A 112,500-nucleotide genomic window follows, 5' to 3' on the forward strand; every position below is an offset into this window, starting at 1 on the left:
CTGCCGAAGCCATTAATGAGATAGATTTTACATTTGATGAAAATACTTTGATCACCGTTTGTCATTTCCCCTCCCCTATACTGTTCCGTAACTCTGGCCTTAGATCGTGATTTGTGCAGTAACATTGAGCACATATGGCCGGCCGGTGACTAACTCCACATCCTTGTTATATTCCATATATGGACCCCCATCTAACGCTGTTACCATTCAACCATCGGTCTATATATAATATAAAAGGTACTGCCGACATGTGGTCCGCTCTCTGGGTGAAGGTCGCCACGGCCGAACATTTTTTCTGTTCCTGATTGAACGAGGAACCATATTTTGTACTTTTTCATACACCTGACCGTGGGTGATGATTGCTTTATTGTAGTAACACACGTGTGCACGTCGACTGTCACGAAGATGAGGCCTTATGTTGTTACGAAACGTCATGTTTGAAGGTTAAAGATATACAGATGATCGTAATTGAGCCATTATCTTCACAGCTTGGAATGGACCGAAACAAATTGAAACAGAAAATGAGAAATACTTTAATTCGCGAGTATTCTTAGTTCATTTAGTAACATTTCTGACAAGCATGCCTCCAGTTCGTGAGATTCCTGCCTGCATATTTTACATTGTAAGATTCTTGCAAGCATAGCACCATTTAGAGCGATCTTTACAATCATATCTACAGTTCATGAGACTCACGTAATTTAACATCAGTTCGTGAGATTCCTTCCTGCATATTTTACATTGTAAGATTCCTGCAAGTATAGCACCATTATGAGCGATCTTTTCAAACATATCTACAGATTTAAGATTCATAGAACTAAACTTTAGTTAATATGTTATTAGATTAAAACCAATATTTTTAGCTTTTCCACTTTATTTTTATTTGACCAGCGACCGGGTTTCGTCATTACCGACATCATCAGACTGGTGGGAGGCTATACAAATTGTTATGTTATATATAAAATAAGGCAGGAGTTGATAACCATGATTTAATATAATTTTATTGAGAAATTAATTTAATTTGAGTGAATTTAAGTATTGTATGATATTAAAAATATTTTTTTATAAAGGTTTTTTTGTATTGAGAGCACGATTTTGTATAAAGTTATAATAGATTTTATATAAAGTTATAAAGTTATAATAAAGTTATAATAATAAATCTATTAAACTTTAATTCGTGAGATTTCTTCCTGCATATTTTACATTGTTAGATTCTAGCAAGTATGGCGCCATTTATAGCGATCTTTACAATCATATATACAGTTCATGAGATTCATACAACTAACTTTAGTTCGTGAGATTCCTTCCTGCATATTTTACATTGTTAGATTCTAGCAAGTATGGCGCCATTTATAGCGATCTTTACAATCATATATACAGTTCATGAGATTCATACAACTAACTTTAGTTCGTGAGATTCCTTCCTGCATATTTTACATTGTTAGATTCTAGCAAGTATGGCGCCATTTATAGCGATCTTTACAATCATATCTACAGTTCATGAGATTCATACAACTTAACTTTAGTTCGTGAGATTCCTTCCTGCATATTTTACATTGTTAGATTCTAGCAAGTATGGCGCCATTTATAGCGATCTTTACAATCATATCTACAGTTCATGAGATTCATACAACTTAACTTTAGTTCGTGAGATTCCTTCCTGCATATTTTACATTGTTAGATTCTAGCAAGTATGGCGCCATTTATAGCGATCTTTACAATCATATCTACAGTTCATGAGATTCATACAACTTAACTTTAGTTCGTGAGATTCCTTCCTGCATATTTTACATTGTTAGATTCTAGCAAGTATGGCGCCATTTATAGCGATCTTTACAATCATATCTACAGTTCATGAGATTCATACAACTTAACTTTAGTTCGTGAGATTCCTTCCTGCATATTTTACATTGTTAGATTCTAGCAAGTATGGCGCCATTTATAGCGATCTTTACAATCATATATACAGTTCATGAGATTCATACAACTAACTTTAGTTCGCGAGATTCCTTCCTGCATATTTTACATTGTTAGATTCTAGCAAGTATGGCGCCATTTATAGCGATCTTTACAATCATATCTACAGTTTATGAGATTCATAAACTTCAGTTCGTGAGATATTTTACATTGTAAGATTCCTGCATATTTTAAAATGTAACATTCTTGGAAGCAAAGCGCCATTTAGAGCGATCTTTACAATCATATATCCAGTTCATGAGATTCATACCTTCAATTCGTAAGATTTCTCAAAAAATGTTTTATTTTCACTCAAGTCATTAGTTTAAAAAATAGCCGAGGTCATTAAAATATCAGATACAATAATTTTTACCGCGTTTAAAAGTGATAAAATTGTATTTGAAACAAATGATTGTGACCTTAATACTTCTTCTTTATTTGACCAAGTCATTAACTTGGCATTAACTTGGATACTGTTAAATGTATTGATTATCCGCGACCTTCGACATTTTACGAGTCCGTGACCTCTTGGGCCAGCTATCGCTCTTCGCGTGGCGCCAAATATGTATGGGGCAGGTCATGTAATAAGTGGTTTTATCCACCTTGAGATTAAAATAAAGTCGGATTTGTTAATTTAATGTCTTCAAAATACATTGTAAAAACGATGTACGATAGATGTTCGAATGGTGAAACAAGGAAGGAAGGCAAAGCTGAGATAAGCATTATCGATACAACTAAGAAAGGTGTGTTAAGATGGTTTGGACATGTGGAACGAGTGTTTGTTATTGGGTAATTTATCAAAAATAAAACAAGGTTTTAAGGATTGAATTCTACATTTATTTATGTATATGTTAATACGTGACGCGTTTCGTCTTCTTAGGACATTAGTAGAGTGTTTGATAATGTCCTAAGAAGACGAAACGCGTCACGTATTAACATAAACATAAATAAATGTAGAATTCAATCCAACAAACCATGTTTTATTTTGGATATATTACCCAACAATTCAATATGGAATTCTACTTCCTGCAGTTACAATAGATAAGTTAATTACTTAGTCAAAATACAGTTTTTTACACTTGTTTCCCAGTTTTCCTCTGATTGCTTAAAAATATTTTAAAAAATTGTACCTCATCTTCATGTACATCTCTTCCCTCATCCTAAACAAAGATGAACGTATTGTGAACTCGCACATACTGTATTATGAGTTTGGTCAATTTATCTAGAAGTTTCAAAAAATTTAGTATTGTGGTTGTCAATCATAATAGAGAATCGGTGAATGTTACCGTAATCCGTTACCATTTTTTTTTAAATTATAACGTCCAAGTGACTCTGAAATCTAGCTACGGCTTATGCAATACCGTTTGTCATGTCCCTACTCAGGCTTCAACTTTATAAGTTTCATAGCCTATGCCTACTTGTGAGTGGATTTACTCTTTATGTTTAAAGTTACTATAATTTCATGTAATTCATGAGTGAAAATTCTAGGCAAAAACGTTCGCTAATCCGTTACCGTTGATCGTAAGACCTGTAAATGCCCAGACTTCATATTCAACTTAGATGAAGAAGAATATGGAAGAATATTTTTGATATATGACGTTGTTGAAAGGAGTGAGCGATGCGTGTTCTTCTCCCAGCTCCTAGACTTTGTTCTCTATTTCTTAAGCTGACCTCTCCCAATCAGGCTGTTGAACTTACAATGTTTCGACCTCTGTTTGTGTTAATTTTGAAATCGGCCTTGCCAAAATACCAACTTGCGTACGTACAGTTAGCCGAAATGGTATTCATTCACAAAAAAATACCATTAGAACGATACCATTGATGAATAAATATTAGGAGATTTTATTTTCCTAATGACTCATTGTTACTATGATATTATGAACCATAAATAATTTATTCAAATACTTCACTATTGATTAGAATATTATTAAATTTTGGCCTTCAATCTAAATGAATTTTTATATCAAAGGATACATAAAAAAGATCTAAAATTTATATTCGAAGAACTAACTTTGTGATTTTCCATTTTATAATTAAAATGTAACTTTGTTTTAAAATCACTATAAATATTTTATCATAACTTAATTATAATGTCTACCGGTTTCGAAGCCAACCGCTTCTTTTTCAAGACTGATAAATACTAGTATTAATTAGTCTTGAAAAACTTTATAAAATAAAACAACTTTGTATTTACCACTTTTTATTGGTACAATTTATCCAACCGGTTTCGACAAGAACCTTGTCATCATCAGGGTTTATGTACTAAATTCTAAAACATTGAAATATTCATAGTTAGGTTATAGTTCCGCCTCTGTAGTGTAATGGTCAGCACGCTCAGCTACCGTTCTGGAGGTCCCGGGTTCGATTCCCAGGGGGGTCAAATAAATATAAGTGATTTTTTCACTGTAATATTTATTCAATATTACCCTGGACTGGTACCTGAAGCGGAGGGCTGATCACCTTTCCTTCGTGTGTAAACGATCAAGATAACACTGTGTTCATATGAAGCAGTGCCCTATGCACCATTGGGGTGCGGATAAGGGTTTTATTATTTATTAGGTTATAGTTAATTACCCTTCCCTTACGATACCAAAAACCTCCACGCACTCCGTACACCATATGAAAATATGATTTAAAAAACGGGAAAAAAACTCAGATATTGCCAGCAAAATGATTAGGTAAACATTCATTATGAATGTAAGAAATATTTTTTTTCAGAAAAGACAATTTTTCTCCTTTCTGCTGCTTTTATGGTCCATATTTCAGCAGCATAGGCTACACCAAACGGCTACTATATGTATCCTAAAATATAATTTACAAACATATATTATTTGTGAATTAATGAATTTATTTTCTTGGTCAACAGGTTTTGAGGAGCCATGTGATGGTCCGCGTTGGAGGAGGATGGGACACTCTATCTCATTATCTGGACAAGCACGATCCCTGCCGCTGCAAAGCCCAACATCGTCCAACTCTTGGAGCCAGGGTCATCCAGAGATACCCTCCGGCTACTAATGGACAAGGAATGGATTTGGCTGGAGCTGAGGTTCATTACGACAGGTAAAAATACAAGTCGAAATTAATATGTAAGCTGTTTAATTAATAAGTAGACTGACGTCATAAAACAAAATGGGATGTTGTCGTGAACGTTGTTGTTTGATCAGCTACAGCCTATTCAGGTTTCAGTTCTTGTGAGTTTTCGGCCAAACACTCGATCACTGTTCTTCTTCAATCACTTACTAACATGATCTCGCTCTTTCTGACTTCTTCTTATTCCCCAAATTCAAAAGACCTTTGAAAGGAAGAAAATTTGGGACAGTTCCCGATATGAAGGTAAATGCGACGAAAAAGCTGAAGGACATCATAAAAGAAGCGTTCCAGGATTGTTTTCAAAAGTAGAAACACCGTTGGGATAAATGTGTATACCGGGAAGGTGAATATTTTGAAGGGGACCCAGGCTTATAACTTCTAAATAAAGTACATTTTGTTTTATGATATCAATCTACGTATTCATTGAATAGACCAAGTTTAATAATTTTACTATGATCTTCAAAGGTCTTAAAGAAGAAGAGTTGATCCAACAATTATGATTACACATTGTTTGAAATATGAAATATGCGAAGTTCTCTTCTTACAAAAGTTATGTTCCTTTGTTAATTTTATTTTATTTTTGTCCAGGTCTCCTCCACGCACACGCCGTTCATCCGTATCAAGTGTTGGTTCTTCCGGAGGTGGCAGCCCTCAGCACGTGGCTCACCTCGGAGCTCCGCAGCACACTGCAGCTCGCCAACGCAGCCGCTCTCCTGCAGCTCCATACGATCGCTCGTGCACTTCTCTGCCTTACATGGGACATACAAATAACGCTTTTGAGAATCAAGCATTCAACCACCTCTCTGCCGAACAATACAGATACAACAACAGACGATCTGTATCCCCGAGTCCTGCGAGAAGAAACGTTCAGAATCAGTCGCCGAGTACACAGCGCAAAACATCAAACTACGCACAAATATCACAGGCAACATACAACAACCCAGCTCTTGTCCCATCTTCATCCCTGCTGCCAAACCCACACGGCAACAACAGATCCAGGAGCCCAACTCCAAAACCGACATCTTTGATCACCAATAATATTGGTATTGAAACACGCAAGCTGATTACCACACCAGAGAAAGAAATAACAGCTACAAATATTTTTGATCACACAGTGTTTTCCAACACAAATGATTTGGTCACCTTGGAGAACGGTGCAAATGGATCAGAAAATGCTTCTGATAATGGAAGCGAAGTATCTGATGAAGGATACAGGAGTCTCGGTATAATACAAAATGGGTCGGCACATACGACTCCTCCAGGTCCCAATGGCAACATCAAGGACGTTGCTGGATTGAAACTCAACAGGTTGTCTCTCAATAGCCAGGCATCAACGGAAGACGCTGATATGAATGGTAAGCAACCCTATTTTTTCTCAATTTTACATTTAAACCATTTATTTTATAGAATCGGAGATTAAAACATATTTTTCTTTACAGAGCGTCCAGAAATGTCTTCTACTGATACAGGATTCAAACGTCAGACTTCGTCGAGTGATTGCAGCTCTCAAATGTCTACAACGGAAGATCGTAGCAGAGGAAGCGAGGAAGCAACGGCTTTGACTTTCTCCGATAAAAACAACACCAATCGTTATCACAAATCTCCGCCCGTGGAAGTTAGTTCAGTGACGGGTCTCAGGAAAACCAATTATTCCGAGACCTTGTATGGAGACAAGAAAAGTGTTCTCTCTGCAGTTGATAAAAAACACTCCAGAAATTTGAGTAGTCCTCCTATATGTTTGGACGGAAATGATTCTCCGAGTCAAAGTCTTAAAAAATCGGGAACTACATCTCAAATCCCCCAGTCTCCTGTTCTGAACCGAAGAAGGCTTTCGATGGAAAATCTTTCTTCTGGAAGCAGATCTAGATCTATAAGTAGGGATCGTTCAGCAATAAAAGACAGATCGCTTTCTCGAGATCCCTCGAGTCCGATGAAGAAACTCAACTCAGCAGGCAAACCCAAAGATTCGGCCAGTAAACCCCCAGTTCCAATGAATTCTCCAACTGGTAACTCGGGAAGTTTTGGAAAAATGTCTGGCGCTAGAAACGCGTCGTCTGTCAACAACACATGGAACGGTAGGTCTCCAACTCCCAAAGGTAAGGCAAGGCCTGCGATGACATCTGATACGTTTGTGTCTCCTTTGGCGAATAAAAATGGAACATCAGGAAACAAAGTGGCCTCTCCACCCTTCCAACGCAACTCTAACTTGCGTTCCAGTACATCCGCCTTGAGAAACATGACCGGTTACGATCACAACGGGAGAAGAATCAAAGCGACTCCTTCCCCTCAAACTTCTCCGGTCAAGACTGCAAATAAACAAATGAGTCCGTTGCTGGAAAAGATACTTAAAAGTGCGGAAAATGTCGACGATGACATGATGATGTTGGAGAAAATGAAGGATATCATCAAACAATACTCCGGATTCGTCCAACCTGAGAAATCTAAACAAATGAGCGATGATCCTGATTATTCGGATTTTACTTCAGCTTGGGTGCATTCCAACGGGACTTTGGAAAGGAGTCAAAGCAGCCGACAGTTGAGGGACAGTCTCAACAACTGTTCCGTTCCAGTTACCAAGCAGGTCGACACCGTCGACTCATCAGACAACAGTTCCGGGCTGAAGTCCGCCGCTTTAGTTAGTAAAATTCCCATGTTTTCTCCTCGAAGGGATGGCAAATCCCTGGGGATCACTTCCAGAATACCAGCGCCAGTATCGAGTGTTTCCTATAAGAAGTCCTCGGATTATTACGAGTGATAAATTTGTTTTTGTTGAATCATTCAATGTCCAGTAGGAAGTTAGTTACCTTTAGTGTTTTGAATGAAAATGATGTTGAGACTGGCGAATCGCAAAAAGCTTGAAATTGAGAACGGGACTCTCGGTGATAATTTCTTACGAACTTTACGTATAAACTATTGCCATGAAATGTAAGCAATGATATAAATTTTCTATTATTTACATACGAAATATGTAGGCACAAACCATTCCTTGAGATATTTTCAGGTAGTGCAATACTTTATAATTTATAAAAACAAAAGAATTTATGCTGCTGCACATTGTGCCCTTAGCATATATTAGTTTTAGGATATTGAACATATTACTTAAAGAAGGAATGATATTTTTATATCAATCGCATTTTTTCTATAAGACGAAAAATATTTTAAACAACATTCTCGGTATATGGACTCTTGAATGAGGTTGTGTTAAGGCTGTTGATAAGTAAGGCTGAGGGAGTTGAGATGGTTTTTTCATCTCTTTAAGACTGTTTAGAAAATGGCAAACAATAAACAGTCGAAACGGAGTCGTGATTCCATTTGACAGTTGTATTCATTCCCGCCATTTTTCTTGCCGCTAAGACTGGACGCGGGAAACCGCCGTCTGTTTTTCTCGACCCTAGAGAATTTATCTATGGAATTCGCTTTTCGAACTGAGCTCGTAGCTGGTCTAGTTGAGTGAAAGTATTAGAACCTTTTGACATTATGAAAAATGTACTCTTCGTGATGAGAATACGTCCCGTTCTCAAGTGCGCGCTCTTTTGTCTTTGGATATTGTGGTGCCCTCTGACATCGGTTCGGTAAACTAACTAGAGAAAGTATTTAACTAGATAAAATTGCCAAGGTGGATCGTACAGATAAATGGGATCGCTGGCAATATTGTTTTTTTTTTTTACTGGAAAATGATGACATTTATTATAATTTAAGCGATTGGTTACCACCTTTCTACCAAGTGTTTTGTCGACAGATAAATTGAGGTTATATATTTTTTTTACTTGAGACAGGTGCTTGGACAATAATTCCAGCAATAAACACACTTTTGTTTCAAATTGAAAAATGTTATAGGAATACTTCATCTGATGATTTTTTTAAATATGTAATTCTTTCGATATAAAACCATTTCTTATATAATTTGTATCAATATATAGTTTAGAATTAGCTTAAATAAAACCCAACAATACGGTGCTAGATGATTGTATCTCTGTTTAGTATTCTTTACAATATTTAGTCCACGTTAATTGTTTTATATATATTTCTACCCTTTTAAATGTTGAAGGTTTTTGATTATTACTATTGGTATGATTATTACGTGTATTCAATAAGTATGAGAAAATAATATTTTTAAGAGAAAACATTCACAATGTAATGTAGGCTTCGTTGTATTTTAAATCAGCATTTATTTTAATGAAGAATGAAGTAAGGTTAACATACTTTTAACGTAAGTTTGGTAGGATCTAACCTAACCTAAAATACGATGTTCTATTTTTCTAGTAATAAAATAACACGTGGAAACCGATCAATCATTTCAATGATTGATCGGTTCACGCTTTTACAAAATTAAAATTAAAATTACTTTCTTGTTTTTATTCTAGATTGTAGAAGTTAAAAAAATATATAAAGATGAATCTTTTTCATACTGAATATATACAAAGAAAATTTGACAGTTTTCTTGATTCCCGCCATTTCTTTTCGATCAATACTAACTGACATTTCTTCTATGGAATTCTTTTGTGCGCAACGTCAAGTAGGAACTTTATTTATGATCTATATTGACAGTACCAATCTCCTTGATTTGATAATATCAATGCCTAAAATAATTTGTTGCAAAAAAATTAAATCAAAATTATCTGATTATTTTATTACTTTAAAAATTGAAAATCACGTTTTTAAATGCTTAAATATTATTTTTGATCACATACCTGCCTTAATTTGTAGCTTAGATAAAGAGATAGGCACTATTTAATAGTGCAGCATTATAATTAAAGTATGTAGTTATAATATATAAATATGGTGCTTAGTTTAAATGTATGTAGATTTTAGGAATTGGATATTTCTAACTATAATTTGACATAATTTATCACAATCATATAGGAATAATGTTTATATACGTGCTTCTGTTGGCGATATAATTCATTATGATTTTTTTCTTTAAAAAATGTATTCAATCAATGAGTTATAGTTATTTTGTGTACCTAATCACTGTTATTTTAATCACTTTTGTAGTATTATTTGTAGGCTAATTTAAAAAATTATTTTTATTCTATTGTATTTTTTAAGTTTTAATAAAATTACGTCACAACACTATTGAATTAAAAACATTGAGTGCTTTTTTCTTTGAATAAAGATTTGTAAGAAATATGGTCATCTTTTGAAAAAGTGAAGTGAACTTGATCATTTACGTTTGAAAATATAAACAACAAAAGATCATCGTAAAATATGTAATTTAAAACATAAATTAAATAGTTTTATTTTAAATAAACATTTATTCAATTATTCTAACATCACTTCTTTGGCGTGAATCATTGGTAATGTTTTATAATAAACATTTTATAATTACGTGGTGTTAGTTTTCAAAATACATATCTTATTATATTGCAATATATTTCATTACATACTTGTAAAAATATATAAAATGTGCGTAGATGACATTTACCTTTGTAATAAAATATGACCGTTTCTTTCATGAATAAAATGGGGATAATTTTTTAAAATAATTTGATAAACTTATTTCTTAAGTTTTTATTTTATTTTTAATTTTGACATTTTTTAATAATTGATTACAGGTGCAATACTCAAAGTAAAAAATGTTTCAAATAAATACATGAATTCAATAACAATAAAAATCATTTTTAAAAGATGAATTCAAATAATTATAAATATTTTTTTAAATATAGCATGTTTTACATTTTGTATATTGAACCTGAATACAAATTGTTTGATTTATATATTTTTATTTTAAAAAATCCCCTCTTAAAAATATTATTAAATATATTTTTATGTATTTTATATAATAAACGGTCGAACTTCCATATAAACGATGTTGGTAAACCACAGCAAAAAAGCTCGAATACAGAATATATATATATATATATACATATATACATATATACATATATACATATATATATATATACATATATACATATATATATATATATATATATATATATATATATATATATATATATATATATATATATATATATATATATATATATACATATATACATATATACATATATACATATATATATATATATATATATATATATATATATATATATATATATATATATATATATATATATATTCCAAAGAAATGAAAAGAAAAGAACCTACGCTATTAGGTGAAATTCTAAATCCGTATTAGGAGAGATGAATCTCAACAACAAAAAATACAGAAAATATAAATAATATTGGTATTAATTTTATAATACAGCGAAATACGCTCTTCATCAATGATATTCTTAAGTTCAATAGTCGATCAGAATATTCGCTATATTGGGAACGTCACTATGAAGGAGTTCGTTATATGGAAGTTCAACTGCGTTGGAAAGTTCGAAGAAAAAACATATTTTTAAGATATTTATGAACATATATATATATATGTGTTTTTTAATATTCAGTTTAACAATACCAAATAGAAATGCTAATCCTAGTTAGGTATTTTATCCTTTAAGTTTAATATTATTTCTTGAATTTATTTTCTAATTTTACAGTATTTTGTCTCTGGGTATAATTTTTACATTTAATTAATTTTGTATATTATTAATTTTACAAATAAATCAACAAAATACTGCCTAAAACTAACAATACTATTATTGTACTAAATAAAAAAGATTTAAGAAAATTTAAGATGAATGTTTTTATTTCCCCTATTTTAATCCTCAAACATCGATTGACCTGACAAATTACAATTTTGAGACAGAGATAAATAATAAAAAAAAACTTTCATTTTTAACCAATTTAATCTATCCAAATATCTCCTTGCTTCCTTCTAAGCAAGGAAGTCTCCCTTTAATATTTTTCTTTCATTTTTAACCAATTTAATCTATCCAAATATCTCCTTGCTTCCTTCTAAGCAAGGAAGTCTCCCTTTGATATTTTTCTTTCATTTTTAACAATTTTAATCTATCCAAATATCTCCTTGCTTTCTTCTAAGCAAGGAAGTCTCCCTTTGATATTTTTCTTTCATTTTTAACCAATTTAATCTATCCAAATATCTCCTTGCTTCCTTCTAAGCAAGGAAGTCTCCCTTTGATATTTTTCTTTCATTTTTAACCCATTTAATCTATCCAAATATCTCCTTGCTTTCTTCTAAGCAAGGAAGTCTCCCTTTGATATTTTTCTTTCATTTTTAACCAATTTAATCTATCCAAATATCTCCTTGCTTCCTTCTAAGCAAGGAAGTCTCCCTTTGATATTTTTCTTTCATTTTTAACCCATTTAATCTATCCAAATATCTCTTTGCTTCCTTCTAAGCAAGGAAGTCTCCCTGTGATATTTTTCTTTCATTTTTAACAATTTTAATCTATCCAAATGTCTCATTGCTTCCTTCTTAGCAAGGAAGTAAGTAAGTACCCTTTGATAAGATCCACATAAACATATTTTGACTTTTCTTAAAAATATTAAATAATTAAATAATTATTTAAATAATTTTGGTTTTTTCTTTTCTTGAATGTTTTCCGCAGATACTTTGTGGCACATTTTATAACATCTTACAACATTTTGAGAGTGTCCAAATACTTGTTCACAAAATCTGGATTATCTCCAATTACAGGAGTTATTTTCATATTATTTTTTGACAATTCATCAAAGTTGAAGAAGAATATGGAAGTCTGGGCATTTACGGGGCTGACGACCGTCACAGGCTGGTTTAAGTGATCACTTTACACACGTGTAACATTCACCAATTCTACCCATTATTGACAACTACACTACTCAAATTCTTGGAAGTTCTGTATATATGAACCAATTTAGAAACCTTGTTCTTGAATCACTAGAACTTCACTTGAGGCATCTATTGGTGAGATGTAAAGAAGCTTTTCATTAAGCACTTACATCTCACCAATAGATGTCTTTAGTGAAGTTCTAGTGATTCAAGAACAAGGTTTCTAAATTGGTTCATATATACAGAACTTCCAAGAATTTGAGTATTGTGGTTGTCAAAAAATAATATTATAACATCTTTATAAAATTAATTAACTTTGTTTTCACCACTTTTTTTCACTAATCCAATTTAACCTACAGGTTTCCACAATACCTTTTCTTCAACAGGGTTGATTTTAAATGAAAAACATTAAAAAACATTAAAATACTCTCACCAAAAACTTCCACACACTCCATATAAATCCTAAATGTTATCTATATAAAATTAATTAACATTGTTTTCACCACTTTTTTTATTAATAAAATTTAACCTACCGGTTTCGACAATACCTTGTCATCATCAGAATCATCAGAATAAAAATAACATTTAGGATTTTTATGGAGTGTGTGGAAGTTTTTGGTGAGAGTATTTTAATGTTTTTTATTTAAAATAAACCCTGATGATGACAATGTATTGTCGAAACCGGTAGATTAAATTGTATTAGTAAAAAAAGTGGTGAAAACAAAGTTAATTAATTTTATAAAGATGAAAACAATTTTCGATATCAGACTTTTTCCAGTAGACCTTGGAAAAAATATGCTAAAAATATATGGAAAGGACACGTAAAAATAATAATAAATAAGTCATTAGCGGAGGTTAAGTACTTTTTGAGGACATTCTTTGTAATCAATGGTAAAAAAACACTGTCCTTTTTCAAATAAAATCTTCAATAAAACTCATCAGCCAAAGGGTCATCACAAAAAAGTATAAATCGAGAAATTCAATATATTATAATTGTAAAATTAAAATAATTGGCTTAGGTGAGTCGAACAAAATCGCGTAAATGAATAAAAATAATTAAAGGTAAATTGTAAGAGGTTTTCTCAATCAAACAATAGATGGCATTTGTGAACTGATATGCTCTGTGTAATGAGATTGATCAATATATCTCTAGAGACTCCTAGGAGTTCCGAAAATTTGAGAAGTGCGGTTGTCAATCGTGGGTAGCATGGTGAATGTTGAACGTGTGTAAAGTGATCACTTAACTGGCATATAACAGGTCATAAGCCCTGGCTTCCATGTTCTTCTTCATCTACGTTGAGATGTCAAAATGTATAAATAATTCCTAAGTGAAGAAGACCCAAGTCTGTGAAGTATTTGGACACACTCAAAATGTTGTGAATGAACGTGTCAGGCTGTGGTCCCGTGGTTAGTGTCGTGGGTTTTTGAGTCAGAGTCTCAGAGTGGGTTCGAACCCACTCCACCACAATTCGATACCTATTTTTAATAATGAGCCTCTTAGGCTCACCGAAATAGTGTGGAAGTGTTTTTGTAAGTAATAAAAACACAAATATTTCTAACACTCTCCTTATCATTCATCGTTCACGTTGTGTAAATACCACTTTAATAAGCACTTATTCGTGACTATCAGTTTCGGAAGAATAATTCCATAAGCAGGTCATTTAAATGAAATTATTACGGTTTGACATTTAAACAAAAATAAAATTTTGAAAGGGAAAAAGAAGACAAATGAATCACAAAGGGAATATTTTTAAAAGTGGACTTGAAGTTAAATTTACACAAAGTGAACGGTGAATGATAAGGAGTGTTATATTACCATACCACAAAGTCAATAATGCTTTTAATATGCAAAATACAAATATTTCTCTTACATATTTACTTTTGTATTTTTTTAAACAAAAATGAAAGCAATATTAGTACATAACCACTCACCGAGATTTTTACGTCTACCGGTTTCGAGACGTACCCGTCTCTTCGTCAGGACAATCACTACCACAGCATGTGGTGTATACTAATATTACTAACATTTTGTTACCGCAAAATAAAGGCTTTAAATATTAATAATATTGAGAAAAATATATATTTATTTTTAAATTGCATCCACCGCTTCCTTTTCTCTCTCCATTGGAGTTACTGTACCTTGTAATGGTGTTGGTGAGGCGTACAGTCCTGCATCGGGCGGTGACCTTGAAGGTCGCCCAACCAATATGATCGAGTTCCCTATATGGACATCCTCTCGACTAGTTCTTATACGTGCAACACACGACCATACAATTTACATATTTTGACTACTATTAAAATGTGCAATAGTCGAGCGGAGGTATGTTTTTTTATTCCAGCTGAATATGTATTATATTAATAAAGGTGTCGGCTATATTTTACCCTTATTCTCCAGTCTAAATTATGCGGTTTAATATTTTTTGTCAATTCGAGGCATTGCCTTATTAATTATTTACCAAAAGCTATTTTTTTCCGAACTAACCACGGTCTCTTTTACTCGTTATTTACTTTATTTCTTGCATTAAAATAGACTCGATATTCACAAAATTTTGAGTGTGTTCAAATCACTCACTCCTTTCAACAACGTCATATATCAAAGTCATAAATTTTCAGTTGTGCACGCTTTCGTAATGCATAGAAAATGTACTATATCCCAGCAAAAGCGGAATATTTTTAACTTAATATTTACCCGCTACAGGGCAGAAAGTGTTGTTTTTGCATTTTGAAGAAAATGTATTGTTTTTTTTTTTTAATACATTAAATCTTTTTTAAATGGAGAAAAAACCTTCAGGTTTCAACTAAAAAGATCTGTCGCACAGTAAAAAGTTCAATAAGTGGCTTGATATTTATTTTTATTACATTTTATTTTACTCTTAAACTTTAAAAACGATCTTCCGAAAAATCAAGTTTTTTTGATATATGACGTTGTTGAAAGGAGTGAGCGAAATATGGGTTTTATTTACTAGTTTCGAAAACAAAATATATTTTACAACATTTTGAGTGTGTCCAAATACTTGTTCACAAATCTGGATTTTCTCCAATTATAGGAGTTATTTTTCATATTATTTTTGACATCGCATCAAAGATGAAGAAGAATATGGAAGTCTGAGCATTTACGGGGCTTACGACCATCACAGGCTTGTAAAATATCCCACTTATTGAATTTTATTTCATTACACACGACTAGTTTCGAAAACTACATATGTTTTCATGGACAAATTATTCAGGTTTATGTAGTTGTGGGTGGGGTAACGATGTAATAATGAAAACGTGTGTAGTTTTCAAAACTAGTCGTGTGTAATAAAATAAAACTCAATAAATGGGATAATAAAAGTGTTTGATTTTTTAAATAATCAACATGTTATTTCACAAAGTTAATGCCGAATCAACAAATAATATCTGGGTTTTCTTTTTTTGGACAACTGAGCATAGATGAAGAAGAATATGGAACTTTGGGTATTTACAGAGCTTATGACTGGTCAAAGGTTGGTTAAGTGATCAAACTGATTAAAATTGGTTAAGTGTTTTTAAACATATCAATGAAATACTGGATTTTTACCCTAAGGTATCAATATACGAGTGTAATATATACATATTAAGGTATATCAAGCATATTTTTATACGAAGGGAATAAATAACGTCTTAGCATCTTAATAGATTAGAAAAAATGAAAATAAAAGCAAATACTTAATAAAAAGTGATAATAAAAAACTAACTAACCATCACGTCGCTTCCCCGCAGGGGTAAGCAGAGAGAATAGAGTGCCACACCACTCTGTCCTTGCAAACATTCTTCGCCTCTTCCACGTTCATGCATCTCCTCATACATACCCGCCGATTGTTACGACTCCTAACCTGACCACTTTCAAGTATTTGGCATACCTGTACTTAATAAACATTTTAAAATGTGCCCTCGGCACGGTAAACCCCAGTGAGGACGCGTTATTGTAAATTTAAAATTGTAATAATGTGTATGATGATTTTTTTTAAATCACATAATGATATTTCTAATCGGACGATACCCTCAAGGTGTTTTTTGCAATGCCAGCATTGTCCTATTTGGGTACGAGATATTTTTTAAGGTTATAATGGTATACGGCAGGAATGGCAAACCTTTTTGAATCTGAGTGTAATTTTTTTTTTCAATATCCAACTTAGTTTACTCTAAAGATCTAATACAACAATTCAGTCGAAAGAAATTGCTACATAAAACACTCAAAGAAAGCTATTGAACTATATCTATCAATATTTTTGTGTATTACTTAATGTAAACGCGCTGTTCTTTATTGTTTTTATATTCAATTGTAAAAGACCCTTGTTGCGTATAAACAAATAAAAAAATATAGTAATATGTCATGGAAATAAAAATGCATCAAATGTTTATGCAACTTCAGTTTTTTAGTATAAACAAAACATTTATATATCGAAAAAAGTACTTTTTAATTGCAAAATAAAAGAGATAATCTAAAAAAAATTGCTTAGTCAAACAAAAAATGTATAACCCTTAAAACTTCATCATTTTTGACATTTTTGTAGTTGGATGCTAGATACTATTTTTTTTATATCGGGTTCATAGCTGGTAGCTTTTAATAGAATACAAGCAGTATTTTTGTCTGTGATTCTATTTTTTTTATATTTTATAAAATAACTTTTTTTTCTTCTTCATTTGCGTGCCATGTAAAATCGTCTTACATGCCATCTATGGCAGTGTTCCGCAAAGTTTTTATATTCAAGGTATACCTACCAAATTAAGAAATTTCAGAGATGCATATTTAACATATTATGTTTATATTGAAAGCTGTCCCACCGTATGCCCAGATCTGATACAGAAGCATCTAGGCTTCCTGACAGATCTGCTCTTGCTAAGCAATTTTTCAAAACTAAGTTGCGAAATTTATTGAAAATGTGAAACAATATTTTTTAAAAAACAATGCCAAATGTGAGCCTACTTAACTGAGCACAGGCAATCAAAATTTGGAGCAATTGTGTAATTTTCACAAAACCAGAGTTTTTTCCGGGGCACACCAACTAATCACCACTCTACACCAGTGTGCCGTGGCACACACGCGGCGGAACAATGATCTATGGCACGCGTGTCATAGGTTCACCATCCCAGGTATATGGTATATTTATACTCGTATAAAAGTTAATCAGCCCCTTGGATCATGTTTGTTTATAGGTCTGATGACCCTAAGACGAAAGGTCCCGACCTCTGCGATTTCCTTTCTCGGGTCACAAACGGCCATAGGATATTTCGCCTCAAGACTGTGCTAAATTAGGTATAAAACAATCGGATTAGATCTACGCTTCCTGTATCCGTTAGGGTAATATTCTTTTATGGGCAGCTACATCGGAAAAAGGTTAACTGCATTGTAAATACATAAATATTATCTCATACACATGTTTCGCTGCAAATGTCAGATTTGCCCGCATAAATTTAATGACTCAGACTTGACTTAATTTTCGAGAAAATTATTTAACGGTATTTCTACGACATATTATTCGTATAAATATGTAAATAATATTATAAAAATGGGTACTTACCTAGTTTTCCTGCGTCAAAGACAACGTTTTACAAAATGCATACTTGTTTAATAACTTATTTGTTTGTTATTTATCTTTTTTAAGTCATGCAATCACGAATGACATGTTCGATGACGCGATCTATCGTAATTATGATGAAATGTTTTTTTTAAAGAAAATAAACAAACTAAATGCTTATAACGTGCCAGGGCAGCCACCACAAGCAAGTTTTCCGTCGGCGTTTTTGGCAGGTGTTTTCCATTTACAAAATTCCGAAATGACTATGTGGTACGGGATTCATGCATTCGGAATTCCAAAAGAGGAAAACGTTGGCGGAAAATTAGCGTGACAGCGCAGGCTTATTCGTTTATTTTTTTTGGTTACTTTTGACATGCGGTATTGTACTTCTGCGCCACTTTTTTTAAAAATCGATTAACTAGTTAAAATTCTATCAGCAAGTCCTATGTCTATACGTCGATAACTAGATGTCAGCTATTATGATGAATTGCTTCGTTTTTAATTTGCGTATGTTAATTACAATAATTTCTTACAAGATTTATTATGGGAACGACTCATTTTTTATGACTATCCGACACGTAATCTGTCATCTGGATTATTTCCCGCGCAAAGGATTGACATGACAATATCGCGGATTAGAAAAACGAACGTTTCAGTGTTGCCACACCTAATATGGAAATGAAGCCGACGAATGCGAGTAGATGCCTATCAAGTACCTAACGAGAACAAGGAATTACCTACTTTGATTTATTCTGTGCGAAGTTACTCCTTATAGGTAATTGTAGGTTTTCTGTTGTGACCTTAAGTGGTATTGCTACATTATATTTACGAGTGAATCAAGTGGTTATCTCGCGGCAATAACAAGTGTATGATTTTTCACCATTTGATAAATAACTCTCAATTAATTTCTCAATAACATAGTAAACTAAGTGCTTGCATCGAAGACAAGTCAATAACAAAAACTAGTTGGATAAGCATTAAATCACGGATGATGTCTATATTATTTTTTTATGCAAATATGGACTTTAACTATCCTCTCCAGATTACATTTTAAGAGGCCAGCTTTAAGAGCTTAAACTGTCGTTTGAGCTGTTAAAGTTGGAATATATTTTTGGTCATTTTGTTATTATTCGTAGCATTTCATAACAAAATATATCAGAAGTATTGTCAAAAAAATATACAAGCCAGTATGAGTTTGAGTATGCAAACCTGAGAGCCCTAGTTATAACTTTTGTACTCTTTTCTCTACCAACTGTTCCATCTCCATTTCCAATGTCTTCATCCTTCATCAAAGGACTAATCACCTTGCGTGTTAACATAGCTTTGGATTATGATGTACAGGGCTTCGCATCACGGATTGACGTGGTGTTAACTTGATCGTTCATAATAGGTTAAGAGGTGATTATTTACGCAAATTTGCTGCAACAAATTATCCTATCATATAAAAGCAATAGTTTGGCCACTTGGGTTTACATACCCATATCCGCCTCCGTAGTAGAGTGGTTAGCGAATTAGGCTAATGGTAGCATGGGCTGAAGATCCCGAGTGCAATTCCCAGTGGTGTCAAATTTAATATGCGATTTTTCCACTCTTATATTTATTTAATATAAGTACTACGTCTTGTCTTCATGTGATTATCGATCAATTTAACACTGCATGGATTCGATGAAGTGCTCTGTGCATAATTGGGTGCGGTTGAGGGTAAAAATAATAATAAAATAAATCCGTTTTAGCTTGTATCACATGAACAGTGCTAATGTGTACAAGTCTCAACGGAAATATTGACATCCATATTTAAATTTTCAACTACCTCCTTAAAGTCTGGTTAAGTACTTCGATGTTTCGCTTAAGTATATTTAAACAATAAATGATCCCGCCAAACGATTACAGTATAAATGTGGCAACACTGATCAATTTGTCTTCACATAAGATATTCCAGTTTAAAGATCAGATTGTGTTCCCGTAATTAAACCTTTATCAAGTGGCCATAAAGGCAAACAAAATACCCGCTAATTAATGCGGCCATAGACAAAGGAAAGACATATTATATAAATACAAAACTAGTCCCTACACAGATAATGTTTTCTAGCCAATTAAAATTATGTTGCCAGTAAAAATAGTTCGTTAATTAGGGTCAATTCTCTAAAGGTTTATTTTTTAATTTTTATTTTTATTGCAACATTATGAACATATTTTGTAACGTACTTAAGTAAAAAATATATAATATTAGTTTATCTCCCCTTGTATTGTAATGTTAGAGCGATTGGCTACTTTGCTGGAGTTTCCTGGTTCGATTTCCAGGGAAAAAATAATAATCAATATTTATCAACATTAAAATAAATGTTTTGAATATTGAAAGCATTAACATTGTGGATCATATTGATATATTATTTCGAGAAATAAAAATACTTTGTGTTCTGATCCACTCACATTTTTATTAACCAACTAGTTTCGGCAACAACCTGTTGCCCTCTTCAGGGTTTAATTTATTACTAAAAATTAAAATTAAGCCCTGAAGAGGGCAACAGGTTGTTGCCAAAACTAGTTGGTTAATAAAAATGTGAGTGGATCAGAACACAAAGTATTTTTATTTCTCGAAATAATATTAAAATAAATCTTTATCTAAAATATTTTACTGAAATGTGCTGGACTCGTGTTCATATAGTCAATAATCAAGTAAACATTTCGCTGATTTGATACAGTGCCCTATGCACGAGAAGGGGAAGAAAAATAACCTAATTTTAAGTTTTTTCAACTGCATTTTTAAAAGATTACATGTAAAGAATTAGTGTTTTAATAAAATGACGTAGAAGTATTAATTCGATTAGTTATCAAATCTATGTTATATAATAGTTATTCACATTCGTGCATTTCCTCATACAAACCTGCCAATTATTCTAACTCTACAGACATCTCAAGACAGAAGAAGTTTTACTTTTAATGTGAAAGTCTATAAATTTACATTGTAAATGATGTGTCCACCTCTGTAGTAATGGTCAGCACGCTCGGCTACCGTTCTGGAGGTCCCGGGTTCGATTCCCAGGGGGGGTAAAATAAATATAAGTGATTTTTTCAATGTAATATTTATTCAATATTACCCTGGACTGGTAACTGAAGCGGAGGGCTGATCACCTTTCCTTCGTGTATTAACGATCAAGATAACACTGCGTTTATATGACATAGTGCCCTATGCACCATTGGGGTGCGGAGAAGGGTTTTTTTTTTTAGTTATCAATTTATTCTGATCAACTAATAAATAATCTAGGATTAAGAAATTTATCTGGTTTAAGCTTTAGTTCGATAGTTCGGGTTAAGTGATGGAAGGTGGCTAGCTTTTAAATTATAAATGCAAGGCTAGTATAAGTATTATACAAAAGAAGGAATCTAGTTAAATATAAAATATGCATAAACCGAAAATTTGCCAATAACTCCTTGCTTACTTTCAATTTGCTCAACACTTACGTTAGCAAAATTGCCATCATCAGGCGCAAATGCGTACTTTTGTCTTCATCCATCTTATCCATACATACTATGCATATATAAAATCCTTAAGCATAAGGATTCCAACCTAACTTAAACTCACTAGAAACACATTTTCTCGAGTTAAATATCATCTTCTTACCCTCGTCCATACCCAATGGTGCATAGGGCACTGCATTAAATTGAAGCAATGTAAGTGATTGCTTATTTTATGAAGGCAAGATGATCTTCCTTAAGAATTGAACAAACCTGGGTTTCTTCCACTAAGGAGTTTATTTATATTTTTGACATCTCAACATAGATGAAGAAGAATATGGAAGTCAGCGTAATTACAGATTTTATGACCTGTCATAAAATCTGTAAATACTGAAGCATAAATCTGGTTAACGCGTCTATGACAGGTCATAAGCCCTGTATTTACATGGGAAGTCTGGGTACATACCCGGACTTCCATGTCCTTCTTTATATATGTTGAGATGTCAAAAAATGTATCACTATTAGTAAAACAAATTTTCAAGCTCTAGAGATTTTGCTTAAACATACATTTTTTATACCAATTATCGTAACTGATCAATTAATGAAAAGCAATCAATGTAATTTTGATTTAATTTTAATAAAAGAAAAAAAAAATAAAAAAAATATGTTTGTCTTAAACATGTAGTTATAATGCAATGAGCATCATATCATGAAAATACATGGTGAAATTGTAAAAGAAAAACACTTGTTTTTTACCACTTGAGTTTATTTTATTATAACGACTAGTTTCGGAAGTTATGCTTCCATCTTCAAGTCTAAATATAAAAAACATATATGTGTCGGGTTGAGGTCCCGTGGTTAGTGTCGCCGAGTCCTGAGTCAGAGTTTCTCGGTTCGAACCCACTCTACCACAATTTGATACCTATTTCTAATAATGAGCCGCTTAGACTCACAGAAATAGTATGAAATTGAAGAATTTTTTGTAAATAATAAAACCACAAATATTTCTTTGGTTAACTGTTTTTTTTTTTTTAAATATCAGTTTATATTTAGACCTAAAGATGGAAGCATAGCTTCCGAAACTAGTCGTTATAATAAAATAAACTCAAGTGGTAAAAAACAAGTATTTTATCTTTTACAATTTCATCATGTCTTACCACAAAGTGAATGCTAAAACAATAAATAAAATACATGGAGTAATAATTTTTTTGTAGTGGAAAAATGCAGAGGACGTATAGTTTATTGTGGATTCGGTCTGTTTCGTGGGTTCTGCACAGTCCTCTCGGAGAAGCGGATTGTGATGTCTTGCACCATCATGTTGGGAGTCAGGAAATCCTCCATGGTCTCCACGTTGGGCCGCGGAAGGCGGTCGAAAGGGAATCCCATGGATCTGCGGTCAGGGTACAGCTTGTCCTTGATCCCGCAATAGCTGGCTGCATCAGCGCATACACCGTCCAATGATTGTTCAACCTGAGAAGGTGAAGTGTGATGAGAATTTTGAAAGATTTGATAAGTTTACATGTTTTATCTGTACGTCTGGCATTGTGACATCCCTTGGCTCTCACTAGTGCGTGTCTAGACACGCACTAGGGACTGATGATCGGACGTTGTACTTGTGATTTATAAATGATTATTTTTACTAAGCGGAGGGCTGATCACCTTTCCTTAATGTGTTAACGATCATGATAACACTGCGTTTATATGATGCAGTGCCCTTTGCACCATTGTTGCATTGTTGAAGATGTTTGATTAAAGGTTACATCACAACATAACCATCCACAAATAAAATCATAAGGGTGTTTTTATTTGTTGTTGTAAGGAACAACCCGCAAAGTCTCTACTTTTAGAGGCTTGTCTGCAGGTAGGATAGTAAGGATAGGAAGGTAAATGTGAGAAATATGTCACAAACTCCCAGACAAAATGAAAATATATTTTATTTTAAATTTATTTTGTGTTTGGCAGGAATCTAACCCGCATTGGCAGTTTCGCAGTCGAGCGTCTACCTAACTACACCACGGCGCCTGTTGGATGGTACATTGCATTGCTGGCTTTTTTTGTGGTGTGGTTAGGATTTTTTGTCAGGTTGTTTTTTCATTATTTGATTTATTCTTTTAGATGGGTGTTGCATTTATTATTTACCTTGCTTACTGTGTAAAAGGTTTATGGATCATTAAGAGGATTTTAGTTTGTTTTATTTTATGTGTTGGGAACAGGAGGGATAATCTAGTTTGGCCAAATCAATGATTTCTCAGCATTTGCTCATTGCTGGGAGAAAACCATGTAAAACTCCTAAGGAAAAGCCGGACTGTCATCAACAGGCCTTCCGTTCCGCTAGAAGAGGGTTAGACATTTTGCGTCAAAATCGGTGTTTAAAAAATTATGTGCAATGCATCGATACAATAGATGTCAAATAATAGTAGTATTTAACAAGTGAAATTATAATAAAAAAAAACTTATTGTTGATGCAAAATGTGGAAGGAAGATAACTAGCATATATAATGGGAAGTGTAAAATTACATCCCATGTTTGTTATGCTTATATTTACATTTTTAATTAATGTTTTACTTAGTAAATACCACTATTTCTTAAAATCTACTGTGACACGTGTTTCGATGCATTCCTCATTATTTTCAAGACCGTATGTATGAAAATGATGCGGAATGCATCGAAACACATGTCACAGTGGATTTTAAGAAAAAGTGGTATTTAATAAGTAAAAAATTAATTAAAAATGGATAGATTTTACCACAAAGTGACTGCCGAATCAATTAATGAACGTATACTTATATTTATAGTATATTTACCCTATCATTGTTGTAGTTAGAGATCATGACGAAGAGGACGCAAGGCATTCCTGTGGCGGTCCCGCGCGGAAGCAGGACATGCTGCGGCCAGCCACAGCCGCAGAAGTTGAAGGAGTCTTCACTCGTTCCTTCTCTCCCGATCTCCAGACTCCGGAACGTTCTCTCCCACGGAATAGTCACGGAGGATTCGTCCGACCGACGAGTGATGGTGCTGTTACCCGGCTGAACTGTTCAAATAAAAAAGATAATAATCTTATGGTTTCTTCTTCATGTTTTTACATAAATATTTATAACTTACATACATATGGATTTAAGTTTTGTACTGACATTTCTTGGTGGAAAAAGAATAAAATAACAATTCGCTCGCTCCTTCATAAATCAAAAAACTTGATTCCTCAGGAGAATGTTTTTAATGTTTGAAAATATAATAAAATGTATTAAAAATAAATATTAAGCCATTTATTGAACTTTTTACTATGCAACAGATCTTTTTAGGTAAAACCTGAAGATTTTTTCTCCATTTGAAAAATGAACTCCATTTGGTTTTGCATTATGTAATGTATGTGATTATTGACAGCCATTTTTGTAAATGCCTTAAATTTTCAACTTACTTGTTGTGAAGAATTTATCCATCTCAATGAACATCAGTCGGTGGTCCCGGAAGCTCCACGGAAGGCCGCGCTCATCATTCTTGGGCGCGATGAATATACGAACTGTTCCCATCTTAGCTGGACCAGAATTGTTCACTTGTATTCTGGAATGGAACCAATTCAAACACATGAGAATAGAAAGTAAAATGAAAATATACAAAACATGTGTTCGACTAATAGCCACTTTGATTGAGGCAAGAGCGGATACTTCCAGAACAAAATCTCAACTTCGAACCTCCGAGATGAAGACTCTCAGATCCATAACCGGAAACACATTGCAAGACCGAGTAAGAAATACCGATATCCGGAGCATGTGTAAGACGGAGGATATCGTGAGGTGGGGACGACAACGGAGGGGATACTGGAATGATCATGTAAACAGAATGTCAGATTGACAGACTTCCTTTGTATCGCCCTTCAAGTAATCCCTGAAGGACGCAGACCCCCAGCCAGACCTCCGAAAAGGTGGAAAGACAGCTGGAAAGACAGTCAACATCCCAAGAGCTACAAGCAGAGGCACAAATAGATCCTTAGGATCTAGAAAAAGAAGAAGTTGAAAGTGGCTTATCATCGAATGTTATATGCCAGGATAGTCAAATAATTGACCAGTGTGTGGTAGAATAAATATCAATATGATGTTGAACAGTAAACACTTCACAGTATATTCCCTAAAACCGTTATCAACCATATGTATGAACTAAAAGAAACATCCATAGTTTGTTTCTATGTCTAATTTATCTAGTTTATTTATATTTTTCATGTCTAACGGATATACGAGTGAGTAAAGAAGTACCTGTATGTGAAGGGAGTGTGCGTCAAGTGAGAGGTTCTAACAAAGACTTCGCCTCCTCTTACGAAGTCCAGACCTCGGGAGAGATCAAGGTCACTCTGCATCCAATATGTCTCCAGCTGGTTGGGTTGTCCGCCTTCGGGAGTCATTTCTATCGATGTCAGGTTTATGTTCGGATTGGAAAGCTAAAAAAACATTACATTACATTTGATAAATAAAATATTTGTAAAAAAAAGTAATATATATCTTACTAAATACCTTTGTTATAAATAACACATTTCAGACAGGAAAGGTAATACTACCCGTTCGGTCGATTGATGCTTAAGGACGGGAAGGGTATTTTTACCTTCCGCGCCGGCATCATTTCAAAGTCAGAAAAGAAGGAATTATATATTTAATGTTTTTATATCAATATTGTGTACCAATTTCATTGTTTAGGTCTTCACTATATGTATATAATTATGAATATGAACAAGTTTAAATATAAACTGTTTACATTTAAACCCGTTATAGGGTTGAAATGGAAGCATCTGTAGATTCATAAAGAAGTCATAACAAAATATGATATACTCAAGTGGTAAAATAACAAGTGTTTTGTTTATAATTTAAGAAAAGTTAGTAATCAAACCAGTCAGAAAATATATTTACCACAGTTGTTGAGTAACGTGGAAGAGTTCCTTTGTATGCTTGGAACATTCTGTCTACGAACGCATGCAGCCTGAAGAAAACGGGATCCCTTAAATCTGTAGCGGGATCTGCCATCACTCCGGGACGTTCCTAAGAAAAGATTAAGGAAATAAGGTCAGTCCTAATAAAATCTGTGGTCTCACAAATTTCATGGCATGTTTTAATACGGAGCTTGAAACAGACGACGTGCAGTTCGTAGCATGTTCACAGATTGACTGCAGGAATTGTGGGGAAATTATTTTAAATATGCTTTAAAAGATCATATATCGGGTAAACTGGCGAAAAACATTAACTCTAAATTCCCTGTTTGAATAATCCCTGTTCTTTCATGCTTTTAGCCTGAATAAAATACCTGCTATTAAACTTAAAGTTGAATTAACTTTTAAAACCACATATATACATGTATATGACATTTCAAACTACTTAGTGTATTTTGCCAGTTTATAGAACGTTGAAAAATTTTATAATATGCACCATTAAGTCAAAATTGCACATTTTTGAGTTAACGTTTTTTGCCTGTATACCCATGTCATGTAACATATATATCCAGAGCTAGGTTAAGGTATATGCAGGCAAACGCTACATACCTTCTTCTACATTTCCAGAAATACTGCATTCAGGTTTATTTATTTCATCATATACATAATTACAAACAACAAATTATAATAATGTGCCCACACTGAGTTTTCCCGAGCCGAGGGCATATTTTACAAAGTATTTAATAATTGTAATGTAAGAAAATTGTTTATGCATACAATATGGCTGAATGATGAGATCTATTGTATTTCAGATCAGCCCAATTCCATTTTCCACTTATGAAAAGCATTTTTATATTTAGTTTCTAATTATGACTTTATAGATAATGAAAGTAGTTTGTACAACTTTACTGCATAATCATCAAAGTTCTTTTGACCAAAAGAGGTATGTATTAGATTTTGTTTGATATGTTTCTGTGTATGTTACCATAATTGTGTTTGCGGGCTTTGCTGTGAGGTGTTTTTTTGTATTATGTGAGAGTTATTATCAAATGTATATGTAAGGATAATTTTAGTATATAGTTATTTGACTTTCATAGGTTGCAATATGAAAAGTATTTAATCAAAGAATTAAGAATACCGGGCAGACTACAAAAAGAGATGGATTGACTGCTGGGAATCGACATCGCAGGAGGCTAATCCCTCTTAAAAACAGACCACAAGTCCTACACCAAGAAGAAGATGAAGAAGAAGAAGATATTTAAGCAGTTTGTGGACTCCATAGACAGTGGATATGGATAAGCATATAGTAAGCAGTACTTAGCAATAAACGAATAGTGAAATATGATTTGATATAGTTTGATCTTACCAAGTATTTGTTCTCAGGATCGTGCACATATCCAATGAACAGATGTCCGAGGTTATGGAAGTTCCCATAGTAGGAAGGATTCATGCTGAGAGTTGAGGCCTCTATTAAGTTACCAAGAACGTCAATGCCCGTTTCTTCAGTCAGAGGTATCAATTCCCCATTGGTCTGAAATTACAGTGAACCCATTATACATTTTTTTTTAAATATTTAATCAGTAAACCTAACCCTAAGCACTGTAGTGCCGCCATAAAGGTTTGGTATACTAAACAAGTTCTGCCACTATGGCACCAAGAAAATAAATCTTTAATTCTCAATACTTTTCATAAATTGGTTTTTAACTTTTCAATATAATGAAACCTGAATCAAACAAGTACAATAAAAAAGTAATAAGTTTCAGAATTTGACTGAGTTGGAGGAATCCAGTGCAAAGGAAAAATCAAGTGCAAAGAAAGAAAGAAAAGAAAGAAAGAAAAAAAATCCTGTGCAATGGGTTCATCTATATTAATAAAAATATAATTACTAAAGGTGTCTCAACTTGAGATAAAACATCTATTGTTTTATATGAAAAAAAATAGAATTTGTTTTTTTTTTAAATTACCTAACTTCCAAGTGACTGAAATCTAGCTACGGCTTATGCAATACCGCTTATCATGACCCTACTCAGACTTCAACTTTTTAAGCTTCATAGCCTATGCCTACTTGTGAGTGGATTTACTCTTTATGTTTAATGTTACTATAATTTCATTTAATTCATGAGTGAAAATTCTAGGCAAAAACACTAGCTCCTGGCATTTGGCCGGCTTATTTGATCGCTTTATACACCTCTGTATCGTTGACCATTCTGCCTATTATTGAACTATATATAAATATTGGATTCATTTTTGGAACTTCTTGTTTTCCTATCTACTATTCCTCCTCTATTTTCTTTACTATGTAGCAGAAATGACCTTCGTTGTCACTTGCATCATCTGTATCCCATCAAATATATTCTGCTCCTTACATTAGTTAAGAGCTCAGGACTAAATAACCAAGTCTTCATATGGTTAATTATGAAGTAAATACTGCATTGATCCAATTTAAAAGAAAGATAAATGTAAAAAAAATTAAATACCCCCATCATGCTGCCGAGATTAATCGCATCGTAAAGCCTCTTGATGGATGTTTCAAATTCATCAAGTGTGGCCACAATCTCATCAACATCCCTCCGTAGATCCTGAATCACCATGTTATCTTGACGGGGAGTCCATCCTCTAAAATATAAGAAAGGACATAGATAATATCTTGTAGAGATCAGGAACTATAGAGTGCATTGCACAAAAGCAATGTTTTGCGTTGTTTGTGCCAATTCTGATGACTGGTTGTGATTAGTAGCCTAGAGGAGAAGAGAGGGAGGGGAAGATCCCCACACAATGACCAATCAAATTAAGATAACTGGAGAAGAGTCATTGATTCAACATGGTCACAACCCTCAGTAATGAGGGAGTAAGACAGAGAAGAGAGTGTCAAGTCACAACAATTTGTATGAAAATTGATGTATAGACTATTGCTGTGACTATCTGTCACATCATCGCATGTTTTCGTTACCTACTTTAGTTTATAATTAATCATAGTGAAGCGACCGTTCTGTAATGTCGCAAAAATGGAAAATTCTTGTTATATTTATGGTTGCTATGTTACAATTCTGAAAATACCAGTTAGACAGCCACATGCATTAGTGAAGTAATCGCTATGTTTGTAACAGTTATAAAATATATGATAAGATGTTATTAAATAATAATATGTTAAGTATGCGTATTTTAATATACCTAAAATATATTATGATCACTCATATAATCATTCTGATAAAAAGGTAGGCCGTTGTTTGTTTTCTGTATCACACATAAATTCAGATTGCAGACTTGTTAGGGTGGTTCACTGGTGACCTGACTTTACTGACTGTAAATTACATGAAGGCAAGGTGATTAGAATTGTTTAATAAATACCTTGAAGCGATAAGAGAATCAAGTTTGGGGAAGTATCCTTCCTTGATTGGTTCCCTGAAGTTTAACGGTTTGACACGGGCCAAGTTATTTGCCAAACGTTCAAAGTTATATCTGAAAAATACACAATATATCATCATCCAAAATAAACATGACATAAAGTACGTATAAATAATTAGAACTGTTAAATGTGTAGAGAGAAGTGGTAGAAGTATATAAGATTTGGAAAAAAAAAACACATTTTTGTGTGGTTGTCAATCATGGGTAGAATTGGTGAATGTTACACGTAAAGCCATCAATTAAACAAGCTTATGACGGTCCTAAGCCTTGTAAATGCCCAGACTTCAATATTCTTCTTCATCGATGTTGAGATGTCAAAAAATAATACGATGACATTGTCCCCGTCATTGGTAGTAAGTGGATCGAAAAAGTCCAAACGATAGTCTGGAAAAAATTAGAAGAGGCCTACACCCAGCAGTGGAGAGACAGCTCAGAAAGAAAAATCTTCTTCCTGGCTACATCCCAGCTTATTGTCTTTATAGACTGCTGGGGTCAGATCTCCTCGTCCTCAGGTTGTAGGTCCTTCTGTCCTAGACAACGTCACCTAGGCCATGCCTTTAAATCATGTTATCTCTCTGCAGCACTCATGAATTTTTATCTGGATAACTTTGGAGGAAGATCCAAGAAAGAAGTATGATGAAAAATAAATGAATTAATCAAAGAAGTTGAATAAAGTACCTGGCTTGGATTTGTTCGTGCATGTAGTAGAAGAGTTCTCCCCTTCTATCCTTGTTCACTACGGCTGGATTGGTTGACATGAAGGGGTATACAAGATGCCAGTGCCAATGGTGAAGGTTGAGACCGATGTCCTCTCTCCAGTAGGCAACGCGGTGCTCTTCATCCAAATCTGAAGCTGTATAGTCTCGAGGAACAACAATCGGTCTCTGCAGAAAAAGAATAACAAACCCTGATTGATTTATTGTCATATAGATAAGAGCAACAGTGCTGCAATCAACAACTCATAATTATTTATACTATCAGACGCTGGATTATTATTTAATTATCCTGGCATAAAACAGTGGGTGATAAACCACTTTCAACTTTTAGTATTAATTTAATGTAGTATACCAACTGAAGTGTAGGACATATCACTGTGTGATACTTACCCTCAGTTCAGGTGGAACCAGATCGGCTTCTTCTCTTGCCCTCTGGAATGCGGAAGAATCGATGAAACGATCCGGGAAGGATTGCACCAGTGTTGGGACAGAGATTCCCTTAGTGTCCATCCTTTGAAACAAATAAATGAATGGTCAAATCATGTCATTAGTTTATTTATATCAAAACTTTTAGTGATATCTCAACATGGATGAGGAAGTTTTTGTTGGGATGGGAATATGTAACAACCTCACACCTGTCATTGGAAGGTTTAATGAATCAATTTGTTTGAAGGAGAACACAAAGCTTTTTAAAGAACATTTTATAATAAAATTCACATTCAGATCAGGGTTAAATATCACTGATGTACAGTAATGATTTTTTTATTTGTTTTACGTGAATTCAAACTATTACCTGTGGATCAGTGCGACGGAGAGACAGAAGTTAAACATGCCTGCATTTATGCGGTCCTTGCAGAAAAGAGCGGTTGACAGAAGATTTTCTTGATCCGAACAATCTATGAATCAATAAAAACACATTTAATATATGAAAGACATAATATTATATTTTGTCAATTGTTTTTAAGATATTGTTCCGTTGTTTTTAATACTTTTAGTCAAGATGATGAACAAGAGTAATAAGAAGGAAAATGCAAAGGTAGATGATGGTAAACTGAACTCCCCATTAACACGGGAGATACAAATAATAAAAAAATGGAAAGGTATACTACGAGTTTACTTTCCTACCATAATATATAATTTAAAAATAAATTTAGGATTTAATAAAAATTTGTTATTGATTTTTGTATCTTAATTCTATTTTTAAAAATCAAATGTAGTAAAAATTATCCACTCTCACTTTGAGACAATACACAAACCCCCTTCCGCATAGTACTGAGTAGTTAGTATATTCGAGGATGTAGGAAATTCCAAATTACTGTTAGGCATAATTAAATGAATTTTTTTAAACATTTATTTGTTAACTATATACGCACATATATATACATATACTGTATCCATTCGTTAAAAAATTATAAACATAATTAACTTTTTTTTTTGCAGAGACCCACCAAGCCACATTGTGTGTCTCGTCGGTGAAGTAAGTCCTGCACTTCAGGTACCAGTCCAGGAGATTTTAAATAAATATTAGAGTGAAATATCATGTACATCTATCCCCTTTTAACCTCCCCGGATTTGAACCTAGGACCTCATGTTAACTATTTGCGCCAACGAGGTGGATATATCGCTCACTCCTTTCAAGAACGTCATAAATCAAAAATCGTCAATTTTCAGTTGTTCATGTTTTCAGAATGCCCAGAAAAGGTACTTTATCCCAGCAAAAGAGGCATATTTTTAACTTAATATTTACCCGCTACAGGACAGAAAGCGTTGTTTTTGCATTTTGAAGAAAAGGTATTGTTTAATTATTTTTTTAAATATACTAAATATTTTTCAAATGAAGAAAAAACCTTCAGGTTTTACCTAAAAAGATCTGTTTGTTGCACAGTAAAAAGTTCAATAAGTGGCTTGATATTTATTTTTAATACATTGTACTTTTGAACTTTAAAAATGTTATCCTGAAAAATCAAGTTTTTTTATTTATAACATTCTTGAAAGGAGTGAGTGATATGCTAACCACAAAACGAAATTAATTTTTTACTGGCCAACGTGAAAACATGGATTTTGAAGTTACCTAGTTGCATTACCCCACAATATAATCATTATAATGTATTATTAATTTGACCACATTGCGATTAGTGCAATATGGTTGTGGTCTCTGAAAAAAAATTACTTCCACATACACTTCCTGTGATATACCACCACAAGAAATTTATTTTAAGAATAATATCGATAATATTTACTCAAACAGTAGGATAAAAATACATCATCAGATAATTATCAGACAATTAAAATACAATACAAAAATAAATTTTGGAAACTAGTATTAAAATTATTAAATATGTTAAATTAATTTAAAAAGTACCGTAGAACACGGTTACTTGAACTTTGATGTGTTACTTGAGTTCAGTACAAAAAAAGTCATTTAAATCTGTATTTGGTCTACAATAATGAACGTATTGTGTCAATAAATGTCACCTGTCAGGGAAACAATGAATCATGTCGATACTTTCATTATTATAGACCAAATACAGATCAAAATATTTTTTTGTACTGGACATCAAAGTTCAAGTAGCCCCGTTTTACGGGATCAATTTTGAAGTAGAAAAACAAACTATTGTAAATATTTCAAATGTTATAATTTACATTGGGTAAAAGTTGTACATTTTATTATTATTATCAGACGCTGGCTTATTCATCCTATGGATGATATATCAGTATCTCTCTCAGCTTAAGACAAAGCATCCATCGTTGTTTATACGAAACAAGATGCAAGTCTAGCATCCTAAAGCTTGGGAACTGCCATTTGGCTTACTTAAGTGATCACTTTTTACACTTGTGTAACATTTACCATCCTGCCCATTATTCAACATCTATATTGCATTCATTTTTGAAAGATGTATGTATACATTGTTTTTGTGTGTTATATGTGGACAGAAAAGATTTCAAATATTATCAAGAAGACTGAATGACAAATATCATCACAAGACCCCATAATTAAACTAAAATTAACACTTTTTTTTTAATCCTCTTTATGTTAAAAATCACAAATCCTAGTTTGAAAAATTGTTTAGTAAAATACCTTCATAAAAAATAACAAAAATGTCTTTATTATTGAAATATTTTTTTATCATTAGAAAATATTATCATTGCATTTCATTGAGAGTTTATTTGTTTCAACTTTTTATTCTTCTTTTAAAACTTACTATCCATCTGTCATTTATCCATATCTAATTGTGTATATGGCACTGTATCGTATTGAAACAGTGCTTTCTTAATTGTCAATTACATGAAGCCAAGGTGATCAGTCTTACGCTTCAGGTTCTAGTCCAGGGTAATATTAAACATATATTGCAGTGAAATATTACTGATATTTATTTTGTCCCACCTGGGAATTGAACTCAGGACTTCCAGCATGGTAACCAATCATGTTGATCATTGTACTACGTAGGTAGACAGGGACAGGGATATTATATATAATTTTTAATTTAATTCATATACTACTTTTGGTCAAAGAACTTTGATTATTACTCAATAAAGCTGTATAACCTGCTTCCATTATCTATTAAGTCATAAAATAATGAAACTTTGTACAAAACAGCTAATAATAATTGGATAATGGAGGTGGGTAGATGTGAAATGGATTATTAACTTGGTAAAAATATATTTTAAAATGTGTCCTCAGCTTGGGAAAACCTAGACAGGGCACATTATTGTAAAACTTGAATTATTAGTACATCAATGATGAAAAACAAATGATTATTTATTGAATGTTTTTCGCAGATATTTTGTGGCACATTTTATAAACTTTATAAAATTAAACAACTTTGTTTAAACCACTTTTTTATTATTATTATTAGTACACTTTAACCAATAAAACTCAACTTTTTTTTGTTATAAAAATAACCTTTTTGGAGTTTTTAAATCATATTTTCATATGGTGTACGGAGTGTGTGGAAGTTTTTGATAAGGAAATGTAATTAACTATGAGTACTTTAATGTTTTTTTTAAGTATTTTAATATTTTAGAATTTAATAAACCGTGATGATGACAAGGTTCTTGTCGAAACCGGTTTGGTTAAAGTGTACTAATAATAAATAAAAAAAGTGGTTAAAACAAAGTTGTTTAATTTTATAAAGTTAATAAATTATTGAATAAAATAACATAAATCTTACTCATTAGAATGTTTATGAGTTCATTGGCACATCTGCTGTGACGAGGATTAAAGACGGTGAACCCCTCATCTCTCCCAACTTGCATAGGTACTGACAAATCAACTTGGGGCACTTCCGTAACTGAAACATGTTCTTCCGTCTCCCCAAAGCGATTGGACAATGTAGTTCCAATCGATTGGTACCGATCGGTCTGGAAAAAAACAAAATTGATTAATAAAAAAAATTCATGTGCCTTAGGGCGATTGTCCACTATCCGGAATTTGACCGTCCGGCAGTCCGGTTTTGAAAAATGAAAGCGACTACGACAGTTTAACGTGATCGAATTTACGCGCAACGTATTCACGCACCGATCAAGAGCACCGATCCGAAAAAATATTGACGAAAGCACAAGCCAATCCAAGCCAACGTGACGTGCCGGACGGTAAAATCCTGTGTAATTCCGTGTAGTGGACAAACGCCCTTAGTGTACAAACAGAGAATTTTTACCTGTAAATCATGAAAAGGAGTCTAAGACAGTGGTTCCTAAAAATGGCTTTGCAGAAAATTCTATGGATAAGCCAAATTTCTCATTAGTAATTAAAACCAAATACAGAAATAAATTGGAATAAGAATCAGATCTTTGAATTATAATAACAAAGGGAATCAAGACATATTTTTCCAAAATTAGTCAACAATTACAATCACATTGTTACCGTTATTTGTTTCATTTAAAATTAATAAATAAAATTAAAATAACGTCAAAAAAATTCACAATTTATATAAATTTATTGTAGATCAGATTTTTCATTTCTTTATGTACTTATATGAAAAAAACTGTAATTTTTATAGTAAAACTAACTGTGATTAACTTTCCATTATTATAAAAATAAATAATGCTAACTGTACCCAGGCACGCATTACTGTGGCTTTGTCTAGTTAAATAGAAAAAAAAGAAATGAGCAAATAAACACGCATTATATTTGTATTAAATGTGTGTCTTAATTTCAAAGCAATCAAAAAGTATCTTAAGGAGAATTCGGATTTTGAACAAACAAAAATTAACATCTCTACTTATTTAGATAGATAAAAAATATGTGAGGTGTGTGCATTCCTAATCAGTATATATATGTACTACAGTACTATTTTGTCGTTTGAAACGCATTAGTTTTTGTAAATAAAATGTTGATAAACGAACACTACGTAAAAAATGACAGACATTTGTACAGGGAAGTGTGTCATTTTGGTGTACCATTGTCATTTATATATGTTTTAAATAGACCCTGCTTAGCGCTGATTCTTTTAGTCTGCCATTTTGCTGGCACAGATTACTTTATAGCATTTATTTAAAAAATCTGCCTTACTCACCAAGTAAGCCTGAGGAACATCGAATACCACATTTTCTTGCCCTTTGATAGTGAACACCGGTTCAGAGGGCCTATCGAAGAGCAGTTGGATGCTCCGGCGAGTATTGGCAGACATTTTTTTCCAATAAACTACCTTTTTTCTTAAGAGGTTCAATAACCAATTGGTGGATCAAGAATGTAATCGATTGCTTAAATAAAGTATATTGACCAAATAACAACATTTCCTCAGAGGAGTTGAGTGCAAAACCACAAGCCAGTAATATTATTGTTTCCAGTAAGGTGGTCAAGAAATATCCTAACAAATATGATTTAAAAAATTATTAATCTCTTGTATATCTCAGATAGGTATATTGTATTATTTGGTTTTGTAATTTGAAAATTATTTCTAAGATTATTTCATTGATTGTCTTTCTCACTTTTTAATTATATTTCAGACTATATTATAGTCTTTATATAATCATAAAATAAAAAAAAACTGATAAAAAATTAGCAAATATAAAAAAAAAACTAATTAGTCTGAGGTCTAGAAGGCCATAAAAATACATGTATTTGAAATATTAGTTGTGTTTCTTATTTTTTTACTGTTTAAAAAAATATATTTAGTGTAATTTTGAATTCAAATTTATTATTTCATTACAATATTTAGTAGAGGGTGAAGCGTATGCAAAAATTAATCATTGAATACTGTGACTTATAATAAATTATATAGTATTTAAAATAACAATAAGAAAATTTATTATAATATTATGTTGTAAACAAGTTACTAAGGCCTACAAAATATAACATGAGATAGGTGACATTTGCAAATAACTATTGTTTGGTGCTCTTCACCTTCAACTACATATTCTCTCTCCGACTTACAAATTGTTACTTGGGCTGAATGAACAGTATGTAGCCTCATTCTACATGAATCCAACAATTATTTTTTATGATTTGTATTGAATGTAATCAACATTATGCATAATTTCTCAGTATAAGTAATATGTATTAATTGTTGGATCGCAGAACTGATCAGCTTCCCTTAATATAATAATTAACGATCAAGTCAGCACCGTATTGATTCAATTACAGAAGAATAATAAGACATCATTATAAAATGGACCAAATGATAGTAATTCAGTTTTACTTTATAATTGATTCATGTTGTTAATATTTATTATTTTAATGTGAACGTTATGTGGTAGGAATCCGTTTGTGGTCAATATTATAATTCTGGTAGAGAGGATGTTGTTATCCATTGATAATTGATTTTTAATATGGGCGAGAGCGGAGTGCAAACAATCTATATTTTAATTTCATGAGTTTCATGTACATGTATTCGATAGTATATTTATCAGGTAAAAGCTCGATAACGAATAGATACGAATTTTGTCACATATTTTAAGATCAGCTCTTTACCCATATAAATATTTGAAAATCGTATATTAAGTGTCTAGGTAGCGACTTTTTAGAAAAAAAAATAAAATACATATTTTTAGACCATCAAAAAAACTAAAAAAAAATAAAAAAATTGTTCAAAAACTCAAAAATAATTTTTAAAAAATAATTCAAAATACAGTACACCGATCCCGGATAGATGTAAAAAAACCTTTTAATCGATTTCCCGGGTAATTAATACCACAAAGGATATAAGAAAATCCGTACCTTTCCGAACCTCCCTTTTGATAAATCACACCGAAAAGGCCGTAATTTTTTTATTATAAATATTATGACGACAAAGAAATAAAAGAAAGGTTAACAAGTTATTGTATTTTACAAATATTTTAAGCCATAAACATGAGAAATAAGTGAAATACTGTTATTCTTTCACTGCGGATAACAAATGTGTTTGGCCCTCAACACGTGTTTCGACATTATAACTATTATTGTGAAATATTTTTGTTTTTATAAAATATTTTTTCAATGACTCAAGTGTCTCAAGCTAATCGGACCCCGGAAAATCGAAAAGGTTTTATATTTACATATTTATTATTAGTATTTATATTTACATATTTATTAACAATATGAGTAGGTACCAATTTGAATAATAAAAAAGGAGTTTGAATTTTCATTTTTAACCTCAAATTAACAATGATATGAATAGTTTAATAATTAACTATTGAAAATTGCAAACTGTACATTACTAATGGTATAAACATAATAAACGGTAATGAAAATCAACCATTTAAAATTTTACACGTCAACTTCTAGATAATGTAAACTTATCTGGCCGTGTATAAATTTACGCATCGCCTTCTGTTGTTTTATTTTAATTTGTAAACGTCAAATAGTGATCAAACAAATAACACGGAAGGGCAGTGACATTCGATTGCCGGTTGCAGTTTATATATCGATAATATCGTTAAAAGTTTTTTTTTGCATAAGCTTACATTATTTATTAAAAATGTTCGTTAAGTACCTGCTACTAATCGGTTTCCTCTATGTATTGCAAGTTTTCGAATGCGCTGCATGTACAGGTTGCATCGAGCTAGATGAATATACGTTTGATAAAGTTATCAGCAAATTTGAGGCATCTCTAGTCAAGTTCGATGTGGCTTTTCCTTACGGAGACGAACACGAAGCGTACGGAAGAATTGCCAAAGATGCCAAGGCTCATGACGATCTACTAATAGCGCAAGTAGGGGTTAAAGACTACGGCGAAAGGGACAATGAAAAACTGGCTAAACGATATAATGTAAAAAAGGAGGATTATCCCGTTACTAAACTGTTCCTACGCGGTAAGAGCGAACCGGTAACACTAACGCAGAAGCCTTTGACAACTGATATTATCCGGAAGTTTCTGAAAGAACATTCCGGAATTCATCTGAGTTTCCCGGGCTGTATTCCGAGTTTAGATAAATTGGCCCTGAATTTTGTAAAAGCCAACGCTGATGATAAGGCTTTACTGCTGAAGAAAACTGAAAATACTGTGGCCAGTTTGAAGAATCAGGTTTGAACTAATTTCTTGTATTATTTGTGCAATATGGTTTGTGTCAGAACTGTTTTGGTTGACTCTTGGCAGTTATGTGTACTCATTTAAGTTATAACTAGTAAACTGTTTAATTTCTTCCACTCCTAATGCAATGGAAAATGCCAGAGATTTCACGAGGCGGGTTTTATTTTTCTCAGTATGGACTGATTTTTCCATATCTTTTCTAGACTAAAATAATAAACCCTTACCGCACCCCAATGGTGCATAGGGCACTGCTTCATATAAACGCAGTGTTATCTCGATCATTTACACATGAAGGAAAGGTGATCAGCCCTCCGCTTCAGGTTCCAGTCCAGGGTAATATTGAATAAATATTACAGTGAAAAAATCACTTATATTTATTTGACCCCCCCTGGGAATCGAACCCGGGAACTCCAGAACGGTAGCCAAGCGTGCTGACCATTACACTACGGAGGTGGAGGTGGTTTCTAGACTAGTCATCTCAAAGATGAGATTAATAGTCAAGTTATTTATTGATTTGGCGTTTAATTTGTAGAACTCCATTTTAGTTTATGTATTAATTAAATCAAACACAGAATTTTTGATTCTACTAAGTCAAGTTAACACTGCGTCAATTTGATGCAGTTCCTCGTGTACCATTCACAACTAAGGACGGGTGTTTTTTACGCCTGCGGAGCAATGGAGACGGGATTCGAATTGTTTACATATATTTTAGACATTAACAAAGAGATTGTTACATAATATACATATAAAAACATTGAATAATTCCTTCTTTTCTGACTTTGAAATGAGGCCGGCGCAGAAGGTAAAAATACCCTTCCCGTCCTTAAACTTCAATCGAGCGAACGGGTAGAAATACCTTTCCCGTCCTTAGTGTTATTTATTACGCTCTGATTATATTTTGCCTCCGCCTCTGTAGTGTAATGGTCGGCACACTCAGCTACCGTTCCGGAGGTCCCGGGTTTCGTTTCCCAGGGGGGGGGTCAAATAAATAAAAGTAATTTTTTCACTCTAATATTTATTTCATCTGTCCGCCTCCGTGGTGTAATGGTCAGCGTGTTTAGCTACCGTTCTGGAGGTCCCGGGTTCGATTCCCAGGGGGGGTGAAAACAAATATTAGTGATTTTACACTGTAATATTTATTTATTATTACCCTGGACTGGTTTCTGAAGCGCAAGAGTGATCACCTTGATCAAGTAATGATCAAGATAAGACTGCGTCAATTTGATGCAGTGCCCTATGCACCATTGGGTGCGGATAAGGGTTATGAGTGATGATGATTTATTTCATATTACCCTGGACTGGTACCTGAAGCGGAGGGCTGATCACCTTTCCTTCATATGTTAACGATCAAGATAACACTGTGTTTATATGATGAAGCGTACTATGCACCGTTGGGGAGCGGATAAGAGTTTGAAGACGATATTTTGCCTTCTTGGTTTATAAGTTTATTTATTTCCAGGATGAAAAAACGGGTAAAATCTATCTCCTAGTCATGAAGAGAATATTGGAAAAGGGGGAAGACTTCCTGGAACACGAGAATGACAGATTGAAGAAGTTGCTAGACGGGAAATTGTCAGAAGACAAAAGAAAGGAAATCCATACCAAAATTAACATACTCAAGAGCTTTGCAGAATTTGAAGAGAAAGATCCAAAGGACGAACTTTAAATCGGATCACAATTCCATTTGTTCCTCCGATAATATGCTGTGGCAAATCATTCCAAACTATGTATTTTAGAGTGAAGTTCTTATTTTAATATTTTTAGTAGTGCAATTATTAGCATAACTGCAAATTTTACCTATGCTAATGTGCAAATGCAAATAGCCGCAAGTTAAAAACAATAGTTTTGAGATAAACGAGTTTATAGTTAACTTAAAATTATGCTTTTTACCAAAACATGTATCAAATTAATACAATTTTGCGGTTATTTGGATTACAAATATCTTGGTAAAGGAAAGAGATAGAGCAAAATCGGTGATCCTATATGATAGAGGCCAGTTATAAGAATGTTTTGAGCCATGTTACGGCTAGTTGCGTTTACACATTAGTGCAGTGTGTTTTATAATTAGTTACATCGTAATAATTTGGTGACCCTATATTTTATTATTTATTTATTTATGTTTTTAACTACTTCACGATTTTCTTGTTCTCAATGTATTTGACATTTAAAAGCAACAAATCAAAATGTATTTTAAACTCTTTATAACGTTGAAGTGGCAATGTCCAACTAGAATGAATTCCTTAGCCAAAAAAAAAACCTACAAATTCATAATGGGCCAATAATAATTGCTGTTTGATCTTTTATCAATTCTGTTTTTTTTTTTAAATATTGTTAAACATATATTTTTTTAATTAACACATTTCGGACGGGTGTTATTTACGCCTGCGGACAGCTGGCGATGGGATTTGATAATTATGTCAATGACTTGGCACGATCAGATCAATCAGAACCTAAAATCTGGTGGTGTCAAAAGTCTGCGTAATCGGAGGGCATGTATGACTAGATGTATGAATGTGAAGGAGGCGAGGAGTGTATGTCAGGTCAGAAGAGTGTGGCGTTTCATCCTTTCTGCCTACCCCTGTAGTAGTAAAGACTTTAACAAAGAGATTGGTACATAATATTCATATAAAAACATAAATATGTAATTCCTTCTTTTCTGACTTTGAAATGAGGCCGATGCGGAAGGTGAAAATACTGTGTCTGTCTTATCATCAATCTAATACCTTTCCCGTCCTTAGTGAGTACATAATTGTGTTAGTTATTATATATACTAGTATTTTGAATTAGTGATTTTAAGTCAATTTTTTTTAAACATCTTTTATTAGTTAAGATTAAAAATTATTTGTGTAAAAAATATGCAGAAATGCAAACTATATATGTAATGCTCCAAAATGTCCACTTTAACCGCAAATAAACAGAGTTTGCGATTGGTACTAGTAGTTTGTGTTTGTATCACATCAAGTATCAGTTCGAACTCCATCTAAATTGAAGTGGATAACATATGCTCGCGGTAGTTGCAAGCTACATGACAGGTTCCTGATGACATTTCACAAAGTAATTGATTTTTTAGATGTTATGTATATACTTTATTAAGTACCGTAATAGAGCCATTCATGCAACAAACAGGCGGTATAAAAATTGTGTGAAAAAATAACATTTACATGTTTATAAATAATAAAAAGTTGATAAAAATACAGTTTTATTTATTATCTGAGTATTGTATAATGTACATAGGAATGTTAATTGAATACATATAATAAATTGTAGATTAAAAACACGGTTTGCAGCCAATGAGACTTTGTTTTGCTATAGTAAAATACGGATCCAAAAATAAATCTAATCATTCATAAATTTCTGAAGAAATAAATACAGCAGGGAGGTGTAAAATAAGTATGTTTGTCGCCTAGGTATGTGTAAACATTATTGTAAAACAAACTTTTCAGTTATTAAGAAATTTAAAAACAAATCTTAAAGCTAAAGTATTTATAAGGATACTTAAAAAAAACTTGGGAAATGAACAAAAAAAATTATGCATAGCACATATTATTTGTTGCCATTGATGATATTATTTACACAGCAACCAAAAATATTTAAAAAAAATCATACATTGGCAGTGAAAATTTCATATTTTATTATGGCAACAAAATGTGTAGTCAGTTTACCCATTTGACTGCTAGGTGTATATAGCAGTGCCCAGCATGCTGCAATGTTTTTAGCAAATACATGTTAATACTGTCGTGATTATCCCGAGAAATGTCTCTGCATGTCCCAATATTGACACCGTCAAAAATGCTTATCAAGCTAGTAAAATGAGTAGCAAAGTTGTGGTGCGGAAATTATGTATGGCTGGCAATGAAAGCACAGAAATTTGAAATGTGCCAGTTAAAATATCTATGTAAGTCATATCAGAAATAAACTAAATAGGGTTACATGTAAAAATAAATCACTTCTCACTATGACTGCAATATGGCGAAGTTTAAAAATATATATTTCTGCCGAGTTAATAAATATATTTTTTTGCGACATTTTAGTAATTATGCAACGTCATTGGACATATTAAAACATTATAAACCATATTTTATGCACATATATTTTATACAAAGAATATATCGTTAAAATTCAACAAGGCACATTGAAGTTTAATTGGACCCATCACATACACATGCGTACAGAGGTAAAATATAGTATGTTTTACATATTCAGCGAAAGGTAATTTTTTGTCTCCTCAAATCTGCTGACATATCCGCCGATATCCTGCTAACGGTGAGTGACTTATTGCAAACTAAAATGAATCGGAGTTCTTTTTTTAAAATACTAATAATAAAAATAATGACTATTAAATATGATGAAGTAAAACAATATATAAATTGTTGGAGACATTCATGGAGTACTTCGGTTGAAAGTTTGACCTATCAACAAAACATCTATATTTTTTTCAAAGTTTTGTACTGACATTTCTTGTTGGAACTGCATTCTATAGAATAAAATGAAACTTTAAACTCGGTTGCTGGTCAAATAAAATTCATCTGGAAAAAACTACATAGTTGTTATTTTATTCTATCTATAATTTTGTTTTCAACGAGATCTTTAATTTTTACTTGGTAAATACAACTATTCAAATGGTGGTATTTACCAAGTAAAACTTAATTGCAAAATGCATAGATATTACCACAAAGTGACTGCCCATTAATTAAGGAAAAGAAGAGCTTAATCCCCTATATCTTACGGTCATCTAGTTATCATAAATTTTTTAGCAAATTATTGCCACTCTGAAAAACATGATAAAAATCAATAAATCAATCAATTTTACCAACATAATGCAACCTAAAAATTTAAACAAACTTCATAGCCCTCCATATGAATCATCACTTTAAAAGGTTTTTTTGTTATCAATAATACTAATAATTACCATTTATTTGACTCTTTTTAATTCCCACTGATATGATGTGAGATGAAAAATATATATTTTTACTCTCAAAATATCAACACACGCGAAACCTATTGTAAAAATTGGGAAAAACTGATGGCACAATGACAAAAATGCGTGACATGACAGGAATTTTTTGACTGCTTTTCATTACGCTAAAAATTAATTGTTAATCGAATTGTAGAAAATACCCATTTGCAACTCTGAATTTTATCATATTAAGTTTTCTGTAACTTTTCATAATATAAGACGAAACATGGATTAATGCGGCGTTATCTTCATCATAGATCACATGGTAACAATTATTTATACAAAGAACATTAAAATTTGAAGTTGACCTATGCGGCATCAAACCTGGGACATATTTGTAGTGTAATATGCTAACCATACACAAATACAAAAGAGGTAATAATACATAGAACAAAAATTTATAATACCATAAAAAAATAGCACTATATCGATGTAAAATACAAAATCTAAAATTAATTGGTTTGAATTAAATTTAAAAATGTATAATGATGCCCTTGTAAAAAAAGCGACTTTTCAATATTAAAAAAAAATGTAAAAATGTATTTTTTTTAAATGGCAACATTTGCATTTTTTTGTTTTATCAATAAAACAATACAATTTTGCCAGCATATCACTTTTAGAGGTACCTTTCCCTAGCTGAGAAATCATGCTTTTTTAAAAAAAAGAATTAATATTGAATGATTTACAATTTGTGTGAAAATATGAGATTTTTTTCGTTATATACTATGATCATTTTCTAATGTAACATTTGATTCTCCGGGGTAACACAATAAAAAATGATATGCTTAAAACACTTACAAATATATATTCATAAAAAAAATAGTCACATTATTTTACATCACAATACATACTGGATAAATGGTAAGAGTCACATACTCTAATTCGCTGTTTCTTCGGTTTTCACAGAAAGTTCGGCGAGCTTTAGAACGACGCCTTCCTCGTTTTTATGATCATCGGCCTGCTTTTCCAGGGTTTTTTCCTTTGTGTCGGGATCTAAGATTTCTTTGGGAGTGTCACTCTTCTTTTCATTTTCGATGTTCTCCTTTTGGGACGATTGCGAGTCTTCACTTTCCACCGAGTCGGATAAATCCTTGGAGGAATTCAGCTCAGAGTCGTTGGATTGGTTTAAATCGCTACCGTTGTATAAACTGCACCTTGTTCGGACAATTTCTTGCGCTTCGGCAAACTTAGTTTTCCATATTGTGGCGTCTAGGGAAAATATATTTATTATGATTGATTCATCTTATACAACTAAATAAGAATTCATCTAGCAGTATGATTTGAAAATACTAGTTACCGGTGTTGCCGCTTCTCTTTTTAAGTCACAAAACAAAAAATTAAAATAGGGCCACAAAAAGGGGTGAATCACATCATTCAAAGACACTTAGTGCCAAGAGTGTAAGCGTAAGAACAATTTACATCATACTTACGATATTTTATTATTTATTATTATCGGACACTGGATTATTCACTCAATGGATGATATATCAATGTATATTTCAACCATCGACACACACTTTAAGAACAGTGTCCGTCGATGGTTGCTTCTCGTTGGAAGGGACAAGGTGTAAAGTGATTTAATCAAAGTCCAGGTGTAATTATTTTATTGTAAAACCTTTATGCTGTAAATTGTTATTGTATCTATTGTATGTGATGTATATAATCTAACAATTAAAAAAATTAAAAATTATATTAACATGCAAGTTTTTCGGCCAACACAGGCCATGCCTAAAGAGCCGTAATACACATAGTAAAAAAAATGTATGAATCTATGAAATAAATAAATATATTATAGGTGTCTTAAGACACAGCATCTATGTATTGTTTTTAAACGAAGGACAACAGAAGTCTGAGCATCCCATGGCTTACAACCTTGCATTTGGCTGGCTTAAGCGTTCACTTTAAATAAGGCAAACATTACACAAGCGTATCAAGTGATCCTTTAAGCCAGCCAAATGCCAGGTCACAGCTCTGAGATGCTCAGACTTGCATCTTCTTTGGTATGAAAATGATAGATGCTGCTTCTCTAGCCAAGACGTCTTTGATACATAATCGTACTTACTTTCAACATTGCCAAATTTGATGGCGAGGAATTCCTGCTTAGCAGTTTCATCTGCGAAATCTCCGTACGTTGTCCAGTTGAAGGCACGATCAGATTCAATGTGAGGGTTGAGTTGCGTGTCAGCGGTGATGTAGTGATTGGCACAGATTTTAAGAGTTTTGTCTCTTCGCATAACGACACGTACAGTGTTCTTCTCCATGTGACGGAGCAGTTTGACATCACCGGTACCACGTTCCTAAAAACACAATTCAAATAAAATATATTTAACTCTTACCACTCGGAAGGCAAGACATTCTGGCCCGTATGATTCTAGTAGGCAGCTCCGTGGGCCACAATGTCTGGCCCGGCGCAGGTATAACTTTAATCATTGATTTCTCTATCACCCAAGTATATTCTACCAAAAAATATTTCAGATAAATTAACTGTATTTATCTGAAATATTTTTTGAAATCTTAATTAACATGGTCATACGAATTGCCAGACAGAGTGTCCCAAAATTAGGGAGCCAAAATATTTATTTTAATGGTAGAAAAACATCACATTTTTTTGATCAGAGTAGCTGATCAGTTATAAGAAAAAATGGTCAGAGTCAAAAGGGTTAATATCTATTAACACACTTCACGGGAAAGGTATTTTCTACCCGTTCAGTCAATTGATGCTTAAGGATGGAAAGGGTATTTTTACCTTCTGCGCAAGCCTCATTTCAAAGGCCAAAAATAAGGAATTATCCAATGTTTTTCTATGAATAATCAAATATAAATCAATCTCTTTGTTTAACTTTGTCTTAACTATATTAACATAATTATTAAATCCCATGGCCAGCGGTCCGCAGGTATAAAAAAATACCCATCCAGCATGTGTTAACCCATTGTTATCGGGTGGTTTTTTCATCAAACCCTGATCGTAATTATACTAAATTATGACAGTCTGCCGCCCAACCCTTAGTATACTAATAACAAGTAACCACAAACCCAATTCCCATCTGTGCAATGTTTTTTAGCGTCTCTTGCGTTCTACTAAAAGTAAGCAAATAGAACCCTTATAAGCGTCTATAATGTAAAAAAATCATAAAAAAATCTTTCATTCTTTCAAAATTTTATTTTTACACAAATAACAAATCGTAATAGTTTTATTTTAATGACCTGATGATGGAATGATTTTCCGAAACCGGTAGTCACGAATAAGTGTTTATAAAAGTGGTATTGCACAAAGTTAACAATGGATGATAAGGATGTTTTATTACCATACCTAATAGTTATCAATGCTTTGAATATACAAAATATGATAAAAATAAAATCTGACATTGAATTATACATTTTAAACGGAATGCCAGATGGGTAAATATTGTGATTACCTTCCATTCACGGTCGGCTTTATCGAAGCGATACAGCCTTGCTCGCAATTTACACAATTCTTCTTCATCCTCTTCGTTCGTAGAAACCGTTACAAGTGGCAACTTGACAATTGGCTCGAACTGAGGATCGTGCTCCGCATCAGTTCCATTGGTCTCGATATTACTCGAAATAGGAATGACTATTTTAAACTGCAAAGAAATTCGCGAATTATTACAACTGCCATAAAAAACATGCTAGGTTATAACAATATAAAACATTCATGAAACGACGCATTTTGACACTTATACAAACAAACGGGGCTCTGATTACTTACGGTTTCCGACATGTTTCGTATAGATCTTCAAAGCGATATTAAGTACAAAATACAATGAACTGACACTCTCTTCGGATCGTTATTTCTGTTTTTACAAAAATATTAACGGGCAGCAAAGGAACAAACAAAACCACTCGTGCGAAATTTAAATTTTGATATTTCCCAAATACGCAGCGACGTCAATCGACATAACGAACTTTTTTGAATCACGGGGTAATTTGTAACATTTTTTTACGGGTACCTACCTACCTACCATAAATATAATAGTTTTGGACAATTTATATTGCGCCTATATATTTGTATACAGATTACCTTATAACTAAAACAATAAAAGTTGACAATATTTTATTTTGCGTTTGGACAATACGTTTAAAACGCATAATAAAAACAAATTATGCCTATGAAACATTTCAAAAATTCTTTGTCCCCCATTCGATCTTAAAATCTTTTTAATTTGCCTAAATAAATATAATGTGAAAATTTTAAAGTCATTAGATATGATCCATGACTAGATTGGGTAAATGGTCGTATAATTGGAGTTGTGGGTTTAATTCTTGCTTGGATTTAGTTCTAATGGTCTGATGGTTGTAATGCAATTTCATACCATATTTCTTTATCTTTTCTCTTCCATCCGCAGACAAGTTTCCAAAATAAAGAATTTACGGCACAAAATAGATATCAATTCAACTACCGTAAATAATTTTTCGTAAAATCACAATTTCGTCCGTGAAATCTGCCAACATTTTTAGTGCGTTGATATTTGCGTCAATCTTCAAGAACGGACACATTTGAAATGTAAATCATGTTGTGATAGTATACAATAAGCGGAATAATGAAAAAAAAAGTTCCTGTCCACTAAAAGCCAAATCATTGAAAAAATATCTCAAATAATTATGCAAAATTATTATTTCACCTTCAATTAAAATCTTGAAAAATGTATTTAATAAGAAAAAAATCTTATTTTGAGAAATAAAAAGACTTTGTGTTTTGATCCACTCACATTTTTATTAACCAACTAGTTTCCGCAACAACCTGTTGCCCTCTTCAGGGTTTAATTTATATTGAAACTTAATTGGATCAAAACAGTCTTTTTATTTCTCAAAATAATATATCAATATAATCCACAAAGTTAATGCTTTCAATATTCAAAACAGAAAAAATCTTCTAAGACATAAAATAGATTAAATTTATGAAATGAAATTGAAAATTTGTATGCTGTACTTTAGTTTATTTTAAACAACATATTTTCCATAAAACGGAAATAAAGAAATTCTTTGCTGGTACATTGGTACATTCATGTAATTGACATCAGACAAGACTGCATCAGTCCACCGACCATTAGGAGCCATGGAATCCCCATGACGCGCATGGAACCGGCAACAAACTGTCCTGCAATTGGCTAGAAATGTGTATTTAAAAAAGGGTAATACACAATCAGATTCAATGCGCCAGTGGTTAGGGCAGCTACTGGGTCTGAAAAGAACAACATTTATTGGACTACCTGGAAAATTATGAGGACTATTTCATTGTCTTGTAATATCTTTTTATAGAAGGCTAGTGCCCCATCTTAGTGGAGTGGACTTGTGGAATGCATTTGTATAAATGACACTTAAGAGAAGATACATATTCCTTTGCCAAATAAAAAATAAAAACATTAAATATTTTCAATAAATTTATTTATATAAAAACACTAAAGAAACACGAAATTACGATTTGCAAAAGTAAACAAGCAATCAAACAATTTATTTACATCAACACATGTGAAAACAAAATAAATAACAAACAATTAAGCAAGATCTACATTTATATACAGTAATAAAGCGGTGTATATTTATATATCAATTGTGATATTTATTACTTCCATCATTATTGTCATTTTAGTAGAAACCATGATGAAAAAATTGTAGCTTCTAGTGGAATCTGGCATAAAAAAGCCATGAAAGAACATGTCAGATAAATAAATGATTAAAGCTTATCAAGCTATAGTTTTAAAAGCAGCAAAAGGGGGTATGCAGTACCGTAAGTTTGAGTATCTAAAAGGCATACAAAGCGTTCACATTGGATAAGATGATGCCACTGCTACAAGCAAATAAACATAGAATTTCAACAGCAAATCTTTACCCGACCACTGTGTTCAAAATCGGTTACGACATTTATATTACGACATGACATCTCTTATTAATAACATATTTCAAACACTTATTTTCATAAGTACCATCCATTTTTTCTTTTATTACAACAGTAATATAAGTAACAAATTATCCATTTAGGCTTTAAAAAGATGACATTTAATTTAAAATGTAATTACTCCTTAACAATTTTTAATGTGTCTCTCTCACTCTCCAATACAAGAGCACAAGTTAGTATTATGTACATTGAAGGACATGAGTGAGATGCAGACATTTATCTAATTACAACAGCTGTTAAGATCAACATAGCCTAATTTATCATGTAACTATATCAGAGGATTTTTTTGAGATTATTTCCAAGAATTAGCTACATTTTAAGCCAAAGATGATGACAATGTCAAGACTTGGGTGAGAGATATCGGGGTTTGAATTTTGGGTACTGCATTGTCACAAACTGTGTGCCAAGCGAGCAGTGGCCAGCAAGCAAGTTAATAGCACGCGTACTGGCTAAGCATAACAATTATAACAGTTTAGAAAAAGAACCGCGTTTAATTATTACATATTGTACATCATATGGGGATGAGTTGCACAGATTATCAGTTTCTTACTTTATATTTCAAGTTCACCCTTCACTTTGGAGAGATCAGAAGACCTGTATCATCTGTGGTTGATTTATGATAATATCTTGAAATTGGAAGTAGGGATTGCTTTTGTATTGAGCTCATCATATTATGAAAAAAAACAACTTTCATAGATAAATACTGCGATGATAGCCTCTTAAAACATTGATTTTTAACCATTTAACTGCTACGAGCCTCTTCAAAAGTTTCATTCACATTTCTGGCAACTCAAAATTAATGTATTATATTTACACCTTCACTCATTTCATTAGCCAGCACTTTTGACAGTGTAAATATTGGAATATACAGGGATCACTTCGGATAGAAATTATTAGTCACATTAAGCTCTAGTAGGTAAAATTAACCTATATGTTAATGTGCTAGACAGAAAATGGGATCATTCTATAGCTGTCAACCACATATATTTTTGTGATCTCAATTTGGCTTCGCTTTTTCATTGGATTTGAATATTTCATTTGAAAATAGAACTCATTGCTAAGAAATGACATTTAGAGACATCTCTTGGGATGATTATGACATACTAATGCAACAATATTTGACATTTTTTAATAGCAACATGCATAGCATTAAAAAAATCATCAGATTTTTTTGTTTTAATTGATTTGATAATATAAAAAACGTAATAAGATATTGAAGAAAATATTATGCATATTGAGAAATATTCATGCTTATAAATAATTAAATCTAATATTTGGAAAATACAAAATGAAATAAACATAAATTACAAATCCTTATGCTAAAAAAATATGCATTTATTACGCACTTATTCTGTAAGCTACTTAAATAAATGATGTACATTTAAGTTTTAATATTAACATTACTAGAGTAAATATCAAACAGAAAAATGAAGAGGAAAATCAAAATTTTCAATAGCAAAGTAAAGAAACATTAAGAAATGGAAAATAAATTTGAGAAACATCTATCAACAAAATAGTTTTTAGAGGTATTTACAGATAATCTTAAAATAACTTGTTGATACAGTATGATTTTTTTATTTAAATTTTCTTAACATTTTTATTGACAAATCTTATTTAAGAAATGCAGTAGAAATTTATACAAAATATACTTGTTACAATTTTAAAAATTCTCTATGGAATAGATACACATAATACATTTGAATATTGGCAATTTATTAATAAACTATTTTTTTAGATAACATTTTAAATTTTTCATGCCATCCACTGCCATCTAAAGCGTAAAGTGCTGTAAAAAATCAATGAACATTTTCTATTGGTGCAACCAACTTTTCCTCACAGAGGATATTGTTATAAGCAATTTCTAATTGGCAGTTAATTCTAATTTTCATCTAAAGTTTTCTTTATCTCTGGAGTTTTCCAATATTTTGTCTATGGTGGCAGAGCAGCTGTCAAATCGTCTATTTCGTCAAAAATTATATATTTTTTTCAAATCCTAAATATGTAAATCCTAACCATGTAATAAATTAAAGAAACAAACCCCAGATGTGATATAATTATCTATAATAATATTTGGTGCCCTAAAATACAGAAAATGTAATTATCTTATTTTTCCAGCTATTTTTTTTAAATGAACCCAAAAATGGAAAAGACTCGATTGCAATACTTGATTATTTATCAATTTTAATAAAATAAATTATTTTAAAAATACATGTCCATATTTAGGCAAGAATATATTATATTTTATTTATTGTTTCGGCACTTTGTGGTAAGACATGATAAAATTGTAAAAGAAAAACACTTGTTTTCTTAACACTTGAGTTTATTTTATGATGACTAGTTTCGGAAGCCATGCTTCCATCTTCAGGTCTAAATGTAAACTGAGTTTACATAAAATAAACTCAAGTGGTAACAAAACAAGTGTTTTTCTTTTACAATTTGAATATATAACATATCTTATCATAATGCCTGTATACTTTACATGACAAATTTATCGATCAGCACATATTTTTTGAAAATATCGAGTGAATTTTTTAGAATCTTCAGTTTGAATCCTGTTCGTCAGCATAAGAATAAATGTATCGTATATACCAAATTTACACATTACCCTAGAACCGTAAAGACTGATGACCTCACCATCGTAATCAAGTCAATATCGCATTAAATACGGTGCCTTATGCACCGTATGGTTGCAAGCAAGAGGAAGAAGTCTTTCTTTCTCTGTTACAAGTATACATTTTGAACCCGATATGGTATATTTTCATAAAAACATACATTTTTCATAAATACATACGTACGATCAACCCAGGTATTTTACACTTTTATATATATATACAACTTTTAATATTAAAAAACTTACCGTATATTAACAAATTTAGAGTAGAGATGTTTACAGGAAAAAAATGATGATAATTTTTTTTTATATATTTTAGACCAACAAGTTTATTATTCATATGTATTATAACACATTATTTATATTATAACACTATACCAGATTGATTACTTAACATATTGTTGGCTTAGTAAGTCAACCTGCCAATTTTTGCAGGATATAAAAACATAACATGCGAAAATTGTTATCGTTTACTGAATTTACCCTTGAGGGAATTGATACAAATTAGCAGTATCTGTTCCACAAGCCCATACGAGTATGGGTAGCCAACCTTGATTGATTATTAGTACCGACTATTTATTCCATATTAATTTGCACTCCCATATGGCGGTAACACCCTTCACCCTGAGGTTCATTAGATACATCATCAATACCCTATCAAATATATTTCATTCCTAGATTAAAATTAGAATAAAAAGCTATGAAATTCGATAATTTCAACTTTGTATAACTTCAAATTACATATCATCCGTGATAGTCGCACAGTGGACACATTTGTGCCGTGATAGAGTTAGTAGATGTTAGTAACAGTCAAGTTATTTAAATTATTCTTCTTCACGTGCCTTGTCAGGTCCCCTCTAACGTTGGCGATCATTCCGGCAAAGGCTTTGCGGTCCTGCGCCGTTCGAAACAACTCCTCTTATCCCGGTACAGTCGCGAAAGTTGCGAAGCCACGATGTCTGTTTTCTGCCAATCCTTCTATTTTTCCTGATAAATATTTGAACGCTTAAATCTTATTATAAGACCGGAGCCTCATGTTTGCTTCACGCAACCATGAGCCCAGGCTGTACGACAATCATTTGGAGCTAAAGGGCTCTCCATCGACCTGCTTCCTGTACTGCATGGCGTCCTGGTAGGCCTTCTTCACGGCCTTCCTCTCCGTGGGCTTCCTGGACTCCACCAGCTTGGCCTGGTCCACCGCCTTCTTGATCCCGAGCGGCTCCAGCTTGTTGGGCGGCAGCCACTGCCAGGTGCGCTTGGCGTCGAAGAAGAGGACCAAGTACAGAATCGGCTCGTGGGAGTGGTTCTTCTTCAGGGCTAAGACGTCTTGCGGGGGCACGGGGAGCGGGACGCCGTTGTGGATGAAGCCTTTGGGAATTTTGGGATCGATTATCAGGGCGGGGTACCACGGGTAACCTCTGAAAAAGGCACAAAATTAGAAGGGAATCTTAGTAACCTCTGAAAAAGGCACAAATTAGAAGGGAATCTTGGTAACCTCTGAAAAAGGCACAAATTAGAAGGGAATTTTGGTAACCTCTGAAAAAGGCACAAAATTAGAAGGGAATCTTGGTAACCTCTGAAAAAGGCTCAAATTAGAAGGGAATTTTGGTAACCTCTGAAAAAGGCACAAAATTAAAAGGGAATTTGATAGCCTCTGAAAAAGGCAAAAAATTAGAAGGGAATTTTTTTGTTTTTTAACGCATCGTTTGCGGGAAACGGTTAAAGCTTCTTTTACATACTGCCAAAAAACATTGTAGAGATCGGAATTGGGTTAGTATACCGAGGGTCGGACACCAGTCTGTTTGAATATAATTAGGGTTGAGGATGATGAAAAAATTGCCCAACAACAATGTGTGAAGGTCATACACGCGATACTAAAATTCAGTTAGCTTTTGGCAATGCATAGAGCCAGATGCAGCCTAATTTTTTTGTAGAATACATATTGGATTGTTTCTGTTTTTTTAGAATATGTATTTTTTTAGAAGAAAAAAAAAATTTTTCAATGCAAAAACGGTGTTTTTAAAAAAAAAACAATTAATTATTAAGTTGCAATTTAACTAACTGTGGGAAGCGTAAATTTACTGTTTCACTCGACTAGTGGTGTTGGGCTGGAAGGGTAATTTTACCTTTTCACTCGACTCATCGTAAATTGCGTGCAAGTTATTTTTACGCATGACTTTTGCAGCATCTTTTGATCTCATATCGATGTATACAGTATGGTTAAATGTTATCACTTCTTTTTAGAGATGTTTATCTCTATTATGAGCGCTAATCCGCCCGCAGATAGTGTGTTAATACTAGGTTTTAAAAGGTTGAATTTGAAGATTTTTTTATTGTATGCCGGTTGGGCAAGCCCACTTCAGTGGTGTTTGTGCGAGTGTTTCCTCTACCTGCACTTGGCCCAGACGAGCTGCAGCGGCAGCAGGTTGGTGGAGTCGAGCCTCTCCAGCTCGCCGCGCGAGCGCATGGGCGCCCGCCCGCGCCGCCGGCCCCGGCTGGCCGCGCGCCCGCTGCCCTCCTCGGAGGAGGAGCAGCGCGCGCCCGCCATGCGCGGCGCGCGCTCCGCGTCACTCATCGTCTGGTTGGTCGTGCTCTCCATCGTCTCGTTGAAACAGCTGGACCTGGAAATGAGGAATCGCGATCAAGGACCAGCTCTGGATGGCCACACACACCTAAATCACAGGTTTTAACTCATTGGTTAAGAAAAATATATTTTCGCACAGTTACATTATAAAACAGAGATATGTATGTTAATATTGGCGTCCGCCGTAATCAGACAATATATGTCTATTTTTTCCCTTTTTTATGAAACAAGAATCTCAATGAGTGGTTATATACTAATATTACAAACATTTTTGTAAAAAAAAATAAAATTAAAAATGACTAACCACAAAGTAAATGCTTTAAGTATTAATAATATTGAGAATATTTTCACATAATTTCAATCTTTATAATACATAGATTTCCTGTTTTTTTTTTCATGTAAAAAGAACCCACTCCCCAGAGAAAGTTGGATATCAATAATTGTACTCCAGGAGTTAAAAAATGTAAAATAATGGTTTTACTGTATACTAAAGATGTATGGGTATTTTGAACATGCCAGCTCGGCTGTCCAAACTCAAAACACAGTAAGGGACATTTTTTTGTAGTAGGTTTTTTTTTTGCATGTTTGGACTAAGTAGATTCTACTGAGTCCAAAAATTGAAAAAAAAAACGATTACAAAAAAATGTCCCTTACTGTGTTTTAAGTTTGAGCATGCCAGCTGACTGGAAGGCATCTCTCACCTGTCGCTGCCCGAGAACAGGCTGCAGCTGTCGTCGCAGCTGCTACCATCGTCGCTGAGGTGCGTGCAGGAGGAGCAGGACGAGGAGTAGGAGCCCGTGGAGCGGGCGCTATCGCTGTCCACGCCGGAGCCGACCTCGTTGCGCGGGCCGCGGTACTCCAGGAAGGAGGCCGGCACGATGGTCTGCGAGCCGACAGAGGTCTGCCGACTGCCGGTGGACGGCTTGTCCTGCCCCGATCTGCTGGAATTGCGATAGATGTTACGAGATAACACAAGGCTGGCAGTTGTAAACATCGGTAAAAAATTATCTTGAAATAAAAAAAATATTTTTGTTTATTTCTTCTTCTTCTTCAAACCCTTATCCGCACCCCAATGGTGCATAGGGCACTGCATCATATAAATGCAGTGTTATCTCGATCGTTAACACATGAAGGAAAGGTGATCAGCCCTCCGCTTCAGATACCAGTCCAGGGTAATATTGAATAAATATTAGAGTGAAAAGAATCACTAATATTTATTTATGTCCGCATCCGTAGTGTAATGGTCAGCACGCTCGGCTACCGTACTGGAGGTCCCGGGTTCGATTCCCAGGGAGGGACAAAAAAGTTTTAATTAACATGTACATAAGTCATGTAATAATTTTTTTAGCATTTCAATGTCTTCAATTTTTTTTTTACATCTGTTGGAAAGTTATGGAAGTATTCTTAGTATGATTTTGTAGAATTCTCAGTGGTACTTACTTGGCTTTCTCCGGATTTGATTTGTCTTTGTGTTTCCGAGGTCTCCCTCGGCCTTTCTTCTTTATAAGCAAATCCGTGGAAGAAGATTTTTGAGACTCGTCTGAAATATTGATTGAATATTATAAAATGTATTTTTTTAACTTTATTTTTATGATGGACCAAGGAATCTATTCTACATGCAATCATTTTCATTTATTAAAAATGAAAACAAAACAATTTGTGTACATTCTTTGCTCTCATCCTATGTTTTGAAAGAAAACATACAGCTTGGTTATGCAAAACAGATTTTCACAGCTGGAATTATTTGAAGAGAAAAGTGCATCTCATAGTCTGTAAAATATGGTATATAAAATACTTCAAAGTGGATCAGAATAATTGGCGAGAATGTATGAGAAGATGCATGAATGTGGAAGAGGCTAAGACAGAACAGTGTGGCGTTCTATTCTCTCTACAGAGAAGCGGCATGGTTATCTTGTTACTTTTCTCTATAAAATTAATATTATTTATTGTATCAGACACTGGTTTATTCACCCTATGGATTAGATGCCAATATGTGTCTTAATTTGATACAAAACATTTTTTTTTCAGACTTCCGTCTTCTTTCGTTCTCAGCGAAAGCTAAACTGGCAGTACACAACGGAGTCCTGGTTCCGACCCTAATGTATGGAAGTGAAACATGGAGTTGGCAAAAGAAGGATGAAAGTAGACTGAATGCAGTCGAAATGCGATCTCTCAGATGAATATGCGACAAAACGATGTATGATAGATGTTCGAATAGTGAAATAAGGAAGGAATGCAAAGCTGAGACAAGCATTATCGATAAAATTAAGAAAGGTGTGTTGAGATGGTTTGGACATGTAGAACGAATGAGTGAGGAAAGAACGGTAAAACAAATTTATGAGGCGAATGTTAGTGGGAAAAGAAGCAGAGGAAGACCGAGAAAAACATGGCACGATCAAGTATGCCAAATACTTGAAAGTGGTCAGGTTAGGAGTCGAAACAATCGGCGGGTATGTATGAGGAGATGCATGAAGAATGTTTGCAAGGACAGAGTGGTGTGGCGTTCTATTCTCTCTGCCTACCCCTGCGGAGAAGTGGCGTGATGGTTAGTTAGTTAGTTAATCTTTTTTCGTAAAAAAAAGAATGATAGATGTTTCATATCAAGTTTAGACACCTTTAAGACTTTTCTCTAGATTGGTTTAATCGTAGTTTGATGTCATACCATTGGCGGTGGCACTTTCTCCATTTGCAAGGTGCCCCGGTCGACTGCTCCCCGAAGGCAGAGAGTCGTCAGCCAGAGCAGTCAGCTCCGACCTTCTGGGAAGCCTGACATTGCTGAAGGCCGCGGCAGACTGGCCCTTGCGCGTGAAGAGCACGGCAGTGCGGCGATTCACCCCTAAACAAACATCAGTCAATCTCAACTCAGACAAGGAGTCTTTCTTGAATTACCTATCGTCCAAGTGACACCATTTACGCAAGATGTGTGTGAGTGTGTTCATGTGAGCGTATGCGTGTATGAGTGTGTATGTTTGCGAATAAATGTTTTTATATATCATGTATCTATTTGTGAAGACCTGAAATTGGCTATGTGTTAATTGTTTTCTTTTAAATTATGGTAGAGAAAGTCCCTAAGAAGTTTCTGAGGTATCTCTACATGAGAGAGTACGGCTATTATCCTTGGCTCTACCCGACCGAGTTTCTCCAGGGTATGCTTGACTACAACTGTTTAGAGACTGGAAGGAATGTGTATTTGACTGCGCATTTTTATCGATTGTTACGCGGTATGATCGATAATCCTGAAATTATCCGGAGCATTGGTCTGTATGTTCCTGATACGACAGCTTCAGCAAAGATTGTTTAATATTCCTATATACAGGACCAACCTGCCGATGGTTATGCCTGTAAGAAGAGCTACCACTATACTGAACAAATATCACGCTGGATATTGATCTATTCCAGATATCTGAAGGGGTATTCCGAAGCGGGATTCTTCTACATCTTCAATAAGAGTATTGTTACTTATTTTCGATTTTTTGTTAAAGTATACGCTTTAAATTCTAGTTTGTAATGTGTATGTTAATTATAAATAAATAAATTGAATTGAATTAAAAATTTAATATTGTTTTGTATAAAAAGATAAATATTTGTGTTTTTATTAATTACAAAAATATTTCAATTTCATTCTATTTCTGTGAGCCTAAGCGGCTCATTATTAGAAATATGTATCAAATTGTGGTAGAGTGGGTTCGAACCGAGAAACTCTGACTTAAGAGTCCGCGACACTATCCACGGGACTAGAACCCGTATTTATTGCTGTTGGTTTTTCTAAAGAAAATAATAAAAAAAAAAATCACAATTACTTGAAGAATGATAGTAAGAATGATAATGATTGAAGAGATTGCTTGACAATATTCTACCTGTTGGACTGGGGTCGCCAGGGGTGGAGTTGGGGCTTCTTTTTGTGGGGGTTCTCTCGCTAGCCAGGGGTGTGTGGGGGGTCCCGGGGGGAGAGGAAGCCACGCCCCCCATGCCCTCTCCTTCTTCAGCTTCCGATTCGGCACTGTCCTCACTCTGGCCTGTAAAAATAAATCTAGTTTTAAGAAGCGATTCAAGCGGCCAACCCCATGGTAGACGACTCCCGGGCAGACCACCAAAGAGATGGGTCAATAGCTGGGAATCGACATTGCAGGAGGCTAATCCCTCTTAAAAACAGGCCACACGGCCTACAACAAGATGAAGAAGAAGAAATGCGTTTAAAATGACGAATAAAAAATGTCATCACTAAAACGTAAATGTTATAACTAGTTTCAAACGACGCAATTAGGTTAAGCTACGAAGACATAAATTTGGTATCTTATATCCCTACCTCGGCGTCTTCGTTTCCTCCTGCTGGGTCGGGCCTGAAGCACGGAGCGCAGTCTCTTGGCCAGTCTGGGAGATGCCAGGTACTGCGGAGTCTTCTTCCACTTGGCTTGGAGCAGCGTCAGCCTCTGTATCGTCTCCTCGCTGGGACGTTTGTCAGCCTGAAAATGGAAAACAGTTTGGTTAATGCATTGTTTGCGGGAAACGCCTAAAAGCGTCTTTTACATACTGTTGGTAGAGAGCAGGAAACGCTTACAAGCATTCTATTTGCTTACTTTCGGTAGAGCTCGAGAGACGCCAAAAAATATAGTACAGATGGAAATGGAAAACAGTTTAGTTAACACATTGTTTGCGGGAAACCCCTAAAAGCGTCTTTTACATACTGTTGGTAGAGAGCGGAAGACGCTTAGGATTCTATTTGCTTACTTTTGGTAGAGCGTGAGAGATGCCAAAAAACATTGTACAGATGGGAATTGGGTTTGCAGTTACTTGTGATTAATATACTGAAGATCAGGCGGCGAATGTCTGAGTATAATTTCTTTTCTTTTCCGGTGGTTTCCCTCACAGTTTAGGATTATAACCTTCTTGCTGGCTTTCTCTGGAACCTCAGGCAACATTCCGCTGTTGGTCCCTGCATTGTGCAACCTTTAGAGCTTCTGCGACGGAGAGGCCTGTGATTTCTTTTACATGGTAGGTCCATCAGGTTGGAGATCTACCTCTAGCTCTCAGACCCTCTAGGCCTCCGGTTATGACAGCCTCTCCAGGTTGTCTGGTGGTCTACGAGCAATGCGGCCGAAGAACTGGAGAAATCGTCTTCGGCAAAGAGTCGAAATACAATAAGGGTCAAAGTTGACCCCTTGTATGATTTGCCCGAATACAATTCGGGTAGGTATTTTGCTGACACAGTGATTTGCCCAAATCCAGTTTGGGCACATCGTTTAACAAACTTTTTATAATGATTTGCCCGAATCCAGCTTGGGTAATTCCCCCACCAGTCTAGATATATCCCAGCCTATGATGGTCGTCAGCCCCGTAAATTCCCAGACTTCCATATTCTTCTTCATCTTCGATGAGATGTCAAAAAATAATATGAAAAATACTCCTATAGTTGGAGATAATCCAGATTTGTGAACAAGTATTTGGACAAACTCAAAATGTTGTAGATATATCCATTCATCCTTTGATTTTTTTCTTTCTTTCCGAATATCATTTATTTATGTTTTATACTGATAAATATTTCAAAATACAATAAAAAAACATAATAGTGGAAAAAAGGGTGTTTTTTTTTTACTCACTTTTTTCCAAGATGTTGACCACAGAAGTGGTTAACCTTTAGAGTGCGAACCGTCGATAGATGGACTCTCCATTAATGCGTATAAAGTGCGGAGCTCCGGAATAACGACTATTGCGTAATCTGATTTAGGTATCGACCTGTACGGACGTGTCTTAGCGCGCGCATGTATAACGTTTTTTATTAAAAACTAGTAACTTATTAGTTAATAATATTAACTTATCAGTTAATAACATTTATAAATAACCATTTAAAATTTTTCTTTCTGCGAATTTTTCTGCGAATTTACATTGATTTTTGTATTTTTTTAAGTAAAAGTTTTTTATTTCTACCTACAAAATGTCAAATTCGTCAAGTAGTGATGATGAAAAGCAATTAGCAATTTATGCAAAATACGTGAAAATAAGCTCGGCATTATAAGGGTCAATGTAAAAACTGCCCGAGAACAATGTGTTGATATCAAATTTAAATGGAAACATGGGTCGAGTGGGTGTGATTAGAGATTTGATACTGACCAATAGGGAAGTGATCTCATCCTCGATCTTGGTGGACACGTCCTCCTTGCTGGGGCTGGCGGTGGAGTGCCGCTTCTCCCTCAGCTTCTTGACGGGGGTGCGTTCGAGGGTGGGGGCGGCTTCCCTGGGGCTCTGGTGAACGGGCATGATCAGCCCCGCCTCCTTGAGGTCCTTGCGGGCCTGCTTTATTAGGGCGCTGCCTTGCTCCATCATTTTTATTCCAGCCCTGGGAGGAATGAGTATTGGAAAATTATATAAATCTAAAAAAAAACTACCTAACTAACCATCACGCTGCTTCTCCGCAGGGGTTGGCAGAAGAAAATAGAGAAGCGAATAGAAAGCTACACCACTCTGTCTTTGCAAACATTCTTCGCCTCTTCCACGTTCATGCATCTCCTCATACATACCCGCCGATCTCAAAATAAATATTAATCTATGTAATATATTGGGAGAAGATTCATGTAATTTATGTTGAAGTATTATTCTTTTGGATGATTTTTACTGATACTTTGTGACAAATATAATAAATAATTTATATTATACTTCTTATTCTAACCCTTATCCACGCCCAATGGTGCATAGGGCTCTGCATTGTATTGACACAATGTTATATTGATTGTTATTTACATGGAGGCAAGGTGATCACTGCTGCGCTTCAGGGACCAGTCCGGGGTAATATTAAATAAATATGTATTAAATCACCAATATTTATGTTCACCCCACTCTGGGAACCGAACTCGGGACCTCCAGCACGGTAAAATATGGTAACCATTATACCATGGAGGCGGACAAATATTACAGGGACGAAATAATGTATATTGATAGAAAAGACTTAAACCGTAACAACGTTTACAAATCCATCAATTGTATGATTGTTGAACAATTTGTAAAAGTTGTTACGTTGTTTTGGACCAAAATTTTATTTGGCAATGAAGGAGTTTTTGGACTTTTAATAACAATTTAAAAAAAAGTCATAATGAATCACCCTATATAAAATAAATAAAAGTAATAAAATAAAACACAGAAGCAGCGTGATTGTTAGTTAGTCCGTAAGTTTAACTGATCTCCCAAATCAAATAAAGCTTAGCGTGCGACGAAGAGGTACTACGCAAAAATCTAGTATTTGTACATAATGCAAACTATGCCATGTTCTCTCCGATTCCGCGGCTTCACATGTTAGCCAATGCTTTTGATAGTATAGATTTATTTAATATGTTGTTATCCACCTTGAAGTCTGTACTTTCTCAGCATTTCTTCTCCTTATAATGGATAAATTTAAACATTGTGTTTCATTCTCTCTCGCTGCTCACTGATAGTGTGTGAAGGAGACGAGTATTTACTATTTGTTATTATTTTATGTTTAAGACTTTTTGTTTCTCTATTAGTGTATTTTTATATTAGATACTGTATATATTTATTATGTGTTCTGAATTGATTTCTGGAGTCCATCATGAGAGAAGCGTTCATTTTCTTTCCCGTTATCGCGGTTTCTACTGTCTATTCCTGGGTCAGTGTCCTACTCTATGGTCGCTTTGTCCGTTTCCGCTGATTTGGTATCCGGTCATCCATGGATTTGGGTTGTCCATAAAGCGTCATTTTCCCATCGTGTAACGACGTTCGTTGATTTTGTCCGATCAATTCGAAAAAATCGTATTCATTCCTGGGCAGTATATCGTAGATAGTGTTATAAACTTTGAAAACATATTTAGTTCTTTTAATTTACGTCATTAAAACGTCAAGTTCTTGTGTATAACGGATAATTATCGTGTTTATTTTGATTGCGAGACGCCGCCGCCATTTTGAGTGCGCGGTAATTGTTTACAAACACCGTGAGAAGTGTGTGAATCTTATTATTATTAAGTGTCTCGTCTTCTATAAAAACAAAACTAAAAAAGTGCTCGTATTATAAACTTTCGCTTCAATCCAAACGGCATTGTCGCGCATTTACCGAAAAAACTTTTCATTTCGAATATTTTATAAACAAAACGACGCCATCTTGAAACACGTGTTTGTTGTTTACAAACATCGTGCGAGTCAAGATTTTCAAGGGCGACGGATAGTTAATTAAATTTTTATAGAACTTTATGCTTTGTGCCTAATTTCATATAAATTTTCACATCTGTCCGAAAACACCGATCTTTATAGAAAATGAGTGATACAGAAAATGTTTCGCCATTATCGCCGGTAGCTGGGCCTTCTCAGCGCAGTGAATCTCGGAAAAGATCCCGCGATCCATCCGTTTTATCGTCAGATTCAGAGTCTCCTGAACCGCGTCAGCAAAAGCGCCTTAAAGTGTTAATGGACCCACGGATAGACTATCTAGTTCAGCAGATAGGACTTTTGACTGACGCCGTGTTCCAAAGTCAAACCGGGGCTAAGGTCGCGGCGCCAGGCGACACTTCTCCCGTAGACTCGGGATCGCAAGAAGACGACGACGGTTTTCTACAGCAGCCCCCTGGACTAGAGGAACACGAGGATCCTCAGGATATCCAAGAAGAGCTGCAGCTGGATTTCCAGGAACCCAGCACAGTAGTCAAGGAACCTATCCATCCAACAGCAAATCCCATCAGGATTCGAGCCTTAGAAAAGCTGCAACACTTTGGTAGTGAAAACTGGGCAGGCGTGCGATATGCTGATGTCCAGAAGAAATTTCTGGCAGAGCCATCGTTTGTTGAATTGAAAGTCAACGACGAGCTCAGACGCTGCGATGTCAGCTCCCCTGCCCAAGCTTCGCTGGAAAGGTCTTTCGCCGCTCTATCTCATGCCCTCCTCATACAAAAAGAGGAGTTTCAATCAGGGCTCCAAGAACTGGTCAATTGGGCCGCTGATAAGAACACAATTCTTAATAAAAGAAACGTATTCGATAAAGTAAAAGTTTTGTTTGCTCCTGACTCCGCATACCAGAAGGTTTCCGAAGATATTCTTCAGATGGTATGTGGCAGGCGCACAGAGGCGGTACAATTCCGCAGAAAATCCATCCTCGGGGAAGTCAGAGACGAGCATGTCAGAGAGGGACTTTGCAAAATCCCTCCTTGCTCAGAATATCTCTTTGAAAAGGGGAATCTGACGGCCTTCCTCTCTAGGGTAGGTACCTCTGACAAGCTTACGATAAAACCTGCAACAACCCATCCTTTATCAAGACCCCAGGTTCCTACCAGAAAAAAGCCAGATAACCAGTTTTTTCGTGAACAGCGAAGGCCTCTCGCTAACAAAAATAACGGTCCTCCCAGAGGAGAAGCTGGCCCCAGCAAATTTTCCACCAAGAAAAAGGGGGGAGGCAAGTCTACTTCTGGTAGTTCAAAAGGAAAGTTTAGAGGAAGGCACACTCGAAATTGACGCCAGAAGGAATCCATTTCGCGGGGGATGCTTAAAGTTATTCCAGGCAGCATGGGCGACACTGGGAGCACCAACATTTATGCTAAAAATGATAAGGGGGACACGAATACCATTTGTGTCAAAACCTCCTTTGATAATGCCACACAAGAATACTTTAAATCACTTCAGCACACCCCCTTCTGCCGAGATGGACTCCCAAATAAAGGAACTCACCGAGAGCGGTGTTCTGGAAGCCGCGGATCTCACTCCCAGCTTCTTATCAAAAATGTTCCTAACACCAAAATCGGACGGCTCCTCACGGGTAATCTTCAACTTGAAGTCCCTAAACCTGTTTTTAAACCCTGCTCCATTCAAACTCATAAGCCACTGCAAGGTTCCAGAATTTTTGCAACCAAACGATTGGTTGACAAAGATAGACCTCTCACAAGCATACTACCATCTCCCGATCGCATCAAAGCATCGGAGATTCTTGCGCTTGGTCTACCGAGGAAACTTGCTTCAGATGACAAGTCTGCCCTTTGGCCTTTCATCTGCTCCCAGAATGTTCGCGACCCTTACAAATTGGGTAGCCGAGTTACTGCGTCAGAAAGGTATGCGGACAATCGTGTATCTCGACGACTTCCTCCTTGCGAGCCAATCCAAGGAAGATCTAGGCCGACAAACGCGGCTAGCAGTAAACACTCTACAATATCTGGGATGGAATGTAAATTTCCAAAAGTCAGTGCTCTCCCCAACACAAAAGTGCGAATACCTGGGGGTCGTATGGGACATGCGCAACAATCGCAAGTCCCTGTCAGAACGGAAGTGTGCGGCATTCCACCAATCACTTCGAGCGATACTGTCTTCTCGCCGATGGTCACGAAAGCAAGCGGAAAGTCTCCTGGGAAGGTTAAACTTTGCCAACTTCGTGGTGAGAAGAGGACGGCTGCACTGCCGACAATTGCAGATAGCGAGCAAACCGCTGAAGCAACTTCCACCCAGAAGGTTAGTTCCAATGACCGAGGAGTGCTTGCAGGAGGTGGAATGGTGGTTAGAGAACTTGAACTCGTCAAGCACCATTCACAAGGAAATGTTCAGTCATTTCCTGACAACAGATGCCTCAGACCTGGCTTGGGGAGCAACTTTAGACGATTTAACCTTATCAGGTCAGTGGACCGTCCAACAGAAAAAGTGGCATTCAAACCGAAAAGAGTTGTTCGCAGTGCTTGCAACCCTTCAACACTCAGCTCACAACCTCTCCGGTTCAGAAGTCTTAGTGCAATCGGACAACAAATCAGTGGTTGCGTATATCTCCAAGGAAGGGGGCACCAGATCCTTAACACTTTTAAATCTGACCCAAGACCTCCTGATCCTTGCAGACAAGTGGGATATCTCGTTGACAGCTCAGTTTCTTCCCGGAAAATACAACGGAGACGCGGATCACCTATCTCGGAGAAAAACACCTCCGGAGTGGCACCTTTTACCGGCAGCAACCCAACCGATTTTCAATCTCTTCGGGCAACCCGATATAGACCTATTTGCTTCCGTAACGGCACACGTGACTTCGACATACGTGTCAAGAGATTGCACGGACTCGTGCGCAATCTTTCAAAACGCTTTCAGTCAATGTTGGGACTTCAATCTGGCCTGGATATTTCCTCCGCCAAATTTAATACCAAGAATCCTAGCACACCTGAACAAGGCGACCGGAACTTACCTTCTCGCAGTCCCGAGGTGGCCGAGGGCGTTCTGGCGACCAGACCTAATACGCCGATCATTAGCACCACCACTCAAAATAGCAAACCTGGAATCGGTACTAATCGACACATCCACCGGCAAACCTCCGCCCAAAATCCAAGAACTGGAAATAGAAGTTTGGAAAATTGGGGGTGGGACGGCGTTTTGAGTAGATGGAATCCTGAGGAAAAGAATTTGCTTTTATCAGGGTGGCGAGCTTCGACGCTAAATACCTACAAGCCAGCTTGGGATAGATGGTGCCGCTGGGCATCAAATAACAATTTCCATCCTAACAAACCGTCTGCAAACCAGGTGGCCAGATACCTGGCGCAGTTGTTTATCGAAGAGAAATTGTCATACAATACTATACTAGTACATAAGTCAGCGATAGCAACATTCTGTAACCCAACAGCTGAGGAAAGTCTCAGCTCTAATTTTTTGGTAAAACATACCCTTAAAGCAATAGCCATGGCAAAGCCTACTCTTCCAAAATCTCCAATCTGGAATCCACAGATTGTTAAAGATTGGCTCTGTAAAAATAGCCCTAAACTAAACTCCTTATACGAGATATCGTGTAGAGTGGCAACACTATTGCTGCTCTCGTCAGGACGAAGAGTACACGACCTGACGTTACTAAACATCTCGGATGGAAACCTGCAGGATGAAGGCACTTCTATTATATTACATCCGTCTTTTGGATCAAAGACTGACACCCGGTTACACCAGCAATCCAGCTGGAAACTTTTAGAATCACCGGAGCTTAATATAAACCCAGTCTTTTGGACAAGAAAACTAGTAGAATTGTCCAAGGATCGAAGGTCGGAAGTGGATAACCTTAATAACCTATTTATAAGTACGAGGGGCCCCGTAAAAGCGGCTACAAGAACCATAATAGGAGGATGGGTAAAGAGCACGCTGAAAATGGCAGGAGTGGAAGCTACCCCCGGCAGTACACGCTCAGCGGTCGCATCCCTCAATTGGTTAGAAAACTACCCAATTGATAATATCTTAGAGAGAGGAAATTGGAAAAGTGAAAATACCTTCAGGAAATATTACCAAAGAGAGTTGCTTAATCACACCGTCTCAAAAGACTCCTCTCTAGCAAGCCTGTTTCAACCAGTTAACATCAAATAAAGGCGTCACCCGGTCACCAGGAGATAACAGACAGATCTCTCATGATGGACTCCAGAAATCAATTCAGAACACATAATATCGGAGTTTTACCTACCATTAAAACTCTTATTATGTTTCTATTGATTTCTGGAGTCCAGGTAAGACCTACCTGGTGCATCATGAGCTTTATGAACAACCCAAATCCATGGATGACCGGATACCAAATCAGCGGAAACGGACAAAGCGACCATAGAGTAGGACACTGACCCAGGAATAGACAGTAGAAACCGCGATAACGGGAAAGAAAATGAACGCTTCTCTCATGATGGACTCCAGAAATCAATAGAAACATAATAAGAGTTTTAATGGTAGGTAAAACTCCGATATTATGTAAAAGGCTTAAGCCGTTCAATAAATAAATAAGTTAGACTAGACTTACTTGTAAAACACGGTGTCTTTGCTGTTGTAAGCGAGGCAGTTCGATATCATCAGGTTGAAGTCGGCCTCCAAGGTTTCCAGGTCGGGGTATAGGCCCTTGTCAAGTTTCTGGGACATGGTGCTCAGGTCCATTGGTTGGGTGACTACCGAACTGTAGTCGGGAACCTACGGAGAAATAAGTTGTAAACATTAAGAAGATATCGCTCACTCCTTTCAAGAATGTCATAAATCAAAAAAACTTGATTTTTCAGGAGAACGTTCTTAAAGTTGAAAAATAAAAAAAAATTATTAAAAAAAATAAATATCAAGCCACTTATTGAACTTTTAACTGTGCAACAGATCTTTTTAGGTAAAACCTGAAGGTTTTTTCTCCATTTGGAAAATATTTAGTTGTAAAAAAAAAATTAAACAATATCTTTTCTTCAAAATGCATAAACAACACTTTCTGCCCTGTAGCGGGTAAATATCAAGTTAAAAATATGCCTCTTTTGCTGGGATATAGTATATTTTCTGGACATTCCGAAAACATGCACAACTGAAAATTGACAATTTTTGATTAATGACGTTCTTGATAGGAGTGAGCGATATGTTTTATTGAAGCGGGGTACTAAAAGATGCCAGTTCATATTTGTATGGAAATCGTATTACGCAGCTCGCACCAAGTACCAGCTTGCCGCCAGCTGAGTCATAGATGGCATATCCTTTCCAATGCGCCGCCAAGCGCTGACTGATGGCGGTCATCCGATAAACGAAAGCGGATTAATCTAATTGTCTTGCTCTCTCTCCTTGCGGTAATACCACATTTATTAGAGTGAAAGAAATAACATATCGCTAATAGCATATGAATGTGTAAATATTTTAACATTTTGAGTGTGTCCAAATACTTGTTCACAAATCTGGATTTCTACCCTTAGGAGTTATTTTTGAGATGTTAAAAAAGGTAAATATTAGTTAATATACAAAAATTAACATACATTTAATTAAAAAATACATATATACAAATACAAAAATACATAAAATATTTCGTCTATAGTTCTTTACTGACTTGAGCCAAAATAAAACATAGTTTTTTGGAAACGTAAGGATATAATTTAATAATAAATAATTTTATTTATTGTTTCGGCGTTTACTAGTGGTTACATGTGGTTTACATGATGAAATTTTTAAAGAAAACACTTTTTTTTTACTACTTGAATTTATTTTATGACGACTAGTTTTGGAAGCTAAGCTTCCATCTTCAGGCCTAAATGTAAACTACATTTTGTAATTATTTTTTGACATCTCATCAAAGATGAAGAAAAATATGGAAGTCTGGGCATTTACGGGGCTGACGACCGTCATAGCCTGGTTTAAGTGATCACTTTACACACGCGTAATATTCACCAATTCTACCCATTATTATACAACCACACTACTCAAATTCTTGGAAGTTCTATATATATATGAACTAATTTTGAAACATTATTCTTGAATCACTAGAACTTCACTAGAGACATCTATTGATGAGATGAAAAGAAGCTTTCTATTGAGCAGAAACTAAAATGTAAACTTACATTTGTTTACAAGTTTACGTTTAGACCTGAAGATGGAAGCTTAGCTTCCGAAACTAGTCGTCATAAAATAAACTCAGGTGGTAAAAAAACAAGTGTTTTCTTTAATAAACATAAATAAATTATTACCTCAGTAGGATCCACCGGTTCAGAAAAGATATCCGAAGTGTCCTTGGATTGGACCATATTCAAGAGTTTCCTCAGCGATGCTTCCGTCGGTTTGAGCTGATGCATGAGACATCTCTCCGATACTCTTGTAAGCTCCGCTTTCGTCCTTTCACGTTTTCTCACGAGTTCGCAGAGCAGTCTGTTAATTTCAGAAACGAAAAATTAATAATTGTCACAAATTCAAATCCGCTACTAATATAAACGATGAGATATAGATAAAGCATAAATTTAATTCCGAAATGTGAGTGGTGTGGTTGTCAATCATGAGTTTAATGGCGAATGTTACATGTCTAATTAAAGTGACCACTTTTCACAAAGCGAGTGTTTTTGCCTAGAATTTTCACTCATGAATTACATGAAATTATAGTAGCTTTAAACATAAATAAATCCACTCACGAGTAGGCATAGGCTATGAAACTTAAAAAGTTGAAGCCTGAGTAGGGTCATGATAAGCGGTGTTGCATAAGCCGTAGCTAGATTTCAGAGTCACTTGGACGTTAGGTGAAAAAAATAAAAATAAAACAGCCAATAATAGGTCTAAAGCACCGTGTTAAGATATCAATGACTAATTCCTCAATGGAGACAAACCCGAAATTTGTGGACGGAGAAGATTTTGACGCACTCCAAATATCGTGAATATTGGACTGATTAACACATTGTTTTTGGGAAACGCGTCTTTAAAAAGGGAATTTTGGTAACCTCTGAAAAATGCACAAAATTAGAAGGGAATTTTATTTCTTGACGCATTGTTTGCGGGAAACGGTTAAAGCGCCTTTTACATACTGTTAGTAGAGAGCGAGAGACACTTATGAACATTCTATTGGCTTACTTTTGGCAGAGCATAATTAAAGTTGGGGTTGATGAAAAAACCGCCTGACAACAATTTGTTAAGAGGACTAATTATATTGATATTGTAATAGTTGGTTACCTAGCCCTTTCCAGATCTTGGCGAATACGCTGCCAGTACTTAAGTTGGTTGTATAATTCTCTTGTATCGACGCTTCCATCTTGTACGCCACTTCTACCGCCACCTGCGAAAAATAATATAACCACATACAAATTAGCTTCTCACTTTTGGACGCCATTAAGCTACGTGTATAAAAAAAAACAGAGTTCACACAGATATATCGCTGGTAATTTTACAAAACTGAAAGATGGTGTAAATTTTACGTTAAACAGTAATTATTTTCTAGCTTTTCGTGATTCAGTTTTCACAAAACAAGTAAATTTAATTACATAACGATTTAGTAGCATAAGAGGTGGCAGACCCCCGGGAAGACCACCTAAACGATGGAGAGATAGATGATCTTCTACCTCCCAGGAGTGGACCGGAGAATGACAGGACATAGTCCTAAATAAAGAGGAAGAAGAATCGCGGTACAGTTTATCCCCGATTAAAATTCAAAGGGGTGGGTTTTTGGTCACAGGTTTTTTTTCTCCACAAAATCTAGATGATTATCAACTGGTGATACAGCCTTCTATACCGATGGAGAGAAACACAACTACACCATGGAACATTATCAAGATTAAAACTTTAAGGGATCCGAATTGGATTCAAAAACTGTAAACGATTGACAATGGAATATTATATTGATTTTAAGTTTTCGCTTGGTTGCAATATCAAATTTGAAAGTATCAGCACTATTACGGTTTTAAAAATAATAGTTTGTTCACCGGAGGAGTGATGGTTGAGGCTCTGCAGCCGCCTGAGCAGGGGCACGCCGTTCCTGTACTGCCGCTTGAGGGTCCAGTAGGCGATGAGGCGCTGCACAAACGGAGCGCGGCCGGCCATGTTCACCAGGGAGGCTATCTCCTGCACGCGCTCCGGAGGAATGGTCGGGATGAGCACTACGGGAACGCTGCTGCGCTTCTTGGCCAGCATGCGGCGAGCCTGAAAAAAGAGAATGTTGTCAGCACAAAACATCTTTAAATATAGAATTTACTCGGCCACTCATCAGTGAGCGAGTGGTCATGTAAACTCTCAGAATTTTTATTCTCGAATTAACACATTTCGGACAGGTGTTTTTTTTACGGTTGGCGACGGGATGATAATAATATACACATAGTTAAGACCTTAACAAAGACATTGGTACATTACATTCACATAAAAAGCGCAGAAGGTAAAAATACCATTCCCGTCTTTAAGCATCAATCGACCGAACGGGTAGAAATACCTTGCAAAGCATTTTCACGATTACAAATGAAATTTATTTTTATAGAAAGACTACGGTGTTTGTTACGCGTGGCAATGAGGATTGCCTGGAACGACTGGTTGTGATCGGTAGCCTGGAGGGGAAGAGAGGGATAGGAAGATCCCCCACACGATGGACCAATCAAGTTAAGGCAGCAGCAGGCACCTCGGTGGTTGGAGCGCTACATGAAGTGCAGTCAAGGGATAATTAGAGAAGAGCCATTGCTTCGGTAAGGGTCACAAGTCTCATTAATGAAGACTAAGATGGAGAAGAGACTGTGTATGATTCGCAGACCATGCGGCCTGCTATCTGGTGACAACCGACCTGTTTCATCTTTTCCCTGCGCTCCGAGGTGGGCTGCGCTTTGGCGGGGACCCTCTTGGCGGGCGTGGCGGCACCCCCCGCCTCGGCCTGCTCCTCCTCGCGGGCCTTCTCCCGCTGCACGCCGGCGGGCGTGTGCGCGTCGCAGTAGGCCATCTTGGCCACCTGGATGGACTGCGCCGCGTCCAGGGCGCCGCCGCGGCCGGGGCCGTTCACGGCGTCCATCTTCATGTGCAATCTGATGACAAACACGGACAAATGAAGTATTATCACACACAAACAAATAATGAACCCGATGGTGCATAGGGCACTGCATCATATAAAAGCAGTGTCATCTTGATCCGGTACCAGTCCAGAGTAATATTGAATAAATATTAGTGTTAAAAAATCATTTGTATTTATTTCACCCACCCCCTGGGAATCGAACCCGGAACCTCCAGAACGGTAGCTGAACGTGCTGACCATTATACTAAGGAGGCGGTATTCTCAAGTTATGCAAGAGGTGATATATATCGATTCTCAGCACTCTCATGGTTGAATATCCATAAAAATCTCATGATAGTGTTTACGTTGATACGGATAACTTTATGATAAAGGATTTAGTGCGCACCCCGCGTGTTGAGCGCACGTGACGTGAAAAGCGGCGTAGCAGTTGGCCCGGTGGCACTGTATGCACGCTCCGACACCTTTCTGCTTGCAGATATAGCAGGTCAACTTCCAGCGGGCCATGGGGATTGTCTCTATTGAATCTGCGGAATATACAAAAGGTAATATTAACACATGTTTGCGGGCAACGCTTAAAAGCGTCTTTTAACCGGATTCAACATAAATAAAACGTTTGAAGTAAAGCGGGAAGTTTACCTATGGGTTCTAGGAAGACTGTGTTGGCAAATCGCACTTCCGGGATCCACAGTGCACAAACAACATGCGCCCATGTACCCCTGTCTGTCTGCTTAAACGCACCTGAAATTGCAATACATAATTAGAAATATATTTTGTATCTTTCCAAAATACAAAGAAAAAAAAACCTCTCCAGAGCTTCGTTTACCTTGTGGTATGGTTATACTTTTTATTTTAAAAATAAAATTACTGACTTTGCTAAAATGACTAATAAAATAAAATTGTATTGTAATATTTTTAACATTCCTGATTTCACTACTTTTATTATTTTGTTAGCAAAATATATGTCCGTGTTTCGTCCGCCTTCTTAGTGTAATGGTCAGCACGCTCGGCTACCGTTCTAGAGGTCCCGGGTTCGATTCCCAGGGGGGGTCAAATAAATAAAAATGATTTTTTCCCTCTAATATTTATTCAATATTATCCTGGACTGGTACCTGAAGCGGAAGGCTGATCACCTTTCCTTCGTGTGTTAACGATCAAGATAACACTGTGTTTATATAATGCAGTGCCCTATGCACCATTGGGGTGCGGATAAGGGGTTCGAAAAAATAATGATACAACACTCTCCTTATCATTCATCTTAAATGTATGCAACATTGTAAAAAAAATTACTGACAAGTTAACGTTGGACTACCGAAAGCCGATAGATCGGATTCTGGTAGCCAAAGGGTTAAAAGTTCTACTTCATGACCGTTCTGAATAACCATTCCATCATCAGGTGAACTGTAGAGTACAGGTGACATGACGATGGAATGGTAGTTCCGTAACTCGTAGTTGTGAAGCTGAGTTTTTAAGTGGTAGGTGTTACACCGAGTGAACGATGAATGATAAGGAGAGCGTTAACCCTTTGAACGCGTTAAGCTAAAAATAAAAGTTGATTTGAAAAATGAAAATTTTCCATAAAAAATAAAGTATTCTATAAAATTCCTTCTATTTGTTTACTTTCGTTCATGGTTTGTAAAAGCCATGGACTATAGTCGATTTACGTGTCCAAAGGGAGTTTGTCCACTACACGGAATTACACGGAATGTTACCGTCCGGCACGTCAGTTAGTGTTTTAAAACGACAATTGGCTTGGATTGGCTGGTGCTTTTGTCCATATCTTTTCGGATCGGTGCTCTTGATCGGTGCGTGAACACGTTGCACATAAATTCGATCACCCTAAACTGTCGTAGTCGCTTTAATTTTTCAAAACCGGACTGCCGGACGGTAAAATTCCGGGTAGTGGACAAGCGCCCAAAGGGTTTAAGCAGAAATAGGTTGGATCACGGTAATTAGGTAAAATAAAAAACAGATTATTGGAGAACTCACCTCCCGTATTGGGACAAAGAACACAGTCAACGAGCCTCGATGGCGACTGGAGGCATCTTCGGCATAGCCACTGCCCTTCTGGGATGTACGGGACCTAGAAAGATGATTGATAAAAATGACATTATATGATTGATAAAAATACATGCTGAAAGAGAGTAAGGTGAGGATCATTAAGACCTGCGTAAGACCGATCTTGACATACGGCACGGAAACAAGAGCCGACACCGCGAGAACAAAAAGCCTTCTTAGGACATGGGAAATGAAGACTCTACGGCCCATTGCAGGCCTTTCACACTTCGCGGCAGAGTTAGAAACTCAGAAATAAGAAAAATCTGCGATGTTGATGAGTGGATGTTGTGCGATGGGGAAGAGAAAGAAGACGTTTCTGGAGAAATCATGTGGGAAGAGCGAGTTCGAATTGAGTGGTGAGGATAGCAGCGGACAGCAGCATAAGCGGGATCAGACCCCCAGGAAGACCACCTAAACGATGGAGAGATAGCTGGTCTTCCACCTCCCACGAGCGGACCGGAGAATGATAGGACTTAGTCTTAAAAAAAAGAAGAAGAAGAAGACATTATACATATTTTTTTTAGTTCACAAATCTCGGTTTGTCCATTTAGGAGTTATTTATATAGACATCTCAACGTAGATGAAGAAGAATATGCACATCTGGGTACCAACCCTTTGCCTGATTTGCCTGTACTACATACGGGCACAAAAAAATGGGCTTTGCTGATTTGCCCGTACCCGGTAGGGTCCGCCTCCGTGGTGTAATGATCAGCGTGTTTAGCTACCGTGCTGGAGGTCCCGGGTTTGATTCCCAGTGGGGTTAAATAAATATAAGTGATTTTACACTGTAATATTTATTTAATATTGCCCTGGACTCGTTCCTGAAGCGCAAGAGTGATCACCTCGCCTTCATGTAAGTAATGATCAAGATAACACTGCGTCAATTCGATGCAGTGCCTTATGCACCATTGGGTGCGGATAAGGGTTATAAGTAAAATAAGGTAGGGGCACCCTAGCGAAGAAATAGCCCAAACTGATTTTACCATAGTAACGTTGGTAGTTGTAGATTAAAATGGAGTTATGGGTTGGAAATATTAGATGGAAAAAATTTGTGTGTCTGTGACTTTTTTAAATGTAGTCAAATATTTTCTTACTTTAAACAATCAATAAAAACATAAAAAATTATTAACCCTGGTCCAATGTCGAATCTCATTAGACATTGATTTTTTGCTCTTAGGTCCCATGTCGGATGTTATTTGACATTTTTTTCATCATCAGTATTATTTATTTAAATTCCAAGCTTACATTTTTATCACTCGTATCTATTATGGTGGAGACTGACCGGAGCATTTCGTCGTAACGTAACATGTTACGATGCGAGCATTCAGGCAGTCAGTACACCGAGCCGAGCGCTCCATCCATAGTTTCGGATGCTCGGTGATGCTCGCCGCGAGCGATGTTACGACGTTATGTTACGACGAAATGCTCCGGTCAGTCTCCACCTTTACAACAGTATGTGAAGCAGAGGGCAAATGATTTTTTCCAATTGGAATGCAACTGTCTACCTAGACTTTTTTTTTAATTTTGGGGGACCGGAAAGAGTTACTGATACATTGAAATATTAACCCTTTCCGGTCCTTTGTCGAATGTCATTCGACATCGACTTTATTCCCGTGAGTCATTTTTTTTTCTTCAACAGTTTAGTGTGAAAATTCAAGAAAACATATTTTTTTCTCACTCATATTTAGTGTGTATGTAATAATAAGAGACAAGATTGTATACATTCAAAATAAAAATAATTTTTAAACACAAGTGAAGTATTATTTAAAAAAAAAAAAAATTGGATGTATTGTTTTACCCTGTAATGCTGTAAATCTATTGTGGACCTGATGGAATTATTTAAAAAAAAATTAAGGACCGGAAAGGGTTAATGTATAAATAACTCATGAGTAGAGACAAACCCAGATTCGTGCACAAAGATTTGGACTGAAGAAAAATTGAAAACCAGCTGCTACCCCTTCATGATCCTTCGACATCCCACAAGGACACAACTCTAACTAAAATTTAGACCTAGCTTCACATAAATTGTTTGAAAATGATGCAGAATGCATGAAGACACGAGTCACAATAGATTTTAAGAGATAGTGATATTTACCGAGTGAAACTCGAATTAAAAATGTAAAATTTTCACAAAGGACCTACCCCATAGCAGTCTTGATGCACGGCCAGATTGCACATGTCGCAAAAGAGTATGACATTAGTATTTTGGCACTCTCCGTCCATACAGATGCAGCAAACAGCATCCTCGTCTACGACCGAACCGCTCGATTGTCCAGACTGGGCAGCCTAAGAAAAATCAATCAAAAACATATATAAGGTAAATAACCAAGGTAAATTACTTGACTTTTATGGGTAAAGTAGTAAAAAATGTGTTAACGATCAAGATAACACTGTGTTTATATGATGCAGTGCCCTGTGCACCATCGGGGTGCGGATAAGGGTTTGAAATGAAAATGAGTAAAAATTTTACGAGTCTAGTTAGGAATTACACTTGGATGGCTTGACATTGGACAATGTTTGTTATTCAGTTCTTTGGACACGTTACGCGTGGCAGAGGATAGCCTGGAAAAATTAGTTGTGATCGGTGGCATGGACGGGAAGAGAGGGAAAGAAAGATCCCCACACAATGGACCGATCACGTTAAGGCAGCAGCAGGAACCTCGGTGGTTGGAGCGCTACATGCAGCGCAGTCAAGGGATTGTAAAAGAAAAACACTTGTTTTTTATCACTTGAATTTATTTTATTATAACAACTAGTTTCGGAAGCTTTGCTTTCAGGTCTAAATAAAAACTATTGTTTATTATTAGACCTGAAGAAGGAAGCAAAGCTTCCGAAACTAGTCGTTATAATAAAATAAACTCAAGTGGTAAAAACCAAGTGTTTTTCTTTTACAATTTCATCATGTCTTACCACAAAGTGAATGCCGAAACAATAAGTAAAACAGTCAAGGGATAACTGGAGAAGAGTCATCGCTTCGACAAGGGTCACAACCTATAGTAATGAGGACTAAGACGGAGAAGAAGAAAGGTAACAACTACTTGGAAGAATTCTTCATATCACTATTCAATTCATTGTTTAACCATTCTTTCTTCACTCATTTGTTCCACATGCCCAAACCATCTTAATACACCGTTCCTAATTTTATCGATAACACTATCTCAAACTTGCATTCTTTCTTTATATCACCATTTAAACAAGTATCATAAATCATTTTGCCGCAGATTCGACTGAGAGATCATATTTCAACTGCATTCAGTCTAATTTCATCCTTCTTATATTATCAATAACAATTTACAGTATAAAGGTTTTAAATAATTACAATAAAATAATTAATAAAATAATTACACCTAGACTTTAATTAATTCACTTTCTACCTTGTCCCCTTCCAACGAAACACTAAAGACAATCAAGTCAATGTTTGAATCACTGATGCTCAGTTTTTTTAAATAAAATAAGAAATTAATTATAGATAGACAAATTAATTTCATCAATAATGCTCATCTCAACCTTGCATTAATTCTTTATACTATTCAAACATATCATACATCATTTTGCCGCAGATTCGACTGAGAGATCGCATTTCAACTGCATTCAGTCTACTTTCATCCTTCCTTTGCCAACTCCATGCTTCTTTTCCATACATTAGAGAGAATAAGAAGGGCAACAATTACTTGGAAGAATGATTCCTTCTCCAATCTGTCCATGAGAAGTTCCAAGGTATCCACGGAAACTGCTGGAAGGTTCTGTTTCTGCCTTTTTTCATTGAGAATAGACAACCAGGCCGTATCTTCTTCATCAACATCATATTCGACCTGGAAATAAAACAAGAGGATTATTTTGAATACAGGAGGTGTATCATTTTGTTTTATCCAAAATACATAACAATTTTAAAAAAATTAAAAAATACTTAATATGCACATCAAACGACAAAATATAGATAAGTATGACATATTTTTTATTTTGTCCGCCTCAGTAGTGTAATGGTCAGCACGCTCGGCTACCATTCTGGAGGTCCCGGGTTCGATTCCCAGGGGGGGCGGTCAAATAAATATAAGTGATTTATTCACTCATTCGATTTATTTTTTCAATATTACCCTGGACTGGTACCTGAAGCGGAGGGCTGATCACCTTTCCTTCATTAACAATCAAGATAACACTGTGTTTATATGATGCAGTGCCCTATGCACCGTTGGGGTACGGAAAAGGGTTTGAATGAATATTTTTTATGGTAGAAAATGCTTTAATTCAACAAATCTAATATTTTTTTCTCTTAATTTAAAAGAATATTGATTTCTCTTAATTTAACAAGGGGCTCGCCGGCCCAAATCAAATTTAACAAGGGGCTCGCGCGAGCCCCCCCGAGCCCCCTGCAGCTCACCCCTGCCTACATGTATATTGGTTAGTGTTTTTTAATGCAATACACATAAAAGCATCATACTGTTGGTGAAAAGCGGGAGACGCTTATAAGCATTCTTTTTGCTTGATTTTATATTTCTAGAGTTCCAAACATTTGAGTAGTTAACAGACTTCCATATTCTTCTTCATCTATGTTGAGATGTCAAAAAAGGTAAAAATAACTCATAAGTTGAGAAAATACAGATTTGAAGTATTTGGACACACTAAAAATGATGTGAATATCATTGCTTTCATGTCAAAACTATTCATCAGAAAAAATCATAGTGTAAATGTTTTATGGTAAAATAAAGAGGATAATGGCCTCTTATATCGGCTGTAAATAATATGGTAATTTCATCTTTTTGAAAAATGGATGAAATTCTGCCATGTATTTTTGCCATGGAAGCTAAAATATTTTAAAATATGACTGACCTTGAAGTTGCAAGATCACCAATGAGAATGCATTTTTATTTAAATTATTTAAATTAACAAAATTACAATCTAAGCCAATCTTTTGACTTACTTCACCATCTAACTCTTCCGCAGATTTTTCAATGAATCTTATGTAAGCGTTGGGTCTTGGCGGGGCATCAGCAATGTTGTAGTCGTCCAATATTTTGTAGCTGGCTTCTGGGAGTTTGATCTGCGGAAATAGCAATTGATAAAACATAAAAGAATGATGGTTGATGTTATTTAAATGAGGATTAACACTTTGTTTGCGGGAAATGCTTAAAAGCATCTTTTACATACTGTTGGTAGAGAGCAGGAGACGTTTATAAGCGTTCTATTTGGTTACTTTTGGTGGTGCGTGAGAAACGTGTTTTTTTTTGTATAGATCGGCATTGGGTTTGCGGTTACTCGTGATTAGTACACTGAGGGTCGGGCGGCAGACTGCCTGAGTATAATTAGGGTCGGAGTTGATGAAAAAACTGATTCTTGTTTTGAATTTTTTGGAAGTTATAGTAATATCCAACAGACTCATTCAAGTTTAAAAAAATATGGTATTGATTGAAATGTAATCAATATATTTTGTATATTCAAAGCATTGTTAACTTAGTGGTATATGTAGTAATATAACAATTTCCTTATCATTCATCGTTCACTTTATATAATACCAATGTAATCCCTGCAATTTAAAAAAAAAATATATTTAAAATTGTTCTTTAACCGGTTAACTGACAAGAGCGTCTTAAGACGCATAATTTTCTGTGATCGGAGCGCCGCTCATACAAAAATTACGTCTTAAACACGCCGTTTTAAATGGGCTTTTACTAAAGAAAATCAATTATTTAAAATGTACAAATATATTGAACGCATAGTGACATCTATTGAGAATATCTTTGCATACTTAGAATTGAAACAGAATTTGTTTTTACCACTTTAAACGTAAATTAAAGAGAGCTTTGTCATCGGAACAACTAATGGCGCTCAGGGTTGTCCAATAATCCCTGAGTTGCCGTCACTGCCGAATCTGATGACAGTGATTTTAGCGTCGATTCTGATGATTTTTAATTTAATTTTTTTTTTAAAATCAAAGTGTGTGTGTGTGTATACTTTTAATATTAATAACATAAACAATTACTTTTGACATATAATTTAGTTTTCATATTTTCTATGACAAATTTTGTGACAACCCTGCACCATGAAAAATTAATTTTATGATTATGGATAAATGACTGAACGACTGGCGCGCTCTTCATTTATTTGGCAAGTTTTATAAATAAACGTTATTACTTTTTTAATAACAATATGTTTAGAAGGTTTTATTTTTGTCGTAAAATTCGCAGCGTGCTAGGTACCACCATGCATGTACCTGCCGGCAGTTAACCGGTTAAATAAATGTATACAATTAATTTTAATAAAAAAAGTGGTATTACACAAAGTGAATGATGAATGATAAGGAGAGTTTTGTTATCAATACGTTACTAACATGAGGCTCTGGGGTAGGCTCAACGAACACCAAAGGTTTTTCCAATGCGGCATTCTTTTTGTTCCATTCCTCCAGAGCAATTACTGGCAACACTTGATCAATGGAAATCTGAAAATTATACAAATTATGTTAAATTCACATGTCATTGGCCTAATTTGTAAATCACACATCTCCATTTGGTTAAACACGAGATTTAAGTACCATCTGGAGACACATTTGATTTACAAATCTTGCTACATATTCAGGTTTTATTTTAACTCTAGCATTTTCAATTTAAATTCATTTTTAAAATTAATACACAAGCTATGAAATTTTTCAAATAATATTCAAGTGCTATTAGATTAAAAAAAGGGCAATTTTACAGTATTTAGTTATTACAATGTAAGATTGGAAAGAGTTCTGGCTTATGTGATTTGCGTATCAAGCAATCATGGTGATGAAAATAATAATTTTGGATCATTTATGGAGTGTCATTTTCGTAAAAACCTCAAGGCCACTTAGTATAGAAATAAATATTTTTTTGTGGTATTAAAAAAAAATTAAGCACTATGCATGAATCAAAATTATATAAAAAAATATTAAGTATACGAAACTAAACTGTTAAAATGTTCATAAATTACAAGTAGACAGACAGTAAAGACTTTAAGACAAATTGAATGATTTTAAAGATGGTTTTGCTTAAAATAAAATGTAATTACTGTAGGATTCACAAAAAAATAGGTCCAAATATTGTAAATTTTCGAACAATAACAAACGCTCATTTGTTATTATTGAAAACATGCACACAAAAAAAACATAATCGAAGGTAAACAGCTGTAAAGTGATAACAATTCGAATTTTAAGCATTTTAAAATAACACTAGGTAAGAATTAAAACGTACTCTGCTTATTTTTCCATCTATTTCGAACTGGACAACCTTCTGGGCCTCAGCGAACGTCAAAGCCTCCTTGGGCGGACTTTGCAAGGCGATGTCGCCAGTAGGTACTGGCGCCCGACATCTTCCTTTCTTTCTATTAGGCACAGCCGCTGGTGTTATAGGAGTCGGATTATCGTGATCATAATTCACCAAATGGTATTGCAAACCGCACAACGACTTGTAAACCCTATCGCATTTCTCCAATGGACACTGATAAGGAGGCGGCCTGTCCTGACGCAGTTTCTTGCAAAACTCCAAAACATCGAAATCGAGACCCATTTTCAGGCGAATTAGTACACACGTTCAATTAAGACACATTTCTGAACCGAATTATCAATAAATAATCACGAAAACACTGTTTAATACGTCTTCAGAGATTCAATGGTGAGATTGTGACGCGAGAAAGCTTGAAAAGTCGCTAGCCTACTTTTGACAGTTGTTCGCGGTTATGTTTTGTGTCTCATTTGCACATAACGGAAATATGCACTGCGCACGCGTTGCTCAATATGCAGATCGCCTTTTTACCGACATTTAATAACCGTTGTTAAAAATGTTCTAAATTGTTATAAATTTCACTGGTAGATGGCGCTACTGCCGCTATTTCTGCATTGTTGCCTAAAAATTTCAATCACGAAAAATTAAAGTGATATGAATAAATATTTTTTAAGTGCCAAAACACTAGTGCTGGAACCTAAACGTACGTGCGTTATGCACATACATGGTGTTGCATAAGCGTAGATCATAGAGTCACTTTAGGACGTTAAGAAACGCGATAAAAATATGAAATAATAAATTTAAAAAACATTGCCAAAGTACCTAGATAACGCAGCCAAACAAATAATTTACAAACTTTATATGTAACATTAAACCTGCAGTAAGATTAACAGCAAAATGTTCATAATTTCTATTGTTAAGTAATCATTCACAAACAAACTAATCATTATTATTTTTGAACCATTGATTTATTTGCCTATTAAAAAATATATATTATGATAAACTGAATAGGTAAAAAGTTCATTAAGCATCAATGGTGAAAGAGTTATGTATTTAATTACATAAAGAAGGTTGGTAAGGTTTGGTCAAAAATATAATAAAGGTCTCAAGATCATTTCATTCGATAGGGAATGATTAATTTTTCGACTAAGGTAACATCTGCCTAGATCGGTAGACCAGTCGATGCGACATCCGAATGTCTTGGGTTCGAGTCTGTCTCTGGGAAAGAGAATTGAACCTTATTGATTTCCCTTGCCTCGGTATTTGATATTGGCAGAAAATGGTAAAACATACATATACATATTTTGGTGCCTACCCAAATGTTTAAAGGGTTATATTTTATCTTTTTTTCAAGAGAAGTAGGTAGATATGTGCATAAAACGTGAGGGTACTTCTATTTTATGAACGTACTATCAATTATCGGGTAGGTACTTACTTGTATTCATATTCTTAAATCATTAAGATGCAAGTTGATGAGAATAATTTTATTACATACCTAAATAGGTACCCTTGCCCTACTTTTGTCTATGAGTAGGTACTTACGTATATCAAACTGCAGAATCGATTCCTTTATTTGTAGATTGGATGGTGCTCCGGGGCATTTTCCATTACGTGCTTGGTTTATCCCCGAAATGAAATATCGATGTACTAGCTTTGTCGTTTTAAGGAACAGTTTTTAAGACGGGACTCCGCTATCTGTGCCTTGTGACCTGACCTGCATAATATTACATAAATGCAGGGCTTTTCTTTAAAACGAAAAAGGTCCCGGAATTCATTTCATGTCAAGCTTTTCACTAAAACAAATATAGTCAATTATCACTTAAATATTCATTACAACATCATATTTTATCATTTTGACGAATTATAAAAATAAAGATTGTAATTACGTAAGCACAAACAGTGTTTCGTCAAATAGTTAAAAAAAAACGTGTAAAAAGGTGCCGAACGCCGTTCCACCGCTTTAGATGAAAAAAAGCCGTGGATAAATGTAACGTGTATATTTTGTTTTGCGATATATATTGAGATAATTTATGTTTTTTTAATGTTCAAATACTATTTACCCTCTGATTGCAAACAGCTATATCACTAGTCTTTTTTTGGTTGGTTGGAAGATATTACTTTTTAGCAATACTCCCGTCATTGTACTGTATATTTATTTTATTTATTTATTTATTTCATAGATACATACTTTTTTATACTATATGTATTACGACTCTTTAGGCATAGCCTGTGTTGAGCCGAAATACTTACATGTTAATACAATTTTTTTTTATTACAATTTATTTTTTTAATTATTAGATTAAATACATTACATACAATAGAAATAATAAAAATTTATAGTAAAAAGGTTTTAATAGATGTATTTTCTTTATAAACATACTTTGCTATGCATATTCGAATAAACAGATAAAAGATAATTCTTATAATTTGATCATCTCACCAATAGATTTCTAGTGAAGTTCTAGTGATTCAAGAATAATGTTTCAAAATTGGTTCATACATATAGAACTTCCAAGATTTGAGTAGTGTGGTTGTCAATAATGGGTAGAATTGGTGAATGTGACACGTGTGTAAAGTGATCACTTAAACCAGCCTATGACGGTCGTCAGCCCCGTAAATGCCCAGACTTCCATATTCTTCTTCATGTTTGATGAGATGAAAAAAATAACAGATAAAAGCTTATAAATAAGAGTAATGTCGTCAATACAGTCCATTTTAAAAGTAACACGCTGGGAATATATTTCTGCGCTGTGATTCCAGATTCCCAAACCCCTAGGAAGATTATTAAATACAGTGATATTTACTCAACACCATAAATGAGTGAATAACTTTCCCATTTTACGATTCCGGCTATTATTTAAGTCGAGAAAATACCTACTTTGGAAAGATATTAACTAATCTTGTCCGGATAGAATTCGTAATTCGGAAATAATCTTCAGTTATACAGACTTGGGACCGGATGGTTGAATTAAGTACCTACGCAGATAAGTACGAGCGGTATCTGGCTTCGTATTTTGTTATACAGTAGCTATAAAAATAATCTCGAATAATCTACTAACGGGGAATTAATTGCTTCACAATATTTAAAAACGGGAAACAAAGTACTTACTAACTAACTAACTAACTGACATAACATCACGCCACTTCACAGGGGTAGGCAGAAAAATAAAACGCCACACCAATCTATTTCTGCAAACATTCTTCAAATATTCAACGTTTGTGCATCTCTTCATACATACTCGCTGATTATTCCGACTGCTTACCTTACCACATTAAATTTCTTTTGAATTGTATTTAGATAAAACATACGAAAAATGAACAGTACAAAACACAAATAAAACTCTGTTTTGTGTCTTCGGACGTTCGTCATGTAGTGACGTTGCTATTTGATATCGACGCGCTTGCTTTCGGTAATCCTACTTTGGATTAAAATGAAGGGTTATGTTTGCACTTATGAAGCTTTTTTTATTATTATCAATTATCTAAAATCATTAAAATGCGTATAATATTTATTGAGCGGATTTTCGTCCGTTATATCCAAATTTCGTTAAATAGAGGTCTGTTATATCGAGGTTTTGCTGTAATACTAACAACCATAAAATGATAGAAACCATAGAATGGATCATTCTCATGATGTGTTATTATTGACTAATAAATTAAAATGAAAAATCACAAGACTATCGGTAACATTCTAAGGTATCATATCGGTAAGGTTTAAACTTTAGATATTTGAATTAAACGAAAAACGGACACCGCTATACGTCATCAGATTTTACGTCATCGGGTAAGTTATGGGGCATATCCCTTTTTGTATTTCCTTTATCGAACTGTAATAGTAGTAGTGTGGATTCGTTTCTGTGACGTCATTCGTTACCAACTTACGAAACAAATGTTTTTACGAAAGCGAATTTTGCAATAGAAAATGGTGAATGAAAATATTGATTATATCGGCTGTTATAAACACTAAACGAGTCTTACACAATCCTTTATAGGTTGAGTATGTTAAATAAGATATCCTCCCGTATGATAATAGATATTATGATTATATTATATGATTCCAGAACAGTGAGATTTTCAATACAAGGCGGATTAATCCCACCACTACCGAAATACAAACATAATGGTGAATTTCACGACACAAGACACAAGTTAGGAAATAATGAGAGCTTGTTACGAGTTTCGCCGCCGGCTTGCCGTCATTGTTACCACCTGTGATGGCGCCAATCCACAGCAAAACCAGATATCCTAATCCTGAAACGTGCGGTAACAAACTCATCAAAATCGCATGTAATCGATACGCCGACTTATCGTACACTGTGAGAATCCTTTGTCTCTTTTTGCGCGCAGTCACTCGGCGATGAATCGGTTTTAGGATGCGGATCTAATAGTGGCAACGTAATTTATTTCGAGTCGTTTGTTCGGTGGCAGGATGTATTGTCTGTCGGTATGCAGTTGTAGGTGCATTCGGAATTTAGAACTACAATGGTTTGAAACTACTGCTGGATTTCTTTCATCAGAGACGCCGGTATAATGCATGAAAACATTTTCACACAGAACGTTCCAGCAATATTGGAGGTGGAATGTTTTTTTAATGATGGGATTAATCGTAGGATTTGAGAAATATAATGATTATTAATCCAGTTTTAATTTGTATCAGAACATAAAAACATCGGTAAGTTTTCGGAAACTAGTCGTATATATAAATAAAACTCATTAAAGTGGTATATTCAAGTGTTTAATTTAAAAAATAATAATTATTAATCCATGTTATACGCTTGTGTAACATTCACCAATTCTACCTATGATTGACAACCACACTACTCAAACTCTTGAAACTTCTGGAGTCCCGAAATATTAACTTTGATTTTTTATTATCTACACAATAACTCGGCTGTCCAAATTTAAAACACAGCAAGGGACATTCTTTGTAGTACGTTTTTTTTTGCATTTATGGACTAAGTAGACTCTACTTAGTCCAAAAATGCAAAAAAACGTACTACAAAAAATGTCCCTTACTGTGTTTTAAATTTGGACAGCCGAACTGTGTACTAGACAAAAATATTTTTCATATTATTTTTTGACATCTCATAAAGATGAAGAAGAATATGGAAGTCTGGGCATTTACGGGGCTGACGACCGTCATAGGCTAGTTTTAGTGATCACTTTACACACGTGTTACATTCACCAATTCTATCCATTATTGACAACCACACTACTCAAATTCTTGGAAGTTCTATATATATGAACCAATTTGGAAACTTTGTTCTTGAATCACTAGAACTTCACTACATACATCTATTGGTGAGAAGAAAAGAAGCTTTTTACTGAGCAGAAACTCTTACATTTGATGAGATGTCAAAAAATACTATGAAAAATAACTCATATAATTGGAGATTATCCAGATTTGTGAACATGTATTTGGACACACTCAAAATGTTGTAAAAATATTTTTAGTAATTTTACTAAACAAAAAAATAAAACATAAATTGAGAGAAAGGTATTTCTCACTAAGCAAGAAGGTCGATATGGTGTCAAAGTTGGAGAAATGAAAAGATAACTCCACTTTTTCCCTGCATTAAATCACACACATGACACACACCATATTTATTTGTTTATTTGAGGAAATGTTGTTTTCATAAATCAATTGTCATTTTTTTCTATTTTTTTTTACAAAATACATATTTAAATAATTCAAAATAGTTGGTAAATATACAAAACATTTCAAATACAACGTTTCTACCTCTCTAATAAAGTAGATACTTGTGTTTAAAGTAGATACTTGTAAATTAAAACAATAAAATAAATATATAAAAATATATATTATCAGACTGGTCTGATGATGTCGGTAACGACGAAACCCGGTCGCTGGTCAAATAAAAATAAAGTGGAAAAACTAAAAATATTGGTTTTAATCTAATAATATATTAAAAATGCAATTCCATCACGAAGTGTCAGTGGATAATATAAATCTATTAATATAAAAATATATTACGAAAATTAAAATAAAGTTTATTAAAAACCAAAAATAAATTCCTTGGCATGGAGTCTAGGTAGGGATGAGTCTTATATGTTTATTTAAGTCATTACATTATTATTATTGTTATTTCAACAACATTAATAAAATAACAAGTTTTACAAATCAGTACAGTAAAGCCCCCAATCACGTTGAGATAAGTACCGTGTTTATCAATGGGATCGTTGTAGGGGGTTGATATTTTTAAATTGTATTAAAATTTTTAATTACTCATTTCAGTCTTTTCCGATGGTTAAAATGTAAAAATACAATTTTAAAAATGAACCACGTATATCGCTCACTCCTTTCAAGAACGTCATAAATCAAAAATCGTCAATTTTCAGTTGTGCATGTTTTCGGAATGCCCAGATAATGTACTATATTCCAGCAAAAGAGGCATATTTTAACTGTACATTTACCCGCTACAGGGCAGAAAGTGTTGTTTTTGCATTTTGAAGAAAAGGTGTTGTTTAATTAATTTCTTAAATATACTAAATATTTTTAAAATGGAGAAAAAACCTTCAGGTTTCACCTAAAACGATCTGTTGCACAGTAAAAACTTCAATAAGTGGCTTGATATTTATTTTTAATACATTGTATTATATTTATAAACTTTAAAAACGTTATCCTGAAAAATCAAGTTTTTTGATTTATGACGTTCTTGAAAGGAGTGAGCGATATGACATTCGCTCTGATAATGTATTCGGCTGTGAAACATGGCACCTTACAAGGGCCCAGAGCAGCCGTGTACTAAGCTTTGAGAATAGGTGTCTGCGGAGAATTATTAGGCGTGCGGTGGTTTGACTTTGTGAGGAATGAAGAGATAAACCGTAGGACGCAGCAAATCTTGGTGACAACTGTCGTCAAGAAAAGGCGATTCAGTTGGCTTGGCCATGTACTCCGCATGCTCCTGAGAGCTTGCCTCTTTTACAAGGCATCAGGTTCGCGCCGCCCAGGACGACCACTGCTGACAATTCGTCGGCAGTTCTCGTCAGAGCTTCGGGAGGCGGATCTGACTTGGGAGGATGCAAGGGAGCTGGCAGCGGACAGAAAAGCCTGGTGACAGTTTTTGGACTCCATATGCTCCACCTAGGGAGCGGATATAGTTTAATAATAATAATAATAATCTCAACGTTATAGGGAATTTCACTGTATTGTTATTAATAGTAGACTATCCAGTTTCCGCATGAAAACTTACACTGGATTCGGTTGTCACCAGTTTTAATCCACTTAAACCTTCTAGTTTGCATCTGAGGCGGGTTGACAGGGGGTCAAATCGACCCCGAGGCACAAACGTACATAGTATGCGTTTTCCTTAAGATTTTGACGGGGGTTTGGCCTCCTTTTTGCTGGGCTCAATTCTCAAGGCTTACCTCAAAACCATAGGTCGACGTTTTGTGTAAAAAGTGGGTTCCGCGTAATCTTCCGGACTTCCAAGTTGCTTTCGGTGTCGGATATTTTTAATACTAGGTAAACACAAAGCCCGGCGATAATATTAATTAATAAATAAGACCAAATAATTACAATAATTTTAATATTTTACATATGAAATTAATTGTAAATTTTTTATCCAACTATAAAATTTACATTTCATTTATATATATATTATTTTTTTTTTTTATAACTCTTTATTCCAGCTTGACTAAGTGGTGGGTGCAATACTTAGTCAGCCATATATGTTTTACAACATTTTATTTAAACAATGAAATTAGAAATAAGAAGGAATAAGAAATTGAAAGAAATAATAAAAAATAAAAATAAAATAAAATAAAAATAAAAATAATAATAAATTTGGAGAGATGTAGACGAAAATTAGCTCGCTGGCAAACGCAGCACTGCGCTCCAGTGCCGCCACATGTCCAGCCCCCATCTGTGCTCCACAAGCCGCTTTATGATGAGGTTGGAGCTCTTCATCAGCCTCTCCCGGAAGCCTGCCACTCGGTGCCTTAACAGGCCATCCCAATGTGGTAGGCGTGCTGTGGCAAACATACCACTCGCGCTGCAGTGTCGGGGTAACTTCATTAAAGCTCTGTAGCCGTTATTGTAGCATATTTTCATGCTCTTTAAGCTTCGTTGTGTAACCTTACACCATAGCTCGCTGCCGTATTGCTGCGTACACAACACTTGGAACAGTCTATTTTTTACCTGCGCGGAGCAGTGGGCAAAGCGGCGTGTCAGCATATTGGACCGCACGCAATGAGCACGATACTGGCGCTTGATGTCCTCATCATCCGCACAGTTCTCCTGTAGGATATGTCCCAAATACTTGAAGCTACTTACCCGCTTAACTTCTTGTCCATTTATAGTTATGGGCGGTACCTTTAATGAGTAATTTTTGGGTTTAAATACCACAAGCTCACATTTTTTGGCGTTGTACTCTAGGCCGTTTTCTGTGGCATAACATTCACAAATGGCAATAAGTTTACGTAGGCCAGCTATCGATGGTGCCATCAGGACCATATCATCGGCGTATGAGATGGCATTCACTCTCCCTCCTCCTATGGAGCATCCCGCATTTACTTGGTTTAACCTATCATGTAATGCATCCACGTAAAGGTTAAATAGGCTAGGAGATGTGATTCCACCTTGTTTGAGTCCTCGCTGAGCTTTAAACGGAGTTGAGGTTTCGGTCCCCCATTTTACTCTATAAATGAGATTTTCGTTCCAGTTTTTTAACATGCATTTAGTCGTAGGACATTCAATTGATTTTTGTATTTTTTCTTCCAAAATGTGATGTACTACTGTATCATATGCTTTCCTGAGATCCATAAAACAGGCATATACTGGCGTATTTCGGCGCACATATATATTTATAGTATTTTTAACAGCGAAGACAGCTGTGTCCGTTCCCGATCCTTTTTTAAAACCAAATTGGTTGTCGGTCGTTTTTAGGTTTTCAACAGCTTTCTCCATCATTATGTTTTCTATGGTTTTTGCCGCCATGGTGGAAATCGCTATTGGCCTGTAATTTTCTTTTTCTGTTAAATTTCCCATAGGATTTTTTGCAATAGGTATAATTATTGACGTACACAGAGACTCAGGTATGAACGAGTGCCGGAACATTGCTGTGAAAGCTAGCGCCCACAGTACGTGTATTCTCGCGCTAGCATATCTAAGGTACTCAGCACAAATTTCGTCTCCTCCGGCGGCTTTATTACATTTCAGTGACCTAATGGCAGTCTGGATTTCCTTCACTTGTATAATGCAGGGACTCAGTGGATGCATATTGTTAGCATTTTTATTGTAAATATTACAATTTTCCGCACTTCCTGTTTTCTCATACATTGAACTGAAGTGGGCTTTCCATAGTTCGCTGATTTTTCCGTCACCCGTTATGTTATCAATTTCTGTGGGTCTTGTAGCTTTGGACGATCTCATTTTATTTGTTTGTTTCCAGAACATTTTGAAATCAGCAGTAAGCATATTCTTTGCCAATATATCGGCTTGTATCTGTTTTTTATTCTTCACCACCGTGCGTAGATTTGTTTTGAAAATACTTCGCGTTTCCGCTCTCCTCTGGGCAACTGGTCCTGTAGACGGTTTTCCCTCTATGAGCCACGCTTTGAAGGCATTTCGTGCATTAATATGGCTTTGTTTTACTTGCTCATTCCATCCTGGAATGTTTCCTGAATTTTGTTTTCCGCTTTTGGGCCCCCCTGCATTCACTTTAAATGCAAGTTGTGCGGCATTTCGCATAGCTTTTATCGTACTTTCGTAAAATTCTTTAATAATGAATTTATGATGTGGGTTTATACACTGTTCACATGTTAAAGCTTCGTAAGGAATTATTATTTTCTTAAAGAGCGACTCTGTCTTATCGTGGTATTTCTTCAGTTGTATTTGACTGTATTTGTTCCAATTAATTTTTTCCTCATTTATTTGAGTATTACTTTTAGATGTATATTTACACTTCATCTCCACTTGTATGTGTAGTGGAAAATGGTCGGACATCTGTTGGTTGTCGTCAATATGGATATTTATGATCCGCTGTTCGAGCGTACTGGATATTATACAATGGTCCAACCAAGAGGTAGTATTATGCGCCTCACTGAAGAACGTAAAGGAGCTGATGTCGAGTTTTTTCACGTCATAGATACTATACTCGTTTTCCTGAGAAAAGGCATCTAATTCCTCCATGAATCTACTGTGTATGGGCGCATTGAAATCTCCCATACAAATTAACTCATTCACTTGAGTTTCATCTACGATAGCTGTAACTCGGCTCAAGATGTCCACAAAGACAGGCAGGTTTTCGTTGCAACATACTGGCATATAAACATTTACCAATAGAGTGACTCCGTGGCTATGTTGTATGGTTATTGCCGCCATCCGATCGTCACCACATTCGATAATAGTTACATTAGCAATTTGCTTCCTTACCAGTATGGCTACGCCTCCGTGTGGTCTTCCCTGAATTATTTCCTCGGAAGAGTTCATTGCTGATGTTCCAGTGGCCAGAAACTCCTCGTGGATACTATTCAGGAAGTTTAAGTCGTCCTTCATCAACCAGGTTTCTTGTAGGAGAAGAATGTCAACATTGTTGCAAATTTCGTGTATACCCGGTGCTATGCGATGTACTGATTTACAGTTGTAGGAACATATTCTAATGGAATTGTTCATGATGAAATATTAGTTTTTTTTTCGCTATAAAAAAATCGTCGTACAAAAGAGTACTGCGGCCAATATATATATATATATATATATATATATATATATATATATATATATATATATATATATATATATATATATATATATATATATATATAAACAATCTTCTTTCATAGAGTTTTATAAATAAATATTGTAAAATATGCCTTTGGCTCGGGGGTTTATTGCTAAGAAGCAATATATTCCAACCAACCAGTTCAATAATATGGAGTCTGGGTACTGGGTATTCTTTGTAGTCACATACGTGCAACACTCACCATTCTACTCATGACTAACAACCACAAATTTTTGGAACTCCTACATATATCATTAATCTCATCCTACTGCACACGTTAGTAAACTAGAGCCATCTATGGTCTTGTGTAAGCTGAAACTGTTTATGGGCTAGCAGTATCTGGGCAAATATTGATGGGCCTTTCGGATTTATTTGAATGGCGTCATCTTTCAACTCAGCATCAAGAATACAAGACATGGGATACACCCAAGCGATAATTACGAAGTTCACTCTAATTTCTGAATTACATACGAAGTCTTCACAACAAGTGTAATGGCCAAACTTGCTTTAATTAGTAACTATGAAAGCAGTCATTATTCAAAGCCATCAAATCCAGTACTGAAATTTGTTTACGCTAATAATTTTCGCTCAGCGTGCAATTCGTCCGTTGATAATTATAAACAAAGGCTGCGAGAAATTAATATGTGTATATACGTTTGTATAGGGTGTTTTTTTAGAGGTTCGGTTTTATAACTGGCAACGTTGTTTCTACAGCCTGTCAATTTGACAGTTGACAGTTGATTTGTAGTCAGTACGTTTTGCCATTTCACTATGAATAGACTGAATGACCATTATGCGCGTCGTAGCCTCGGTGGATGGGTCGAAAACAATATTCAGCTTGATCCTCTTTTTCAGCGCAGAATTTTGTTCATCTATGAGACACATTTTTTGTTGATGTCAATAAGCAGAATTACTGAATTTGGATTAGATAAAACCCAGAAGCCATCGAGACGCCATTACATCCATTAATAGTCACTGTTTGGTGTGTTTTATGGCAGGCGGAATCATTGGTTCATATTTTTTAAAGACTATGCTTGCCAGAATGCTACGGTCAATGGAGAGGGCTACAGAACCATGATTACTGATTTACCTCAGTTGAATGGCATTGATATGACAGTGTCGTGGTTTCAACAAGATGGCGCAACATGCCACACGGAGGGTGCCACCATGAATTTATTATGAGAAATTTGAAACTGTATACTTTTAAAACAACACCCTTAGTATGTTATATATAAACACATGTTGTCGTGTGTGTTTATATGTCCCATCTATCGGAGAGAGAATGGCTGTAGACTGGCTTTAATATTTACACAAAAGATGGGTCAGTCGGTGCCTTTGTTTAAATTTACATTATTCGGTATAATCTACATGGGGCGTACAAATGACACGCATTCGCTAATATCCCCCTTTATATTATATATACAAAAAGCACACCTACCCTAAACGCACGCCGTTCAACTTCCCACTGTCGTAAAATAAAATAACACGTACAAAATTGCCGTATGAATTTGAGAAAAAACATTAATGGTGAGACTAAAAAACATTTAATTTATGGCACTTACTGCATACATACAGCATAATAGTTAAATCAACGAAAATCATATGAGTTAGTACACACAACATAAAAGTTAAAATAACAAAAATCGTAGGTTTAATTTATGGTACTCTATGACACTGATATCGCTCACTCCTTTCAAGAACGTCATAAATAAAAAAACTCGATTTTTCAGGAGAACGTTTTTAAAGTTTAAAAATATAATACAATGTATTAAAAATAAATATCAAGCCACTTACTGAACTTTTTACTGTGCAACAGATCTTTTTAAGTAAAACCTGAAGGTTTTTTCTCCATTTATAAAATATTTAGTTTATTTAAAAAAATAATTAAACAATACCTTTTCTTCAAAATGCAAAAACAACACTTTCTGCCCTGTGGCGGGTAAATATTATGTTAAAAATATGCCGCTTCTGCTGGGATATAGTAAATTTTCTGGGCACTCCGAAAACATGCCCAACTGAAAATTGACGAATTTTGATTTATGACGTTCTTCAATGGAGTGAGCGATATGTGTGTCTTATTTATCTAACACGCAGGTCTTTTCAAACTGTCATAAAATGAAAATAACACGTGCAATATCATCGTATGAATGTGAGAAAAAAACATAAATGGTGAGATTAAAAAACAAAGCTACAATTTATGGCACTTACTAATGAGTTAATTTACAAGTAAAATGAATGAAAATCATATTTATCTAAGACGCAAGCCTTTTTAAACTGTTATAAAATAAAATAACACGTACAATATCGCCATGTGAATTTGAGAAAAAAAATAAATGGTGAGATGAAAAAACATGTATTTAATTTATGGCACTTACTAATGAGTTAGTGTAACATAAAGGTTAAATGAACGAAAATCATACATTTCTAACACGCAGGCATTTTTTCGCTTGTTATAAGTATCTCAATTTGAGATTAAACATCTATAATTTTTTATACGAAGAAAGATGCAAGTCTGAGCAGCCTAGGGCTTACGACCTGGCATTTGGCTGGCTTGAGTAATCATTTTGAAGACTTGTCTAACGTTCACCATTCTGCCCATTGTTGAACAATCATATTGCATTAATTTTTTAAACTTGAATGCAATGGTGGTAGAGTCCTATCACATGCTAGTTATTACTTCCTTGATTTGGAAGGGCGGCTGATTGTGGCGACATCAGTTGAGAAATTTGCTACTGTATATATCGCTCACTCCTTTCAACAATGTCATATAAGTATCAACAAACTAGATTTTTCAGGAGATCGTTTTTAAAAGCTTAAAAATATAATAAAATGTATTTAAAATAAATATCAAGCCACTTTTTGAACTTTTTTGCTGTGCAACAAATCTTTTTCGGTAAAAACTAAATGTTTTTTCACCATTTGAAAAATATTAAGTTTATTTAAAAAAAATAAAAAAAACAATACCTTTTCTTCAAAATGCAAAAACAACACTTTCTGCCCTGTTAAATATTAAATATTGTTAGGGGTTAAATATTAAGTTAAAAATATGCCGCTATAGTACATTTTCTGGGCACTCCGAAAACATGCGCAACAGAAAATTGACGATTTATGATATATGACGTTGTTGAAAGGAGTGAGTGATAGATCCCGGGGCTTCCAGCACGGTAGCCGAACGCGCTAACCGACTGAGGTGGTCAGCTCGAACTAACTTGTGTTAATTGAGAAATAACTAATGTACAAGTCCCTTGAGGATAAAACAAGTTTTAAAATTCTTTTCTGATTAGTAATTTAAGGTGAAAGAGTACTTAACTCCTAATTATAAAATATGAACACCGCGAAAATTCAGAAATCGTTTTTTATTAGGAATACAATCTCTCTTAGAAACTTTTGTGTTTCGGTGAAATTACTCTAGGCAGCTTGTGCACTACACGGAATTTTACCTTTCGGCAGTGCAGTTTTGAAAAATAAAAGCGACTACGACAGTTAAACGTGATCGAATTTACACGCAACGTTATCACGCACCGATCGAGCATATCGATCCAAAGAAAGAAAAACAAAAGCACAAGTCAATCCAAGCCAATCATTTATTTTATATGCTAACTGAAGTACCGGACGCTAAAATTCCATATAGTGCACAAACGCCCTTATAACGAAAAAAACGGTAGTACGAAGGAGCAATGTTACCGAAAGAAAAAGTAATTAATACGCCAAGGTAATAAAATTAAAAAACGAGAAAAATGTACGTAGCTCGTTAAAATTCTGCTTTACCTTTAAATTGTGGGTACCCGAGAAAATTGTGTTTCCCGTTATTATTTCATTATCAGAACTTTAAAAAAGATATATCGTTCTATCAGAATTTGTCTGAATTCGAATTTGGACGACTCCCGGGCAGACCACTAAAGAGATAAAATGACAGCTAAGAATTGACATCGCAGGAGACTGATCCCCCTTAAAAACAGGCCACAAGGCTTTCACCAAGAAAAAGAAGAAGAAGATGAAGAAGAATTTATCTCAATCAATTAAAAACTCAGGATTATATTTCTATAGTCGTGGCGTTGGAATGAGCCAAGTAAGAAATTTTGGGACATTGATTTTACTCTTTTTAATTTATTTCAAATGCTTTGTCTAGCGGGATCTATTGTAGAAAACAGGAATACTGAAACACCTTATAATTATTGACCAATATACAAGATAAAAGTGCTATTGGGTGTAAATAAGGTTAGTTTAAAAAAAATACATAGTGAAAAAAAATACCATCGGATCAGAGAAATGTTTTCAGGAATTTAGGACAAAAAATCGGAATTTAAACACTTTTATTTTTTAAATTTCACGACTTTTCATGGTTTTCAGGACCCATTTCAGGAACATTTCCGAACGTACCTTTTTAGTCGCCGACGTTACCATTTTTTCAATTTTATTAATTTAGAATGATCAATTGAGAAGGCTATTTTTAATTACTTATCAACATTAAAAAAGTAAATGATTACATTATGACAATTTGAAATAATTATTCTCATATATTTAACAAATAATAATTTAAAATCTACATTTTACTTAGTTAAATATCACTATTTGCTAAAATGTATTGTAACGACCTTCAATATTTGAAAATGTTGCGGAAAGCATCCAAACACGTGTCACAATAGATTTCAAGAAAAAGTTGTATTTACTAAGTAAAAGTTAAATTAAAAATGGATAGATTTTACCACAAAGTGACTGCCGAATCAATTAATAAAACAATAATTGCCTACTTAAGTAAAGACTTGAATCCGGGATCTTTGAATGTCGCATCCGCTGATCTACCAACTGAGCTAAGCTTGATACAATAAATCCTCATTTTGGGATATTTGTTTTATAAATAACCTTACTAATTATTCGATGACTTTTCAAAATCGGAAAAAACATTTTATGGAATAAATTAGTCAAAACTAGATCATCACATCCCTAGTAAAGACTCATATGTGAATTTAATCAACCGACTCTCAAAATCTTGTGATTTCATACAAAATCAATACTATTTGGTGACGTAAGTCACATAGCATCTTGTACAGATGTCACCATATTAACAAAAAATGTTTTGAGACAGTAAACACATATCGCTCACTCCTTTCAAAAACGTCATATATCAAAATACTTGATTTTTCAGGAGATCGTTTTTAATGTTTAAAAATAAAATAAAATGTATTAAAAATAAATATCAAGCCACTTATTGAACTATTTACTGTCCAATATATCTTTTTATGTAAAACCTGAATATTTTTTCACCATTTGAAAAATATTTAGTACATTTAAAAAATAATTAAACGATACCTTTTCTTCAAAATGGAAAAACAACACGTTCTGCCCTGTAGCGGGTAAATATTAAGTTAAAAATATGCCGCTTTTGCTGGGATATAGTAAATTTTCTGGGCATTCCGCAAACATGCACAACTGAAAATTGACGATTTTTGATATTTGAAGTTGTTGAAAGGAGTGAGCGATATGTATTTAACATTCTCCCGGTCTCATATTTCCTGACATTGTCAGGACTTTGTTTGCGATGTTGAAGTTTTGTTGCTGCCATTCATGTCGAAGTCGTGCGCAAATATATCCCTTCAAATGTAGAAACTCAATCGCAAAGAAATTCGAAATATAAGCTTAGAATTTCATTTCAAGTTGTCGCATTAGAAGACCATTTTCAGCAGGTATAACTGACCGCCATATTGCAATAAAAAGAAAATATTCCATTGCAAAACTTTATAAGTTTAAAGTTTTTATTACTTAGTATTTAGTTGTTGCGTAACACAAATACAAAAAAGGTTAAATGGATGTATACCAAAATTTATTTTGCCAAAAAACAAAACATCAATAACCATGACTTTTTTCCATTAGAAATCTGATTTAATAAAATTAATTTTAAAAAAATATATGTATTAAAAAAAAAAAAAAAAAAATATTTATATATATATATATATATATATATATATATATATATATATATATATATATATATATATATATATATATATATATATATATATATATATATATATATATATATATATATATATATATATATATACTTACATAAATAAACAAAACATCAATAACTATGTCTTTTTTCCATTAGAAATAAGATTTAATAAAATTAACTAACAAAAATTATGTTTTTTTTTAACTTTTTTTTTATCTTTTAACATAGATGAAATATATATACTAAAATGTATTGTATATAGTACAAAGCATAACAAGCAATCGGTAGACAACTCAATGAAATTTGATATTTTGAATAAATGAAAATTGAAATAAATAGTTTAAAAAATGTCTAATTGAAAAGCTTCTTGAATTTTCATAAGATAAAATAATCAAATCGTTGGTCATGTAAAAAAAAAGTTTCTCAGCGAATTTCATAGAAGTTTTCAGTCCTACCTTTTACTTGTTCATTATTTTATCGTACGTATAATGAGATTGTTTTCAACCAAGTACGGAGATATCATACTAATGTCTAGTTGTGAATGGAAATATGATAATATCTTACGTTAGAGTAATTTCCTTTGCTTAATTCAATTAAAAACGAGAATATGAAAATGTTACGCCCATTAGAGTGGATCGTTTTCTCAAAATATTAAATTATATAAATTATATAAATTATATATATATATATATATATATATATATATATATATATATATATATATATATATATATATATATATATATATGTATATATATGTATAAATATATATATATTTATATATATATATATATATATATATATATATATATATATATATATATATATATATATATATATATATATATAATAATAATAATAATAATAAAATTATAAATAAAACATCTGTTTTTACCACTTTAGTATCATTTCGACTAGTTTCGGAAGCTAGAGAGTTAATATTCAAATCTTTCGATGGAAGCATCTGTAGCATCCTAAACTAATTATTTCAATATTATAATAAAAAGTGTTGTATTTATAATCTTACTACAAAGTGAATGCTGAAACAATAAATAATATAAACATGTAAAAGAGTATAGCTTGCTCCAATTATAGGAGCTATTTTTCATATTATTTTTTGACATCTCAACACAGATGAAAAAGAATTCTTCTATATTCTCCTTCATCTATGTTGAGATGCGAAAAAATAATATGAAAAACAACTCCTATAATTAGAGATAATTCAGTATTTGAACACACTCAAAATGTTGTCTCAAAACTCGTAAAATTTATGTTATCTTTGTGTCTTTTAGTTCGATCCACCCTAATGTCCTACCATTGTGTTCATAATTCCTTTCTCATTTCTACCTGTGTATGTTCATTTGTTGTTATAATATAAGACGACGTTCTACGACTTAATTAATGACAAATCCTCCGAGATAATTTTGAGAATAAGAGAATAAGATTAAAAATAACGTAATCCACGATTTCATTTAAGATTAAACAATACGAGATATTATCCATATAACGACTTTATAATTAAACGTGATGAATACTTGATTAATACACATATTAACAAAGGAGTAATGTCTCCAAATAATGAATTGTGTCGCCTACTTTCAAAATCCGCTAGATCCATGCAAGTCGATTTTACAAAAAATGCAAAATTCTCCGTGTGACATTTATGTTTAAAAGATTTGTCTACCTGTAGAGAAAACATTATGAAATAGAGAATTTTCCCATTTTTTAAAGAAAATTATTCAGTATTTAACAAAAAAAACACGAGACACAAACCGATAATGACGTCATCTTAATTTTTGACATGTCCCCGCTCTCTGATTGGCCGATATGGGTCAGAAGGCATGTTTCATGAATATAGCAGAATTTGAAATACAACGCTGTTTTTAAGTATATTTTAGCAGGGTTTTTAAGTATGTACATATTTTAAACAATAAAACCCGCAATTGGCATTCCGATAGAGTAGTTAGTGTAAAATCTTTTAAAATTGGATCTGGCGGATTTTGAAAGTAGGCGACACAATTATAATATATGGTTCTTAAACATATTTCCTACCTTAATGTGCAGAGTGAGGCATGGACTTGACAAAAGAGGTATGAAAGTAGACTGAATGGAATTGAAATGTAATCTCTCAGTGCGGCAAAACGATGTATGATAGATGTTCGAATGATGATATAAACAAAGAATGCAAGGCTGAGATAAGCATTATTGATAAAATATAGAATGATTTGTCGAGATGGTTTGGGCATGTGAATCGAATGAGTGAATAAAGAACTGCCAAAAAAATTTATAAGGCGAATGAAATAGGACCGAAGAAGACCTTGCAAAACTTGTCATGATTAAGTTTGTCAAATATTTGAAAGTGGTCAGGTAAGCAGTCGGAATATTTTACCATAGTGGCAGCGCCATCTGTTGAATATAATATAAACACAGGCTTATGGCGGATAGCGTGCTTCTTGACAGCAGCTGTCTCTAAGCATTTTTAATGTCTTCGATTGCATTATTGTTACATAGATTTTAACTTTTTTCATTGCTCCTTAAGCATTGTAAAATTTACATTTATACATATCACAAACGTTAGCTTTCTATTTGCATTATTTTCCATTTCCTGTGCCACAGAAAAACTCGACCGGATAAAGCTTGTGTTTAAAATAATGTCGAAAAATACGCTGCAGATAATACATACAATTTCATTAATTGATTCGGCAGTCACTTTTTCGTAAAATCAATGCATTTAAAATTCACATTTTACTTCGTAAATACCACTATTTTAAAAATAGTTAATACCACTATTACATACAAAATTAAGTAAATACCACTTTTTACACTTATGACAGGCGCTGTGGCGTAGTCGGGTAGACGCTCGACTGCGAAACTAGCGTCGTAGGTTCGATTCCTACAGACAAGCCTCTAATAGAGGCTTTGCGGGTTATTCCTTTAAAAATAATCAAATAGTGGTATTAACTCAGCAAAACATATGTTGAAAATACAATTTTCAGTTTCATTTTTCTATTATATGGTACATTTATGTAAAAAACGTACACTTTCACGTTGGTGGGTGATATCAATTAAAAACACCAATATAAAATGCTAAACAGGCAATAAATAAAAGTTTGTTTCGCTGACGACAGGGCTTAAGACAATTATTTTCATTAAATAGACATCTTCATTACGCATTCAAATATTTTTCCTCCATTCCCGCGCCGAGGGTTAGTCAACGGAATAAAGCGCCATTCGTGTGGGGGTGCCAGGATGAAAAATTAAAAATCCTCGTTAGGTGCGCGGACAAATTAAAAATCATTGTGGGTAAAATAAATTTAAAGCTCTGGCAGCCCATAAAGCGGGAAAACAAAGTGCACGAATACACCCAAATTTAAGCTGCATACATACAAACATAACATACATATTCTGTTAAACATACTTTGTATATTGTCGCTCTCCTAATTTACTGCCGTATTTTGGAGTTTGTTAGTTTATTCCGTACTTAATTTTCTCTTTGAATACGGTAATTATGTAGTTTTTAAACGATATTTTATACAAAGCCTAAACGAGAAAAAGTTAAACTAGAAGTAAAAATTTTCTGCTAATTCAAAAGCTTCTTTTCACCTCACCAATAGATGTCTCTAGTGAAGCTATAGTGATTCAAGAACAATGTTTCAAAATTGGTTCATATATATAGAACTTTCAAGAATTTGAGTAGTTTGGTTGTCAATAATGAGTAGAATTGGTAAATGTTACACGTGCGTAAAGTGATATCTTAAACCAGCCTATGACGGTTGGCAGCCCCATAATTGCCCAGACCTCCATATTTTTCTTTTTCTTTGGTGAGATGTCAAAAAATAAAACTGGAAGTACACAATAAAGTCCTGGTATCAAACCTAATGCATAGAAGTGAAGCATGGAGTTGGCAAAAGAAGGATGAAAGTTTATTGTCAATTTGTAATTTATGTTTTTATAAATATTCAAGAACTATCTACCCTCTAATTGCAAACAGCTATATTTGGTATCAAACGTTTTGATCAATATCACTTGTCTATTTTTAGTTGGTTGGAAGATATTCCTTTTTAGCAGTAAGCCCGCCAATGTACTTATTTCTTTTAAATAACATAAATAAAGTAGACTGATTGGAGACAAAATGCGATCTCTCAGGCGAATTTGCGGCCAAACGATTTGTTATAGGCGTTCGAATGGTGAAATAAGGAAAAAATGCGAGGCTAAGATAAGCATTGTAGATAAAATTAAGAAAGGTGTGTTGAGATGGTTTGGACACGTGGAACGAATGAGTGAGGAAAGAACGGTAAAACAAATTTATGAGGTGAATGTCGTTGGATATAGAATATATTCGAAGTCAGAATAATCAGTAGGTATGTACAAATAATGAGGAAATGCATGAATGTGGAACGAGAGAAGTATACTGTATATTAGCAAAGACAGAATGGTATGGCATTCTACGATCTCTGCTTATCTTTTCTGGGAAGCGGTGTGATGGTTTTAAATGCTTTTTTACAAGTTTAAGAAATCTGAATCTAAATCTAGTGTCTGGTTGTGGTCCCGTGGTTAGTGTCGTGGACTCTTAAGTCAGAGTTTCTCGGTTCGAACCCACTCTACCACAATTTGATACCAATTTCTAATACTGCGCCGCTCAGGCTCACAGAAATAGTATGAAATTTAAATATTTGTGTAAATAATATTAGAACCCTTATCCGCACCCCAATGGTGCATAAGGCACTGCATCATACAAACGCAGTGTTATCTTGATCGTTTGCACATGAAGGAAAGGTGATCAGCCCTCCACTTCAGGTACCAGTCCAGGGTAATATTGAATAAATATTGGAGTGAAAAAATCACTTATATTTATTAGACCCCTCATGTGGAAATCCAACCCGGGACGTCCAGAACGGTAGCCGAGCGTGCTGACCATTACACTACGGAGGTGGACACAATAAATACATAATTAACACATATATTTATTTTTTTAAAATTAATAATAAATAAATAGTAAATTCATAAAAATCTAGAAATATCTAAACCGTCAGATTCTCTTTTTGCCGTAAGTATGACAATAAAAATTTTGTAACCTGGGTAAGCACTTAAAGATACCATATACATACAATAAAAGTATCATCTGCTTATGAAAGAGGAAAACTTCTCTTTTGAATAAAGGATATGCAAATTACATTATATTTAAACTTCTACGTATTCTTCTGGCATTGTTCTTTTATGATAACCCTACTTTACTACTTACGTTTGTTCTTCACGACAATTTGGTAAGGAACTTTGTTTAGATATGAAAAAAACAAGGTTTGTAAAAATGAAATCAAAGTGATTAGGTACAGACAGGAAATTTTTCAATCTGAGAACTGGAAAGTTATCTTCGCAACATTTTGTTTTTCTTCGTGGGACTGCATTTTATATAATAAAATAACAACAATATAGTTTTTCCCTTATTAAAAAAAAACTTTATTAAATTTCATTAATTGATTCGGCAGTCACTTTGTGGTAAAATGTATCCATTTTTAATTAACTTTTTACTACAACATTTTGAGTGTGTCCAAATACTTTTAAATACAAATCAGCCCCGTAAATGGCCAGACTTTTAGAGACCCATATTATTCTTCATCTTTGATGAGATGTCAAAAAAGAATAATGTTTTACTAAGTTAATACCTTTATTTCTTAAAATCTACCGTGACACATCATTTTCATCATGTTCATACGGTGTTTGAAAATGATGCGGAATGCATCGAAACACGTGTCACAGTAGATTTGAAGAAATAGTGCTATTTACTAAGTAAAATATTAATTATCAACTTTATTTAACGCTATTTTTAGAAGTTTGTCTGCTGGTAGGATAGTAAGAATAGGGAAGGTAAATGTAAAAATACATCACAAACACCCAGACCAATAAGTTTTGGTTAGGGTTTTAAGTATGATTTAATATTTTATTATTGTAGAAATGGATTTCTGTTGATTGGTATGTTAATTTACCCATAAATAGAATATTGTTCAAATAAGCATGAGAAAATCCATCTGCCTGAAAATCGTCTGTCTTTGCAAACAATCTTCACCTCACTTCCTTTGATATACATAATGTATATATAACCTATGATACATATTTATATATCATCCGTAGGGTAAATTATTCATCGTCTTCTACATATCGCTCACTCCTTTCAAGAACGTCATATATCAAAAATCGTAAATTTTTAGTTGTGCATGTTTTCGGAATGCCCAGAAAATGTACTATATACCAGCAAAAGCAACATATTTTTAACTTAACATTTACCCGCTACAGGACAAAAGTGTTGTTTTTGCATTTAAAGAAAAGGTATTGTTTAATTATTTTTTTAAATGTACTAAATATTTTTCAAAAGGAGAAAGAACCTTCAGGTTTTAGCTAAAAAGATGTGTTGCAAAGTAAAAAAGTTCAATGAGGGGCTTGATATTTATTTTTAATACATTGTATTATATTTTTAAACTGTAAAAACGTTCTCCTGAAAAATCAAGTTTTTTGATTTATGACGCTCTTGAAAGGAGTAAGCGAAAAATAAATAATTGAAAAAAGTATCCCAAATTGAAATGCTGTTTCTAGCTTTTTCATTAAAAAATATATTTGAAATAATTCTTAATGAATCTCTCCCATGTGTCATTGGAAATTTTTATCACCATATCAACAAATTGTCAATTTGGTGATATCGTGATAAAGAAGCAGAAACCCCGTGAAGACGTTACCAAATTATCTTCAGAGCTTTTCAATAGTCGACAATCCAAAATATCAGTTGTTGAATAGAATTTGATACAATACGTTTATTAACGTATAAATATGTTCTCACATAATTTTTGATGCCATACATAGGATGATAAATCAAATTTTCACCGTTTTTTCATCGTTCCTCGCTGCTTAGGGACAGGATAACATAAACCTATAAAGTTTATTGGGTTTTAGAGTATTTTGTAATAAAGCCGTGGGTTATTTAATGAGTCGATAAAACGTCTTTAAGTCTGCAGCCGTTAACAACCATTGCTGATACACTTCCTAAAGCAAATAAACAACATGGGTTTACTGCAGTATTTCACAATTTATGAGGATCCATTTTTATCGGAAATTTATTGATAAACCTGTAAAAATGTTTACAAACATAATACTTTTGATATGCAAACATGCGAACGAAAAATTAAACAATCAAAATCGAACAAATTTATTGGTAAAACCAATTGAAAATTTTATGCTTTGGTATAAATTCCGTCGGTGATGTGGGTTTTTTAAGAACGGCCAATTTACTACTGCATACTTTTAATATCGCTCACTTCTTTCAACAACGTCATGTATCAAAAAACTTGATTTTTCAGGAGATCGTTTTTAAAGTTTCATAATGTAATACAATGTATTAAAAATAAATATCAAGCCACTTATTGAACTTTTTACTGTGCAACAGATCTTTTTAGGTAAAACCTGAATGTTTTTTCTCCATTTGAAAAATATTTAGTATATATTTAAAAAAAAAAATAAACAATACCTTTTCTTCAAAATGCAAAAACAACACTATCTGCCCTGTAGCGGGTAAATATTAAGTTAAGAATATGCCGCTTTTGCTGGGATATAGTACATTTTCGGGCATTGCGAAAACATGCACAGCTGAAAATTTACGATTTTTGAATTATAATTGTTTAATTATACTACAAATTAAACGCCCAATCTAAAAATAATAATTAAAAATTTTTTTTTTCCCGGATTTTTCATTTATCAAATTTTCTACACTAACCAGACAAAATTGATTTTTTATGTGTTTTTTTCAACAATAAAATACAACTTAGCAAACTCAAAAAGTCAGTGTTCGATTTTACATTAAATACATAAATTTAAAAACTGTCATAATAAAGGAATATTATCATAAGGAAAATTTGTTGTAGATTCCCTGCAGGCTATAAAGTGCGTTCAGAGATCGCATTGTCTGCTGAAACTGCACGTGTTGAAAACACACCACACTGCGAATTTGACAGAGCATTCCAAATATTTTCATCCGTTCGTTTCCCATTTAATAATATTGTACGGCGCTTTCGCTTGGCCGCGATATTTTGGGCACAAAAATAGATTTTCGTGAAGTTGGTCCGAGAAACAGCGTTCATGTCAGTTATTGAGAAAACGCCGCGTGAATTGTATGTGGTCCGGGCACACTTGAGGACGTACTGGAGATGTAATCTTCCAGCCGGGAATTTTACATCAGGTGTTATGTTACAGTGTGCGTTTCGAAAATGTTAACTCGTGTTTTTTGTTTCGATTCTATTCTGGAAAGTTTGAACGGACGCGAGGAGGTTAATAAAAACGTCAGTGCGGTGATTCGAATATAAATAAGTTTATATTATGTTATAACCGTCGCGTGATGGATTCGCATCGAAATTCCCGAATCGTTTAAATGTTTATTTCTACAAATTTATTTTTTCTGACACGTTTGATATATTTACAGTGAATCTTGATTATGAAAGCTTCACAATATTTATTGTTTTATAAACAAGTAGGAACAAAAGCGATGAAAATATATTTATACTGGCTGCACCTTGCCACGTGCTACTGTGGTTCAGTCTCGTTAAATGGAAATGAAAGAAGATAGATAGCATATATTTCTAATATGCATAATTTATAATGCTTGTATAGTAATGAAGATTTCTAAAAATATTAAAAATCTTTGAAACTACAGTGCAATCGAAAACATTGAGTAAGAGCAGGTATCAAAAAGCTTGCTGTCCGCAATGAGTATTGTTTGAGTAGAGTTGAGTTGCTGTATCGTCCAACAGATGGCGCTGCCATTGCGGTCGAAAATATGGATAAAACATTTTTAATTTTATTTTCATGTGTTACATTTTAATTATAAATGGAGAGATTCGATATATATAATACACATGCGTATTCGAATGCAACGTTGTGTCAAAATTTTAAAGCTCTCGGTGAATAACTTTAGAAGATTTAAGATTATCAACAAATGAAATTTACATTCACACATTAATACATTAAATAAACATTTATGTCTTCTGGAGGGCCCTGGTTCGATTCCCATAAGGGTCTAAGAGTGATTTTTAACTCAAGTATTTATTTAATACCACCCTGAACTGAATGTACCTGAAGCGCAGAGATGATCACCATTTCTTGTGTATTTAACGATTAAGATATCACTGCTTTTATACGATGCTGTGCCCTATGCACCACCTACCAGTAAAGGGCAAGGGAAGATAAAAAAAAACATTTTCACGTTTTTTATTGTGACGGAGTTATGAATGTATTTAAATGAAGGTTTTTTTTATTATTTTATTATTTATTATTTTGGCATTAACTTTGTGGTAAGACATGTTACAATGGTTAAGGAAACACTTGTTTTTATATCACTTGCCTTTTATTAAAGACTACTAGTTTCTTTTTTGATTTCCACTTTTCCTTTGTTTTCAAACTCCGCCCCTTGACTAACCCCCTCCCCCTAACTTTCCCCTCTCCAACAATTTTATATTTTAGTTATTATTCAGACCTGACGATGGAAGTTTAGCTTCCGGAACTAGTAGTTATTAATAAAACTCAAGTGGTATGAAAACAAGTGTTTCCTTAATTATTGTAAATAAAGGTTTATGAATAAACAATTACTACTCTTGCCTGTATGATACAAATTTTACCAAAAATATATTTAATTCATATCGCTCATTTGGTGCAACAATAGCGTATTTACATTTTTAGAAATATTACACGAGATGGCATTCAGACGTTGTAGCAACAGAAATGGCTCCATTTTACTCAATTCTACAATGACACATCCGCACGTAGGAAATGAATCAAAGGTAACTAGACGTTGGAAAATTATATTGAAAGTACCTACCCCGTGTTGAAACATGCAGAATTGATTTTCCTGTATAATTGAAAAACTTAGTAAATGGATTTACTATGATTTAAATCCGATTTTAGTCCGCCTCCGTAGTGTAATGGTCAGCACGCTCGGCTACCGTTCTGCAGGTCCCGGATTCGATTCCCAGGGGGGGGTAAAATAAATAAAAGTGATTTTTTCACTGTAATATGTATATATATATATATATATATATATATATATATATATATATATATATATATATATATATATACATATATACATATATATATATATATATATATATATATATATATACATATATATATATACATATATATATATACAATATATATATATATATATATATATATATATATATATATATATATATATATATATATATATATATATATATATATATATATATATATATATATATATATATTTATATATACTACAATGACACTCGCGCCATCTCGCATCATTTCACCACAAAATCAATTCTGTCCATGTTTCTCCCGATATAAATAGTCTTTCCGCACATTTTGACATATTTAACTCATTTTTTAAAGTGTAACTACGTCATTGTTGCACCAAATGAGCGATATAATGCAATTCCAAAAAGACAATCAAAATTATTTTAATTATATATTTGTTAATTAGAAACTAGCAATTTCAGAATGATTGCGTTTTACAAACAGGAAATAATTAACTTTACTGTCAAGCGCATTATCATAGGTACGTTATAAATCTATGTGATAATGCAGTAGGTACTACGAGTATATTTGGTTTGCACAATGTATTCATATTTATTTACCTGTGATATTATGGTTTTATTTCAAATATCTGGGGACTTATACTCGAACGCATATGCTTATTTAAACAATATTCAATAAAAAAAAACGCCGGATTGGGGAAAACATGTTTCATTCATTGTTAATTTTTTTCCATTATTTAATTAGTTTTATTTAAAAACATGTATAAGTGCCTGAAGAATAAAAAAATACTTGGTTTATTTTCTGAACATTTATATGAAAACAAGCTATTTGAGTGTTTTAATAAGATAACTTAAGAATTATATTTGAGTTTTTGCGACTCATGAATGTTTGCAAAAACCTTTTGATGTTAATCTTAAGGGTTTATGATTGAACTCCGAAGTACTGACCACACATCTAACCTAAACTTATGGTTGCTTCTCGTTAGAAGGGACAAGTTAGAAAGTGAATTAATTAAAGTCCAGGTGTAATTATTTTAGTGTAAAACTTTTATACTGTAAACTGTTATTGTATCTATTGTTTGTAATGTATATAATCTAAGGATTAAAAAAAAAAACAAATAATAATAATAAAAAATTGTATTAACATGTAATTATTTCGGCTCGATACAGGCCATGCCTAAAGAGACGTAATACATCTGGTAAAAAAATGTATGTGTCCATGAAACAAATAATTAAAATAAAATATAATTAATTTAAAAGTGAAAAATACTTACAATAATAATTTTACAAAGTAAAAAAGAACTATCCTAATAATTCTTTGAGGAAATCTTTTTATTTTTTTTATTGATTTATGTAATTACGGGCATTAACAAACTAACCATGAAACCGCTTCCCTATAGGGTAGGTAGAGATAATAGAACGTCACACCACTCTGTCACCCATTTTTAAGGATATTTGTAAACGCAAAATACATAGCTGTGCGATAAAAAATATGTTTAGTGTTGCAAAAAATGAGATAATACATGAAAAATCTTTGAGTGCCAAGCTAAGCTAGGAGTGTGTCAGGACATAAGAGTGCGGCATCCAATTCTCTCTGTCTACCCCTGCAGAGAAACGGGGTGATGGTAGTAGTAGTAGTAGTAGCAGCGAGTTATTACACAAAAAAAGGTATCTTTAAAATAACATAGGCATTACTTTCTTCATAATTTGTTGGTACCTACCGATTTAATATTGAATTCTCTAAAATATTCTTCTTCTTCTCCGTCTTATTCCTCATTGCTGAGGGTGGTGACCCTTGCAGAAGCAATGACTCTTCTCCAGTTATCCCTTGACTGCGCTGCACGTAGCGCTCCAACCGCCGAGGTGCCTGCTGCTGCCTTAATTTGATCGATCCATCGTGTGGGGATCTTCCTCTCCCTCTCTTTCCCTCCAGGCTACCGATCACAACTAGTCGTTCCAGGCTGTCCTCGTTGCCACGCGCAACGTGTCCAAAGAACTGGAGGATCCGTCGGGTACAGATATTGGCCAGAGTCAAGCCATCCAAGCGTAGTTCCTGGCGAATGGACTCATTGGTGCGTCTAGCTGTCCATGGAAATATGTTTGAACAGTTATTAATATAAATGTATTTTTTACACCAAAAAAAGGAATACGAGTTCGTATATAGGGGATCTCTGTTAGGTAAACAAGGATTCATTTTAGATTCTCTATAAATTTATGCTTGTTATAAAATCCCTTTGCAAACTCATTAAAACAAAATTATTGTAAAAAAAACGAAATAAAATGAGGCCCCTTGACAGCAACTGTTTTCCATAGATAATGAACATAAAGGCGCGAAGTTTTTTATAACCCAATATTCGAACGAGATTCAAATTATACCATTGCCGTTTCATTCGCTCCCGTATAAAGCGATGTGAGAGCGAATAAGATGGCTTTGTTTTGATATTGGCGGGAATACACTGTATAAACCGAACTCGAGCAGTATTTAGGGTAATGAAAATGGAAACCTATCAATTGTTACAATTTATTTGCGTGGCAATAAAATAAAGCGTGTTATAAACAGTTCGCGGTGTAAATAAGCTGTTAAAACATAGAAAGTAGGGTGGAAATTTCCATTACGTAGGTACATTTGTTGCAATATTTCTTTGGTATCGTTCAAAAAGTGCTAAGTGCAAAAGAAATTGTGACGTTACATTAAAATTATCAAATCAATCGTGTTTTTTTTTAACGACCGTTAAATTAACAGGTGAAACAAGTAAATATGTATAATAATAAATAACGTTAAATATAATTATATATTTCAATAAATTGATATGATTATTAGTTTTTGACAGACAATTTTGTTATTGTCATGTTTTCAAAATGGTTGAAAAACTAAAGAAGAGTTTTTGTTTAGTATTTGAAATAAAATAATAATATTTGAAAATCGAAAAGAAATAAAAATAAACTATAAATAAGTGTTTGATAAATTATCGAAAAGTGGTGAAAAATATGAAATCGGGACTAACGTGGTATAATTTGTTTTTTTAAACAGTTTATTCGATTTTTTTATTTCCATAGTACCATGATTCTTAGCGATAACGTTATTGATGGTATAGAACAGTCTTTCACAAAATGTGCGAAAATGCCCTCTTCGAAGTTTTTTCGAGGGCATAAGAGGCCGGATAGAAGCACTGAAAAGTAGGCAAAATATTTTTTCTATCCCTCTTTCCATAAGGGGATATTTTGATGTTTTTTTTTCTCTTTTCTCGAGTAATTTTTAAAAAGGGCGTCAGACTAAAAAAGTTTGGGAACCTATGGTGTGGATCATTGCTCCGCAAAGTGTGTGCCGCGGCACACTGGTGTGCCGCGAAAGAAAGACTAGTTTTGTGAAAACAACACAATTGCTTCTAATTTTGATTGCCTGTGCTCAGTTAAGTAGGCTCACATAATATGTTAAATATGTTACCATATTATGGTAAATATGCACCTCTAAAATTTCTTGATTTGGTAGGTGCCTTAAATACTGGTTCCACCATGTATTTAAGGCACCACCTACGATCTACACCAGTGTGTAGATCGTAGGTTCTTAACGAAGCAGTATCGCCCGCCAGAATGACTGGAGTGGTCTTCTAGGAGGCACTGGGGTCAGGAAGGCTGGGGCATATATTTTTATTCTTTTCCTTACGTTATGATGGGGACATTATAGCAATTTACTTCTCTTTGACAATGTTGAAGAAAATTTTGGCAGGGGGGGTGCTGAAAAAAGTTTAGGTTCTGTTGGTGCAGATATGTATATTATGTAAACATAGATAATGCAATAAAAAAATGTAGTAAAAAAGAATTCTACCGATAAGACACGTAAGATGGCTTGGTTGGTATCCCCAAAAAAAATCACAATAAAAATAATCTGAATATGTACTATATATACTCGTATATGTATTAATAACAAATAAAAAAAATGTTAAAAATCAATATGAGAATTAAAGCCCATTTTGATTCATTTCCGATGCTTAGTTTGCTAGTTTTAAATGATTTTACATGAGTTTAAATATCTAACAAAAAC

At 34.3% G+C, this 112,500-nt stretch overlaps 7 protein-coding genes across 8 annotated transcripts in view; 4 read left to right on the forward strand and 3 right to left on the reverse strand.

Annotated features, from left to right (window-relative positions):
• The first annotated feature begins 4,824 nt into the window (after positions 1 to 4,824).
• Positions 4,825 to 9,647, forward strand: LOC148299952 (GAS2-like protein pickled eggs). Its single transcript, XM_088275458.1, has 3 exons — positions 4,825 to 5,013; positions 5,632 to 6,398; positions 6,483 to 9,647. The coding sequence occupies exons 1-3, from the start codon at positions 4,838 to 4,840 to the stop codon at positions 7,796 to 7,798; spliced, it is 2,259 nt and encodes a 752-aa protein (XP_088131584.1). The 5' UTR covers positions 4,825 to 4,837; the 3' UTR covers positions 7,799 to 9,647.
• Positions 9,648 to 22,314: 12,667 nt separating this feature from the next.
• LOC148299953 (phenoloxidase 2-like) lies at positions 22,315 to 36,413 on the reverse strand. Its single transcript, XM_088275460.1, has 13 exons — positions 36,249 to 36,413; positions 34,905 to 35,094; positions 31,526 to 31,628; positions 31,123 to 31,243; positions 30,695 to 30,900; positions 29,960 to 30,070; positions 29,089 to 29,227; positions 27,978 to 28,142; positions 26,595 to 26,723; positions 25,950 to 26,131; positions 25,118 to 25,260; positions 24,507 to 24,733; positions 22,315 to 23,172 (listed from the first exon to the last, which is right to left on the reverse strand). The coding sequence occupies exons 1-13, from the start codon at positions 36,360 to 36,362 to the stop codon at positions 22,942 to 22,944; spliced, it is 2,061 nt and encodes a 686-aa protein (XP_088131586.1). The 5' UTR covers positions 36,363 to 36,413; the 3' UTR covers positions 22,315 to 22,941.
• A 1,875-nt stretch (positions 36,414 to 38,288) lies between these two features.
• Positions 38,289 to 42,374, forward strand: LOC148299954 (endoplasmic reticulum resident protein 29-like). Its single transcript, XM_088275453.1, has 2 exons — positions 38,289 to 39,176; positions 40,642 to 42,374. Exons 1-2 carry the CDS (start codon positions 38,631 to 38,633, stop codon positions 40,846 to 40,848), a joined length of 753 nt encoding a protein of 250 aa, XP_088131579.1. The 5' UTR covers positions 38,289 to 38,630; the 3' UTR covers positions 40,849 to 42,374.
• LOC148299955 (ran-specific GTPase-activating protein-like) lies at positions 42,365 to 48,025 on the reverse strand. The gene is made up of 4 exons (XM_088275452.1): positions 47,870 to 48,025; positions 47,556 to 47,744; positions 46,202 to 46,436; positions 42,365 to 45,348 (listed from the first exon to the last, which is right to left on the reverse strand). Exons 1-4 carry the CDS (start codon positions 47,879 to 47,881, stop codon positions 45,017 to 45,019), a joined length of 768 nt encoding a protein of 255 aa, XP_088131578.1. The 5' UTR covers positions 47,882 to 48,025; the 3' UTR covers positions 42,365 to 45,016.
• Positions 48,026 to 52,966: 4,941 nt separating this feature from the next.
• LOC148299956 (bromodomain-containing protein homolog) lies at positions 52,967 to 82,152 on the reverse strand. 2 transcript variants are annotated; one of them, XM_088275454.1, is made up of 21 exons: positions 81,679 to 82,152; positions 80,799 to 80,906; positions 79,392 to 79,511; positions 78,145 to 78,285; positions 76,616 to 76,759; positions 74,405 to 74,498; positions 73,055 to 73,156; positions 72,804 to 72,942; positions 72,197 to 72,431; positions 71,355 to 71,571; positions 70,609 to 70,711; positions 69,642 to 69,819; positions 67,964 to 68,127; positions 61,360 to 61,585; positions 59,558 to 59,714; positions 59,109 to 59,267; positions 57,914 to 58,087; positions 56,692 to 56,791; positions 55,953 to 56,192; positions 55,058 to 55,288; positions 52,967 to 54,085 (listed from the first exon to the last, which is right to left on the reverse strand). In XM_088275454.1, exons 1-21 carry the CDS (start codon positions 81,991 to 81,993, stop codon positions 53,743 to 53,745), a joined length of 3,690 nt encoding a protein of 1,229 aa, XP_088131580.1. In that variant the 5' UTR covers positions 81,994 to 82,152; the 3' UTR covers positions 52,967 to 53,742. The 2 variants fall into 2 exon arrangements, with proteins under 2 accessions (XP_088131580.1, XP_088131581.1); XM_088275455.1 differs by having other exon boundaries at positions 55,953 to 56,189; positions 81,679 to 82,148.
• LOC148299957 (uncharacterized) lies at positions 63,495 to 67,863 on the forward strand. The gene has a single exon (XM_088275457.1). The coding sequence runs from the start codon at positions 64,723 to 64,725 to the stop codon at positions 67,543 to 67,545; it is 2,823 nt and encodes a 940-aa protein (XP_088131583.1). The 5' UTR covers positions 63,495 to 64,722; the 3' UTR covers positions 67,546 to 67,863.
• Positions 82,153 to 112,451: 30,299 nt separating the features above from the next.
• The window catches only part of LOC148299958 (uncharacterized), a 6,494-nt gene continuing 6,445 nt past the window's right edge, over positions 112,452 to 112,500 (forward strand). Inside the window, exon 1 of the mRNA XM_088275459.1 lies at positions 112,452 to 112,500. This exon is cut by the window's right edge and continues 324 nt beyond it. The gene's annotated coding sequence lies outside the window, so the exon portion shown is untranslated.

This window comes from Brachycentrus maculatus, unplaced genomic scaffold (genome assembly GCF_059751285.1).
Source record: "Brachycentrus maculatus isolate JH-2025_06_01 unplaced genomic scaffold, ASM5975128v1 h1tg000873l, whole genome shotgun sequence".
In the NCBI taxonomy this organism is placed as follows: domain Eukaryota; kingdom Metazoa; phylum Arthropoda; class Insecta; order Trichoptera; family Brachycentridae; genus Brachycentrus; species Brachycentrus maculatus.

Bases quoted from the DNA above. Each gene is read 5' to 3' on its own strand.
- LOC148299955 (XM_088275452.1), bottom strand. The intron at 46,437-47,555 runs GTAATCACAATA...TTGTGTTTTTAG, and splicing joins AAGCCGACCGTGAATGGAAG to GAACGTGGTACCGGTGATGT. The intron at 45,349-46,201 runs GTAAGTACGATT...TATTTTCCCTAG, and splicing joins CAAATTTGGCAATGTTGAAA to ACGCCACAATATGGAAAACT.
- LOC148299956 (XM_088275454.1), bottom strand. From the start codon at position 81,993: ATGGGTCTCGATTTCGATGTTTTGGAGTTTTGCAAGAAACTGCGTCAG. The intron at 78,286-79,391 runs GTAAGTCAAAAG...TTTTATTTCCAG, and splicing joins CGGAAGAGTTAGATGGTGAA to GTCGAATATGATGTTGATGA. The intron at 56,193-56,691 runs GTAAGTACCACT...TCGCAATTCCAG, and splicing joins TCAAATCCGGAGAAAGCCAA to CAGATCGGGGCAGGACAAGC.
- LOC148299952 (XM_088275458.1), top strand. From the start codon at position 4,838: ATGGTCCGCGTTGGAGGAGGATGGGACACTCTATCTCATTATCTGGAC. The intron at 5,014-5,631 runs GTAAAAATACAA...ATTTTTGTCCAG, and splicing joins GCTGAGGTTCATTACGACAG to GTCTCCTCCACGCACACGCC. The intron at 6,399-6,482 runs GTAAGCAACCCT...TTTTCTTTACAG, and splicing joins GGAAGACGCTGATATGAATG to AGCGTCCAGAAATGTCTTCT.
- LOC148299957 (XM_088275457.1), top strand. From the start codon at position 64,723: ATGCTTAAAGTTATTCCAGGCAGCATGGGCGACACTGGGAGCACCAAC.
- LOC148299953 (XM_088275460.1), bottom strand. From the start codon at position 36,362: ATGTCTGCCAATACTCGCCGGAGCATCCAACTGCTCTTCGATAGGCCC. The intron at 31,629-34,904 runs GTAAGATTTATG...ATTGATTCATAG, and splicing joins ACTCATAAACATTCTAATGA to ATTGTTCGGATCAAGAAAAT. The intron at 30,901-31,122 runs GTAAGTATCACA...CTTTTTCTGCAG, and splicing joins TGGTTCCACCTGAACTGAGG to AGACCGATTGTTGTTCCTCG.
- LOC148299954 (XM_088275453.1), top strand. From the start codon at position 38,631: ATGTTCGTTAAGTACCTGCTACTAATCGGTTTCCTCTATGTATTGCAA. The intron at 39,177-40,641 runs GTTTGAACTAAT...ATTTATTTCCAG, and splicing joins TGGCCAGTTTGAAGAATCAG to GATGAAAAAACGGGTAAAAT.